Genomic DNA, 114099 nt, shown 5'->3' on the forward strand with positions numbered 1-114099 from the left:
TAACAGTGTATACAGCCTGCACCAGCCTTATAACAGTATATACTGTGCCTGCACCAGCCTTATAGCAGTGTATACTGTGCCTGCACCAGCCTTATAGCAGTGTATACTGTGCCTGCACCAGCCTTATAGCAGTATATACAGCCTGCACCAGCCTTATAGCAGTGTATACTGTGCCTGCACCAGCCTTATAGCAGTGTATACTGTGCCTGCACCAGCCTTATAGCAGTGTATACTGTGCCTGCACCAGCCTTATAACAGTATATACTGTGCCTGCACCAGCCTTATAGCAGTGTATACTGTGCCTGCACCAGCCTTATAGCAGTATATACTGTGCCTGCACCAGCCTTATAGCAGTATATACAGCCTGCACCAGCCTTATAGCAGTGTATACTGTGCCTGCACCAGCCTTATAGCAGTGTATACTGTGCCTGCACCAGCCTTATAGCAGTATATACAGCCTGCACCAGCCTTATAGCAGTGTAGAGAGCCTGCACCAGCCTTATAGCAGTGTATACTGTGCCTGCACCAGCCTTATAGCAGTGTATACTGTGCCTGCACCAGCCTTATAACAGTGTATACAGCCTGCACCAGCCTTATAGCAGTATATACTGTGCCTGCACCAGCCTTATAGCAGTATATACAGCCTGCACCAGCCTTATAGCAGTGTAGAGAGCCTGCACCAGCCTTATAGCAGTGTATACTGTGCCTGCACCAGCCTTATAACAGTGTATACTGTGCCTGCACCAGCCTTATAACAGTATATACTGTGCCTGCACCAGCCTTATAGCAGTGTATACTGTGCCTGCACCAGCCTTATAGCAGTATATACAGCCTGCACCAGCCTTATAGCAGTATATACAGCCTGCACCAGCCTTTTAGCAGTATATACTGTGCCTGCACCAGCCTTATAGCAGTGTATAGTGCCTGCACCAGCCTTATAGCAGTATATACTGTGCCTGCACCAGCCTTATAGCAGTGTATACTGTGCCTGCACCAGCCTTATAGCAGTATATACAGCCTGCACCAGCCTTATAGCAATATATACTGTGCCTGCACCAGCCTTATAGCAGTATATAGTACCTGCACCAGCCTTATAGCAGTATATAGTGCCTGCACCAGCCTTATAGCAGTGTAGAGAGCCTGCACCAGCCTTATAGCAGTATATACTGTGCCTGCACCAGCCTTATAGCAGTGTATAGTGCCTGCACCAGCCTTATAGCAGTGTATAGTGCCTGCACCAGCCTTATAGCAGTATATAGAGCCTGCACCAGCCTTATAGTAGTATATAGTGCCTGCACCAGCCTTATAGCAGTATATAGTACCTGCACCAGCCTTATAGCAGTATATAGTGCCTGCACCAGCCTTATAGCAGTGTAGAGAGCCTGCACCAGCCTTATAGCAGTATATACTGTGCCTGCACCAGCCTTATAGCAGTGTATAGTGCCTGCACCAGCCTTATAGCAGTGTATAGTGCCTGCACCAGCCTTATAGCAGTATATAGAGCCTGCACCAGCCTTATAGCAGTATATAGAGCCTGCACCAGCCTTATAGCAGTATATAAAGCCTGCACCAGCCTTATAGCAGTATATAGAGCCTGCATTAGCCTTCTGAGCAGTATATACAGCCTGCACCAGCCTTATAGCAGTATATAGAGCCTGCACCAGCCTTATAGCAGTATATAGAGCCTGCACCAGCCTTATAGCAGTATATAGAGCCTGCAGCAGCCTTCTGAGCAGTATATACAGCCTGCACCAGCCTTATAGCAGTATATAGAGCCTGCACCAGCCTTATAGCAGTGTATACTGTGCCTGCAGCAGCCTTATAGCAGTGTATACTGTGCCTGCACCAGCCTTATTGCAGTATATAGAGACTGCACCAGCCTTATAGCAGTATATAGAGCCTGCACCAGCCTTATAGCAGTATAAAGAGCCTGCACCAGCCTTATTGCAGTATATAGAGCCTGCACCAGCCTTATAGCAGTATATACAGCCTGCACCAGCCTTATAGCAGTATAGAGAGCCTGCACCAGCCTTATAGCAGTATAAAGAGCCTGCACCAGCCTTATAGCAGTATATAGAGCCTGCACCAGCCTTATAGCAGTATATAGAGCCTGCACCAGCCTTATAGCAGTATAGAGAGCCTGCACCAGCCTTATAGCAGTATATAGAGCCTGCACCAGCCTTATAGCAGTATATAGAGCCTGCACCAGCCTTATAGCAGTATATAGAGCCTGCAGCAGCCTTCTGAGCAGTATATACAGCCTGCACCAGCCTTATAGCAGTATATACAGCCTGCACCAGCCTTATAGCAGTATATAGAGCCTGCACCAGCCTTATAGCAGTATAAAGGGCCTGCACCAGCCTTATTGCAGTATATAGAGCCTGCACCAGCCTTATAGCAAAATATAGAGCCTGCACCTGCCTTATAACAGTATATAGAGCCTGCACCAGCCTTATAGCAGTATAGAGAGCCTGCACCAGCCTTATTGCAGTACATAGTGCCTGCACCAGCCTTATAGCAGTATATACAGCCTGCACCAGCCTTATAGCAGTATATAGAGCCCGCACCAGCCTTATAGCAGTATATAGTGCCTGCACCAGCCTTATAGCAGTATATAGAGCCTGCACCAGCCTTATTGCAGTATATAGAGCCCGCACCAGCCTTATAGCAGTATATAGAGCCTGCACCAGCCTTATTGCAGTACATAGTGCCTGCACCAGCCTTATAGCAGTATATACAGCCTGCACCAGCCTTATAGTAGTATATAGTGCCTGCACCAGCCTTATAGCAGTATATAGAGCCTGCACCAGCCTTATAGCAGTATATAAAGCCTGCACCAGCCTTATAGCAGTATATAGAGCCTGCATTAGCCTTCTGAGCAGTATATACAGCCTGCACCAGCCTTATAGCAGTATATAGAGCCTGCACCAGCCTTATAGCAGTATATAGAGCCTGCACCAGCCTTATAGCAGTATATAGAGCCTGCAGCAGCCTTCTGAGCAGTATATACAGCCTGCACCAGCCTTATAGCAGTATATAGAGCCTGCACCAGCCTTATAGCAGTGTATACTGTGCCTGCAGCAGCCTTATAGCAGTGTATACTGTGCCTGCACCAGCCTTATTGCAGTATATAGAGACTGCACCAGCCTTATAGCAGTATATAGAGCCTGCACCAGCCTTATAGCAGTATAAAGAGCCTGCACCAGCCTTATTGCAGTATATAGAGCCTGCACCAGCCTTATAGCAGTATATACAGCCTGCACCAGCCTTATAGCAGTATAAAGGGCCTGCACCAGCCTTATTGCAGTATATAGAGCCTGCACCAGCCTTATAGCAGAATATAGAGCCTGCACCAGCCTTATAGCAGTATATAGAGCCTGCACCAGCCTTATTGCAGTATATAGAGCCTGCACCAGCCTTATAGCAGTATATACAGCCTGCACCAGCCTTATAGCAGTATAAAGGGCCTGCACCAGCCTTATTGCAGTATATAGAGCCTGCACCAGCCTTATAGCAGAATATAGAGCCTGCACCAGCTTTATAGCAGTATATAGAGCCTGCACCAGCCTTATTGCAGTATATAGAGCCTGCACCAGCCTTATAGCAGTATATACAGCCTGCACCAGCCTTATAGCAGTATAGCAGTATATACAGCCTGCACCAGCCTTATAGCAGTATATAGAGCCTGCACCAGCCTTATAGCAGTATATAGAGCCTGTACCAGCCTTATAGCAGTATAGAGAGCCTGCACCAGCCTTATAGCAGTATAGAGAGCGTGCACCAGCCTTATAGCAGTATATAGAGCCTGCACCAGCCTTATAGCAGTATATAGAGCCTGCACCAGCCTTATAGCAGTATATAGTGCCTGCACCAGCCTTATAGCAGTATAGAGAGCCTGCACCAGCCTTATAGCAGTATATAGTGCCTGCACCAGCCTTATAGCAGTGTATAGTGCCTGCACCAGCCTTATAGCAGTATAGAGAGCCTGCACCAGCCTTATAGCAGTATAGAGAGCCTGCACCAGCCTTATAGCAGTATATAGTGCCTGCACCAGCCTTATAGCAGTATAGAGAGCCTGCACCAGCCTTATAGCAGTATAGAGAGCCTGCACCAGCCTTATAGCAGTATAGAGAGCCTGCACCAGCCTTATAGCAGTGTATACTGTGCCTGCACCAGCCTTATAGCAGTATAGAGAGCCTGCACCAGCCTTATAGCAGTATACAGAGCCTGCACCAGCCTTATAGCAGTATATACAGCCTGCACCAGCCTTATAGCAGTATAGCAGTATATACAGCCTGCACCAGCCTTATAGCAGTGTATACTGTGCCTGCACCAGCCTTATAGCAGTATAGAGAGCCTGCACCAGCCTTATAGCAGTATACAGAGCCTGCACCAGCCTTATAGCAGTATATACAGCCTGCACCAGCCTTATAGCAGTATAGCAGTATATACAGCCTGCACCAGCCTTATAGCAGTATATAGAGCCTGCACCAGCCTTATAGCAGTATATAGAGCCTGCACCAGCCTTATAGCAGTATATAGTGCCTGCACCAGCCTTATAGCAGTATAGAGAGCCTGCACCAGCCTTATAGCAGTATAGAGAGCCTGCACCAGCCTTATAGCAGTATAGAGAGCCTGCACCAGCCTTATAGCAGTATAGAGAGCCTGCACCAGCCTTATAGCAGTATATAGTGCCTGCACCACCCTTATAGCAGTGTATAGTGCCTGCACCAGCCTTATAGCAGTATAGAGAGCCTGCACCAGCCTTATAGCAGTATAGAGAGCCTGCACCAGCCTTATAGCAGTATATACTGTGCCTGCACCAGCCTTATAGCAGTATAGAGAGCCTGCACCATCCTTATAGCAGTATATAGAGCCTGCATGAGCCTTATAGCAGTATAGAGAGCCTGCACCAGCCTTATAGCAGTATATACAGCCTGCACCAGCCTTATAGCAGTGTATAGTGCCTGCACCAGCCTTATAGCAGTGTATAGTGCCTGCACCAGCCTTATAGCAGTATACAGAGCCTGCACCAGCCTTATAGCAGTGTATAGTGCCTGCACCAGCCTTATAGCAGTGTATAGTGCCTGCACCAGCCTTATAGCAGTATACAGAGCCTGCACCAGCCTTATAGCAGTGTATAGTGCCTGCACCAGCCTTATAGCAGTGTATAGTGCCTGCACCAGCCTTATAGCAGTATATAGAGCCTGCACCAGCCTTATAGCAGTATATAGAGCCTGCACCAGCCTTATAGCAGTATAGAGAGCCTGCACCAGCCTTATAGCAGTATAGCGAGCCTGCACCAGCCTTATAGCAGTATAGAGAGCCTGCAGCAGCCTTATAGCAGTATAGAGAGCCTGCCCCAGCCTTATAGCAGTATATAGTGCCTGCACCACCCTTATAGCAGTGTATAGTGCCTGCACCAGCCTTATAGCAGTATAGAGAGCCTGCACCAGCCTTATAGCAGTATAGAGAGCCTGCACCAGCCTTATAGCAGTATATACTGTGCCTGCACCAGCCTTATAGCAGTATAGAGAGCCTGCACCATCCTTATAGCAGTATATAGAGCCTGCATGAGCCTTATAGCAGTATAGAGAGCCTGCACCAGCCTTATAGCAGTATATACAGCCTGCACCAGCCTTATAGCAGTGTATAGTGCCTGCACCAGCCTTATAGCAGTGTATAGTGCGTGCACCAGCCTTATAGCAGTGTATAGTGCCTGCACCATCCTTATAGCAGTATACAGAGCCTGCACCAGCCTTATAGCAGTGTATAGTGCCTGCACCAGCCTTATAGCAGTGTATAGTGCCTGCACCAGCCTTATAGCAGTATATAGAGCCTGCACCAGCCTTATAGCAGTGTATAGTGCCTGCACCAGCCTTATAGCAGTATATAGAGCCTGCACCAGCCTTATAGGAGTGTATAGTGCCTGCACCAGCCTTATAGCAGTATATAGAGCCTGCACCAGCCTTATAGCAGTATATACAGCCTGCACCAGCCTTTTAGCAGTATATAGAGCCTGCACCAGCCTTATAGCAGTGTATAGTGCCTGCACCAGCCTTATAGCAGTATATACAGCCTGCACCAGCCTTATAGCAGTATATAGTGCCTGCACCAGCCTTATAGCAGTATATAGAGCCTGCACCAGCCTTATAGCAGTATATACAGCCTGCACCAGCCTTATAGCAGTATATACAGCCTGCACCAGCCTTATAGCAGTATATAGTGCCTGCACCAGCCTTATAGCAGTATATAGTGCCTGCACCAGCCTTATAGCAGTATATACTGTGCCTGCACCAGCCTTATAGCAGTATATACAGCCTGCACCAGCCTTTTAGCAGTATATAGAGCCTGCACCAGCCTTATAGCAGTGTATAGTGCCTGCACCAGCCTTATAGCAGTATATAGAGCCTGCACCAGCCTTATAGCAGTGTATAGTGCCTGCACCAGCCTTATAGCAGTATATACAGCCTGCACCAGCCTTTTAGCAGTATATAGAGCCTGCACCAGCCTTATAGCAGTGTATAGTGCCTGCACCAGCCTTATAGCAGTATATAGAGCCTGCACCAGCCTTATAGCAGTATAGAGAGCCTGCACCAGCCTTATAGCAGTATATAGTGCCTGCACCAGCCTTATAGCAGTATATAGAGCCTGCACCAGCCTTATAGCAGTATAGAGAGCCTGCACCAGCCTTATAGCAGTATATAGTGCCTGCACCAGCCTTATAGCAGTATATAGAGCCTTCACCAGCCTTATAGCAGTGTATAGTGCCTGCACCAGCCTTATAGCAGTGTATAGTGCCTGCACCAGCCTTATAGCAGTATATAGAGCCTGCACCAGCCTTATAGCAGTATACAGAGCCTGCACCAGCCTTATAGCAGTGTATAGAGCCTGCACCAGCCGTATAGCAGTATATAGAGCCTGCACCAGCCTTATAGCAGTATACAGAGCCTGCACCAGCCTTATAGCAGTGTATAGAGCCTGCACCAGCCTTATAGCAGTATATACCCTTCTGGTTCTAATCAATCTGTCAGAGACCTTAGAAAATAGCAGAAGAATGTGACTGGTAAATCACTACAGAGAGACACAATCCCATAACGTCATTCTGCAAACATCCGGAGAAATCTCTATGGACTCCAGTCCTTACTGTATCTCCGTCAGCCTCGCCTGCCCTCCACTGCTGAGCTGAGATATCAGGACTTTGCTCTTGGGTGATAGATCTTTTTTTTTTCAACAGGAAAGTGTACAAAGCTGCGGGTGAAAATCCCGCCATTATAATAATTGTCTGGGGAGACCTCTAAATTATTCATTATGACTGTGACTACCCCTTTAAACATTTTTCACATTTTTATGGTGAATTATTAAAAAATTAAAATATGTCATTTTCCAAAATTAATTCCTTAATCAGTAAGAAAAATAATAAGATAATGGAGGTATCTGCAATACTCAGTATGGCCACCAGGTGGAGTGTAAATTTATGTAATGTAATTTGTAGACTATTCTGGGCGGTAATAGTATATACCACTCTGATGTGATAAGTGTCTGATACATATTTTAGGAGTATTATGTAGTATTGTACACTAACAATTGGTGGAGGACTGTGTAAAACCATATACTAGTATATTGCACTTTTATTTGGTTGGCTGTGTTACCCTCTCCTCTTGTGTTCCCATTGGGTTTCAGTGGAAATACAAGTATATTTAAAAGCAGTGACATTTCGGATGAGTAGGTGAGGGTTGATGGTGGACATTGGGGGCATTGCCCCTACAACGGTGACATTAGGATAATGAAGTTCTATGCACTTCACCTTGTGACCGTCTCTTGCCGGCCGCAGATTTATCAGAATCACAGATCTGGTTCCTAAACCTGTTATTTCAGTACAAGACTTTTTTTTTCTTAACTTTTTATGCATAAACTTTTTGTTTCTTTTTCTTTGAAGATCACGTTTTTCTTTTTTTGTTAAAAGCCTGAGGGGTCGATTTATCTATTTCCAGTAGACAACCATCTTAAGACACGTAAAAAAAATTGCGACTTTTTTTTCAGCGAGGTCATGCAAATTTTTTGTGATTTTTGGCATTTTGAAGCCATCACCAAGGAAAAGGATTCTAGCAAGATGCATGGAGGCGCACACCACTGAGAAGATGCGCCAAATTAATTAAATCGCGTGCTCCTGCAAATGAATTCGGTGCATCCTGCCCTGCAACGCACCTTCAATAAGACTGGTATATACAACGTCCGTCTTATTGAATCGGGACCTGAGTGCATGTGCTGTCTACACCTGAGTGCTGCTGAAAAAACTGTATTGTACCTCTCAAAAAAGTGCATAAGAATTCTGACTATTGCAAGCTCTATCCTTATAGGGAATCTGCCAGCAGGCTTTATCCCCCAAATCTATTTATATGTGCATGTCGCTCTTTCAAAGACAAGTCCTGCGATACCTTTACATGGCCGGTCCCATTCCTCTGTTACTGAGAAATCAGTGTTTGAATTGATATGCCAATGAGGCAGAAGGGCTATGGCAGATCTGAAGCCTCTGTCACTCAAGTTTTATTCCCCGCCCAGCACTGCCTCCTCCTACTTGACTGCCAGCTCTATGTTGTGTAACTTCAATCAAATGAGTCGTCAGTCAAGCAGAAGAAATTGGTGCTGGGTAGGGAATAGAGCAGGAGTGAAAGAGGCTTCACATTTCCCACAGTTCTTCAGCCTCATTTGCATATCAATTGGATATAGCATACTGCATGTCAATTGCATATCAATTGGACATACCATACTGTGTCCGCACCCATCTCCCCCTAACTACTAATACTATGTCCACATACATCTCCTCTTCGCTCCTCATACTGTGTCTGCACACATCGCTCCCCCTCGCTCCCCATACTGTGTCCTCAAATTTACCCCCACGCTCCCCATACTATCCTCAAATTTCTCACCCCTTTGCACCCCTTACTGTTTCCACACCCATCCCCCCTCACTCCACATACTGTGTCTGCACCCATCGCACCCCCATGCTCCCCATACAGTGTCTGCACCCATCGCACTCCCATGCTCCCCATACAGTGTCTGCACCCATCGCACTCCCATGCTCCCCATTTTTTTTTTCTTCTTCTGACTGAATTGGAAAACTTCAGCGTTTTTTAAATCTGCCACATGCCAATTACTTCAGCATTTTGCTGCTTTTTTTCACCCATAAAAAGCAATAAGAAATTGCAAAACGCTGAAAAAAAAAAAGCAACAATGCGTTTTTGGTGAATAAAACTCTCATTATTAATCATGTGTTGTTGACGAATGACATAAAATTTGCAAACAAAGAAAAAAACTGGTGCAAAAATGCAATATGTGAACGTAGCCTTAAGTAAATTCGTTTTTTTTTTCATTGTGTTTTTGAGGGCGCTGTTTTACCTGCTTTTTGACGCTGCATTTTTGTCTTTTTGTCATGTCACGCTTTAAGTGGTTACGCAGAATAACAGAAAAAAGCACAGTGAGGACTAGATATCATCCCATAGACTTTGCTGGAATTTTAAGACGCTGCAGATTTTCGTTGCGCAACAAACACAGCATAAAACACTCATAATGCTAAACCAATAGTTCATAGGTTAAAGATGACCGTACACCTTAGATAAATATTATTCAGACCCCGGGCTCAGGGTTGTGGGACAGACTCTGATTTAGGTTATGTGCACACGTGGATTTCCTTCGGATCCGCAGCGTATTTTCCGGGCAGAAACGGAAGTGATTTACAGTACAATGTAAATCAATGGAAAAATAAAAATGCTGTGCTAATGGTGCGGAAAATTCCACACGGAATCCACAGCGGATTAAAAAAAGGAGCATGTCAATTCTTTTTGCGGATCTACAGCGTTTCTGCACCCATTCTATTATAGGAAAACGCAGGGGTAAAAACGCATGAAATCCGCACAGAATCCGCAGTAAAAACGCACAAAATCCGCATAAAAATTGCCCAGATTTTGACCTGCGTTTTCTGCCAAGAGATGCAGAATCCACACAGAAAATTCCACAGTCAAATCCGCAAAGTGTGCACATACCCTTATTCTCTCCACAACACAAGCACCTTCATCTGACTGCCATAGATGTATGACCAGGAGTGGAGAACAGCCGAGGAGTCAGGAGTTTACTCCAGGCAAATAGTGAGGCCTGATAAACGGTATACAAGTCATTTGGGGCTCTTTAAATTATCTGCTCCCGAGGCCGACACAATGGGAGAATGATAGTTAGGGCGCGGTCAGACGGCCATATAACACGGACAACTATCGCATCGCTCAGACTGGCCGGCGGTTCTGTGTAGCTGTCACATTTGGGTCAGAAGAGCCGCCGGCCAGTCCGAGTATTACGAGTCTGCAAAGCAGGGCCGGACTGGCCATTTGGCAATTCTGGCAAATGCCAGAAGGGCCTGTCTGGTTGTGGGCTGCCTTGCTGCTGCATTGTTAACAAAATCTGTGTTATCAGGACACCCATACTGTTAAGAGTTGTGACGGAGCACAAAGTCGCTGACTCCTTTACTAACCCAGCAGGCCACGGGTATCATGAGACATATTGGTCTTGTAGTAAATCTTGTTTTCCCTCTATCCAGGGTAATATTAGTAATATATCCCATCTGGTGCTTGGTGACGAGGACAGCATGGGTCTGTGTGATTTCAAATGCCAGGGCTGAATTTCAGCCCCAGTCCGTACCTGCTGCAAAGTGATCGTCGTCTGTGTTACGCGGCCCTTCAGCTGATTGTTCTGTCCCCATAGAGCGTGCATATTGTATGCAGCATACCCCTGGCAATGTGCTGCCGACAATGTTTTTTACATCGGTATAAACGATCCAATCGACTTACAAACGAGCTGATTGGCGCCAGTTTTACACAAGCCTGATCCATCCGCTCATTGATCTGATCATTGACTCATTACTTCTCCCTGCTGGGCACTAGTAGACTAGTCTGTGAATCATTTGCTGATCCATGGATTACAAGGATCAGTAGGCTTCCATACAAATTAGATAAACGTTACGCGCATGGGAACCTCCAAAATTCTTCATAGGGCTTTTGGTGAATTTTTGGTGTTGCTGATTTTCTGCGCCCATGAAGTAAAATGGGTTACTTGCATTTATTCAAAAATTTGCAGCTTAAAAAAATCACCAAAAAACTCACTGTGGGAAAATAGCATAAAACACGAGATCCTTTACGCTTTCAAGGAGGAATTTGCACTGCCAACTTATCTCATAAGATTTTCCAATAAGTCACATTGGCAACAGCATGATTTCTGCAGAGATCCCAGACAAGGAATTTGCTTCAATGTCCAGTTACTTACTCTCCTGCTCCCCTATTACTACATAACAAGGATTCAGCATTCGGAACTTAAAGGGTTACGATTCCCCGCTTCATTGACTGATATTGTCAGATAGAGCTTCTTAAAACAAGCACTTTTGCAATTTACTGCTTATTAAAATTTGCAGCTGTTCTTGAGATATTACCACTTTTTTAAAATTTTGTTTACAGCTCGTTACCTAGGAGACCGACCACCACTGCTGTCTAGCTTGTAAGAAATTATCTGAAGTTGGCCGGAAATAGGAGGTAACCGTGCGCTAAAGTGATCCTGGTCATTTTCAAAACAGTGCTTACAAGCTCAATAGAAAACGGCTTGTAAGCACTGCGCGGTGATCGGTCTCCCAGGCAACAAGTTCAATAAGCAGTAAATTGCAAAATTACTTTTATTTACAAGCACTATCTGACAATACCCATTGATGAAGATGGACATAAACTGTTGGGTCACAATCCTAGAGGAAACATCACAGCTACAATGCTGGAATATAGGTGGTCACCAAACTTTCCCAGAGCTAGAAAATGTGTCTGAAGTCAGTCCTATTTGTAGTATCATTATAGTGCTTTGGAACAAAGCACTATACTGTTATTCCACCGTGGTAAACTTCTTCTTATTCTTATTATTCAGTCCGCACGTAATGCGGCCCGAACCGCTAAACTCACAGACTCCAGTGAGGTGTCATTTCGAAGCCAGCGTTCCTGAGAGGTGTGCTAAGTATTTTTCGTGTCGATCGGATTTGTAGTTTTTGCGCAATTTGTGTTTGAAAAAAGTCTTTCAATGCGTTTCAATGGAGAAATTTTCCTATACGTTTATAATGGGCCTGATTTCTGAGGCAATTTCTAAAAATAACTGCCACCTGGCTGATTAGCTCATTGATATGCGCAGTCAGACACAGTTACTATGCCAACTCCTATGAAATCTACATCAGCTCACCAGGTCACAAGTTTTGTCAGATAATATCAGCTCTTAAAGTGACAGTACAGCACAATTCCAAACCACTATCCGTAGTCTTATGATTATTAGACTGTGGCCCGATTCTAACTCATCGGGTATTCTAGAATATGCATGTCCACGTAGTATATTGCACAGCCACGCAGTATACAGTGCAGAGCCGCGCAGTACACAGCGCAGAGCCGCGCAGTACACAGCGCAGAGCCGCACAGTACACAGCGCAGAGCCGCGCAGTACACAGCGCAGAGCCGCGCAGTATAAAGCGCAGAGCCGCGCAGTACACAGCGCAGAGCCGCGCAGTACACAGCGCAGAGCCGTGCAGTATAAAGCGCAGAGCCGTGCAGTACACAGCGCAGAGCCGCGCAGTACACAGCGCAGAGCCGCGCAGTATAAAGCGCAGAGCCGCGCAGTACACAGCGCAGAGCCGCGCAGTACACAGCGCAGAGCCGTGCAGTACACAGCGCAGAGCCGCGCAGTATAAAGCGCAGAGCCGTGCAGTACACAGCGCAGAGCCGCGCAGTACACAGCGCAGAGCCGTGCAGTACACAGCGCAGAGCCGCGCAGTATAAAGCGCAGAGCCGTGCAGTACACAGCGCAGAGCCGCGCAGTACACAGCGCAGAGCCGCGCAGTACACAGCGCAGAGCCGCGCAGTATAAAGCGCAGAGCCGCGCAGTACACAGCGCAGAGCCGCGCAGTACACAGCGCAGAGCCGTGCAGTACACAGCGCAGAGCCGCGCAGTTTAAAGCGCAGAGCCGTGCAGTACACAGCGCAGAGCCGCGCAGTACACAGCGCAGAGCCGTGCAGTACACAGCGCAGAGCCGCGCAGTATAAAGCGCAGAGCCGTGCAGTACACAGCGCAGAGCCGCGCAGTACACAGCGCAGAGCCGCGCAGTACACAGCGCAGAGCCGCGCAGTATAAAGCGCAGAGCCGCGCAGTATAAAGCGCAGAGCCGCGCAGTACACAGCGCAGAGCCGCGCAGTACACAGCGCAGAGCCGTGCAGTACACAGCGCAGAGCCGCGCAGTATAAAGCGCAGAGCCGTGCAGTACACAGCGCAGAGCCGCGCAGTACACAGCGCAGAGCCGTGCAGTACACAGCGCAGAGCCGCGCAGTATAAAGCGCAGAGCCGTGCAGTACACAGCGCAGAGCCGTGCAGTACACAGCGCAGAGCCGCGCAGTACACAGCGCAGAGCCATGCAGTACACAGCGCAAAGCCGCGCAGTATAAAGCGCAGAGCCGCGCAGTATAAAGCGGAGAGCCGCGCAGTACACAGCGCAGAGCCGAGCAGTACACAGCGCAGAGCCGCGCAGTAGACAGCGCAGAGCCGTGCAGTACAGAGCGCAGAGCCGCACAGTATAAAGTGCAGAGCCGCGCAGTATACCGCGCAGAGCCGTGCAGTACACAGCGCAGAGCCGCGCAGTACACAGCGCAGAGCCGCGCAGTACACAGCGCAGAGCCGCGCAGTACACAGCGCAGAGCCGCGCAGTACACAGCGCAGAGCCGAGCAGTACACAGCGCAGAGCCGCGCAGTACACAGCGCAGAGCCGCGCAGTACACAGCGCAGAGCCGCGCAGTATACAGCGCAGAGCTGCGCAGTACACAGCGCAGAGCCGCGCAGTACAGAGCGCAGAGCCGCACAGTATAAAGCGCAGAGCCGCGCAGTACACAGCGCAGAGCCGCGCAGTACACAGCGCAGAGCCGCGCAGTACACAGTGCAGAGCCGCACAGTACACAGCACAGAGCCGCGCAGTACACAGCGCAGAGCCACCCAGTATACAGCGCAGAGCCGCGCAGTACGCAGCGTAGAGCCACGCAGTATGCAGCGCAGAGCCGCGCAGTATACAGCGCAGAGCCCCGCAGTATACAGTGCAGAGCCCCGCAGTATACAGCGCAGACACGCGCAGTACACAGCACGGACACGCGCAGTACACAGCGCAGAGCCGCGCAGTACACAGCGCAGAGCCGCGTAGTATACAGCGAAGAGCCACGCAGTATATAGCGCAGAGCCGCGCAGTACAAAGCGCAGAGCTGCGCAGAGCTGCGCAGTATACAGCGCAGAGCCGCGCAGTATACAGCGCAGAACGCGCAGTACACAGTGCAGAGCCGCGCAGTACACAGCGCAGAGCCGTGCAGTACACAGCGCAGAGCCGCGCAGTACACAGCGCAGAGCCACGCAGTATACAGCGCAGAGCCGCGTAGTATACAGCGCAGAGCCGCGTAGTATACAGCGCAGAGCCACGCAGTATACAGCACAGAGCCACGCAGTATACAGCGCAGAGCCACGTAGTTATACTGCCCAGTCACGTAGTATATTGTCCAGTCACATAGTATACTGCATATCCCTGTTAAAAAAAAAAAAGAATTAAAATAAAAAAGTTACATACTCACCTCCTGGAGCGGCCGGTATCTGATGGTTGTTGCACCTCCTAGAGCGGCCGGTACACGATGCTTGTTGCACCTGGAGTGGCCGGTACCCGATGCTTGTTGCGCGCTCCGGTCCCAAGAGTGCATTGCGGTCTCACGAGATGATGACGTAGCGGTGTTGTGAGACAGAAAGACGGAAGTGCCCTTAGATAATTAGATAGTAGATTACCCCGCTCACCAATTCGGAACCCGAGAGGCCCGGCCCACCAAATCGGACCCCGAGGGGCCCGGCCCACCAAATCGGACCCAGAGTGACCCCGCCCCCTAAATCAGACCCAGAGTGACCCCGCCCACCAAATCGGACCCAGAGTGGCTCCGCCCACCAAATCGGACCTAGAGTGACCCCTTCCACCAAATCAGACCCAGAGTGACCCCTTCCACCAAATCGGACCCAGAGTGACCCCTTCCACCAAATCGGGCCCAGAGTGACCCCGCCCACCAAATCGGACCCAGAGTGACCCCACCCACCAAATCGGACCCTGAGGTGCCCAGCCCACCAAATCAGACCCTGAGGTGCTCAGCCCACCAAATCGGACCGAGTGACCCCACCCACCAAATTGGTCCCTAAGGTGCCCCGCCCACCAAATCGGACCCAGAGTGGCTCCGCCCACCGAATCGGACCCAGAGTGGCCGCGCCCACAGAATCGGACCAAAAGTGACCCCGCCCACCGAATCGGACCTAGATTTACCCCGCCCACAAAATCAGACCCAGATTGACCCAACCCACCAAATCGGACCGCCTGAGGGGCACCCAAGTGTGAAAGTCTTGCAGGGGCAGCCCGGGCACCATTCCAAAGCACTATCTGTAGTTCCTTCAGGAAATACCCATCTAGTTGTAGTTGTTACAGTGTAATCAGTTTCAGATAAATTTCCATTTTTTTCATGACATTTGGAAATATTGAGTCGGGAGATTTCAGCCAGCGGAGCTCGAGTCTGTTATGTCTGAAACAATAGGAAAGGAAGTGAAAGAGAGAAATGAGACTAGTGACAGATTACACGACAATCTGTACCGGGATTTTGGAAGTTTTCTTTAAACAAGGCTGGATTTCCAATGTGGGTGATAAAAAGGACATCTTAGGTCATATACAGCTGGAGCAACAGAAGTTATATACACTGCTCAAAAAAATAAAGGGAACACTAAAATCCCACATCCTAGATATCACTGCATGAAATATTCCAGTTGCAAATGTTTATTCATTGCATAGTGGAATGTGTTCAGAACAAAAAAACATAATAATTATCAATGTAAATCAAAATGAATATCCCATGGAGGTCTGGATTTGGAATGATACTCAAAATCAAAGTGGAAAATCAAATTACAGGCTGATCCAACTTCAGTGGAAATGCCTCATAACAAGGAAAAGATGCTCAGTATTGTGTGTTGCCTCCACGTGCCTGTATGGCCTCCCTACAACGCCTGGGAATGCTCCTGATGAGGCGGCATATGGTCTCCTAAGGGATCTCCTCCCAAACCCTGGACTAAAGCATCTGCCAACTCCTGGAAATCTGTGGTGCAACGTGACATTGGTGGATGGAGCGAGACATGATATCCCAGATGTGCTCAATCAGATTCAGGTCTGGGGAATGGGCGGGCCAGTCCATAGCTTCAATGCCTTCATCTTGCAGGAACTGCTGACACACTCCAGCCACATGAGGTCTGGCATTGTCCTGCATTAGGAGGAACCCAGGGCCAGCCACACCAGCATATGGTCTCACAGGGGGTCTGAGGATCTCATCTCGGTACCTAATGGCAGTCAGGCTACCTCTGGCGAGCACATGGAGGGCTGTGCGGCCCTCCACAGAAATGCCACCCGACACCATTACTGACCCACTGCCAAACCGGTCATGCTGAAGGATGTTGCAGGCAGCAGATCGCTCTCCACGGCGTCTCCAGACTCTGTCACGTCTGTCACATGTGCTCAGTGTGAACCTGCTTTCATCTTTGAAGAGCCCAGGGCGCCAGTGGCGAATTTGCCAATCCTAGTGTTCTGTGGCAAATGCCAAGCGTCCTGCACGGTGTTGGGCTGTGAGCACAACCCCCATCTGTGGACGTCGGGCACTCAGACTATCCTCATGGAGTCGGTTTCTAACCGTTTGTGCAGACACATGCACATTTGTGGCCTGCTGGAGGTCATTTTGCAGGGCTCTGGCAGTGCTCCCCCTGTTCCTCCTTGCACAAAGACTTAGGTAGCGGTCCTGCTGCCGGGTTGTTGCCCTCATGCGGCCCCATCCACGTCTCCTGGTGTACTGGCCTGTCTCCTGGTAGCACCTCCAGCTTCTGGACACTACGATGACAGACACAGCAAACCTTCTTGCCACAGCTCGCATTGATGTGCCATCCTGGATGAGCTGCACTACCTGAGCCACTTGTGTGGGGTGTAGAGTCCGTCTCATGCTACCACGAGTGTGAAAGCACAACCAACATTCAAAGGTGACCAAAACATCAGCCAGAAAGCATTGGTACTGAGATGTGGTCTGTGGTCCCCACCTGGAGAACCACTCCTTTATTGAGTGTGTCTTGATAATTGCCAATAATTTCCATCTGTTGTCTATTCCATTTGCACAACAGCATGTGAAATTGACCAAAACACAAGAAACAGAAGCCACCAAAAATTTCCGCACAACACCAAAATTATACGTAGAAAATACAAAAGCTTTATTGGTAACATCATTTAAAAACATTTAAAACCATGCACAACACCCTCCGTACACATATAATTATGACCACTGTGTGCCGCAGAACAGTTCACATACAATAATAAACCATGTGCGAAAACGTGCATAAATCCTAAGCATGTGAAATTGATTGTCAATCAGTATTGCTTCCTAAGTGGACAGTTTGATTTCACAGAAGTTTGATTTACTTGGAGTTAGATTCTGCTGTTTAAGTGTTCCCTTTATTTTTTTTTGAGCAGTATATAAAGCACCGCTGCAGATGCTACATATAGAGCACCGCAGCAGCAGATGTTACAAATAAAGCACTGCAGCAGCAGAAGTTACATATAAAGTACCACAGCAGCAGATGTTACATATAAAGCACAGCAGCAGCAGATGTTACATATAAAGCACTGTGGCAGAAGATCTTACGTATAGAGCACTGCGGCAGAAGATCTTACATATAGAGCAGTGCAGCAGCAGATCTTACAAATACAGCACTGCGGCAGAAGATCTTACATATAGAGCAGTGCAGCAGATCTTACAAATACAGCACTGCAGCAGTAGATCTTAGATCTTAAATAAAAAGCACTGCGGCAGCAGATATTACATATAAAGCCCGCAGCAGCAGATCTTAAATATAAAGCACTGCAGCAGCAGATCTTAAATATAAGGCACTTAAGCAGCAGGTATTACATGTACGGTTCAGCAGCAGATGTTACATATAAAGCACTGCAGCAGCAGATGTTACATATAAAGCACTGCAGCAGCAGATGATACATATAAAGCACTGCAGCAGCAGATGTTAACTATAAAGCACCGCAGCAGCAGATGTTACATATAAAGTTCAGCAGCAGATCTTACATATAAACCACTGCAGTAGCAGATGTTACATATAAAGCTCAGCAGCAGAAGATGTTACGTACACTTGGAGTCAATGCTATATGTAAAATAATAGAGCTGATACTATAACTTGTCACACACTGTTCTCTTGTCGTGAACTTTCCATTCACGTCGGTGGTCACCCAGCTTTCCTATAAACAAATAGGATTTATATAAATTGCTGTCAGTCACTTTATGTGAACAACCTGAGAAGTCCTATAGATGAGAGTATCTGTCAGTGTTTACCCCCATTGTTGGGATCAGACAGGACATTGAGCCTCCTATCAGGAAGGGTTGGATACAAAGTGTTCAGGTGGATTATCTAATCCTCATTATCAGGTGTGAGGGCAGGGGACATTATAGGTGACCTGTCAGTGAAGGTGTAGGGCCTGTAAATGAGGGCGACACAAAGACTGATCCTGGTCTCCCAGCAGGGATGGGGTAGAAGAGGCACAATCTTGTTTGCTCTAGTGAGTGAAAGTCACACAGTGATTGCACCAACAATGGACGCATTGTTTCTATGTATTGGACCCCTGGGATGAGGCAAAGAGCCTGGGGCCCCTGGCAGTCTGTAGATGGGGTTTATAGCTGCCCATATACAGATAACAATAGATAATATTGCACCTAACTTTATATAAAATGTTGCTGCTTTATAAAAAAAAATAATCTAAAAAACAGCTGTGGAACTGCACTTTTTTAGGATTTTTTCCCCGTTTTTGAGTACACGACATGGTAAAACCGATGGTGTCATTCAAAAGTACAACTCGTCCTGCAAAAAGCAAGCCCTCACATAGCCATATTGATGGAAAAATGAAAAGGTTATGGCTCTGGGAAGAAGGTGAGCGAAAAACAGAAACGCAAAAACGAGAAAGGGCTGCGGCGTGAAAGAGGTTTTTTTGCACAGAAAAAAACGACATTTTACAGTAGCAGCAAAATAAATGAGATTTCTAAAATCCCCTTCACACGGTGCGTTTTGTTTTTCCTTGCGTTTTTTGAGCCGGTGCTTTTTTAAAACCGCAGTATGTCAATTCTTTCATCGTTGTTGCTGCATTTTTTTTTTACCCATTTAATTGAATACATAAAAAAAAACTAATCAAAAACGCATAAAAAAGCAAAAGAAGCGTACGTAATATATTTGGGTTTTTCCTGCCAAGACTCTGTGGTTTTTAATGCAGAAAAAAATGTTCACTGTGTGAAGTTAAGTAAAGAATCCACAACCACTCCCCCCAAAAAATGAATGTTTTACACTTGAAAAACTCTTTGTTCATGAATGTTTAAAAAACTCTGTGTGAACATGTCCTAAGAAATTTGCATGATTCCATTTTGGGTAATGTTTTAGCAGCCATATTGCTGTTCCCGAGTCCGGATCTACAAATTCTGCAGTGATAGACTATATTGGTGCTTAATAATTAGGTTGATTCTTCTGTCATGATTTTGTGTTTTCAGTGGCGGCCATTTTGTTTGTCTCTCGGCTTTTCCAGAAATTACTAACAAGTGCTGGAATGTGATTTATACCAATGTGACAGAAGTGACTGCGGGATTTTGGCAGGATAGGTCTAATGTGCCACCTGTGATGAGTCCACACGAATCAATCACATGGTAATCGGTGCAGCGTTATAGCATCCTGTGTATACAGGGATCTGACAGGTCATGGAGACCCTGTGAAAATGGCCTTTCATCCGCATGACAATAACGGCCATTCATCCGTATGACATCACATCCACATTTAGGACAGGTGGACCCTCCGGCCTCATGTCCCTAATTATTTCCTCATTACCTCATTCGCAGACGTAAACATGGTCACCTAGCAACAACCCATCCAACATATGCATAATGTAAATTATTTCTGTTTTTGCCCTAAACTGCACCCATCTTTTTTGTTAAAGGGGATGTGTGACATATTTGCAAAAAAAATAAACCGTTAATTCTCACTTTTGAGATATGAAAAATTATGAGAAAACTGAGTGTGGTCTCCGATCACAGAAGATACCAGGGGGTCCTACTATAACACTAACCCTATTATTTTGTTTTCTCGCTGCTTATCAACCGTATCCTAAGCCACAAGTTATACTAGAAGCGTGACGTGAAACATTAAGATATTTAGGAGATGCCGGGATAATTTCACAGGATGCGCTCTGGCCCGGCAAGCCCCTCATGACTCGTTGTGGGGGAAAGCACAGCAGGGGGGGCTTTATTGGCGTTCCTTGTCGCTTGAACTGCTTAATTCAGGGGCTTTATTTTTGTCATTTATATCAGTTGCAGTTTCACACTGTAGGGTCAGAGAATCGTTTATGTCCCCCAAGAAGCCCCCCAGGAGCCTTTGCTGCAGCTAAGTCCATTATATGCGTGTCACTGTAATGATTGGAGATTTTCATGCGGCCTAGGCTGTAATCCTTACTGACAAGCCTTATCCGCTGTACTAATGAATTTGTCAGCTGCACAGAGGTTTCTATATGTCATGTTCCAGCCATAGGCCTAATGGAGATATATTATGGCAGCCATGTTGTAGAGATGTTGTCCGTAGCAACTGAAATTCTGGTAGACCAATCAGATTCTGACTTTCATTTCGTCACCGTAGATTAGATAAGTGATCTCATTGAATGTGGACTGGTTGCTATAGGCAACACCGCTCACTGAATCTCACTTTGCGGAGCTAAGTAGCCAATTAAAATGGCCGACCCTCTCCTCTGCATATATATATAGATCCATGCAAAGGTCTTTTTCAAGTGTACCCCACACTCAAACACTCCAGTTGTCTAGAGGGGGATCGTGTAGGATGATTCACACTGCCATAAATAAGTGCATTGTGAATCACACCAGCTCCTGCATATTTGGAAACACAGGGACTAGTCCAAGAGGCCGGTCCCCGTATACTTCTCCCTGCCTGCTCAACTAGACTTACAGGTATCTTACTACACACACACACACACACACACACACACACACACACACACACACACACGAGGAAAGGCCTAATCTGAGCCAGCAGGGAGAATCCTGTGGAAACCTAAATCTTAAGACTAGTCGCCTCCTCCCCAGCCGCACTTCCAACTGTGTTTTTCCTCTGAAAAGCCATAGAGCCTGATTCCTTATTGCATTTTTCACCTTTTCTTTGCTAGTTTTTGGGGTATTTTTGCCTATTTTTAATTTGCACCTAATTCTTCTATTTATTTGTGTTTTTTTTTAAAGTGTATTTTATGTGTTCGCTGGGTTCTTATTTGTTGCTTTTACTTTTATCAGTGGAGTTTTTTTTTTTTCTGGACGATTCCTCATTTTGAACTTCCCTAAAAGTTTCAGGAAAGATATATATCTTTGTACCGTGTTAGCCAGTAGATAGATAATTATTGAGACGTGAGAGTCCTCAGTGATTAATACCTTTTAATGGCTAAGGCCTCTTTCACACTTCCGTCGTTTGGCAACGTCGCAATGCGTCGTTTTGGAGAAAAAAAACGCATCTTGCAAAGTTGCCCCCAAGATGCGTTTTTTTCTCCATAGACTTGCATTAGCGACGCATTGCGACGTATGGCCACACGTCGCATCCGTCATGCAACGGATGTGTCGTGATTTTGCGGCCCTTTGTGACGAAAAAATGTTCAATGTAACGTTTTTTCATCTGTCGGAACCGCCATTTCCGACCGCGCATGCACGGCCGGAACTCCGCCCCCTCCTCCCCGGAACTCATAATGGGCAGCGGATGCGTCTGAAAACTGCATCCACTGCCCACTTTGTGCACTATTAGTACAACGTCCGTCGGTACGTCGGGCCGACGGTTTGCGACGGCCCCGTACCGACGGAAATGTGAGGCCTAACTGAAAAGATGGTAACAAATTGCAGCTTTCGAGACTACTCAGGTCTCTTCATCAAGGGGGGCCCCTCTGTCGGCAGCCATGTCAGCTGTTTTGCAAAGGAGGTTGGGGGTGTTGCTATTCCTAAAGCATCATACGACACCCACAAACATCTCTGTCTACCATAGAGCGATATACTCGTCCTAAAATGCCTTAAAGGGGGCTATCCACTAAAAACTTTTGAGGTCTTGATAGGGTTGGTTGGCTAACAGCAGTTAGCACTAAGCAGTAGGGTCAGGCCCGGATTTAGGGGTGGGCCCAAGGGGCCCAGGCCCTGGGCCACCCACCAAGCTGGGTCCTCCCACCAATATAGGGATAAATAGCTCAAAACATGTAAAATACACGTCTCTTTGCTGTGAACGGTTTCTAATGATAAGGAACATTTAACAAAAGAGAAACTATTGAAAGTGTAGGGACCTGGCTACAGTCCTACATCTCAGTGGCTGGCGCAGAGCGGTAGAGTCATGGCACCTGACCTTCGCCAGCATCCACTGACCTGGCTAGCCTAGCCAGGCTTCCTTAGTACCCTCCCTGTACCTAATGCTTAGCTTATGGCATGCGGCAGCCTTCTCTGATCCCAACAGAAGCTTCTAGGCGCTACCTATTCAGCTATATGATCGCTCTCTGGGATTAGATCAGATGAGAGTTTGTTCAGCTACCTTCGAGGAAGTAGGCGGAGGCACGATGTCGGCGCGAGAAGAGGCTTCTCCACCACGGAGCGCGGCAGGACTTCACTCTGGATCTTCAGTCACTGAAGATCCAGAGGTGAAGTGGGTCAGTCTTCACAGTGTCACGGTGGGCGAGTATGATCTCTGTCTGTGTGTGTGTCTGTGTCTGTATGTCTGCGTATCTTTCTTGCAGCTCTTGTCCTATACAGTACCATATTGTACATACAGGTCCACACTATATCCAGCAAAGTTGCCCGCAGGATGCGGTTTTTCTCCATAGACTTGCATTAGCGACGCATTGCGACGTATGGCCACACGTCGCATCCGTCATGCAATGGATGTGTCGTGATTTTGCAGCCCTTCGTGACGAAAAAACGTTCAATGTAGCATTTTTTCGTCTGTCGGAACTGCCATTTCCGACCGCGCATGCGCGGCCGGAACTCCGCCCCCTCCTCCCCGGAACTCATTAATGGGCAGTGGATGCATCTGAAAACTGCATCCGTTGTGCACTATTAGCACAACGTCCGTCGGTACGTCGGTTTGCGACGGCCCCGTACCGACGGAAATGTGAGGCCTAACTGAAAAGATGGTAACAAATTGCAGCTACTAGTATTACACTAGTCCATTTATAGAACCTAGAAACTAGTGTAATCACAATTTAAGAGGTGCACATTTATCCCTCAGGGGGAACCGTAAAACGATGCAAGAGTGAACATCCTCAAAACACCTGAGCATCTGCAAACAGCGCAGTACCCATATTGGCACCAATAAATTATAACGCCACCCGCAACAGGCATCAAACAGGATCCGGAGTCTATCCGTACCTTTTCCAATATTAGCAAATTGTAAGTGGTTTTTAACTCCTATTTCTAACCCATATCTGATTTCCACATTTTCACCCTATTGTAGTTAGTGCAGGTGAATATTACTCCTACTAGTAACCCACTTTTTTGACAGGCGTACACAGAACCTGTGCCAATCACCAGCAGCATTCTACACAAAGGACTACCTGTTTTTCCTCAATACATTTTCATTTCTATTTAGGAGCGCCAGTGTTTTTTGTTTTTACAAATTTCCACTTCTTTATTTAATATCTTTTAAAAGGTTAAACTTCCTTTAGTACCGCATGACAGGCAATAACTAGCACCCTTTATTATATGTAGGGTTTTTCACATTAAATATCTGCAGGATATCTTTACTATTCTATCCATTTCTATATATAAGATTGCTTTATCAGTTGGAAAACTAGCTTTAAATGACAGAGAATGACAGTATGTAAAATCTAATGTTAAAAACGCATTGTTTATGGATGTCATCAGGATGCTATTTGATAAAAAAAAAAAAAATCGGATTGTACTGACATGAAACTCGTCCTACTTTTCAGGAACAACATCGGTGCGATTTATTTTTACGCTGATGAGTGCGAGCCGTTAGAGTAGCTTCAGACGAGTATATAAAAAATGGTTCAGAGATTCATCCAGAAAAGTGGGACGACTTTTTTCTCACTGGTCACCTATGTACAACCGGTTTTTTTTTTTTACAGCATCAGCCATTAATCATTTAGTTTCCTGTTACAGAATTGCAATGCATCTCTAAATAGTGAACGCTATCCTGCAGCTCCATATGGCACCATTTTTTTTCCACAACCATAGACTTATACGGGCGAGTCTCCTCCACTTTACGAAGGAAACTAGTGCATGCTGCGATTTTTTGTCTTCACAAGCAGATTCCACTGTTTTGATGTGGCTTGCATGTAAATAAAAATAGTCCGTGTGTTTTTCTTTCTGGATGAAAAGTAGACGATTTTGCATACGCTTATCTAAACTGCGTCTGTGATCGGTGTACAGCCATAGCTTGAGACAAAAGATTCATGTACCAAAAGCCACATGGCTGTGGTTCCACCGAAAGCCTCCAGAGTCCTGAAGGTCACGGGGTTTCCATATGGATTGTTAAAAATGACATGGAAAATACTTGCTGATTCTTAATGTTAAAACCACAAGCCATTTGTAAACCGCATTGACTTCTAGGAGCATGAAGATTTTTGGCTGCTATGAAGGACCTCACTTTAAATTTGTGGGAAGCGAACGCCCCCTAGTGGTGACTACAGGATGGTGGAATTAACATGCTCAGTACACAATTCACTGGTGATGAAGGCACGGCTCATACATAGTTTGGTCTCATCCAGGTGTGACTGGGGCTGAAATTCAGCCCTGGCATTTGAAATCACACAGGCCGATGGTGTCCCCTCCCCTCAGCACCAGATGGAGATATATTACCCTGGATTTAGGAAAGCAAGACTTACTACAAGACCAATATTTCTAATGATTCCAGTGGCCTGCTGGGGTAAGTGACGGAGTCAGCGACTTTGTGCTCCTTCACAACTCTTAACAGTATGGGTGTCTTGAGAACACCGATTCTGGTAACAAAGTAACAGACAAGGCAGCCCATGACCAGACAGGTCCTTCTGGCATTTGCCAGAATTGCCAGATGGCCAGTCCGGCCCTGGTCTCAACTGTGGTAACATATGGATGCAAAACCTGGACGATAAATGACACAAAAAAAAAATCGACGCCTTCGAAATGTGGTGCTGGAGAAGGATGTAATCAATACTACGGATGGCAAGAAGAACAAGCAGATCAAGCTAGACATGTCCCCCGAAGCAAAGATCACCAATCTACGACTTGCCTACTTTGGACACATCATATGAAGAGAGCAATCACTGTAGAAGGACATCATGGTCGGAAGAATAGAAGGAACAAGGCGAAGAGAAAGACCAGCGACCCGATGGCTTGATGCTATAAAAATAACTGCGGTGAAGACCCTGGTGGACCGATCTGGCCTTGCACAAGATCGATCTTCCTACAGATCGTTCATCCATCAAGTGGCCATGGCTCGAGGTTGAGCCGAAGACCGTTAAATATAAACCACACAAATGTCAGATACCGGACCTACACAATGTGTGTGAAAATAACATTAGCAATTGCTTACATTGTCCCATATTATGGTCCGATTCTTTTCGTGGACCCATTGACTTGCCAATTGTGATTCAGTCTTCCGATCAAAATTGGAATGGTCCCATAGAATGTCCCTCATACGCAAAAATCAGACACCTGAATGAGGCCTTAGATGTAGAAAAAAGAAACGGATATTGACAAATAAAGCAATATAATTTTCAGATCAATTTTCTCATTTTGCAGTCGTTAACTTTTTGGCTGTGTGAAGGAAAGCAAGGGATTTAGGCCTGGAGTCCTCACTCAATTTTTTTAAGTCACTTTTTCTATTTTTTTATTTTGTGCTGTAGAATATTTAATTTTTTGGTAAATTCATCAAAACAGACTAAACTAGTGCATGCTTTGGAAATCATGGGTCAGTGACGCCCATGGACAGCATATGGACCAATTAGACACTCGTCTGAACGAGCCCTTATTCTGATTTGGGAGACCAGGGGCAAGTCTGGAAATCAGGGACAGGTAGATGGGACAGTGCTGTCGAGCTGATATCAAGGGGGGCCCCTCTGTCGGCAGCCACGTCAGCTGTTTTGCAAGGGAGGTTGGGGGTGTTGCTATTCCTAAAGCATCATACGGCTCCCACAAACATCTCTGTCTACCATAGAGCGATATACTTGTCCTTAAATGCCTTAAAGGGGGCTATCCACTAAAAAATGTTGAGGTCTTGATAGGGTTGGTTGGCTAACAGCAGTTAGCACTAAGTAGTAGGGTGCCCCTTACTTCATTTTGGTATGTGAGCCTCATTTTAAGCCTAAGAAAAAAAAAAAAAGCGAGGAACAAGTCCATTTGTAATCAGAGGCTCGGTCCGGTAATGCTGACAAGGGTGTGGGTTATCCAGTTTTGAAAACCCACTTTCTTACACCCAATTTGTGAATTCTTAACTTGAGGGGTCCTTTGTTTCTGATTCTCATCTTTGGCCATAGTGTAGCATCTCTTGTTCTGGAGGACTGGTCCTGTCCTGGCAACCTATAAATGTGAACTGGTTTCGTGTAATGCCCAATTTCCCCTGTGGGGGTGCTGCATGGAAATTGAACAGTTCCACACACAACAGTAAATCACTGGTTAGTCCTAGTAGGGGAAGAGAGGGGAGCTCTTTATGATCTTTTTTACTGTCAAGGGAAAAGCGGAGAACCCCTGTAACTAAGCCTCAGGGAATGTCTGTCATTTCAGACTAGCTATTGCCAATACTTTGCAGTTTGGTTCTAATAAAGTGAATGGGTCTAGGCTGTAATCAAAAGATACAACCTGTGAACCGGCGTGCGGCTGTTTTTGGGAAAGAGCAGCCACTTTTTTTATTTTATTTTTTTTTTTTTAGGGATTTTTTTTTTTCTGTTTTTCCTTCAACTCACGGAGGTTAATTTATCGCGGCTATGGAGAAGAACGCTCCAAAAATTCACTAAGAGGTCTGCGCTTTTTTAAATTAATTTGGCGCATCTTTCAGCTACCTTGCGCCAATGTAAAAAAAAAATGTACCACAGCCACAGATTATTGTACATGTCCATCATAAGACCGCGATCCTCCTAGATCTGCCATGCAGTCTTGTGGCTACCACCTATACGCGGGAAACCTAAACACTTTTTCTAAGCAGAAAGCATGTAAAAAAAAACCAAAAAAACAAAAACGTAAAAGTCATGCGCCAAATTTATTATGTGCTTTTTGACGTGTTACACCGACCAAGAGTTTTGGAAACTTTCAAGAGAAACTTGTATAATAACAGGATACACCATACTTCTTACGGAAATTATCGGCATAGACAGATGTACATGAGGCGGTATAAGCGCATCTAACATAACCGATGAGTTGCATCATTGAGATAAATTTGGTGCCATTTGTGCCACGTTTGCCCACCTGGACTTGGCATCACTACTAATAAAGATCCCCATTATTCTGAACTTCTCAATAAGAGACACAGGCAGAAAACGGAGGATCGTGTGACAGGTATTGCCGAGGACTCCACCTTAGAAGAGTTTATGCCGCCATACTGTACACACGCCACACAATCCCATTTGATCCTCGGACAGGAAACAGCGCATACACAACGGATAGCAACAATGCCCATTGGAAATGGTGTGCGGAGACCAGGGACACCAAACTTAGAGTCTATTTGTTGTGCAGTTGAATACAAGCTATCATTCTCTGGTATCAGCCATTTCAGGTTTCTCAGAGACTGACTGCAGCATCCTTCAATGGGACAATGATGGATGAGGAAATCTGGAAAAATCCCTGGAAGTCCCTGCCTCCTTGTTCACCACTTTAGGTCCCAAATCTTCTGTTCCGAGAAAGTTGTAGCAGCTCCTCTCATTAGGATGCACTTCGGGGTTAAAAGTTCCCTTTAATAGATTTTTCAGAGCTTGTATCTAGAGATATCCTACAGATGGAGGTGGAAAACAAATCTTCATCTTCGGAATTATTACTACCTGCACAGATAAAAGAAAAAAAAAAAAAAAAAAGACAGACAGGTGTTATATTAAGGGTTTGTCTAGGAATTAGAATTAAAGAGATCTACTTTATTGTCAGGCAAAGTGCCAATCCTTCCTATACCAAATATGTATATATTTATATTATTTAAAAAAAAAAAAAAAAGGGAGAAATGGGGATGCTTCAAACTTTTCATTTTTTATCTTAATATTTTTAATTGATTTTTATAGATTTTAGCTCCTTTCAGGGACTTGAACTTGTGTTGTCTGCTTGTTTTGTATGTAACACATATATATATATATATATATTTATTTGTCTAAGGTCCACTTCTGTCTGTCACGGAAATCCCACGTCGCTGATTGGTCGCGCCCAGCTGGGCACAACCAATCAGTGACAGGCACAGTCCGGCCGCGAATTGGCCCCTCCCTACTCCCCTCCAGTCAGTGCCCCCTCCATACTTCCCTCCAGTCAGCGCCCACATAGCGCTTTAGCACTCCGTTAACGCTGCCATTAACCCTATATGTGTGACCAACTTTTTACTATTGATGCTGCCTATGCAGCATCAATAGTAAAAACCTATAATGTTAAAAATAATAATAATAAAAAAATAATTATATTCTTACCTTATGGCGTCCGCGGCAGCCTTTTCCGCACCTTGCGACGCTCCGGTCCCAACAATGCATTGCGGCAATGACCCCAGATGACGTAGCGGTCTCGCGAGACTGTAGCGGGACCGGAGCGTCGCGAAGAGCATCGCTACAGGCCTGGGCTGGATCCGGGGGCCGCCGGAAGGTGAGTATATAACTATTTTTTTATTTTAATTCTTTTTTTCTTTTTTTAACAGGGATATGGTGCCCACATTGCTATATACTGCGTGGGCTGTGCTATCTACTGCGTGGGCTGTGCTATCTACTGCGTGGGCTGTGCTATCTACTGCGTGGGCTGTGCTATATACTGCGTGGGCTGTGCTATATACTGCGTGGGCTGTGCTATACAGTACAGACCAAAAGTTTGGACACACCTTCTTCTTTAAAGATTTTTCTGCATTTCCATGACTATGAAAATTGTACATTCACACTGAAGGCATCAAAACTATGAATTAACACACGTGAAATTATATATTTAACAAAAAAGTGTGAAACAACTGAAATGATCTACTATATAATTTATAATTGTCTAAGGGTCACTTCCGTCTGTCTGTCTGTCCTTCTGTCTGTCTGTCTGTCTGTCACGGATATTCATTGGTCGCGGCTTCTGTCTGTCATGGACTCCAAGTCGATGATTGGTCTCGCCAGCTGCCTGTCATGGCTGCCGCGACCAATCAGCGATGGCCACAGTCCGATTAGTCCCTCCCTACTCCCCTGCAGTCAGTGCCCGGCGCCCGCTCCATACTCCCCGCAGTCACCGCTCACACAGGGTTAATGCCAGCGGTAACGGACCGCGTTATGCCGCGGGTAACTCACTCCGTTACCGCCGCTATTAACCCTGTGTGACCACGTTTTTACTATTGATGCTGCCTATGCAGCGTCAATAGTAAAAACATCTAATGTTAAAAATAATAAAAAAAATAGAAAATCATTATATACTCACCATCCGCCGCCTTTCCCGCTCCTCGCGACGCTCCGGTGACCGCTCCATGCAAGCGGCAGGTTCCGGTGGCAAGGATGGTCTGCGAGAAGGACCTGCCATGACGTCACGGTCATGTGACCGCGACGTCATCACACCCTGGGACCGGAAGCTGCCACCTGCACTGCATACAGGCGACAGAACTACTAAAAGGCGCCCTCGGAAGGTGAGTATATGTTTATTTTTTATTTTTTAACCTGTGACATACGTGGCTGGGCAATATACTACGTGGCTGGGCAATATACTACGTGGCTCTGTGCTGTATACTACGTCGCTGTGCAATATACTACGTGGCTCTGTGCTGTATACTACGTCACTGGGCAATATACTACATAACTGGGCAATATACTACGTGGCTGTGCAGTGTACTACGTGGACATGCATATTCAAGAATACCCGATGCGTTAGAATCGGGCCACCATCTAGTGTCTTATATTCTAGGTTCTTCAAAGTAGCCACCTTTTGCTTTGATGACTGCTTTGCACACTCTTGGCATTCTCTTGATGAGCTTCAAGAGGTAGTCACCGGGAATGGTCTGCCAACAATCTTGAAGGAGTTCCCAGAGATGCTTAGCACTTGTTGGCCCTTTTGCCTTCACTCTGCGGTCCAGCTCACCCCAAACCATCTCGATTGGGTTCAGGTCTGGTGACTGTGGAGGCCAGGTCATCTGGCATAGCACCCCATCACTCTCCTTCTTGGTCAAATAGCTCTTACACAGCCTGGAGGTGTGTTTGGGGTCATTGTCCTGTTGAAAAATAAATGATGGTCCAACTAAACGCAAACCGGATGGAATAGCATGCCGCTGCCAGATGCTGGGGTAGCCATGCTGGTTCAGTATGCCTTCAATTTTGAATAAATCCCCAACACTGTCACCAGCAAAGCACCCCCACACCATCACACCTCCTCCTCCATGCTTCACGGTGGGAACCAGGCATGTAGAGCCCATACATTCACCTTTTCTGCGTCGCACAAAGACACGGTGGTTGGAACCAAAGATCTCAAATTTGGACTCATCAGACCAAAGCACAGATTTCCACTGGTCTAATGTCCATTCCTTGTGTTCTTTAGCCCAAACAAGTCTCTTCTGCTTGTTGACTGTCCTTAGCAGTGGTTTCCTAGCAGCTATTTTACCATGAAGGCCTGCTGCACAAAGTCTCCTCTTAACAGTTGTTGTAGAAACGTGTCTGCTGCTAGAACTCTGTGTGGCATTGACCTGGTCTCTAATCTGAGCTGCTGTTAACCTGCGATTTCTGAGGCTGGTGACTCGGATAAACTTATCCTCAGAAGCAGAGATGACTCTTGGTCTTCCTTTCCTGGGGCGGTCCTCATGTGAGCCAGTTTCTTTGTAGCGCTTGATGGTTTTTGCCACTGCACTTGGGGACACTTTCAAAGTTTGCCCAATTTTTCGGACTGGCTGACCTTCACTTCTTAAAGTAATGATGGCCACTCGTTTTTCTTTACTTAGAATTTGTTTTATGGCAAGAAAAAAGCAGCTAACAGTCTAATCAGTAGGACTATCAGCTGTGTATCCACCAGACTTCTGCTCAACGCAACTGATGGTCCCAACCCCATTTACAAGGCAAGAAATCCCACTTATTAAACCTGACAGGGCACACCTGTGAAGTGAATACCATTCCCGGTGACTACCTCTTGAAGCGAAGAGAATGCCAAGAGTGTGCAAAGCAGTCATCAAAGCAAAAGGTGGCTACTTTGAAGAACCTAGAATATAAGACATTTTCAGTTGTTTCACACTTTTTTGTTAAGTATATAATTCCACAGAAAAATCTTTAAAGAAGAAGGTGTCCAAACTTTTGGTCTGTACTGTATATTACGTGGGCTGTGTTATATACTACGTGGCTGGCTGTTATTTGGGCTGTGCTAAGCGCGACGTACATACATACATACATACATACATATTCTAGAATACCCGATGCGTTAGAATCGGGCCACCATCTAATATATATATATATATATATATATATATATATATATATATAATATACACACAGCGATGTTCTCTTATGAAGCCGAGCTTCAGAGAGAAGACAGGATGACAGCCATGGAAGCCTCCAGCAGTTCCCATGGGGTGACCATTATTTTCCAACCGCAAATAGTTACTGCGGCATTTACACGGTTAAGCAGCAAACAGGGTGTGTTCCAGTTATTGCTGTAACAGGCAGATGACGGCTGTATAACCCAGCCGGTATCCGCCAGGTATGTTGCAGGCTCAGCTCACCCCCCTGCAATAAATCTAATGGACCCTCACCGTTCACAGCAACACAGCAGCGACGCAGACATGTCCTCCACTTCTCTGTAACGTCCGGAAGTTGGTAAATCCTTACACTCCGACACAAAAGCGTGAAGCTCGGACTGCGGAAAGCCATCTTTTTGGTAATTCTAAAGGTACGTCAAAATGAAAATCTCATTATGTAATGGATTTTATGTGAAAAGATGAAAGTTCCAAATAGATAAATACAAATTCTACAGATCTACACTGCACATTTGGTTGTGGATCCCTACAGATCTGTCATGGAAATAATCCTTTTAGGATATGTTCATACTATGGTTCTTTTCTGGCAGTCAAAAGTGACTTTTTTTTTTTTTAAGCAGAAAGTGCTTCATTGAACACCGCCACTCTATCTTTTATGTATCCTTAACAAAAACAATTTTTTTTAGCACTTTCTGGGCAATTTTTGGGGTGAAAAAAAAAAAACAGCTTACAAAGCACCCTAAAGAACGCCCGGGCATCTTTCATGTGTTTTTTTGAAGCCTTTCCATTGTAAAACTATAGCAGCTTTGCCTGGAGAATGGTTTGGTTATTTATTTTAGCCATTTTGGGGGAAAAATCTGAAGTGGTTTAATTAAAATTAAATATACACACACACACACACACACACACACACACACACACACACACACACACACACACACCACAGAAGACTGAATGTATGAACAACGAGTCGTTTTATATAGAAATGAATAAAACAAACCTTTACAGAACTTTTTAAAGTAGTTTTTGGAGGAGGCCTGCTTCAAAAACTCAGTCTGAACATACCCTAAGGATGATGATTGGTTTAATTCCTTGGGCGTATTAAAATAGAAAAGTGAGCGACTGTCAATAGTTTCCCACAGATCACCTGTGTGTAGCAGAAATGCTCACTTGCAATGAACGGCGCTGACCGCTCTGCAGACCCCGGCGTGTCATGCCAACCCATTGCCGACCCACGGTCATGTGACACAGGTGCCGATAGGCGGAATTAGTGACACACTTCCAGTGCGATCACATTAAATGCCGCTGTCAGGTTAACAGCTGCGGGTGGATCCCGATTCCACCCGCGGCTCTTAGGTGCACATGTCAGCTGTTCAAAACAGCTGACATGTGCCGGGAAAGATGCGGGCTCAGCGCCGGAGCCCACATCTAAAGGGGGGGACACGACATGCGCAGTACATGTGCAGCACATGTTATGAAGGGGTTAAAAATAACTTTTACTATGCTATGCATTAGGGTCCTATCAGCATGAACTACAAGCTATGGATTCTGATGTTAACGTCTTCATTTTATGACTTACTGAGTTGGAGTGTGATCCGAATAACAAAGTGTTCAGTTTAGAAAAGCTATTGTCATAACCATATCCTCTATTCAGGATCCTCATCTATTCTGAAAATCTATCTGACCTGCTTTGTTAATATATCCATTTTATCTTAAAATCAGAAAATGTCTATAAATGGTAACTAGAACAATAAAAGGAGAACGATGGAGCAAATAAAAAAGGTCAAGCAATGCTTTTATACAATGGGGAGTGAGCAGGGGTCTGCATTGTGCCCATTGCGGTCCCTAATATCGTTCAGTCACCAAAGCAACCCCTTTTAAGCCTGTCAGAGTGGCTGGTTGTGACTGGCTTTTCTTATAGAGATCAGCTATGTCTGGGGTCTTATTGGCAAAGCTCTACAGGAAAAAAGTATTCAAATTATCTCAAGAGACCATTCTAACAAGTGAGAATTGCCTAAAGGCGGAAATCCTCTTTAACCATTATAGAAATCGAACACCGAATGCCACCCACCTTAATGGTTTCGTAGGTGTCAGTAATGAGGGCAATAAACAGACTGAGGACCATGTAGATGAACAGACTGATGAAGGAGTAAAGATAAACCCGGCTGAATAACCAGACCAAGTAACTTTTCTGCTGCATGATGGAAAAAGTGGTGAACATGTCATCTCCATTAATGAGGGAGAACAGACACTCGGAGACCATGTTCAGGGACCTAAACTGAAGAAGGAGAAGCATACAGATCACCGGCGTGCAGTGTAAAGGATGAACGATGGCTGACGTGCAGGAAAATTACCTTAGTGTGGTACGGCCCCAGTACAATCCAACCACAGAAGCAGTAACCCAGATAGATCATGGCTGCGCAGCAACAGAACCGGATCACATTGGGAAGAGCAGCCCTCAACGTCAGGATCAAGATCTGTACAAAATGGAGGAAATCTACGGCTTTATGAATATATAATCTGACAGCCAAATACTAGAATGGAGAGGTTTTACGAAGAGCCTAAATTCTGGTTTTGAAAAATAAAAAATTACATATACATATATGTTACAGCTTATCAATCACCAGATTTCACAATACAAACTACATATTTTATTAAATAGATCTCATAGATCTGATGAGGCTGCTTTGCTGACATTATATATTTGTGTTAGAATGGTTGTCTAATCCATTGCAAAAGTTTTTCTTCCCAATATAAAAATTAGCATTTTATGAATCCTTTAACTGGACTAAAATTAGCACTTTCATTTCAATATTATGAATCCATTCTGACGTGAATTTTCAAAGTAAGTACACCAGCCCCATCAGATGTCTGGACTTCGGTGACTTCTCACCAGAATTCACAATACAAACTGCATACCTTATAAAACAGATCTCGTAGACCTGATGAGGCTGTTGCATTTACTATGAAAAAAAATGCAATTTCAAAACAGCTGTATAATTAATGCTTTATGAGAAATTTTCTCACTTGAAATTACCATTTTAAAATGTCCAGCTAGAGCTCACGATTATTCAGCTGATCTGACAAGGATTTTCAAGCCAAGTGCACCAGCCTCATCAGGTCTATTATGTATTTAATAAAATATGCAGTTTGTATTGTGTTGTGAAGTATGGAAATAAAAAGCATCTTGGTGATTCATTTTAGAAATATTGCTGCTTGCATAGATTTTGGTGTTTTTTTTTTTTTGGGGGGGGGCGAAGTCCTTCTCAACATGTTCTGTATTGGACAGAAAATGAAAGCTGTCCAATCCACGTTTGTTCCAGTCATCAGATTTCGGTAAGGGGCTGCAAGCCCCCATAGATAGGAGATTGTTAAAATTATTTGCAAAATTTGCCAAAACCTCACAAAAATGTAAATCTGATAGAACAGTCGTCTTACATTGTATTTCTGGAAAAACCCTAGATAGCGAATAACGCCGAGCCAGACCAACATGGTCGATGTTCCCAGGAGAATACTGCAGACGTCATAACTTGTCAGACTCTGTTGGAGAGAAATATACTCATTATTAAGGTACAGACTATATACCTTGACAGGCAATATGAATATTGATCATTTTAATATATGTGGTAGATGGTGTGTAGGTTAGCAGAATGAAGAAGCAGAGGGAGTGCAGTGTTGCTCTGCCTTGTGTCTTCGGAGATATGGTAACACATGAACAGATGGTCATTAATAAACAGCGCTGCTCGAAACTGAAATGACAAAATGTCTAAAAAAACATAAAATTGGGTCAGGGAACAACAGAGGGAAATGAATCTAATGGTGAGACAGGATGAGCTGATAGAGCAGGTGATTCTGGTAATGGGCACTATGGACAGATCTTAGAGTCGCTGATGCAGGGAGATGGGTACAATAATGGATAACAACATCTAATAGAACAAGTCATGCAGCGAGAGGTGGTGATAATGTCAGTCATTAACTGTCATCAAGTGACCCGCCGTCTCATCGTACAAGTACAACGTGTACAAAATCCGCTGCTCTCCTGATACGGCGAGATCATGGTTTTACAGATAAAAAGGAAAAAAGACGTTCTGCAATTTTAAATGGACATTTCTGTGAAAATACATTTTTTTGTGTTTGTGGAACAAGTGCAGAACAACTGGACTAAATGCATAATGGCGGAAATTCATTGCTGAAAACTTTTCCCAAACCTGAACAGATCTGGCCACAGGAAGCCGGGCATTATCCAGCACCAGAAGGAATCCAGTGTCCACTGCACCTGGAGGCCGGGCATTATCCAGCACCAGAAGGAATCCAGTGTCCACTGCACCTGGAGGCCGGGCATTATCCAGCACCAGAAGGAATCCAGTGTCCACTGCACCTGGAGGCCGGGCATTATCGTGCACTAGGAGGAACCAGGTGCCCACTGCACCTGGAGGCCGGGCATTATCGTGCACCAGGAGGAACCAGGTGCCCACTGCACCTGGAGGCCGGGCATTATCGTGCACCAGGAGGAACCAGGTGCCCACTGCACCAGGAAGCCGGGCATTGTCCTGCACCAGGAGGAAGCCAGTGTCCACTGCACCAGGAGGCCGGGCATTATCCTGCACCAGGAGGAACCAGGTGCCCACTGCACCAGGAAGCCGGGCATTATACTGCACCAGGAGGAAGCCAGTGTCCACTGCACCTGGAGGCCGGACATTATCCTGCACCAGGAGGAATCCAGTGTCCACTGCACCAGGAGGCCAGGCATTATCCTGCACCAGGAGGAACCAGGTGCCCACTGCACCAGGAAGCCGGGCATTATACTGCACCAGGAGGAAGCCAGTGACCACTGCACCTGGAGGCCGGACATTATCCTGCACCAGGAGGAATCCAGTGTCCACTGCACCTGGAGGCCGGGCATTATCCTGCACCAGAAGGAATCCAGTGTCCACTGCACTAGGAGGCCGGGCATTATCGTGCACCAGAAGGAATCCAGTGTCCACTGTACCTGGAGGCCGGGCATTATCGTGCACCAGAAGGAACCCAGTGTCCACTGCACCAGGAGGCCGGGCATTATCCTGCACCAGGAGGAATCCAGTGTCCACTGCACTAGGAGGCCGGGCATTATCCTGCACCAGGAGGAATCCAGTGTCCACTGCACTAGGAGGCCGGGCATTATCCTGCACCAGGAGGAATCCAGTGTCCACAGCACCAGGAGGCCGGGCATTGTCATGCACCAAAAGGAACAAAGTGCCCACTGCACCAGGAGGCCGGGCATTATCCTGCACCAGGAGGAACCCACTGTGCACTGCACCAGGAGGCCGGGCATTATCCTGCACCAGGAGGAACCTAGTGTCCACTGCACCAAGACGCCGGGCATTATCCTGCACCAGGAGGAACCCAGTGTCCACTGAACCTGGAGGCCGGGCATTATGCTGCACCAGGAGGAACCCAGTGTCCACTGCACCAAGAGGCTGGGCATTATCCTCCACCAGGAGGAACCCAGTGTCCACTGAACCTGGAGGCCAGGCATTATGCTGCACCAGGAGGAACCCAGTGCCCACTGCACCAGGAGGCCAGGCATTATCCTGCACCAAAAAGAACCCAGTGTCCACTGCACCAGGAGGCCGGGCATTACCCTGCAGTAATGCACCAAAAAGAACCCAGTGTCCACTGCACCTGGAGGCTGGGCATTATCCTGCACCAGGAGGAAACCAGTGTCCACTGCACCAGGAGGCCGGGCATTATCCTGCACCAGGAGGAACCCAGTGTCCATTACATCTGGAGGCCAGGTATTATCCTGCACCAGGAGGAACCCATATCCACTACATCTGGAGGACGGGCATCATCCTGCACCAGAAGGAACCCGGTGCCCACTGCACCAGGAGGCCAGGCATTATTGTTGCACCAGGAGGAACCCAGTGTCCACTACATCTGGAGGCCGGGTATTATCCTGCACCAGGAGGAACCCAGTATCCACTACATCTGGAGGACGGGCATTATCCTGCACCAGAAGGAACCCGGTGCCCACTGCACCAGGAGGCCGGGCACTATCCTGCACCAGAAGGAACCCGGTGCCCACTGCACCAGGAGGCTGGGCATTATCCTGCACCAGGAAGAACCCGGTGCCCACTGCACCAGGAGGCCGGGCACTATCCTGCACCAGAAGGAACCCGGTGCCCACTGCACCAGGAGGCTGGGCATTATCCTGCACCAGGAAGAACCCGGTGCCCACTGCACCAGGAGGCCGGGCACTATCCTGCACCAGAAGGAACCCGGTGCCCACTGCACCAGGAGGCTGGGCATTATCCTGCACCAGGAAGAACCCGGTGCCCACTGCACCAGGAGGCCGGGCACTATCCTGCACCAGAAGGAACCCGGTGCCCACTGCACCAGGAGGCTGGGCATTATCCTGCACCAGGAAGAACCCGGTGCCCACTGCACCAGGAGGCCGGGCACTATCCTGCACCAGAAGGAACCCGGTGCCCACTGCACCAGGAGGCTGGGCATTATCCTGCACCAGGAGGAACCCGGTGCCCACTGCACCAGGAGGCCGGGCATTATCCTGCACCAGGAGGAACCCAGTGCCCACTGCACCTGGAGGCCGGGCATTATCCTGCACCAGAAGGAACCCAGTGTCCACTGCACCAGGAGGAACCCGGTGCCCACTGCACCAGGAGGCAGGGCATTAACCTGCATCAGGAGGAACCTGGTGTCCACTGCACCAGTGTAAAGCCTGACAAAGATACAAAGATGAAATCTTCAGAGTCAAACAGTCAGGGTACAGTTGGCTACAAAGCAGAGGTTTTTGTGACCGTCCAAGGATATGCCAGTGCAGACCACCATTAACCCACCGATAAACCGATCATGCGTTCCTCCACGGCGTCTCCAGACTCAGCACAGGTCCAACTACAGGACGTTAGCCCTCACGGAGTCAGTTTCTGACAGTTTGGTAAAAAACGTGCGCTGGAGCATTAAGGAGGCCCTGTCCGGCTCTCCTTGTACCACGGCATCTGCTCTATGTTTTTGAGACTTTGTTGGAAGACAGTTACAGACAGAGGCACCACCAGGACAAGCAGTCTCTTTTTTTTTTTAGAGAGTTTTATTTCTGTTCCTCTTCAGTGCTCCTACACGGACAGTGAAATCTCTGTTCAGATTAGATGATCTTATATAGCAGTATTATGTAAGCGGTATATGTTGGAATGTTATGGGCAGTATGCTGTTATACAGCAGTAGTATCTACTGTATACGGTATAAGGCAGTATTACATTGAACTAAATGGCAGTAGGTGTCCAGTACATGGTAATATTATCTAATATGGCAGCATTATGGAAACCGTGTAAGGCATTATTATCTTGGCACTATGCAGCAGTATTATGAAGTCTGAATTTGAAAGTTTTTTTCTGTAATTTTAAGCCTAAAAATTGGTTAAATGCCTGCAGAATTGTTGCGGGTTGCAGCAGAAGGGTCCAAACCAATGATAATTTATAAAATTAATATTTGGGAACTATTTAAGTCATAAAAAAAATGTAAAGCCATTCTTCCATAGTACATCCTTCACCCCACACACATCTCTCTCTATGTACAGTGTGAGCCGACACTTACCTTTGCCTGGATTTCCATCTTGAGAATGGAGCCCACGATGGACAGGATATCGCTCACAATGATTAGGATGTACCAGCCATTGACAAACTCCATCTGGTCTGACAAGGGCACCGACTTGGAGAAACGTTGATGGACAAAGCCCACATATTCCTTAGGGTGATAAAGAAGGATATAAACAGGTTTTGCTACACGCTGGATGGGATGTGTAATGATGCATCATAAAAAAAATATCAAATCATGTTTCCCATTTACAGGCTGATAAAAAAAGTGATCTACTGATAAGTTCTGACATCTCCTTACATAGCGTAGCACCAACTAGTGTTCATAGTGTATAGCAATGAGAACATCCGCCTAATGACTCGAGCGTCGGGGGACGCACATGCTCAGTCGCTCTCCCCACACCCTGTTCCCTGCAGAGTAGCCAATAAAAATAGCTTTCTGCTTTGCTTCTCATTTCTATTGGCTCATCTGAAATTATCCCACAGTCTCAGATGAGGGATCTAGATGGCGATTTCCCACAATGGACAGGGACTCGTGACTAAGTGCTGCAGAAAATAAAGTTATTTATTTACCCAAAATGAAATAAAGAAACACTTTGGGATCTTTGGCAAAATTTAGCACAAAAAGGATTTAATTTTCTGGAGGTACATTACCTTTACGAACATGCAATTTTTTCACATTTACAATTTGAATTTAAAAAAAAAAAAAAAAAAAAAAAAAAAAAAAAAAAAAGATTGAAATCTTGCTATTTTTAGGTTTTTTAAAAATACATTTAACATAAAAATCTGATTTTAAGCAGCAAGTCTTACTGAATTCCCTTTAAGTTACTTGCAGTTCCACTCTTAGCCACATCCATGGACAGTTTTTTTCCATAGAGAACAATGCAACAGCGCCACCACTAGTGTATATATCAAAATAAACAAGGCAACCTTTGAATTTTCATGCAGGGTGACCATTGTTTTATTCAATAGGATATAACCTGAAATGGTAAATGATTGATATTATCATAAAGACCTACCCTCTGAAGGTGAATACCTCGAACCACTGATCGTATGCAGAGACTTATGGAAGATATACAAGTTACGATTACGACTGCATCAAAAATCATCATGTAGTGAGTATTCTTCTGTACTAAAAAGGGACAACAAAACACAAAATTATTATTTTCATAGAGAGAAAAAAGTGACTGAATCATAAAAATTGTGTTTAGGGAAATGGCTAGAGTACAGACGTATGTTCAATGCAGACAATGTCTGCGCACTGACACTGGATGATCACGGCGTCACGCTCGTAGCGTCAGTGCAGGTGTGCTCTGACATCTGGCTCCTGCCCGCCTGTGGCTGCCGCTCGCTACATCTGGAAGTTTGTATACCCACAACCGTTGTGTGTGTGTGCGCCAACACCGACACCATGAGCGCGCCAACACCGGAACTGAGCGTGCCGACACAATCATCCAGTGTCAGTGCGCACAGGAGAGGCAGCAGTCGCTCTGGGCCTTGGAGATGAGTCAACCAATGTGAGGTTTCAGCTTTATTTTATTACATAGAGGTTGAGCTTTGGGATGTCTCAGGGATATTATAGGTCTTATAAAATAGACTTGTACTTACTGGACCCGGACACGTGCCAGTCTCTGCATTCCTGGATGCCAACATCATTATCTAGGCGTATTTTAATACGGCCACTGTGTGCTTTATTGTCGAAGGTGATCTGCATAGGACAAAGCAAAGCAGGGGCCTGATTACACCTTCTTATATACGTACATATAGGGATATAAGGATACAGGTACCCTGGAGGAAAGGAACAATCTTGGATTTTTCAGTCCTGGGGAACTGAGTTTTATAATAGCTAATAGATCCGATAAGAGTGGTCTGTACCCTAAAGCCCTGGCATACCCATAAGATATACCTGCATCGTGTGATAGGTGTTAGTCCAACAGGGGATAAAAAAATCCCTTTGTCTGCAATGTAAGTGACTATGAGAACAGCATCAGAATTTTCTGTAAAAAAACAAAACAACAACAGCGCTACTTCTGGCTGTGACTGGTATTGCAGCTCAATCCCATTCAAGTAAATACAGTGGAGCTACAATACCAAACAACCATGCGAAAGAGCGACAGTTTTTGGAATATAGCAGACATGTCTTTCTTACCATATACAATGGTTATGCACACCGTCGCAATTTTTTTACTGTTCATTTGCTTTCCAAAAGGCAAAATTAAGCAAACACTCGTCGCTGATAATTTTCTATCATTCTCAGTATTAGGCTACGTCAGAATAAAATACCGGTATGGGAAAAAAAACAGTACCGGTGTCACCAGTGTCTTGGATCGGTGTGTGTCATTAGTGTTTTTCCAGTATAGCAAAAGAAAAAGAAATGACAAAGCTTCTCCTATACTTTGCAACGTTAAACAAGTACAGCACATGGATGGAACACGGATGCGCTTTAAGTGTTTTACGTGGACCCACCGATTTGTATTGACCCTTGTCCTTGCTGGACATGCGCATAGCAACATAGGTTATAATGGGTACGTGTGGCATCTGTGACGAAAAGTACTGAAAACATGGACATGTGATTATCAGATATCTAGTCAATTTACTTGTTTTTTTTTCTGTGTGTTTGTGGAAATTAAAAAAAAAAAAAAAAGTATGGCTTTTTTTTTTACCAGCTGTTTGCTCATCAAAATATGTATAGCATTCTTGACAACACAAATCATGTGATGCCACAGAGGAAGAAATGGAATCACACGTGCTGTGAATCATGACTTGTAATGTTAAAAAAAAAAAAAAAAAGATTGAAAAATACAGGTCCAAAAAGAGTTTGGTGCAAATTTAACATTACATTTTCTAAAAGAAAAACTGTTCTTGTTGCCCATAGCAACGACAGTGAAGATTCCATTCTACCAGAGCAGTATGAAAACAAAAGCTGGGCTGAAAGTGGTTGCTATGGGCAACAAAAACAGTTATTCCTATGAGACAGTAATTCAAAAAATAAATAATAGTAAACATGTAACCAGCTGAAACAAATATCAGAAAACATTGGCATAATACAAAAGCAGGTAAAAACGTTGTGTATGAATGTGACCTAAATGATCGCCTTCCCATGATACAAGCGCTGCCTGCCGGTGTACAGACGCAGCGTAGATGTGGGTTTCCAGGTGACTAGAGGGCGGCACATTATATGTACTCACTGTGACGGTGAAGTCGTAGCAGTCAGGGAGCTCATGGTGACGGATGGTCTGTAGATTGATCGCCTTAAGTTTGAACATGATCTCCACCGAGATGAGCCTGGAGGAGTAAATAATTCACATTAGCAGCTACGTGAACTGGGGAAACTGGGACGCTACCTGTGAAACTGGGACTCACCGATAGAAGTCCAGTGTCATGTTCCAGAACTTGTCGTCCAGGGAGAGATCACTTATCGGGGTCATTGGTTCCACAGTGAAGCATTCTGGAAGGAGAGAGGCTCTCACCAGCTGTACAGGACTTTCCGTCTCTCATGACCCCCTAATCTTCCCATTATATGAGGTTATTCCATCCTCCCCATGTTTATAGGAGAATCTACAGCAACGATCACTCTCTATAGATAATACTACTATATAGAGACCCCAATGTCCCACAAGGGTCCCGGGAAGATGACAGAGGGCGAGCTGTTTGGGAAGTTTTGGAATTTTTCCAGAGTGACAAATTTAGGGACCAAATCAGACACCGTAATGAGGAGCCATAAAGGGGTCTCTGCATCCATGGAGATTTGGGGGCTTTAATAGTAGAGGTGGGAAGCATAGAACAGGTCGGAATATAAGCATAAGGGTCAGTATATTAATATGAGAGACGGGCGTATAGTAATTAGTGTCCATGTGTTTAGGGACAAGAGAGGAGCATTTTCAGCAGAAAAAAAAACCCAACAGGATGGTTTGGGGAGTCATTAATGTTAGGTATGGGAAGGCAATTTCTTTGATCCATCATGCAGAAGTCATGCATTAATTAATTGCCCCATTAAACAGCATTGATCTACGTGCAGATCGGTGGTTGTGCAAACTACAAATCTGGTCTCTTTCTTTAAAGTCAGCACCAGATTTTTCACTTTCAGGTTATATTACCTGTCTCAATTTTAGGATCAATATCAAAGGTTTCATTTCCAGGAAAGATGCTCCCCTGTTTATAGAAGTACTTGCAGACAGTCATCCCGTGCTGCCCCCCTGCCATCCTCTCATAGGCATGGTTCCCGACTGATATATTTCTGAGCTCCAGGTACTGTGAAAACAGGAATAAAAAGTCAGCACAACCTTAAAAGGGGTTGTACCAAATTAATAAAGGAATCACTTAATGATCACTCCGCTGGGACCCTGTCTGAAGGGAGATCCGACTGAAGAGCCAATGTGAATGCAGCGGAGGTCGGACATGGACCTCTGCTGCTCCATTTATTGTCAATGTGATTGCAGGAGACGGCCAAGCATGGTACTCTAATCTCCAGTCTGGCACCTTTATCACAAGCCATAAAGAAAATTATTTGGTCATCGAAAGATCTTGTCCTAATCTGAGGCATAAAATCATCCTACATCATAACGAGGCACCGTCATCATCCACAACAGACAACATGATGAAACCCCTAAAAAAAAAATCATAAACTGCCAGATCTTGCAGTGGGAACATAAAAATTGATATTTTGAGTCCATATTGAAATATACAGAATGCATTCAGACCATGGCAGAGCAGCATTGCTGGTCATACATTTAGACTGTGTGCACACGTTCCGGATTTTTCACGTTTTTTTCGCTATAAAAACGCGATAAAACCGCGCAAAAACGCATCCATTAAGCATCCTATTAATAGAATGCAATCTGCAATTTTTGTGCACATGTTGCACAAACGCATCACGGTAAAAAACGCAGTATGTTCATTAGTTTTGCAGATTTTTCGCGGATTTCCCACTATTTAATTCATGAGGAAGCTCCGGAAAAAAAAACATGAAAAATCCGCACAAAAAAATGCAAGAAAAACACATGCGGATTTCTTGCAGAAAAAGTCCGGTTTTGCTCAAGAAATTTCTGAAATGAGTCCGGACATGTGCACATAGCCTAACAGACAGAATGTTCATAGTGACACAATCCTGAGAACGGTTTACTTATTGTCTGAAAGTTTTTACCTCACAAATAGTTCTAGGTTTGTTATTGTAAAATATGGAGATTTTATTTATCCTCTGTCTGTAGTGGACTTATTTAATCATTGGGAGCTTTTATATTCTATGGGTTTATTGCCCCATTGTCTGATGTTTGCCTGGTATCTCTGATTCATCTTATCCCAAAAGCTGGCCAGTACAGGACGAGGCTGAACCAGAGTTACACAGTGTAAATCACTATGTAAGGCTAAAGAAACTTGGCTAAGCCAGAAGCAGAAAGTTGTATACCTGTACGTATATGTGTACAGTGTTGCGATACTTGCATAAGTTTGGACGCCTATGCCGTGTTGTGAATTTTCCAGAAGGTTCTCTGTCTTGGTGTTGCTTCTCTGATATTCCAGAAGGATGATGTTTAAAAGCTCCTTGGTGATGATGTGAGTATATGTACATTTAATCTTTATATGTACTTAACCTTTGTATGTTAAAATATACAAAAGCGTACGCAATCACACTATTCCTTTAATTTTGTACTTTGAAATAAAATAAATATCGCAAGTAGTAGCCTTCTTTAAAGCCGTATCCAAACCTTAGCGTTCAAAACTTGGCAATACAGATCTTTAAGACGTTCAAGGGGGTTGTCATAAAAGGCAAATTCTAGCTGCCGTAAGTCAAAAGCTGTGAAATTACCATATGAACTCACCCGCCGGATTGTAAAAGCGATGTGATCGTAGACGTCCTCCTGCCGATAGACGGCGTACGTATCATCTCTTGCATCCTTGTAGCCCTTTAGAAACAAGTGCTTGAAGGCCACCGTGTTCTCCTCCTTGAAACTGACGACCAGCTCATTGCTGAGCCCAAATAACACCAGCTACGGGAGAGCACACAATGCAGCCATTCACCAGTACAGCAGCTCGTTACAATTACGGCTTTGTTATACAGAGGTGAAAAAAACATTGCTTAGTTCCCTGAATGTGCACTTTTGTTCGGTAATGTTCAGGACATACGGTACCTGCTCTTCTAAATGCCCCGCTGAAGCGGAGATTTACTTAAAATAGATTTTGGGGATTGTCTGAAACATTAAGAATTGTAATTATCTGCTGCTAATAACTCCACTGCAGCACAGATATCTGGTGGTCCCTGGTGGGCTTTGTTTAACCCCTTAATGACCGCCAATACGTCTTTTAACTGACCTGAGATATAAGAGAATAGCCTTCCCATACAGGTGACAATCCAGCAGCTGTCGGCTGTACACTATAGCTGACAACTTGCTTTATCAGCCACGATCAGTGTTTGCACCTTCCATACCCGTTTAACCCCTTAGATGCTGCTGTCAATAGTGACTACATCATTATAAATGGTTAACAGAGTGTGGGGGCTTTGTCTTTATCCAAATTGGTGCCCTCAGATCATGATTTTGTGGTCCTGATGTTTGCCATGGCAATTCATAACCAATTAGCGGCCTTAGAGTCTGCCGGCTGTAGTAATCTGTTCAGAAGTTAGCGGCATTTAGGTGGTAAAAATACACATTTTCATTTCTGTCATGCCACTTTGCATTAAGTCCTGAAAAGCATCTGAAGGGTTAATAAACTACCTGACTGCAGTTTTCAATATGTCAGTGGGTGCTGTTTTTAAGTGGTATAACTTTTGGGGGTTTCCCAATATATAGGACCCCTAAAGTCACTTCAAACATGTATACGTCCCTAAGAAAGTAAATTTTGTAAATTTCCTTGAAAAAATGAAAAACTACTGCTACATTTTTAAAACTCCTAAAATGCTAACAAAATAAAAACATTTTACAAATGGTGCTGATGTAAAGCCGACATGAGGGAAATTTTATTTATTAATGTTTTGCTGTGGTATGACTATCTGGATTAAAGGGATAATCAAAGTGTGAAAATTGCTAATTTTTTAACATTTTTCTCAAATTTCGGATATTTTTTGTAAATAAACACAAAACATATCGACTTAAATTTACCATTATCATAAAGTATAATGTGTCACGAAAAAACAATCTCAAAATCACTGGGATTTGTTGAAGCGTTCCAGAGTTATTACCATATAAAGTGACACCGGTCAGATTTCAAAAACTTGGCTCCGTCACTAAGGGGTTAATTTTCTGGAGCATGGACGTGCCATAACAGTATGCAACTGCTGCAGCCAATCAGTGACCCCAGTGGAAATGCTATCAGGTACGGGACATTGAAAATAACCAATACAGTCCGGGACCACCAAAGCATCGGCGCAGAAGTCGAGCATTTATTAGGTGAATAATAGTTTTTTTTTTCTAGTTTTCATACTAGTTTTAGTTCTTAAACTATCTGGCAGCTACTTTAAAGCACCCTTATATTTCTCCGACAAAACTCTTGCCTATAGGTATCCGGCATTGCAGCTCATCCCCACTCACGTGAACTGTAGGTTGAGCTGCAATATCAAACACCTCCCAAGGACAAGAGAGGCGCTATTTCAGGAAAAGTCAATTTTTCCTATTGGACAACCCATTTAGCCATATGTTGTATTTAAAGGGTTGCTCCGGCACTGCTTACTTCTGCATCGGGAGGCGAGTGGCACTGATAATGTCCTGTTGGACAGGTGCCAGCCAGTAGGTATACATGGCCGGCAGGTATTGTGCATCCTATTGGTGCAGCCTCCCAAGAGGCCAATTTGCACCTTCAAAATCAGCACACAGCCTGTCCCAGACACAAAGAGGGGCCCATATACTGTTCTTGCACAGGGGCCCTCTTGTCTGTGTTCACCACTGTCCTATTCTAATGGATAGGACAGGTGCACAACACCTGGCAGCCAAGCACACGTCCTGGCAGGTGTCGGTCAAAAAGGACATCGTCAGTGCCACTCTCCTGATGACGAAGCAACCCTTTAAGTTCTGCTTTTTAGGTGGCTTTTCAAAGCTGTGCAGAAAAACTGAAATTAGACTGCACGGTTTGATTAAAGTGGTTGTGTCATTATTGATCTTCAGCAGCGCACCACTGCACTCCCATGGGGAAGTGTTCTCCTGATTGACAGTTCAGCCAGCAGCACGAGTGCACAGGTGGCAAGAACTCTGCGCTCTCTGATGATGCATGATCTCATCTGCATCACCAAAGGAGCACAGCGATATTGAAAGCGTGGATTAATCGATATGGCCAACTTCAGAGCAGCGCTCACAACCTTTATAGCAAATAGCTTGGAAGACTTGTTCTTCATGCCTAGTAGTTGGACCATTGCTTATAAACTGCAGAGGTGGCCGGTACCCTAGGCAACAAACAGTGAATTATAAATAAACTGCAAAGCTGCCTGACTTTACACGCACTTTGCAACTTTACCCACTAAAGAACTTTGGAAAAGCCCTTAAAGGTCCAACATCCTGCACAAAACACACAGGCCCTTCCCATCTCATTTGTGAGCTCACCTGGATTGTCACCAACGCGATCTTTAAGATCTGGATGCAAAGTTTCCACGGCTTGCGACCACGAGCTCGAAATTTTTCACAGGGATTCATGAAATAAAATTTTAGCTTCCTCTTCAGCATGTCTTCTAGGAGGAGCTCCTCTGTAATGGAGCAGGTCTTACTGAGATAGGGACTTTCACGTTCATCCAGGGAAGGGGACGGCTTCACCGTTATATCTGGGGTCTCCATTACTTTAACAGAACAGATCGCAGTGTTACAATGTGTGACAACTATGTAGCCCATTTTATCAACAGAAGGTTTGATGGGAATCTCATTTTTAACAAGAAGATATAACAGAATGGGAGATTTCTAACTACATCTGAAGGTCACATTGGTGGTTATCCCACTGCTCAGGGGCGGAGTCCAAATACGCAGGGGTGGGGCTTAAATATTAGGAGGTATGCAGTAAGACCTTCAAATGTATAAATTGCACCTCATTAGTTATTAAAATTGAAATATCGGGAACTGTCACTACTTATTCACACTTATGAAATCAACATTTATATACTGCTCTAGACGATCAATTTCCCAATGGTTGTAGTACCAGGCATAGAATAATAGTAAGAAAAATAATCTTTATTTATATAGCATCAACATATTCCGCAGCCCTTAAGAATTCAGAGGTTCACATACAACAGTCATATGTATGAAGAGAAGAGGCTCGCTCCACCAGACCAGGATTCTCTCTAAAACATTTTTTTATGTAGGTGGGGATGCAAAAAATTTGCAATCACCCCAAAAGTTTATTTTTTTTCCTAGAAACAACTTTAATCAACTTCTATTACTTTAATATGGCGTGAGATGCTAAATAAAAGAAAGGAAAAAAAGACAAAAAATGTTTTTTAAAAATTTATGTTTACCATGTTGTATAATATTAAATATATATGTGATGGTGCAATAGGGTGTGTGGGGTATCATTTTGTCTATGTTCATATTTTTACTGATTTTAGGAGTGTTGTCTTGATGCTCTGTATATTATCTAGCTTGTCTAGAGTCTTAATTACCGTATAATACGTCCAATAATTGAATTAGCTTAGTTACCATCTGGAGCCTGAATGTGCCCATGCCTCTTGATGAACCCATGGGGACATTTCCCGACTGTTCATTCATGACCCCTCTGCTCCCAAATACCAAAAATCACCCCCTGTAGTGCCTTAATCTCTGAGGCACAGCTTCCATGTCTGGGGGACCTGAAAACCATCCAACCTATCTGCCTACCCTTGAATATAAGGAGGGGGCTTGAGGAGGATATGTGGACCAGTAGGGTAGATCCTTCGTTGGATGCTGATGCTATGGCCAGCACCCCAATTACCCTGGAAACTACTGCTGGGGGAGCCCTATACAGAGAAGCATCTGGAGCTTTCTTTCTTGGAGGAAATTTCGGTGCGAAACGCGCGTCGGGTGTTGGTGGGTGGTCCTGCAGTGTTTTCCATTGGTAACTATACCATTACCTTCTTCTGTGTATATTTATGTATGTTGCTATTTAGCGGTATTACATGTGATCACTGGCACAGTGACCTTATCACGTGGTCATACTTATGTCTGTATCATGATATCATTATATTAATGGTAATCCCTGTTTGGATAGCCCCCCATGTTCCTGTACTTGGAAGTATGCCCTTACTGCTATTATAAAGATGTTTTTTTTGTATTCAATAAAATTATTTAGATTCAATTGCCTAGTGTGAAGTTACTATTTGGTGTTCTCATGTTCATTAATGGTTCATATTGCAAAGTGCTGGTAAAAACAAGCACCTTGGCAGTTTATTACTCAGTAAAGATCCCCTCCATTCTGAAGATTTTTAATTCTATATAGTTTGCTATAGTTCGATGCCAAGGTTACAGTCTACCTCAGAGGTGGCTGGTTTCCCAGGCAAGGAGCACACGCTCTTCAGAATGGTGGGGGCCCAACTTTTAAACCCTCAGCAATCGGATAATTATCCTTTAACCTATGGATGAGGATAATGTCTGACCTGACGTTCCAGATAAAAGTTCTCCATGCTAATGGGTACAGGTCCTAGTGGTCGGACCCCCACTGATCAGGAAGTCATCACCTGTCCACTGAATAACTACAACTCCTTTAAGGAACATCTGACCAAATCACAGATGTAATATCCTTATGCTAAAAAAAAAACAAAAAAAAAAAAACAAATATATATATATATATATATATATATATATATATATATATATATATATATATAGTCCTGACGGCACAGCCCCTTAAAGGGTTAACATGTTCTCCACTGACCATCCATCTTCAGTCATTGGGCTGAGAAAACGATCATTTTCTTTTAATGAAGCCAGCAGACAAGGACAATGAATCTCTTGTACTTATGTCTAAGGAACGTCCAGTCTCCTGCTGGTGACTCCAGTGTCCTAATGATAATATATCTCTCGGTTATTGGAAGTCATCACATGAAACTTTGACAACTTTGTGTAACTTTTTGCTATTTTAAAATCGGTAATGATCACAGAAACTTTATCAGTAAAAAAGTAAAAATTAAAGAGTGTGTTCTGATCGTGACCTGAACTTGTACATCTCTGACATCCATAAGGGGCATTTCCTTAGTATATTCGTATCCATGGAATGGTGCCCCCTATAGGGCGAGCAGTATGATGATAGAGAAGAGTCACTGTTGGGTTTCTGCCACCATGTACCTACGCTGGCTGGTTACACTGTATTCCCGGCATAAAGCTGCATTATGCCCTTCTATTTACTATGCGATATTGACATTTCTTAAAGGGAATGTATCTGCAGGGTTTTACTATGGAGTCTGAGAGCAGCACAATGTAGAGGCAGAGACCCTGATTCCAGCAATGTGTCACTTACTGGGCTGCTTGGTGCACTTTTGATAAAATCCCGGTTTTCTCCACTGTAGATATTGCAGAGCTCGGAATGCTGAGCACACAGTCTAATAAGTGACACATCTCTGGAAAAGCTGAGCAAAGTGCCAGAATTGGAGCATCTTATGTGATGTACCACTTCTAGGGTGGCCGCAGGCTGGGATTTTTAGGCTGGGAAGGACCGAATAACCTATGGACCTTCCCAGCCTGATATCAGCTCGCAGCTGTTTGCTTTACCTTGGCTGGTTATCAAAAATAGAAGGAACCCCACATTGTTTATTTGTTTAATAGATTAAATAAGGTGAAACACCCTTTAGTGCCACATGAAAGGCACTAGAGGGTGCCTGCATAGTATATGTAGGGGGCTTTTGACAATATATACAGGCTATTCTATCTAAATCTTTATACAAGATGCCATTATTACATGTGTAAACGAGCTTTAAATTACACAGAGAATTACAGTATGTAAAAACTGATGTTAAAAACGCATTAGATATGGATGGTAAGAGAAGAAACAATAAAGAAATAAAAATCAAACACTCGCATAACATAAGAATAAGAATCTGACGACAGGTCCCTTTTTGAAATAGGACAGGAATCGGGAAAAACATTTGTGGTCCACGTAAAAAACGGTAATTGCATGGAAACGGAGATTATCCAGGATGGTTCTACAGCCGCCGCGGTCAACTATCATTACATTCGTGATATATATATATATATATATATATATAATTTTTTTATTTATTTTATGTTTGTTTTGTTCTATAATTTTTTATTGTTCTGGAGACTGGTGCAAATTTGCAACCCATGCATCAAGAGTATATATATATATATATATATATATATATATATATATATATATATATATATATATATATATATATATATATATATATATATATATATATATATATATATATATACTCTTGATGCATGGGTTGCAAGTTTGCACCAGTCTCCGAAACAATAAAAAATTATAGAACAAAACAAACATAAAAAAAATAAATAAAAAAATAACGCGATCTTTAAGATCTGGATGCAAAGTTTCCACGGCTTGCGACCACGAGCTCGAAATTTTTCACAGGGATTCATGAAATAAAATTTTAGCTTCCTCTTCAGCATGTCTTCTAGGAGGAGCTCCTCTGTAATGGAGCAGGTCTTACTGAGATAGGGACTTTCACGTTCATCCAGGGAAGGGGACGGCTTCACCGTTATATCTGGGGTCTCCATTACTTTAACAGAACAGATCGCAGTGTTACAATGTGTGACAACTATGTAGCCCATTTTATCAACAGAAGGTTTGATGGGAATCTCATTTTTAACAAGAAGATATAACAGAATGGGAGATTTCTAACTACATCTGAAGGTCACATTGGTGGTTATCCCACTGCTCAGGGGCGGAGTCCAAATACGCAGGGGTGGGGCTTAAATATTAGGAGGTATGCAGTAAGACCTTCAAATGTATAAATTGCACCTCATTAGTTATTAAAATTGAAATATCGGGAACTGTCACTACTTATTCACACTTATGAAATCAACATTTATATACTGCTCTAGACGATCAATTTCCCAATGGTTGTAGTACCAGGCATAGAATAATAGTAAGAAAAATAATCTTTATTTATATAGCATCAACATATTCCGCAGCCCTTAAGAATTCAGAGGTTCACATACAACAGTCATATGTATGAAGAGAAGAGGCTCGCTCCACCAGACCAGGATTCTCTCTAAAACATTTTTTTATGTAGGTGGGGATGCAAAAAATTTGCAATCACCCCAAAAGTTTATTTTTTTTCCTAGAAACAACTTTAATCAACTTCTATTACTTTAATATGGCGTGAGATGCTAAATAAAAGAAAGGAAAAAAAGACAAAAAATGATACAAATGCAATATTATTTCTTACACTCCTATGTTGGGAGTCTTTGTTAATACCTTTCTAATAAAAAATTATTGAAACAAAAAAAAAAAAAAAGACAAAAAATGTTTTTTAAAAATTTATGTTTACCATGTTGTATAATATTAAATATATATGTGATGGTGCAATAGGGTGTGTGGGGTATCATTTTGTCTATGTTCATATTTTTACTGATTTTAGGAGTGTTGTCTTGATGCTCTGTATATTATCTAGCTTGTCTAGAGTCTTAATTACCGTATAATACGTCCAATAATTGAATTAGCTTAGTTACCATCTGGAGCCTGAATGTGCCCATGCCTCTTGATGAACCCATGGGGACATTTCCCGACTGTTCATTCATGACCCCTCTGCTCCCAAATACCAAAAATCACCCCCTGTAGTGCCTTAATCTCTGAGGCACAGCTTCCATGTCTGGGGGACCTGAAAACCATCCAACCTATCTGCCTACCCTTGAATATAAGGAGGGGGCTTGAGGAGGATATGTGGACCAGTAGGGTAGATCCTTCGTTGGATGCTGATGCTATGGCCAGCACCCCAATTACCCTGGAAACTACTGCTGGGGGAGCCCTATACAGAGAAGCATCTGGAGCTTTCTTTCTTGGAGGAAATTTCGGTGCGAAACGCGCGTCGGGTGTTGGTGGGTGGTCCTGCAGTGTTTTCCATTGGTAACTATACCATTACCTTCTTCTGTGTATATTTATGTATGTTGCTATTTAGCGGTATTACATGTGATCACTGGCACAGTGACCTTATCACGTGGTCATACTTATGTCTGTATCATGATATCATTATATTAATGGTAATCCCTGTTTGGATAGCCCCCCATGTTCCTGTACTTGGAAGTATGCCCTTACTGCTATTATAAAGATGTTTTTTTTGTATTCAATAAAATTATTTAGATTCAATTGCCTAGTGTGAAGTTACTATTTGGTGTTCTCATGTTCATTAATGGTTCATATTGCAAAGTGCTGGTAAAAACAAGCACCTTGGCAGTTTATTACTCAGTAAAGATCCCCTCCATTCTGAAGATTTTTAATTCTATATAGTTTGCTATAGTTCGATGCCAAGGTTACAGTCTACCTCAGAGGTGGCTGGTTTCCCAGGCAAGGAGCACACGCTCTTCAGAATGGTGGGGGCCCAACTTTTAAACCCTCAGCAATCGGATAATTATCCTTTAACCTATGGATGAGGATAATGTCTGACCTGACGTTCCAGATAAAAGTTCTCCATGCTAATGGGTACAGGTCCTAGTGGTCGGACCCCCACTGATCAGGAAGTCATCACCTGTCCACTGAATAACTACAACTCCTTTAAGGAACATCTGACCAAATCACAGATGTAATATCCTTATGCTAAAAAAAAAACAAAAAAAAAAAAACAAATTATATATATATATATATATATATATATATATATATATATATATATATATATATATATATATATATATATATATATATATATAGTCCTGACGGCACAGCCCCTTAAAGGGTTAACATGTTCTCCACTGACCATCCATCTTCAGTCATTGGGCTGAGAAAACGATCATTTTCTTTTAATGAAGCCAGCAGACAAGGACAATGAATCTCTTGTACTTATGTCTAAGGAACGTCCAGTCTCCTGCTGGTGACTCCAGTGTCCTAATGATAATATATCTCTCGGTTATTGGAAGTCATCACATGAAACTTTGACAACTTTGTGTAACTTTTTGCTATTTTAAAATCGGTAATGATCACAGAAACTTTATCAGTAAAAAAGTAAAAATTAAAGAGTGTGTTCTGATCGTGACCTGAACTTGTACATCTCTGACATCCATAAGGGGCATTTCCTTAGTATATTCGTATCCATGGAATGGTGCCCCCTATAGGGCGAGCAGTATGATGATAGAGAAGAGTCACTGTTGGGTTTCTGCCACCATGTACCTACGCTGGCTGGTTACACTGTATTCCCGGCATAAAGCTGCATTATGCCCTTCTATTTACTATGCGATATTGACATTTCTTAAAGGGAATGTATCTGCAGGGTTTTACTATGGAGTCTGAGAGCAGCACAATGTAGAGGCAGAGACCCTGATTCCAGCAATGTGTCACTTACTGGGCTGCTTGGTGCACTTTTGATAAAATCCCGGTTTTCTCCACTGTAGATATTGCAGAGCTCGGAATGCTGAGCACACAGTCTAATAAGTGACACATCTCTGGAAAAGCTGAGCAAAGTGCCAGAATTGGAGCATCTTATGTGATGTACCACTTCTAGGGTGGCCGCAGGCTGGGATTTTTAGGCTGGGAAGGACCGAATAACCTATGGACCTTCCCAGCCTGATATCAGCTCGCAGCTGTTTGCTTTACCTTGGCTGGTTATCAAAAATAGAAGGAACCCCACATTGTTTATTTGTTTAATAGATTAAATAAGGTGAAACACCCTTTAGTGCCACATGAAAGGCACTAGAGGGTGCCTGCATAGTATATGTAGGGGGCTTTTGACAATATATACAGGCTATTCTATCTAAATCTTTATACAAGATGCCATTATTACATGTGTAAACGAGCTTTAAATTACACAGAGAATTACAGTATGTAAAAACTGATGTTAAAAACGCATTAGATATGGATGGTAAGAGAAGAAACAATAAAGAAATAAAAATCAAACACTCGCATAACATAAGAATAAGAATCTGACGACAGGTCCCTTTTTGAAATAGGACAGGAATCGGGAAAAACATTTGTGGTCCACGTAAAAAACGGTCATTGCATGGAAACGGAGATTATCCAGGATGGTTCTACAGCCGCCGCGGTCAACTATCATTACATTCGTGATATATATATATATATATATATATATATATATATATATAATTTTTTTATTTATTTTATGTTTGTTTTGTTCTATAATTTTTTATTGTTCTGGAGACTGGTGCAAATTTGCAACCCATGCATCAAGAGTATATATATATATATATATATATATATATATATATATATATATATATATATATATATATATATATATATATATATATACTCTTGATGCATGGGTTGCAAGTTTGCACCAGTCTCCAAAACAATAAAAAATTATAGAACAAAACAAACATAAAAAAAATAAATAAAAAAATAAATAAACAAGACAAAAAAAATAGAACATATAAAAAATTGTATATATTAAAATAAAAAAAAATGGAATAAAATTAAAATAAAAAAATATAAAATATACTAAAAATAGCGAAACAAATATAACTAAAAATAAATATTAAAATGAGTAAGACGCAATAGTGAATGATAACCTATGACGGCCGCTCACCTGAATACTAGGCGCCTTTGTCCCCGGCTCTTCCTACTCTAGCCTCTCTCCAGCCTCATCGTTGCGGCGGGTCCGGACCCTGCTCAGCGGGCAGTGCGCTCTCCCCAGCGGGCAGTGCGCTCTCCCCGGCCGCCGCTCGGTGCCCGGCTTTACCCTCTGCCAGTCTCCCCCCTCTCTCGCTCTCTGCGCATCTCCTGTCAAATTCTCCGTCACGTGACCCGCACTGCTGCAGCCAGAGGGCGTGTCCAGTAAAAGAAGAAAAAAAAGCCGCCGGGTAAAAGTCATTGGCTCGTACCGCTGTCAATCAGGCAGGAGGGTTCGCTATTGGTCGGGGAGGGTATCGTCTTCCTCACGTGGCTTAGTAACAATTACTAGGGACGCGGGAGGAGGACACGACTGGACCCTGTTTCTCTCCGAGGACCCCCTGAAGCCCCCACTATAAGACTGAGGTATTTATGTTCAGTTGTTATTCCTGGCAGGTCTGGGAGTTGTGAGGGATAAATAGAGAAAAGGAGAGAATTGTCCCTCAAAATTAAATGTAAACATAAGGTCTCCTATTTAAAGGGATTGTTCACTACTCGACATCCTTTCGTGCCTGAAACAATAAGAAAAATCATATTTTTACCCCTCCTCCCTGAACCAGCGGCTGTGATTTCCAGTGACTTTGTTATATCACATGACCGCTGCAGCCAATCAATGGAAGCCTTCATTATTCCTTAAGAGCCGCTGATTGGCTGCAGCAGTCACATGACATTGATGAATCGCAGCACCCACATCGCCGGAGCGGTGCCGGGAGGTAAGTATATGGTTTTTATACTTTATGTGAGGCAGTCAAGAAGGTGGACAATCCCTTTAAGAGCACACTCACATGGCGGAGATGCTCCGGGCTCTTTATCCAGATGCGGATAGAACAATGGCGTATTATGGTACGACCGTGCGGAGGGTTCACGCACCCCCCGAGAAAAATCCGCCCCAAACTGTGTGAACCCGCTGCAGATTAAAGGATGAAATCTGCAGAAAAAAATAACGTGTTGCAGATCTGGAGTGAACATGTGTACGTGTCTGGTCACGCCCACTTGTCCATTTATTTGTACTAAAGTTGAGCGGAAAGATTTGCAGGGCCCTGGTCCAGTGGCCTCTTAGTAGTCCATGGGCTCCTTACCAGAGACGTGCCGGCAGGGATGTGCGCAGGTTGGAGGAGGTTCACAGGGCTCCGCTCCGGCAACCAGGGAATACTAATATGGTAATATTTTGCTTAACTCGAATTTGTACATTTCCGGGAGGAATAACAGAGGAACAACAAGTTCTAATAAAAGAAGTTCCAGATCTGTTTTATTATGGGAAAATCAAGTATTTACTAAAACAGACATGTCAGCAGTGGCTTCGCTAGAGTCCAATGGTCCTTGGCACAAAATTTGGATCTGGCCCCTCACATGCATGTTGGCCAGATGTATGGGCCCTTGTAGCATTTTAGATCATATAAAGACATGTGTTCGCCCGCCATGTAATAATGTGCCCTATCCTGACCCCTTTCTCTTATAATGTCCCTGATTCTGGCCCTTTCCTTTAATAATGTACTTTTCCCGTAATAATGTCCTTTCCTGTTATAATGTCCCCAAACCGGTATGATATCTGCTATCCTGGGTCCCTCCCTGCTATAAAGTCCCCCATTCTGTGCCCTTTCCTTGTATAATATCCTCATCATGGTATAATGTCTCCCATTCTGCACCCTTTCCTGGTTTAGTGTCCCCCATCCTGGGCCCCTTTCCTGATAAAATATCCACATACTGGTCCCCTTCCTATTGTAATGTCCTCCATCCTGAGCCCTTTCATGGTTTATTGTCCCCCATCCTGAACCCCTTCCTGATATAATGCCCCCATCCTAGTATCCTGCGCCAATTCCAGGTATAATGTCCCCATCCTGAGCCCCTTCGTGGTATAATGCCCCCATTCTAGAATAATATCTCACATCCTGCATCATTCCTGGTATATGTTCCCCATTCTGTGCCCCTTCCTGATATAATGTCCACATCCTGGGCCCTTTCCTGATATAATGTCCACATCCTGGGCCCCATCCTGGTGTAATGTCCCCCATCCTGGGCCCCTCCCTATTATAATGTCCCCCATCCTGGGCTCCTTCCTATTATAATATCCCCCATCCTGGGCCCCTTCCTATTATAATGTCCCCCATCTTGGGCTCCTTCCTGGTATAATATCCCCCATTCTTCCGTTCTTCTCCAGCACATTTAAAAAAATAATAATTCTTACCCTCCTACTCTCCCACTACGTGCGGCATCCTCTTCCTTAGCCTACACAGGGGCCAGCAGCTGACTACAGCGTGCCTGTCATGGGCAATGCATTATGTCAGCTGGGGCCTCTGATTGGTCAGCGTCGTGTTTTACAATGGAGGGAACCGTCAGATCTCTGGGCCACAAAATATTTCAGCTGGATGTGCTGTGGTAGACACATGAACTGAAATATCTCCTCCATACTGTGTTTCCAGCAGGTCCCCAGTAAGGGGCATCACGTGACCGCTGCAGCCAATAAGCAGATACTGATCAGCTGCAGCGGTCAAGTGATGTCAGGGGACCAGTATAGGACACAGTGCGGAGAGGAGTTTTTCATCCTCCACCACCCTGGGCTCATTGATATTAGCTTTTATATTAGTAGAGCATCCGTATATTAGTAGGGTTCCCGTTTATGGCGCCCTTGTAGCCCTGCTCTTACACAACCCTGATTTATTAATCAGTGACATTTCTTCTTGTATCAAACATTGCATAATTTCTGATTCAATAAACAAACAGTACATACAAAAGTCACGATCTGCAGCGCCTGCCGCCCCGGCCAGTGTGTGCCAGTGTGTGCCTTGGCTAAAGATAAATGGCGGCCTCTCATATGACCTGGGGGGTACAAGAGAAAGGGAAATTTCCAGGAAAACACCCTATAACACAGCACTGAACCGCATTATAGCCTTAGGTCTGTAATTATGGCCAGGAACATAGGCATGGTGTTCTACGGGAAGTCATCACATGATGGTCAGACTTCTTATCTAGTCTCATAATATAACATGTAATTTGTGGAAAATATGTCCTAATAATGCACAAAGTCACAGCTTAAAGTACAACTACAAACAGCTGATTAGTGGGAGCACCGAGAGTCAGACCCCCACTGATCTAATATGTGCAGATAAACGCATTATAAAAGTGACACATACATACACTGCTCAAAAAAATAAAGGGAACACTTAATCAACAGAATATAACTCCAAGTAAATCAAACTTCTGTGAAATCAAACTGTCCACTTACTAAGCAACACTGATTGATAATCAATTTCACAGCTGTTGTGCAAATGGAATAGACAACAGATGGAAATTATTGGCAAGGATGGCACATCAATGCGAGCTGTGGCAAGAAGGTGTGTTGTCTCTGTCAGCGTAGTGTCCAGAGACTGGAGGTGCTACCAGGAGACAGGCCAGTACACCAGGAGACATGGAGGGGGCCGTAGGAGGGCAACAACCCAGCAGCAGGACCGCTACCTCCGCCTTTGTGCAAGGAGGAACAGGAGGAGCACTGCCAGAGCCCTGCAAAATGACCTCCAGCAGGCCACAAATGTGCATGTATCTGCACAAACGGTTAGAAACTGACTCCTTGAGGATGGTCTGAGTGCCTGACGTCCATAGATGGGGGTTGTGCTCACAGCCCAACACTGTGCAGGACACTTGGCATTTGCCACAGAACACCAGGATTGGCAAATTCGCCACTGACGCCCTGTGCTCTTCACAGATGAAAGCAGGTTCACACTGAGCACATGTGACAGACGTGACAGTCTGGAGACGCCGTGGAGAGCGATCTGCTGCCTGCAACATCCTTCAGCATGACCGGTTTGGCAGTGGGTCAGTAATGGCGTGGGGTGGCATTTCTGTGGAGGGCCGCACAGCCCTCCATGTGCTCGCCAGAGGTAGCCTGACTGCCATTAGGTACCGAGATGAGATCCTCAGACCCCTTGTGAGCCCATATGCTGGTGCGGTTGGCCCTGGGTTCCTCCTAATACAGGAGAATGCCAGACCATGTGGCTGGAGTGTGTCAGCAGTTCCTGCAAGATGAAGGCATTGAAGCTATGGACTGGCCCGCCCGTTCCTCAGACCTGAATCCGATTGAGCACATCTGGGACATCATGTCTCGCACCATCCACCAACATGACGTTGCACCACAGACTGTCCAGGAGTTGGCGGATGCTTTAGTCCAGGTCTTGGAGGAGATCCGTCAGGAGACCATCCGCCGTCTCATCAGGAGCATGCCCACGCGTTGTACAGTAGGGAAGTCATACAGGCACGTGGAGGCCACACACACTACTGAGCATCTTTTCCATGTCATGAGGCATTTCCACTGAAGTTGGATCAGCCTGTAATTTGATTTTCCACTTTGATTTTGAGTATCATTCCAAATCCAGACCTCCATTGGATATTCATTTTGATTTACATTGATAATTGTTATGTTTTATTGTTTTGAACACATTTCACTATGCAATTAATAAAAATTTGCAACTGGAATATTTCATTCAGAGATATCTAGTATGTGGGATTTTAGTGTTCCCTTTATTTTTTTTGAGCAGTGTGTGTGTGTATCTATCTATCTATCTATCTATCTATCTATCTATCTATCTATCTATCTACACACATATATATATATATATATATATATATATATATATATATATATATATATATATATATATATATATATATATATATATATATATATACTGTATATATATATTGATTCATCCCCCAAAAAAGTCTGAAAGCTCTTCTACTGCACAATGGCAGTAAGTATTCTCCAGTTCCTATAGGCCATTTTGTTCACTTGAAGGAAAGCTGTGAAAATGTAGTATTCTCAAGAAACAAAGATCAAGGATGGTCAATATGTGGTGATCTTAAAGTTCTCTCTTGCTCCTTGGGCGGCAAGGAGGGTACACAAAGTACCCATGCTTATTGTAAGAATGGGGCAGCCGGGATAGGACTCACACTGGAGCCAATAAAGTTGGCCATGGAGAACATTTTTGCAACCTGGACTCAAGAACATAGTTGCGGAAAGTTTAGTTGATCCCACGAAAGTTCTCCTGCCACCACTCATCTAGCTTGGACTGATGAAGCCGTTTGTGAAAGCTCTACTGAAAGAAGGAGAGAGTTTTAAGTACCTGTGTACAAAGTTTCAGGGACTGTCCTAACCAAAACTGAAGGAAGGCATTTTTGTGGGTCCGGATATTCAGAAACTCATAAAGGACGATGTGTTTGAAAAAAATTAAAGCTGTTGAGAAAAGTGCTTGTGATTTTTTTAAAGCAGTTGTGTCAAAATTTCTAGGTAACAACAAAGATCCAAAATTTAAGTCCATCATGATGACCGTGCTGAAGTGTTTCAAAGCCTTGGGTTGTCTGATGAATTTGACATTACATTTTTTACATTCTCATTTGGACTTTTTTCCTGAAAACCTTGGTGCTGTTAGCGAAGAGCAAGGAGAAAGATTTCATCAGGATATCAAGGAGATGGAACGTGAACATGATGGCGGACTACTGCTGGATGCTTCACAAAGAAGATCTGCAGGCCTTCTATAAGAGAAAATGTATCAAGAGAAGCTTTAAAGAGTAAATGAAAAGACGCAAGAATGAATTTCCAATAAAGTTGTAGAATGAATGTTCAATAATTTTTTATATATAATATTGTGTACATTTTTGCTACAATAAAGGTTTTTTTAGGTTTATCTCACTTGTACGTAATTTCACACTCATTTTGCGCAAAATCCATACTTGATTGTTAAAAGTAAAAATGTTTTTGAAATCAGGGCTTTAAAAAAAACATAAAATTCAGTAATTGGATTTGAAAAAAGTTTCATAAACCCAAATTTTTAATTCCTGTTTATTTACTCAAAAATTACATTAATGGTATTACATCTCCCGTCTTGAGATGGACCCTCAAAGACCTGGGTTTGGATGACGCAGCCATGTATCAGAGGTGACTCAGCAATGAGGAACCACTGTGGAAGTGGCAAGCCAGCCTCTGAGTTTAATTCAGCAGAGCTGGCACAGTGATGTAGCAGAGTTGACTCAGCTATGAGAAACCAATGTGTCAGAGTTGTCAACAACTCTGTTCAATTTATCAGAACAGCAATGTAACATGGTACAGAGTAACAGCTTAGGCACCTAGTACCTGAATACTCAAGTGGCGTCCCACTACCTGAGCCAAGCTATAAGGTCGGGTGCCCACGATCCGGAACTAGCAGTGCTTTGGACGCAGCATATGTTCTCTGCATCCAAAGCGCTGTCTTCTATTGAACGCAGGTAAATCTGCATGTGATAACTGAACCGTGCAGCTTTACCGCATCCAATACATTCTATTGATGTAGCCTTTCTTATGGAAACTAGTGTATCCGCAAGAGAAAGTGACATGCTGCGGTCTGAAAAGACACGACACATGTCAGTCTCTCCGGGTGATCCGCAGGCGTCTGTGGACGCATTGTGGACTTAGGATTTCTTGAAATCCCATCCACTATGCTGTCACACCTGGCCGGTGTGGGTTTGACACTGCATAAATGGAAGTGAATCTGAAATGGACAGATGGAAGGTCCTTAGGAGAATGGGGGGATTGATTCCCCCTGAAGGACAAGTGGTAGTAGCACCTGCAGAGACATCCGTGGCCGTGTGGCTATGCCTATATTATAGCTCATGTGAGTCTCACGGAAAACCAGGAGACATCCCTGACTCCTGATAGAGTTCCCAATCTCCTAGATACGAAGCCTCCCAGAAAGTAGGTTTTGAGATGCTTTAGTGGCACTCAAAGCCCATTCAGGAGGTGGCAAGGGCCTTGGAAAATGCCTATTGGACCATGACTGAAAAACAAGATGTGCCCTTTGCAAAAAAATGTCCAGCAGAGTTGGGCTTTAAGTTGTGCAAGCCTTTGGCAATAAGCGGCACTACATATATATATGGTTGCCACTTATCACCTTTTTTTTATATTACACATTTGTGTGAGCCAACCTTGCAAATTAATCGAGAAGTTGTAATAAATTTGTGTTTTTGGTGTAATTCGAAGCTTGTAGCCTCAATGCAGATCCCCAACTATGACGGGTCTTTAATAGTATTGTTATTCCCGTATGGACCAAAAGGACTTTTGGGGCCCCGCTAGGCTCCAGGGCCCCGGTGCATCTGGAACATTTGCACCCACTGTAGTTATGTCCTGGGTCAGTAGATGATGATTCATAGACATTAGCTGTGCAGTGACCCATTGATCCTCAGTAGCAGCACACGGGCACATTTTGGCTTTCTGTCCCTGGACTTCATATTTCACAATTGCTTTTTCAGCCCTGCGCCAACAAACATTGCTTCTCCCTTTGCTTCCACTGCAGCTTGTCAGACACATGAAGCTACCATGTTAATAAATAATCAAATCAATTCTTGAATCCCGTGCATCCAGTGAACACTTTGTAATTTCGATAAACTAGAGGATTGGAGTTCATAGTGACGATAAAAAAGCATCGCGCTACTTTTATAATGTGGTAATGCCTCACTAAAATGTCCATTTTTTGCAAATAAATTATCCATTAATAGACAGCACTCAGATGACACGTAGATGGTGTCCATTAATTTTGGAAGAGTTTGATATTTATTTTGGCCGAAGATAAGACTTGTCTCCATTTTTTGGTGCCAACAATAAAATATTCCGAATCTGTGAACAGCTACAAAGACTGTAGTGGGTACATGAAAAATTAACGTCTTAGGCTGGTTTCACATTTGCGGTTGTGTCCACAGTGTTTCTGATGCATACATGTGCATGTGTCTTGATTTCCTATTTTTAACATTGTAGACGCAGGTGCATGCGTTTGCATTCGTTCGCCCGCGCTTGCTTACGCATGCGTTTTTTCGCAGTGTGCTGCGGGGCGCGGCTAACACACCATGTTGCAATTTTTGAGGCGGCAAATTTCCATCAAATATGCGCAGGCATGCACATGCGGATGAGTGCGTTAAAAAATCGCATTACTATCTATGGGAATGCATGCGTACACGTCTTTGCGTACGCATGTGTTCGATGCGCTTGCGCACTTCAGACTGCGCATGTCCAGGAACTGATTTAGATACGCCCATTGAGACACGCCCTCCTGGAAATATCAAACGCATGCGCATAAAAAGTGCAAACGCATGTAAAAACGCATGCAAACGCATTCAAACGCTGCATTTTTATTGCCGCCATGCATTAGATGATGCAGGTAGAAAATGCAGCTTATCATGTGTTTGCAGGCGTTTTTGCATGCGTTTGTGGACAATACGCTGCGGACTCAACCACAAATGTGAAACCAGCCTTAAATTAGAATGTCATACAAAAGTTCATTTATTTCAGTTCTTCAATATAAAAAGTGAATCTCATATATTATATAGGGTCATTACACACAGAGTGATCTATTTCAAGTGTTTATTTCTGTTAATGTTGATGATTATGGCTTACAGCCAATGAAAACCCAAAAGTCATTATCTCAGTAAATTAGAATAATTCACATAAAGACACCTGCAGAGGCTTCCTAAGCGTTTATAAAGGTCCCTTAGTCTGTTTCAGTAGCTCCACAATCATGGGGAAGACTGCTGACCTGACAGATGTCCAGAAGGCAGTCACTGACACACTCCACAAGGAGGGGAAGCCACAAAAGGTCATTGCTAAAGAAGCTGGTTGTTCACACAGTGCTGTATCCAAGCATATTAATGGAAAGTGGAGTGGAAGGAAAAAGTGTGGTAGAAAAAGGTGCACAAGCAACCGTGATAACCGCACCCGTGAAAGGATTGTTAGAAAAGGCCATTCAAAAATTTGGGGGAGATTCACAAGGAGTGGACTGCTGCTGGAGTCATTGCTTCAAGAGCCACCAGACACAGACGTATCCAGGACATGGGCTACAAGTGTCACATTCCTTGTGTCAGCTCATGACCAATAGACAACGCCAGAAGCATCTTACCTGGGCCAAGGAGAAAAAGAACTGGACTGTTGCTCAGTGGCCCAAGGTGTTGTTTTCAGGTGAAAGTACATTTTGCATTTCATTTGGAAATTAAGGTCCCAGAGTCTGGAGGAAGAGTGGAGAGGCCACAATCCAAGCTGCTGGAGGTCTAGTGTGAAGTCTCCACAATCAGTGATGGTTTGGGAGCCATGTCATCTGCTGGTGTAGGTCCACTGTGTTTTATCAAGACCAAAGTCAGCGCAGTCGTCTACCAGGAAATGTTAGAGCACTTCATGCTTCCCTCTGCCGACAAGCTTTTTGGAGATGGAAATGTCATTCTCCAGCAGGACTTGGCCCCTGTCCACACTGCCAAAAGTACCAATACCTGGTGTACAAACAACAGTATCACTGGGCTTGATTGGCAGCAAACTCGCCTGACCCTAATCCCATAGAGAATCTATAAGTTATTGTCAAGAGGAAGATGAGAGACACCAGACCCAACAATGCAGACGAGCTGAAGGCTGCTATCAAAGCAACCTGGGCTTCCATAACCCCTCAGCAGTGCCACAGGCTGATCGCCTCCATGCCATGCCACATTGATGCAGTAATGATGCAAAAGGACCAAGTATTGAGTGCATTTACTGAACATACATTTCAGTAGGCCAACATTTTTGGATTTTAAAATAATTTTTCAAGCTGGTGTTATAAAGTATTCTAATTTACTGAGATAATGACTTGGGTTTTCATTGACTTTTTGATGATATTCTAATTTAGTGAGAAGCTCTTGTATCTGAGCTCCTGTAAGACTGCATACTCTTTCATCATTTTACATAAAAAAAAAAATGCTACTGATTGCAAGGGTATAGGATATTAATCGAATCTGTCAGCAGGTCGTTGCTAATTAACATTAGCATAATATAGGGTAACAGAGTCTGATTCCAGAAATGCATCACTTATTAGTAGTCTCAATACAAACAATGTTTTATCAGCAGGAGATTATCATTAAAGGACTATGTGTCCAGTGCCAGACAGTCCAGCTAATCTTTATAATCCTGCCCCTATCCCTGATTGGCAACTTTCTAACAATGTGCCGTGTACACAGGAAGCAGCCAATCAGTGTTGTGGGCGGGGTTATACAGAGCTCAGCATTCTGAGCACTGCTTCATCTGTAGCAGAGAAAACAGCAATTCTATCAAAACTGTACCTAGAAGCCCTGTATGGAAACAAGATTTCTGCCCCTAAATCATGCTGCACTCAGATTACAAAGCAAAAACCTGCTGACAGATTCCCTGCAAGTGAAACTTTTACATACACAACATTTTTTTTTCTGGCATTTATGGCATCTTTTTCTGTATTTTTTTCCCATAGGCTTTGTCATAGTTCTTTTAACATGGCAGAAACATACAGTACATGTTACAAATCTCAGAAAAAAAATTATCTCCCACCAAAAAGCTTTTTAAAAAAAAAAAAAAAAAAAAAGTAAATAAGCTGAAAAAGTTGTGTGAAGAAGGCCGCGTGCTCTGCTGTTTTTGCAGCAAAAAAAACATCAATTTTCCAGGATTTTCCAATATCATGGCACAAACGCTGCAGAGAAAAAAAAACTCAATGTGGTTGCATTGTGTGAACGCAGCCTCATTTACACTGGCGGATTGTAAGGAAGTGTGCGTCCCCAGTCCCAGCGATCGTGAGCATCCCAGTGTAAACTGGGCGCCAATCACAGCATGAACAATCAGAATGCTCGTTTGTCGGGTGAAATGATTTCCAAGTTCGGCCAAAAATCATCGTTCTAGGTAACAATGATATCCTAAACTCACAGATCAATCATAGTAACGATCAATCATATTAACGATCTGTCTGTTAGCACAGAAGTGCAGTCGTGATTCCTTAACGAGCTACTAACCGTCCGCCCATCTGATTCTACGTAGCCGATCGGCGGGGGATCAATGGCTGCCGAGCGGACCAGTGTAATGTACAATGATTTAATTCTAATTACAGAGTATTCTAATAGTGTTCAATATTGGAGATCCACTTATCAACCGGCCATAGATCGGGAGGTGTTGATACCTTGTAGCTGAATCCTTTGGATCTGGTCCCATATTCATAGTGACCGCGAGCAGCAGCCGGGGCAGACGCCAGCGTATACACCAGTGTATGGCGCCCTTTCTGCTCCTGATCTCAGTTCTGTTGCACAATGTCACCCGGATCAGGACATGCTGAGCACAGGGTTATCTGGTTTGGTTAATTATTAGTAACTAACAGTATGATCTGCTCTTGAGCCCTACATTTTGCACTGTTTTGTCCTCCATCAGGCTGGTAGACTTTTTTCCTAGTGTATATGAAATTGCAACTTTCCAACATATTCCACTTTATTCACTGGCATACGATGCCCATTGACAATACCCAAAAGTATATTGGTTGGTAAACAGCATTTTGTGGCTTATTTTGCTATAACGACAGTTAATTAGAAATGTGTGCTAGTGTCGGACTATACAATGCCATATGTATCAGCGGTATAATAATCTGGGAAATCTGCGTCAAGTATTCATCCGAGGAGTCACATATTGGAAAATATCACTTAGGGTCCGTTCACACAGAGATTGTCACGAGAGTTGAGCAAATATTTCATAATTTGTTTCCGATTATGATCGGCGGCGAATATAATTTTTGCAATATTCGCCAATCACAGCCGAATGTTATTGGAGTCAATGGGAGTAGAAATGACCGAGTATGTTCGGAAATGATCATCAAACATAAATTTGGCACGAAAAGGGTAATAAAATGGCAAATTCAGATTCCGAATCTATTCTCAACTCTGTCACATTGGTCGCCGGATTTAAAATCGCTTGAATAAATTTTTATAAGTTTTATTAAGTTTTAATAAGTTATTTAACTTATTAAAACTATTTCTGAGTGATCAGGGGGTGTCTGCATGCAGTAAATCAAGCTGAAAATCTGCATAGAACTTTGGCCAAACGCACTCACAATGGAAAATCGGATCCAGAAACCCAAGAGTCACATTGTGGTGTATTCCGGAATGATGTACTAAGACCACATCGATAAGCATATTCGTGTCGGTCAGAATGGGTCCAGTTATCCAACATTTCTTCCATGCGAATGGGGAGATCTAATCTGGGGGGTATTTAGGGATGACTCGTCTAGTTGCTACCAAGAACTTTTGGAAAACACCGTTTTTACATGAGATTGAGGGTGTATCAAATGGATGTGTTAAAGAGACCACGTAAAAAGTCTTTTGTCAGAATAATCTGCCACAGGAACCGCTTTTTGATGCTGTTTTTGTTTATGGGGCATTTTTTTCTGTTTCGAAGTGTCCGTTGACGTAGAGTTTTTGCACCAATTTTGGTGCAGAAAAGGCTCAATACAAACCGAGTCATCCATCTGGATTGGGATGCTTTGGCCTCGAGCACATGGATTCCTGCAAGTCCTAACTAGATAAATGGGAAAGTTGTAGATGTTCGGGCAACAAATCTACTGCTTGTGAATTCACCCTTAGGCCAGGATCTTCTGTCATTCATGGTCTGAGTGTGGACTATGATGTCTGGAAATATCCGCAGGTCTTTTAACCTGAACTCTACAGCCTAATATTTGCCCAGGAGGCTGTTAAGTCAAGTCAGAAGATCCACAGTCGGCCTGGACATCGTTGTCCTTACTCGGACCGTGATTGTCGGATGTGTGAAACTGACCTTAGCGCTTACTCATATCCTAGTTTTCTAGTTGGCGCCAAGGAACACTAGTCCTGACCCTAATTCACGTGCCGTCTACCACTGAGACCAGCAATCACCTCCCATCACCACTGGCCAAAGACTTGTCTACACTTTTCAATGCCAAGGTGGGGGAGGGGAAATAACACATATTCTTCACAACCGAAGTCATATATAACTGTATAGCCATATGGTTCCCAGTGGATTACAGGCAAATTTCACTAGGTAGCGGGGCAGATTACCATTAATATTTTATTACTCGACAATTGGCTTTGACGATCCACATTCGTTTGTCCCATAGATAAGCTGTAAGAATCTATTTCCTCTCTCGCCATTTTTTGGGCAGCTGTGAAGCCGACACGTATTTTCCATCTTCTGTCTGCAGCTTCCCAATATACAGATGTGAGTCACAGTCTGGTGAACACTAAGCATCCGCTATATGCACCGTATGTTCTACTTCTGCTTACAGACAACCGACTAACACACATCTCGCTTCATAGAGGAGATGAAATTATTTTTCTCCAAATCCTTTACATACGGTACTTTTTTACTTATGTACAGTACAAATTATTCTATATTGTGTCCTCGGAGGAAATAATATATTGGAAGCGGCCTGTCTACAGGGGATTTTCACACTGGCCAATAGGACTTTTTTTATACTCATTCTTCAGGTTATTTCAGGGAGCAGCACATGTACATTAGCTGCAATGGTTGTATCCTGATCTTGTCTTTTGTATTGAAGCATCTAATGAGCGTGTGCAAAGATCATTGTAAAGAGAGGTGTCACAGGTTTACCGCGACACAGTGATGTTCATTCTGATGAAGGTCCAAGATTTAGGACCGAAATATTAATATTTTGTATAATTGAATGTTCTAATAATTTTTTTTTACGCTCTTCTACAACTCAATCCCGAGTTTTTCCTCTATTGATGTCTATATTCGGGGCGGGGTATATTTCTGTCTTGTATATTTTTGGTGCATACAGCGGTCACCCTAGTCATTAGATGCTTGATAAATAAGCCGGACCCAGTGATTACTGAGTCACGAGCACAACCAGGTGCATTTCTGCTTCAATGGCTCAGAAATAAGGGTTTACTTGCAGATAAAGTGACCACTGTTCTTAGTGTTCGGACAGAGCTTTGTGTCTGTGCGGCTCTGCAGTGCTATAGGGGAAATATATAGTATATAGTATATATGATGGCGGGAGGTGGCATCATTCATCTAATGGGCTGACAGCTTGTGGACCCCAGAGACTAAGGCTGCTGTAACAGGCATCATCTGTCACCTCTCCTGACATGGCTTCTTTAGTAAATACGTGTATTCCCCAAATAATAACAATTCCAGATCATCTTTGGTATTTAGTAAGCAGGTCGGGATAAAGAGGTCACAGCTCCAGCGATCCTGGTCAGCTCCAAAACTGTTCTTACAAGCTCATTAGAAAGAGCTTGTAAGCGCTGCACCTGATCTGCTGTCTAGCAGCGGCGGCCGGTCTACAAGGCAACGAGCTGAAAAAAATAAACGATAAAAAAGGTGTTAATATCTCAAGAACAGTTGAAAATGTTGATAAGCAGTAAATGGCAACATTGTATCCAATAATGTATGAAGATGGGAATAACCCTTTAGTTTCTGCATGGCAATCATCCGGAGCACGTGGATGATATGTTTCAAATCTCCTGCACTTTGGTGCTACCGCAGATCGCCGAGGATTTTATTTCCCTAAATCCCAACGGAAAATCTGCAACAAGTTTGCAACATGTGAACAAGTCAATATAGTAAATACCGGTTTGTATTTTCACGCTTCTCTCGGACAGATGGGCGGACTACTAAGAACAATAAGACGGTCACCATCTTTTTTGGGGGGGGGAATGTCCATAGACATTAGATTTTTCTCAATTTCATGCCGGCAACCGAAGACCTGTTGGTCTAAATTTTGTGTGAGCCCACTCAATTCAGAGATGTCGGATTTTAAGCATCTGATCCTTGGGGATAAGCAGTGTCAGAGGTGTCGTACTGCTGCTTATCCTCCCCTATTAATAAATACAGGGGCTTCTCACAACATTAGAATATCATCAAAAAGTTAATTTATTTCCATTCTTCAATATAAAAAGTGAAACTCATATATTATATAGAGTCATTACACACACAGTGATCTATTTCACGTGATTATTTCTGTAATGTTGATGATTATGGTTTACAGCCAATGAAAACCCAAAAGTCATTATCTCAGTAAATTAGAATACTTTATAACACCAGCCTTTGGCATCAATTACTGCATCAATGCGGCGTGGCATGGAGGCGATCAGCCTGTGGCACTGCTGAGGGGTTATGGAAGCCCAGGTTGCTTTGATAGAGTGTGGCAGGAAACTGGAGAACCGGAGTAAACCCACGAGGATACAGGGAGAACATACAAACTCCTTGCAGCTGTTGTCCTTGGTGGGATATGAGCCCAGGACCCCAGTGCTACAGTGCTGACCATACATATATGCGCTGTATGGATCCATAATATCGTGCCACCAAGCTAATGTCATATGTTTGTGTCTCACAAATTGCTTCTTGTTTCGCAGACATGTCCGATAGAGATTCATCCCGATCTCCATCTGGAGGTTCCAGGTCATCCTCTCGTAAAACCAAGAAGAAGGGAAGCACAGAGCGGAAAACGAAACGTTCAGGTGACTCTTCTCATACGGTTTCGATATTAAAGTCATGCATCTATGCGGTAGATTGTACAGAAGTCACAGGACGTTTTCTACTCATCTGTGCTCTTTGAGTTACAAGAAAGCTCCATGTTGTACACAGTGTGACCACACGGCGGCGATGTCATGTGAATTAGACATAACGTGAGACTACGCTGCGTGGGAACATAGCCTTACACATAACATGAGACTGCGCTGCGTGGGAACATAGCCTTACACATAACATGAGACTGCGCTGCGTGGGAACATAGCCTTACACATAACATGAGACTGCGCTGCGTATGAACATAGCCTTACACATAATGTGAGACTGCGCTGTGTGTGAACATAGCCTTACACATACCGTGAGACTACACTGTGTGTGAACATAGCCTTACACATAACGTGAGACTGCGCTGCGTGTGAGCGTAGTCTTACACATAACGTGAGACTGCGCTGCGTGTGAACATAGCCTTACACATAACGTGAGACTGCGCTGCGTGTGAACATAGCCTTACACATATTCTGAGACTGCGCTGTGTGTGAACATAGCCTTACACATGACATGAGATTGCTCTGCGTGTGAACATAGCCTTACTCATAACGTGAGACTGCGTTGCGTGTGAACATAGCCTTACACATAATGTGAGACTACACTGCGTGTGAACATAGCCTTACACATAATGTGAGACTACACTGCGTGTGAACATAGCCTTACACATCTGAGACTGCGCTGCGTATGAACATAGCCTTACACATAATGTGAGACTACGCTGCGTGTGAACATAGCCTTACACATAACGTGAGACTGCGCTGCGTGTGAACATAGCCTTACACATGTGAGACTGCGCTGTGTGTGAACATAGCCTTACACATAGCGTGAGACTGTGCTGTGTATGAACATAGCCTGACATATAACGTGAGACTGCGCTGCGTGTGAACATAGCCTTACACATAGCGTAAAACTACGCTGCGTGTGAGCATAGTCTTACACATAACGTGAGACTACGCTGCGTCTGAACATAGCCTTACACATAACATGAGACTGCGCTGCGTGTGAACATAGCCTTACACATAACGTGAGACTGCGCTGTGTGTGAACATAGCCTTACACATAACGTGAGACTGCGCTGCGTGTGAACATAGCCTTACACATAGCGTGAGACTGCACTGTGTGTGAACATAGCCTTACACATAACGTGAGACTGTGCTGTGTGTGAACATAGCCTTACACATAACGTGAGACTACGCTGCGTCTGAACATAGCCTTACACATAACGTGAGACTGTGCTGTGTGTGAACATAGCCTTACACATAACGTGAGACTACGCTGCGTCTGAACATAGCCTTACACATAATGTGAGACTGCGCTGCGTGTGAACATAGCCTTACACATAACGTGAGACTGCGCTGCGTGTGAACATAGCCTTTACACATAGCGTGAGACTGCACTGTGTGTGAACATAGCCTTACACATAACGTGAGACTGTGCTGTGTGTGAACATAGCCTTACACATAACGTGAGACTACGCTGCGTCTGAACATAGCCTTACACATAATGTGAGACTGCGCTGCGTGTGAACATAGCCTTACACATAACGTGAGACTGCGCTGCGTGTGAACATAGCCTTTACACATAGCGTGAGACTGCACTGTGTGTGAACATAGCCTTACACATAGCGTGAGACTACGCTGCGTCTGAACATAGCCTTACACATAATGTGAGACTGCGCTGCGTGTGAACATAGCCTTACACATAACGTGAGACTGAGCTGTGTGTGAACATAGCCTTACACATATATATTATTATATACTGGACAATCCCTTTAAATCTAACAACAAATTAATTTCAGTGGTTTCCTAGTAATATCTATTTTTTGAGAAAGAAGAGACATCATGGCTGCCACCACAGTTGTCACAAGGCGGTCACAGTCTCGGGTGACCAATATGTCGATTTAAAGGGATTGTTCACATGAAGTTTTTTGTTTAATGTAGATTCTGTTGAAAATTCACAAAAAACTGTGTAAAATCCTCTTTCAACAATGGAGACATGTAACACGGTGGCTCAGTGGTTAGCACAGCAGCCTTGCAGCGCTGGAGTCCTGGGTTCTAACATCAGGGACAACATCTGCAAAGAGTTTGTATGTTCTCTCCGTGTTTGCGTGGGTTTCCTCCGGGCACTCCGGTTTCCTCCCACATTCCAAAGACATACTGATAGGGAATTTAGATTGTGAGCCCCATCGGGGACAGTGATGATAATGTGTGCAAACTGTAAAGCACTGCGTAATACGTTAGCGCTATATAATATAATGGATCTTAGAAACAGTTTTTAGATTTTTTTCAGCCAGAAAATTTTTTGAGAAAAAAAAGTCTGTGTGATCAAATCTTTATTTGTTGAATTCTAATATGACTAAGAAAATTCTATGCAGATTTTGTTGCAAATTTCACCTTATGCATTGCAAAGGGCGAAATTCACATGAAAATCTGAAATGACAAAAAGCCCACAACGAAGGTCGGATTCTGTGCTGAAATCATCCGCGACACGAGGAAGAGATGTTCGAAATCTCATTCACTTTGCTGCTAACGTAATCTCGTTGCACAGGAGCTGCCAGCAGAGGATCTTGATGATTGGCCAATTGCATTCAGAGCCATTAATACCCTCTCTGAATGCAGCCAAGGCTGTAAGTGCGGGGATTTTCTCATACTGCAGACTGAATACATCGAGATGATGTTTGACCATTTTCATCATTTGCAGATCAGTAGAATGTCTCCATCCTGTGACTTCCGTAGTTCCGCGACTTCTTCTTCTCGGTGTTGCAGTTTTCACGTTTCGGATTGTATTTTTGCATTTTATGGACCTCACCAATTGCTTCTCGATTCGCAGATATGTCCATCAGAGATTCATCCCGATCCCCGTCTGGAGGTTCCAGGTCGTCGTCTCGTAAAGGCAAGAGGAAGGAGAGGAAAACGAAACTCTCAGGTGACTCTTCTCGCAAGATTCCGTGTCAGATATATCAGCGTTACACATCTATGTGGCAGATTGTACAGAAATTACAACGCCCGTGAAGTTTTTTAACTGCTCATCTCGGCCTCTGATAGACGTCAGTGGTTTTTCTCGTAGGCGAAAAAAAGGACTTTTTTCATTAGTGTTGGATCAGATTTTCATAAGTATTTGGTCGTTGTCCGTTTTTTACCATCAATTTCATTATTTTTTTCTGATATAAACCCCCCCACAAATGGCGGTTTCTCAATCTTCTCCTATCAAACAGGGAAAAACGGACAGGACACGGATGAATTCTAATTTGTATCCAATTTTTTCACAGTCCCAGATTCATCAAAGTGTTTACGCCATAAATCTTAAAATATGGAAATATCGAACCACTTGAGGTTGTAGAAAAGTTTTGCGACTTTTTATGAACAGTTTTGACCAGTTATGCCAAAATGGGCAAAGTTGGGACAAGGCGTGGAAACACCGGCTTGTAAAATCCATGACTGCACCACGAATCTTACTCCAGTCATTGGACCGGAGTAAGATTTATGGTGAAACGCACTCTATTTTTAAAGATGCCCTTGATTTATTAAGAAGCACGCGTGACTTAATGAATCAGGAGCGTCTGACCCCCAGCACGTCCCCTCATCAAAACCGGGCGTGAGGAATCGGAGCCATAGACTTGCGTTTGGCGAGTTTGATCAAAATCGGATGCTTCTCCATGTTTTTGATGACGACCGTTCAATCCACAAAAATACACGGACATGAGAACAGCGCCGTAGATTATAATAGCTACGAGTTCGATTTGGACAAAAAGAAACAGAGATAGGACTGGTGTATGAAAAACTGACTGTGTGAATGAGCCCTAGCAGGAGTGATTCCATGTTGTACCTTGTCTGACCACATGGTGGCGATGTGTAGCCGGACATACTCGTATCATGAGCCTGCACTGTATGTAGGGTGTGAATGTGAATCTATGGATATGGGCGCAAATTACATATTCTAAGTCATACCACAGATTCTTAATATTTCGTGTTGTACCATGTTGTGCCTGCGATTATATGGCTGCGTGTGTGTTGCATCATTGGGGACTACTACTCCCATCATGTACTGCTGTGATCATTAACCACTTGACTCCCTCAGGTCTCGGTTTCATACTTTGGATCGTCTGATTCTTCCTTTTCATTATTACCTTTAGTTAAAAAGCGCGAGGACTCGGCCTCTTCCACCCGGTCAGGTAAGTCGCCTCTGAGAAACAGTTGGGATATTAGGAGAGGGATAGCCCAGCTTATTGACACCTACTCAAGTCATTGACCAAAGCCGAAGAGGAGCTGCCTGCTTTCCTAATTATGTGTTTTACTAACTAAATGCATTCCCCATAAATAAAAAAAACTTGTACAGAATTAGGCTGGGGTCACACATGGCGTAAGACAATACGCCACGTATTATACGTCCGTACTACGGCCGTAATACGGAGAAATGTTCCCAAAATAGTGATCCGTAGTCAGGGTGTTTCAGCGTATTTTGCGCATGGCATCCTCCGTATGTAATCCGTATGGCATCCGTACTGCGAGATTTTCGCGCAGGCTTGCAAAACCGACATCTAATGGATTTATGTGCTCAAATGTTCGGGAAAACATATATACAGTATATATATACATATATGTCATTGAGACACATATATATATATATTCTGTATTTAGATTTCATTCAGCGCGATATCTGTGAACAGCCGGTAATTCAATTGCCGGCTTTTCATTTCTCCTGCACAAACCCGACAGGATATGAGACATGGTTTACATACAGTAAACCATCTCATATCCCCCTTTTTTTTGCATATTCCACACTACTAATGTTAGTAGTGTGTATGTGCAAAATTTCTGCGCTGTAGCTGCTAAAATAAAGGGTTAAATGGCGGAAAAAATTGGCGTGGGCTCCCGCGCAATTTTCTCCGCCAGAGCGGTAAAGCCAGTGACTGAGGGCAGATATTAATAGCCAGGAGAGGGTCCATGGTTATTGGCCCCCCCGTGGCTAAAAACATCTGCCCCCAGCCACCCCAGAAAAGGCACATCTGGAAGATGCGCCTATTCTGGCACTTGGCCACTCTCTTCCCACTCCCTGTAGCGGTGGGATATGGGGTAATGAAGGGTTAACGCCACCTTGCTATTGGAAGGTGACATTAAGCCAGATTAATAATGGAGAGGCGTCAATTATGACACCTCTCCATTATTAATCCAATTGTAGGAAAGGGTTAAAAAACACACACACATGATTGAAAAGTATTTTAATGAAATAAACACAGCGGTTGTTGTAATAATTTATTGTTCTCTCAAATCCATTTGCAGTCCCTCGCTTGGCAACATAATAAACGCACAAGATACATACCTTCTGATGTACTGTCAGGTCCAACGATGTAATCCATCTGAAGGGGTTAACTAATATTACAGGCAGGAGCCCTGCTAATGCAGCTGTGCTCCGTGCCTGTAATCCCCGGCGAATTAATGAAATGTAGGTCATTGACCTACATTTCATTCATTCGCGGTGAGGCGCCCTCTGGTGGATGTTCTCATGAACTGCAGCCTGGGAACTTTTTCCCACGCTCCAGGTCATATGAGGACATCCACCAGGGGGCGCATCACCGCGACTGAAGGAAATGTAGGTCAATGACCTACATTTCATTCATTCGCCGGGGATTACAGGCACGGAGCACAGCTGCATTAGCAGGGCTCCTGCCTGTAATATTAGTTAACACCTTCAGATGGATTACATCGTTGGACCTGACAGTACATCAGAAGGTATGTATCTTGTGCGTTTATTATGTTGCCAAGCGAGGGACTGCAAATGGATTTGAGAGAACAATAAATTATTACAACAACCGCTGTGTTTATTTCATTAAAATACTTTTCAATCATGTGTGTGTGTGTTTTTTAACCCTTTCATACAATTGGATTAATAATGGATAGGTGTCATAATTGACGCCTCTCCATTATTAATCTGGCTTAATGTCACCTTACAATAGCAAGGTGGCATTAACTCTTCATTACCCCATATCCCACCGCTACAGGGAGTGGGAAGAGAGTGGCCAAGTGCCAGAATAGGCGCATCTTCCAGATGTGCCTTTTCTGGGGTGGCTGGGGGCAGATGTTTGTAGCCACGGGGGGGCCAATAACCATGGACCCTCTCCTGGCTATTAATATCTGCCCTCAGTCACTGGCTTTACCGCTCTGGCGGAGAAAATTGCGCGGGAGCCCACGCCAATTTTTTCCGCCATTTAACCCTTTATTTCAGCAGCTACAGCGCTGAAATTTTGCACATACACACTACTAACATTAGTAGTGTGGAATATGCAAAAAAAAAGGGGATATGAGATGGTTTACTGTATGTAAACCACGTCTCATATCCTGTCGGGTTTGTGCAGGAGAAATGAAAAGCCGGCAATTGAATTACCGACTTTTCACTAACAGCGCTGCGTATTTCTCGCAAGTCACACTGCTGGTCCGTGTGGAATCCGTATTTTTCTCGCCCCCATAGACTTTCATTGGCGTATTATTTGCGCAGTACGCTGACAAACGCAGCATGCTGCGATTTTGTACGGCCGTAGAAAGCCGTATAATACTGAACCGTAATATACGGCTAATAGGAGCAGCCCCATTGAGAAGCATTGTGCCGTATGTAATGCGAGTTTTACGTACGTAGTTTTTGCGCTCTTACGTACGTAAAACACGCATGTGTGACCCCAGCCTTAGAGAAATGCTTTCTTCCAGGAACAGCACCACACCTGTTTATGGGTTGTGAGCGGTATTGCAGCTCAGGTGGAGTGAAGGAGGCCGATCAGCAATACCACCCACAACCTGTGGACATGAGTGGCGCTATTTTTGAAAGAAAGAGGCTACGTTTTTCTTATATTTTACAACCTCACTTTAAATGAGACATGAAAAAACACATTTAATGGGCAGTAAAATTGTGAAATCTATCAGTCTTCTATGTCGGAACTACAGCCTCAAAGCGCGAGGCTGCACTACTGAGAGAGGCTGCCTCCCTAGCACTTTGGTCAGGTTCATATTGTTATGGAGATCTCGTTTGACCTCAAAAAGCCCTTAAAAAAACAATATCTAGATCATTCCTGGATTACATGGTGACAATTAAAGCTGATCTGTCACAATGCAAACTGTAGACAATAATAAATAGATCTTGCTGACCTGGTGAGGCTGGTGTACTTACTATGAAAGATCAGGGTTCACAACACAGACTGCAGTAAAAACGCTGAAAAAAAATGGAAGGAAAAAAAATGCACAGTGTGAATTCGATTTTTTGAAATTTTACTCATTTTGCTGTTACTCTAAAACGTTGGGTAAGTGTAAGTGTGAACGAGCCCTAAGGGAGAGCGACCCTGCTCGTGTCTTTGTAGTCCCCAGTCTCTCTGTCCGCCGTGTCCGTGTGTACATTCAGATCTCATTTCTTAGAAGCCATTGTCCGGGTAAAACCCCACATCAGACAGAATTCCAATATAGGAAACAATAGGGATTTCTGTGCGGTGCTGAGACGCCGGCAGCGAGATGAACCTTCTCATTGTTCCATATTGCCCCGAGCCGGCGGCATCAAATGAGAAAGCAAGGTAACATCGTATCACACATATCATGTGCGGGGACCAGAGGGGTCTGCAGAAATTACTTCATTCATCCGTGACCCGACACATGGCAGATGAGCCCTCGGCCGCTCTCTGTGTACAGACACGGGGTGCACGGATCACTGTCGCCTGCAGCATTCCCCTCCGGATCCGTGATTGCATTCCGTTTGATGTTATGAGTGCAGGAAATGTTACCGCCACGAGAGATGGGAAAATCACAGCACAAACATAAATGCACAATTTTTCTACTAATTAATAGTTTAAAAAAATACAGGAAAAAGCATTTATGTCAGTGTAATGGATAACTGATTGGAGATGCCGAGACTTAATGTAAAGAGTCCTAAACTGAGGATCTGCAGATTACACCGACCACTGTGTGTACCGCTACACCAGGGACCCGGAGGATGAGGGACCTGGAAATAATAAGAATGCCTCCTTCAAAACTAATAATACCCATTTAGTGTCCCTTTAAAAAATAGTAATGCCCCTTAGTGTTCCCTTGACAGTTCTAGTCCCCCCTGTGTGCCTCTTTGCATGTTATAATAATGTTATAATAATTTCCCAAGGGTGCTAGACAACAATGACTGATTGCAGGTGTACTAATGTCAATTAACAGTGACTTATATACCTGAACTACCCGCATTTATTTGTTATGTAATGTTGGTATATTTGTGCATGATTTGTGTCCTAATATTTTATGTACTGCTCTTTGTATTTCTGCTGTAATACCGTAATTTCCCCCGGGAACAATAAAGTGTATCGTATCCTATAAAGCCCCCTACGTGCCCACTTAAATAGTAATATTTTTCACTTCAATGTATTGATGCCTGGATCAACTGTGCACCAGTTCGCAAGCCATAATGCCCCCCTGAGGACCCTCTAGACTGTACTAAGGCAATAATGCCCCCCTGAGGACCCTCTAGACTGTTCTAAGGCAATAATGCCCCATTAGGGCCCACTAGACTGTGCTAAGGCAATAATGCTCCATGAGGAACCCCTAGACTGTACTAAGGCAATAATGCCCCTCGTGGACCCACTAGAATGTGCTAAGGCAATAATACCCCATTAGGGCCCTCTAAAATGTACTAAGGCAATAATGCCCTATTAGGGCCCACTAGACTGTACTAAGGCAATAATGCCCTATTAGGGCCCACTAGACTGTACTAAGGCAATAATGCCCCCCAGGACCCTCTAGAGTGTGCTAAGCCAATAATGCCCCCCGAAGAGCAGAGGATTGTGCGAAGGTAATAATGCCCCAGAGGACTCTCTAGAGTGTGCTTAGCCAATAATGCTCCATGAGGACCCTCTAGACTGTATTAAGGCAATAATGCCCCCCCCCCAGAACTCTGTAGAATTTACTAAGTCAATAATGCCCACTAGGGCCCTCTAGACTGTGCTAAGCCAATAATGCCCCCCAAGGACCTTCTAGACTGCGCTAAGGCAATAATGCCTTCCGAGGACTCTCTAGACTGCGCTAAGGCAATAATGCCTCCCGAGGACTCTTTAGACTGCGCTAAGGCAATAATGCCCCTCGTGGACCCACTAGACTGTGCGAAGGCAATAATACCCCATTAGGGCCCTCTAAAATGTACTAAGGCAATAATGCCCTATTAGGGCCCACTAGACTGTACTAAGGCAATAATGCCCTATTAGGGCCCACTAGACTGTACTAAGGCAATAATGCCCTATTAGGGCCCACTAGACTGTACTAAGGCAATAATGCCCCCCAGGACCCTCTAGAGTGTGCTAAGCCAATAATGCCCCCCGAAGAGCAGAGGATTGTGCGAAGGTAATAATGCCCCCAGAGGACTCTCTAGAGTGTGCTTAGCCAATAATGCTCCATGAGGACCCTCTAGACTGTATTAAGGCAATAATGCCCCCCCCCCCCAGAACTCTGTAGAATTTACTAAGTCAATAATCCCCACTAGGGCCCTCTAGACTGTGCTAAGCCAATAATGCCCCCCAAGGACCTTCTAGACTGCGCTAAGGCAATAATGCCTTCCGAGGACTCTCTAGACTGCGCTAAGGCAATAATGCCTCCCGAGGACCCTCTAGAATGTACTGAGGCAATAATGTCCCTCTAGACTGTGGTAATGCCCCCTTTTGTAAGTTATAATGCCCTCTAAGTGCCCTTCTGAATGTCTTGATGCACGCCCCCCCCCCCCCCCAGTATCCCCTTAAAAAAAAAATTGCCACTTGAGTACCCCCTGCTGTTTAGCCTTTTGCTATTCACAGTTCCTCCAGCAGGTGTCGCTGTGCCCTTCCCCATATTCGTGTGTCCTCTATTCGCCGGTGACGTCGGTGCTGCCGCTCTGGGGTCACCTACATCCCGGCTGTAATCACAGACCCCAGGATACTGCTGATATTTTGGTGACCGCTGACTCTTATTGCAACCGCCACAAAACTTCCTTTCACCGTTTCTTATGTAATTTAACCCTCCTGGTCCCGATTTGTAAGGAGCGGACCTGACATTTGTACTTTCCATCACTTTTATTCATATTATCAGTTGTATAGGAGAAAAAAAATAAATCCTAGAGATATTTTGCAATAAGTCTTCAGATGTTAAGAAGCTAATCCAAGAAAAGACCATTCATAGTAATGGATGCTGCCGCCGTTAGGTCCATGGAGACAGGGCTCTAGTCATGCAGGGGACATAGGGACCCCGAGTCTTGTGATCAGTTGTGATTCCAGGGGCTGGACCCCCTGCAATCAGACACTTGTTACCTATCCTATAAGAAGGATGGGACCACCGTTTCCGAATGGGTGTGGTTTGATGAAGTGAACAAGATGGCACCTAATGGGGTAACTTTCTATCCGCACAGGTCACCCCGAATATATCGTTCCTCTGGTTCTAACCTCCAAGACTCAGGAGATCTTCAGTTGTCGAATCGATGAGGACGTCACCCAAGAAAACCCATTCAAACTGTTAAAGAAAGACGACATTGTCAGTGATCTGAAGAGCAGAGCTGCGGTTTCTGACTTCAGCCCCTTTAAGTCCATAATTACGGTACAATCTATGGTCATCGCCTTATTCCAGCCTCCTGGTGACTGTTCTACGATGTGATCATTTCCCATTTTCTCTCTGAATATATAGGAGTACCCCGGAGAGGAGCTGCTGCTGGTGTTTGATAGAGATTTCACCTACGGTCAGAACTTCTATCTCATAGTAACGGAGGAAGCCAAAGAGTCCCTGCTGAAGGTAAGCTAAGGACGCGTCCGCCAGGTGGTGGTGCACGTGCCCATGGCAGTACCACATGTGGCGAACCATCTCATCTCAGGTCGGTCCCCGTTTGGATTTTTTCTGGAGGGCACATGGTTGGCCTATGAGACTTAATAACCAAATCATCACTTCTAGATAAAGTTGAACAGAGCGGACAAGCGATGTATTGGATCTGCGCTTTCCTCGCCCTGCCGCCGCTGCTTCATTCTTGCAACCCCCATCTTTGTGACATGTCAAAAAAATATTCTGTCCTGAAAAAAACTCTTGTTTAGCTGAGTCCCTCGGTGAAAATATTTTTGGGGATCTCACCACAAATCCATTATGACGTGCTGCAGATTTCACCCTGTGCACTATATGGGCAAAATCTGCCGAATATCCGATATCCGACACAATGGTCTTTTTTTTTCCAATAGCTGCCATGTCAAGCGCTGAGTTTTCTACCCTGCGTACTTTAGAAAAAATGCAAGTAACCTATTTTACTTAGGGGTGCAACATCTAAAACTCACCAAATGCTCATTGCGGGAACATGGCCTAATGCTACATTGTGACTTTCGCAGATGAAGGCTGATTCATGAGGCTTGGAGAAGCCTCGTCCATAGTGTTAAGGTGCACGCTTTAGTTTTTGCAGAACCATCATACACATGCACACTCTTCTTGGCTGAGCGTGCATGCTATTTAAGTGAGGAGAGCAGAGTAAATCACTACCGGACAATAATGGCAGCTGCTTATATACTTTGGAAAGAAAAGGATCAGGCATATTAAATTTATCTATGGCCCCCATACACATTAGATGGTGGCACGGTTCCCCCAAGTCAGCAGATTGGGACGACTTTAATGTGCATCGGAGGTTTTACTTCTGGGTCCTGTCCGGTGTCGCAGAGGATATCACTCCCTTCTGTATGGCCGAGGAGCCGCCATTAATGAGGCTACCCAACGGCTAGAGATAATGTGGTCAATAGGAGCCGTGTATTGCTGAGGTCATTGATTTATCATTGATTTGTAGCCACCGGAAACCGTAACTGATGAAGAAGACAAAGATGATGGCTCTGAAGATTTCACGTACAGCTCCCCAGTGCCCAGACCTTGGATCTCTTTAGGCAGCGATCTGGAGGTCGAGGAAGAGATGGTGAAGGAATCTCAGACCAAGGTGAGATGATTTACATGAGGTGATATACGGTATGGGACGTTACTTTATATAAATGTAATTATAGCGGTAAGATCAGGAATCAGATGTATTATTGAGCCATTATTTATCTACGGTGTCCTCACCAGATCCTTCCAGTAAGTGCTCATTCCGACTTCTGATATTATCACATACGACAAAATTTTTTATTTTTGTAGACAAATAACCAATAATTTTTATTTGGAGTTAAAGGTTATTCTCAAAAAATCAAAAGGATATCCCTAGTCTCTGTGGCTGTGAATACTGGAGCCGAGAGCGACGCTCTGCAGCCCTTTTCTGAGGGGTGCGGAGGGGCAAATGCTCGGCCTGCGCTCCATTCATTGTCTGTGGGACTGTTGGCTATGTCCGTCAGTCCCATAAATGATAAAAGGAGTGCAGGCCGAGCATGTGGACCTCCACTTCATTCAGGAAGGGTCTGCAGAGATTCCAAACCGCCGTTCTCTGGATCGCTGTGGTCCCTGCAGAAGACCACCCATCGATTAGCAAATTATTCCCTATTGCACGGCAATGCAAAGCATTTTCAACCATGCGTAAAAAGGCGCTGCTCTTACATGTCAATATTAAAAGTTGCCAAGTCTGCTTCCTCTCCTACACGAGGTATTAAGAAGGCTGGAGAAACAAATATCAGCTTTTCCTTCCTCCAGCAAAGGGCATCCGGGACATTGGGGGTCCGGCTGTTGGAACTCCATGCACTGTTTTTGTGACCCTTGTACTCTATTCTTTTGTTAGTAACTCCCCTCTAAAAGAAAAGAAAATATACAATAAAAAAAAGGAAAAATGTATGAGAAGCCGACACAGACAATGCCAAGGTGGATTCAGCCTGGGGCCCAACGCCGGCATCTACTATATAGTAACTCTCAAACAAAAAGGCAGCACACTGTAGCGCCATAGCATCTAAATATGAAAATTGAATTGCATTACTGCATTATAAATATGAAAAATATGAAAAATTGAGAAAGTTTAGCGCATAAATTGGCCAATTCATGTGTACCTGGAAGCCACGATAAGGCATTTCTCGTTTCCAGGGCCTAAACAATGCCTTTCCTCTCTGAGAATAAAGTCTTCTAGCCACAGGTGTTTTTAATTCCAGCAGGGCCACTACCCCTCCACAGAGAGAGAGAGATATTTTAGTCTAAGAGAGGACACACATTAGGTTCCCATTCAGATGAAGACTTTATTCTCAGAGAGGAAAGGCTTTGCTAGGTCCTGGAAACGAGAAATGCCTTATCGTGGCTTCCAGGTACACATGAATTGGCCAATTTATGCACTAGACTTTCTCAATTTTTCGTATTTCATTTTTCAGATTTTTCAGATTTCTAATGCAGTAATGCAATTCAATTTTCATATTTACATGCTATGGCGCTACAGTGTGCTGCCTTTTTGTTTGAGAGTATATGAGTTGGTGACTCTAGGTTCAGCACCTGTTCACCCTTAGTCTATGTTTGGATGTGATGGTCAGTTTTTTGAAGTTTCTGCTATATAGTAAGACTTCACCATTCCAATTATTTCACAGATCAAATTCATGATTTCGCGGCTGCACAGAGGGTTCGGCTCGCGGGTCACTTTCAGCGATTGCAATGCGTCAGATGTAAAGGACGGGTACATGGAGTGCGCCTCTTACCAGGACAAACGGTTCAGCGTTAAACCCAAAGAGCGGGACAGCGGCATCCAAGCGGTGCCGTCATTACAGGAGCAGAGCACCCAGACCAAGTGGTAAGACATCAGTCACTTCTGTCCGCAGAGATTAGGGACACGCACTGACATGGGAAACAGGAATATAGCAGCTCTGCGGCCGATTAGTTCACAGAATTCATGGGGGTCCCAGAGGTTGGATCCTATCGCTATGCCATCACTTACTGAGATGAGACTGACCCTCTATATCATTATAGTGGACGATGGATGTCACCGGGACCCTCAGACTACTTCTTCGCTCTACTGACAATATTGAGAGTGGTTCTTTAAGGCTGTAATTAACCGTCTAATTGCATGTAGCTTGTGATGTCATTCACAACATACACCCATCCATTCATCGAGAGGGCATAACGAGCACCCCCCGAGACTTGGTACCGACACCCCCTAATTCTGTATTTATTTGATTTAGGACTTACCCTCGAAATGCCTGTACCCAGTACACACCCAGAGAGTTCACCGAAGAGCAGAAGCGGGAATATCTCTCATCTAAGAGCCTGAAGGACTTCGTCAACTCCGTGTCATTAAGGTAAAACCGCCAAATTAAAGGGGTTACATGGGGTTTGTAAAATGAAGGCCCTCTCCAACAGATAGATCATGAATACTAGACTGATGGGGTCTGATATTTTGGTAGGCAGCTGTTTGGAAGACCATGACACCCCCTATTTGTATACCCCTTTAGTAGTGGCAGTGCCTGGTGTGACAGCCCATCTATGTAATACCCGGCACAGTCACCAAACACTCTGGTGCCCCTTCACTCAGCTGACGGGCACAGTTGCCGATAGTCGGACCCCTCTGGTTTAATGTGAGTCTCAGGTGTCTGCTATCTACCTGTTGTGGAACTACAACTCCCATCATTCAGCCGCCAGGTTGCAGACGAGCCATACACACACAGTGCATCCTTTTGTGATTCCTCATCCGCATCCTTTTATTTCTTTGCCACAGACTGGAATTGGCTTTACAGCAAAATGAACTCGTGAACGCCTTTGTGGATGACTGGAGGGCGCTGTGCGAGCAGGAGAGCACGTTCGGGGGCAAATCGGACTCTCACCTTAAAGAATATCAGTCTTTTACAGAACACCAGTCAGGCAAAGATAAAACCATCAGCTGCATTAGCTGGCACCCGACGCTGCAGGGTAAGTGCTGAACCCACTGTCTTTTCTGATATTGTTTTCTCCCATGGTTTCTTGTGATTTAAAGGGATCGTACCGAGTTTTTAAGTTCCTCTATGGAGCGGAAAAGAATGTGTTCATACTAAGGTATATCTGGGGGTCCCATTGTATAAGACCCCATAGATCAGTAAATTATCTATTATAAAAAAGGGGCAAAAATCCTTTAAAGTTATATTTAGTGATGAGCAAACGTGCTCGGATAAGGTGTTATCTGAGCATGCTCGGGTGCTAACTGAGTGTCTTCTGCGTGCTCGAAAAATATATTTGAGACCCTGCGGCTGCATGTATGGTGGCTGATAGACATCCGCAACACATGCATGGATTGCCTAACAAACAGACAATTCCTGCATGTGTTGCAACTGTCGAATAGCTGCGAGACCTGCAGGTGAGGGACTCCAACATATTATTCGAGCACCCTGGACACTGGGTTAGCACCGGAGCATGCTCAGATAACACCTTATCCCAGCACATTCGCTCATCACTAGTTATATTATGTTTAAATCTCCTACCGTTTTGCGCTCACAGGTTCGCTGCAGAGCTATATGTCTCCATGGTTGCAGTGTACAAATAAACATTATGCTTAGGCTGCCGTCACACTACCAGTATTTGGTCAGGATTTTCCATCAGTATTTGTAAGCCAAAACCAGGAGTGGGTGATAAATGCAGAAGTGGTGCATATGTTTCTGTTATACTTTGCCTCTATTTGTTCCACTCCTGGTTTTGGCTTACAAATACTGATGTAAAATACTGACCAAATACTGCTAGTGTGAACGTGGCCTTAGTCTGATTTTTCCATCACGTCTCTCCTCGTTCCCTCTATCAGGTTTTCTTGTTCAGCTGAAGACGGCAGATGAGGAGGAACACACAACTGCAGGGTCAGACTACACACAAGGATATTTTGTAGTCTGTAACCATGGAGACACATAAGTTTGTTTAGGGGCTGTATACACAAAACAATAGGACTATTTGCAAATGTTCCTTTTTTTTTTTTTCATTTTAGATGCATCTGATGAATAGTAATTAAGTAATTATTATAATAAACGCAATAATATATGTTCATGACTGTAATGATATGGCGGTAAACAGTGATGCTTGCGACGTCACATCTAATGATCCGCTCCCTGCAGTCCCATCACACATGATCGGAGGTGATGGGCAAATGACGGTCACAACCAGCATCAGCAAATTCCAGCAGTCAGACGGCTGTATCAATCGGACCAAGATAGGAACACAATGCCGGGACTGGCCGGCGACTCTCCTGACCCGAGCGTGGCAGCTTTATATGTCGTACGTCTATGCAGCTGTAATGCTATGGACAGGAGAGCTGCCAGCCAGTCCGGGCATTGTGTTCCGATTTATCTGACTGGCGGTCGTATCACACAGCCGGCACTGCCTGGCTCAGCTCCTGACACGTGGCTGCCCACTCTGCGATAATCCATTGTAGGTTATATGTCCGGTACTTCTTATTCCTTCACCAGGTTTAGTTGCGGTCTCGCTCACAGAACGGCTGTCGCTGGAGGATCGAGTGAACACTTCTTCTAAACTCATCTTGACGCCATCGCTGATTCTGCTTTGGAGCCTGAGTGATCCCATCCACCCACAGGTCGGACATCATTTCTGGGGCTCCCGAGTTCGGATGCGATCCCGTCTCCTCTTGACTTTTTATCTTATTCTCTCTAGCTGATGCTCGAATGCCCAGATGACATTTATTGCTTCCAGTTCTGCCCGAGTGACCCCAGTATCATCGCTGGAGGATGTATGAATGGTCAGGTACTGAGAACAGCAACAGTACAATTGGCGCATTATTAAAGGGAAGGGTCGGCTCTCCACGAGATAAAACCAACCGATCATTTGTATCCCAGCAGCAAATGATCAACGATCATGCCATACTCACAGTTAATGTAGCCAACAACGGCCTAACACATCCAGCCTCACGGGTCACATTTTTGGCAAATGGCAGTTTCCCGTCGACAGCCATGAATGACTGTTTACATGTAATTGTTGGCTGTTCCATGATCTTGACGTTGTGTTTTCCCTCTAAGGTTGTGCTGTGGGATATCTCCGCTCACTATGAGCTGCTGTCAGCAAAAACTGCTGTGACCAAGAACACGGCCTCAAAGGTGAGAAACAGAGGACCTGCTATTTAGTAATTTCAGAATTATTCTTCCTCTGGCCAGTAGGGGGCGCTACTTCCATACATTGTTTGCAGCACTTTGCATTGTGAGATTGCGGGCTCAGATTATAGGATGGCGTTGTGCGCTCGGCATAATGCGATGAGATAGAATATGGCGCAGAGTTACTAATTCAATGAAATATCCATCAAATTTAGGAACACTTTTTTTGTGCTTCAGAGAATAAGATGCAAGTCCTAGAACAAAGGGGTCTGGCATATCACGTAACATCGTGGCCAAAGTTGCACATTAGTTGTGAAAATGTGACACAAAGTAAGGGCTCATCCAGACGGTAGTTTTTCTTATCCGAGTGCTATCTGTTTTTCGCAGACAGCACTCTCACTTATGATAGTCCATGGGGTCGTTCACAAGTTAGATTTTTTTTTTCTTGGACTGAGTGGTCGACACAAAAGAATGGAGACTTGTCCGATATTGATCCAATTCTCTGATCAAAAATGCCGATGCAACAATATGGGACAGTGAAAAAAATCAGACTGCACTTGTATGCCATCTGAGATTCATCCAAGAAAAGCTGATGAAACTCCGAGCAAACTCTGATGGTAAAAACTGTTACTGACCAAACTCTGAAGACTCTGATCAAAGACTCTGATGAAACTCTGATAATTTTTGTCATATAAAGCTTTACAAAATATATAAAAATTGTGCATTACTGTTATTATTACTGCCTCATATCTTACCGTTATTATTACCGTCTGCTGTATTACTGTTATTATTACCGCCTGGTGCATTGCTGTTATTATTACCGCCTGGTTTATTACTGTTATTATTACCGCCTGGTGCGTTACTGTTATTATTACCGCCTGGTATATTACTGTTATTATTACCGCCTGGTGCATTACGGTTATTATTACCCCCTGGTGCATTACTGTTATTACCGCCTGGTGCGTTACTGTTATTATTACCGCCTGGTGCATTACTGTTGTTATTACCACCTGGTGCGTTGCTGTTGTTATTACCGCCTGGTGCATTGCTGTTATTACCGCCTGGTGCGTTGCTGTTGTTATTACCGCCTGGTGCATTACTGTTATTATTACCGCCTGGTGCATTACTGTTATTACCGCCTGGTGCATTACTGTTATTGTTACCGCCTGGTGCATTACTGTTATTATTACCGCCTGGTGCATTACTGTTATTGTTACCGCCTGGTGCATTACTGTTATTATTACCGCCTGGTGCATTACTGTTGTTATTACCACCTGGTGCATTACTGTTGTTATTACCGTCTGGTGCGTTACTGTTGTTATTACCGCCTGGTGCGTTACTGTTGTTATTACCGCTTGGTGCATTACTGTTATTACCGCCTGGTGCATTACTGTTATTACCGCCTGGTGCATTACTGTTGTTATTACCGCCTGGTGCGTTGCTGTTATTACCGCCTGGTGCATTGCTGTTATTACTGCCTGGTGCGTTGCTGTTGTTATTACCGCCTGGTGCATTACTGTTATTATTACCGCCTGGTGCATTACTGTTATTATTGCCGCCTGGTGCATTACTGTTATTATTACCGCCTGGTGCATTACTGTTATTACCGCCTGGTGCATTACTGTTATTGTTACCGCCTGGTGCATTACTGTTATTATTACCGCCTGGTGCATTACTGTTATTGTTACCGCCTGGTGCATTACTGTTATTATTACCGCCTGGTGCATTACTGTTGTTATTACCGCCTGGTGCATTACTGTTGTTATTACCGTCTGGTGCGTTACTGTTGTTATTACCGCCTGGTGCGTTACTGTTGTTATTACCGCTTGGTGCATTACTGTTATTACCGCCTGGTGCATTACTGTTGTTATTACCGCCTGGTGCATTGCTGTTGTTATTACCGCCTGGTGCATTGCTGTTATTACCGCCTGGTGCGTTGCTGTTGTTATTACCGCCTGGTGCATTACTGTTATTATTACCGCCTGGTGCATTACTGTTATTACCGCCTGGTGCATTACTGTTATTGTTACCGCCTGGTGCATTACTGTTATTATTACCGCCTGGTGCATTACTGTTATTGTTACCGCCTGGTGCATTACTGTTATTATTACCGCCTGGTGCATTACTGTTGTTATTACCGCCTGGTGCATTACTGTTGTTATTACCGTCTGGTGCGTTACTGTTGTTATTACCGCCTGGTGCGTTACTGTTGTTATTACCGCCTGGTGCATTACTGTTATTACCGCCTGGTGCATTACTGTTATTGTTACCGCCTGGTGCATTACTGTTATTATTACCGCCTGGTGCATTACTGTTATTATTACCGCCTGGTGCATTACTGTTGTTATTACCGTCTGGTGCATTACTGTTATTACCGCCTGGTGCATTACTGTTATTGTTACCGCCTGGTGCATTACTGTTATTATTACCGCCTGGTGCATTACTGTTATTATTACTGCCTGGTGCATTACTGTTATTATTACCGCCTGGTGCATTACTGTTGTTATTACCGTCTGGTGTGTTACTGTTGTTATTACCGCCTGGTGCGTTACTGTTGTTATTACCGCCTGGTGCGTTACTGTTATTATTACCGCCCGGTGCACTGCTGCTTTTCTTTCTGCAGACAGCTCTGGAGCTGAAGCCATCCAATGATTGTCAGCTGGTGAGATTCTGCGCAGTGTCCTCTATAGAGCACGGCCACCGGGCGCTGATCACCGACATACACTGGCTCCCCGACTACTTTGAGGTAAGTTTTGGCCACAAACAATTATTTAATTTATGGGAGGTTTTGTTTTGAAATACTGCTGTGATGAACTCCGGAACCATCAGGAGGAAGAGTCCGGGATCCGAGGAGCTGTAATATGTCAGGGTCCTGTGCAGAATATTGTCAGACGTGTGTCATAAGGAAGAGATACTCAGCGAGGCCAACAAGAACAACGACTCAGATCATTTTTCTGCAATTTTATGTCAATATTTATATCTAATAGATTAATTTATCTTCAAACATCTACAAAATGTGACAAGTAAATGACATACACAGATAAATATTGTGTATATACAGTGACTGCACCAGCAGAATAGTGAGTGCAGCTCTGGAGTATAATACAGGATGTAACTCAGGATCAGTAATGTAATGTAAGTACACAGTGACTGCACCAGCAGAATAGTGAGTGCAGCTCTGGAGTATAATATAGGATGTAACTCAGGATTAGTAATGTATGTACACAGTGACTGCACCAGCAGAATAGTGAGTGCAGCTCTGGGGTATAATACAGGGTGTAACTCAGGATCAGTAATGTAATGTATGTACACAGTGACTGCACCAGCAGAATAGTGAGTGCAGCTCTGGAGTATAATACAGGATGTAACTCGGGATCAGTACAGGATCAGTAATATAATGTATGTACACAGTGAATGCACCAGCAGAATAGTGAGTGCAGCTCTGGGGTATAATACTGGATGTAACTCAGGATCAGTAATGTAATGTATGTACACAGTGACTGCACCAGCAGAATAGTGAGTGCAGCTCTGGGGTATAATACAGGATGTAACTCAGGATCAGTAATGTAATGTAAGTACACAGTGACTGCACCAGCAGAATAGTGAGTGCAGCTCTGGAGTATAATACAGGATGTAACTCAGGATCAGTAATGTACTGTATGGACACAGTGACTGCACCAGCAGAATAGTGAGTGCAGCTCTGGAGTATAATACAGGATGTAACTCAGGATCAATAATGTAATGTATGTACACAGTGACTGCACCAGCAGAATAGTGAGTGCAGCTCTGGAGTATAATACAGGATGTAACTCAGGATCAGTAATGTAATGTATGTACACAGTGACTGCACCAGCAGAATAGTGAGTGCAGCTCTGGAGTATAATACAGGATGTAACTCAGGATCAGTAATGTATGTACACAGTGACTGCACCAGCAGAATAGTGAGTGCAGCTCTGGAGTAAAATACAGGATGTAACTCAGGATCAGTACAGGGTCAGTAATGTAATGTATGTACACAGTGACTGCACCAGCAGAATAATAAGTGCAGCTCTGGGGTATAATATAGGATGTAACTCAGGATCTGTAATGTAATGTATGTACACAGTGACTGCACCAGCAGAATAGTGAGTGCAGCTCTGGGGTATAATACAGGGTGTAACTCAGGATCAGTAATGTAATGTATGTACACAGTGACTGCACCAGCAGAATAGTGAGTGCAGCTCTGGAGTATAATACAGGATGTAACTCGGGATCAGTACAGGATCAGTAATATAATGTATGTACACAGTGACAGCACCAGCAGAATAGTGAGTGCAGCTCTGGGGTATAATACTGGATGTAACTCAGGATCAGTAATGTAATGTATGTACACAGTGACTGCACCAGCAGAATAGTGAGTGCAGCTCTGGGGTATAATACAGGATGTAACTCAGGATCAGTAATGTAATGTAAGTACACAGTGACTGCACCAGCAGAATAGTGAGTGCAGCTCTGGAGTATAATACAGGATGTAACTCAGGATCAGTAATGTACTGTATGGACACAGTGACTGCACCAGCAGAATAGTGAGTGCAGCTCTGGGGTATAATACAGGATGTAACTCAGGATCAGTAATGTAATGTATGTACACAGTGCCTGCACCAGCAGAATAGTGAGTGCAGCTCTGGAGTATAATACAGGATGTAACTCAGGATCAATAATGTAATGTATGTACACAGTGACTGCACCAGCAGAATAGTGAGTGCAGCTCTGGAGTATAATACAGGATGTAACTCAGGATCAGTAATGTAATGTATGTACACAGTGACTGCACCAGCAGAATAGTGAGTGCAGCTCTGGAGTATAATACAGGATGTAACTCAGGATCAGTAATGTATGTACACAGTGACTGCACCAGCAGAATAGTGAGTGCAGCTCTGGAGTATAATACAGGATGTAACTCAGGATCAGTAATGTAATGTATGTACACAGTGACTCCACCAGCAGAATAGTGAGTGCAGCTCTGGAGTATAATACAGGATGTAACTCAGGATCAGTAATGTACTGTATGGACACAGTGACTGCACCAGCAGAATAGTGAGTGCAGCTCTGGGGTATAATACAGGATGTAACTCAGGATCAGTAATGTAATGTATGTACACAGTGCCTGCACCAGCAGAATAGTGAGTGCAGCTCTGGAGTATAATACAGGATGTAACTCAGGATCAATAATGTAATGTATGTACACAGTGACTGCACCAGCAGAATAGTGAGTGCAGCTCTGGAGTATAATACAGGATGTAACTCAGGATCAGTAATGTAATGTATGTACACAGTGACTGCACCAGCAGAATAGTGAGTGCAGCTCTGGAGTATAATACAGGATGTAACTCAGGATCAGTAATGTATGTACACAGTGACTGCACCAGCAGAATAGTGAGTGCAGCTCTGGAGTATAATACAGGATGTAACTCAGGATCAGTAATGTAATGTATGTACACAGTGACTCCACCAGCAGAATAGTGAGTGCAGCTCTGGAGTATAATACAGGAGGTAACTCAGGATCAGTAATGTAATGTATGTACACAGTGACTCCACCAGCAGAATAGTGAGTGCAGCTCTGGAGTATAATACAGGAGGTAACTCAGGATCAGTAATGTAATGTATGTACACAGTGACTGCACCAGCAGAATAGTGAGTGCAGCTCTGGAGTATAATACAGGATGTAACTGCAGTTCAGTACCAGTAATCTATGTAGAATATTGTCTCCACCCATTCCAGGTTTTAGAGTTAATGCCATGTAACCCTATGTTCATACAAGCAATATTTTTTAATAAATCCAGGTTTGTTTGTGTGATTTTTACTTGTCAGATAACTCGGACTGGGTATCCATATGAGAATAGAAGCGGTTACTGCGTCCAGCTCGCCACGTGTTCTCCTGACTGGTATGTGGAGTGACTTTTGTTTTCCGGGTACGATCAGACCATGTCCCTGTACGGTCGGACACGACCATTACACAGTACACAGCAGGGGCACATGTATAAGATTATCTCAGCACAGGAACATTTTATTTAAACACGTCCAATTATGGAACTTATTATTATTCCAAGATATATTGATTAACATTAACTTTACAATTAACTTTGTTTGTGGGAAAACCCCTTTTAGTATTTCATCTTTCATGAGCAGACAGCTCAGAGGCAGAAGCTGGGAGTCTGCTTTCCAGAACTGAGGTTGTCTAGTTTGGGTCAGGGGGCCGCGGCCGGTCCGTGCATAGTGGTCCGTACTTGGAACATGAAATATGGACGTCTGCATTCAGCCTTATAGTGATACGTCTGATTATAGGAAGTGTGATATATCATCCATTCCTTGCTTTGGCCAACATTCATCTCATGTGTGTGGTCTTTCCGGGACAGATTGCAGAATTTTAGAAACAAATCATCATCTGTATCCTGGAGATGTCTGCGCTGTATCTCCTATCAATAGCTGGTCGGATTTCCTTTGATACAGTCTCATTTATTCGTTTTATAATTCTTTATTTATTGATTATTTATAATAACAACAACAGAAACAAATGTATAACAAAAATAATAGCAATAATAATACGGATCAATGAGAATTAAGGGGAAAAAACTAAATTTAGATGAACAGATAATTCACTCGGAAAGTGAGTAAATGTTCAGATCCAAATAAAGAAAATAAACAAAATGAGTCCATCGATTGAAGGATTGGATAATGGGGGATCGATGTAAGTCAGTGTCACAGGATAAAGAATATAGCCGAGGAGTCGAGATTTTACTGTAGTGAAGAATGGCCGACAAGGGAAGTTCTAAATGGGACAATGGGTTAAGACAATTTAGCGTCAGACCCAAATTTTCGGCTCCGAGGAGACCAGGTGTTTTGGAATAATGTTTGCGTGTGTTTCCCGGCTTGATAATTCTTCCAGTCTATAGATTATTCGTGACACAATCTCATTTCTACCTCCAGCTCTGTGATGTTCTGGGACATCCGCTCACACAAGTCTCATCTACAGACGCCGACGAGCAGAAAACAAGAGGAGAACCAGCACGCGGCTCCTCTCGGGGTGCCGGACACCTTCAAACACCTCGATCTAGTCTGGAGGCCATTACTCAAGGTGCAGATCCATTAGCATACAAGATGGGAGCTGATTAACAGCTTGTTGGTCGCATTAAGGGCCTCCATATGCATTAGAGAAAGCCATCCGAACCTGTATGGAGGACCCCCGACTCTCCCCCTGGGGTCTGGAAGGAATAGCAGTCGGCAGATCTGCAGATACCTGAACACTAGTGATGAGCGAACATGCTTGGGTGAGGTGTTTCGGGTACTAACCGAGTGTCTTTGGCGTGCTCGAAAAAGGAGCCCCCGCGGTTGCATGGCTCACCACTGTTCAACAGCAGCAACACACGCCGAGATTGTCAGTTTGTTATTATTCGAGCACGCTGAAGTCACTCGGTTAGCACAGGAGCATGCTCAGATAACACCTTATCCCAGCACGTTCAATCATCACTTATCGGCACCTTTATGGCTGCGGTAACTGCATCCTAATCCCTTAGTCTTTCTCTGCCTCTCGCTGGCAGACACTTGCCTTCCTGTCCCGGCCACCACCATTTCACTGTGGCTTCTGGATGTTCGTGCAGTACACTGCCTCTCTGTGTGACACAGACTTGCTTTAGGCAGTAAGCCCGAGAAGATTGTATGAGAATTCACAGGTCGTATGCCGAGCACAAGGGGAAACATGGCCAGAAACAAGAACGATTTTAAAGGGATTTTTCCAGCTCACCAGGCCCAGCACTGAGTCTCTGCTGCTCCCAGTGTCTGTTATTGTCTGCAGCGCCAACTTCATACCGCGAGCACTGCAGCCAATCACTGAGCTCAGCGGCTCTTTCCGAGTTGATGGCATAAGCCTCTAGGGTGATTACCCGCAGTGCTGGCGACATGTCATCAGTGCTGCACAAAATAAAAGACACCGGGAGCAGCAGTGGAGACTCAACACTGGACCTGGGGATGGTGAGAAAAGGACACCGTCCGGCCTGGGTGGCGCTTCTGGTGCCTGGGAAGCAGGGGGCCGACACTGCCATCATTTTTGTGCTTCTGTAACTACAATGGTGGTTCCCTTCACATGTATACACTTGTATCCCCACATACCCAGGTATATACTGTACACGCAGCCTCTAAATAACAATATCCGATGTGACAGCGCTATGTGGAACGTGTATTACATAATGAAGAAAAGCAGATCCAGAAATGACCGGGGAAGGATCTGCGGATAATCCAGGATTATTGCCATATTACAGCGGCTCCTGCGAGTTCTCCATTATGTCTGGTCGCTGTCACTTCTGCTGGATGCACAAAAAAATAGCATTTCCCCCTCATTTCCTTCCCCGGCTTTTTTTTCCAGCCAAATAACTGATTGCAATCTGGAGTTCGGACGTTCAGCATTGCCGACATTTCGGTTCAGTGTGCGGAGTGTCAGCACCTGGCTGGGATTTCTGGAATCTCATGCACTCGCGGCTTATTCTCTCCTTGCAGATTTGAACCATCATCGCTTTTTTTTTCATTGTTAATTCTTTCCGCGTTTTTGCAGCGTTTTTCACCTATTTAAGTGAATGGGAAAGAAAATGCAAGTAAAAACTCATCAAAATCGTGTGCATTTTACTGTTTTTTGCTGCAGAAAAATCTGCTGCAAATATTCAGTGTGTGCACAAGACCTTATTCTCCAGAGCGGCATTCATAATTCTGTTGGTAGATAATGAAAACAGTCGACAAGCTGAGCTGCTGAGATGCAGTAATAGTTATTTCTACATTAGATTGCTATACAGCACCTGGTGTAAATATGCATTACTGCAAATGGAAATTACTATTCTGCAGCATGCTGGGAGATTTCAGCTCTAAAAGCTACAGAATTGTGAATTCAGCACTATAACTTACCATTAGTATAAGATGCTTACAAAGTAATTCAGCTTTTTCTGTACATGAATTGAAGGGGATATCTGCCTTTTAACACCATTTCATTTGAAGGTTTAATATTTCTAATTTCTTTAAAAATTTTATATGAATCGATGCCCCATTTTTTGTTTATAGCTCCTAATTCCCTGCAGTAATATGACAGCGTTGTGATTATCTGCTACCCCCACTAGGGGGAGCTCATGAGCTCACTGTGTACTCACTTTGTGTTGAGTTCAATGTATAACGGTATGCTCTGAACTCTTGAGCTCCCTCCAGTGGTGGCTTTAGGTAGACAGATTTGACAACTACAGCCGTGCATGGTTTGGATCTTCATCTTATATAAGGAAATCATTTGAATTTTGCAGTTTTCTACTTCTAATAATCATTTGCTGTTATTGCTTTCTCTTTTAAGACTTCAATTCCTAAGATTGAGACAGGAGGAGAATTCAGCCCCATTAAAATCAGCCTAAGAGACGAGCATCATCACTGCAGGACGGCAGGTAAGACCAGCAATGTGCTCTCTCAGGCGGACACATAATGTGATTCAAGTAATCCATGATTTACAAGTGACGCAGTCTCTGAGCAGCATAGTAGGGACATGTCATATAGTCCAGGGCAGGATCTGTGGATACTACTGCCATTTTTTGTAAGCAGAGAAATAGCCAGTAATACAGTCACAATACAATGCATATAATTGTGCCACACTGTGCCAAATATATTAATACCGCCATGCTGCGCCAAATGAAAAAATACCACCATACAGTGCCAAATATAATGATACCACCAGTGTCAAATCTAATCATGCCACCATACAGTGCCAAATATAATAATACCGCCATACTGTTCCAAATGTAATAATACCATCATACAGTGCCAAATATAATACTACCATACTGTTCCAAATGTAATAATACCGCCATACAGTGCCAAATATAATACTGCCATACTATTCCAAAAGTAATACCACCATACAGTGCCAAATATAATACTGCCATACTATTCCAAAAGTAATACCACCATATAGTGCCAAATATAATACTACCATACTGTTCCAAATGTAATAATACCACCATACAGTGCCAAATATAATAATACCACCAGTGTTCCTAATGTAATAATACCACCATACAGTGCCAAATATAATACTGCCATACTATTCCAAAAGTAATACCACCATACAGTGCCAAATATAATACTGCCATACTATTCCAAAAGTAATACCACCATACAGTGCCAAATATAATACTGCCATACTATTCCAAAAGTAATACCACCATATAGTGCCAAATATAATACTACCATACTGTTCCAAATGTAATAATACCACCATACAATGCCAAATATAATAATACCACCAGTGTTCCTAATGTAATAATACCACCATACAGTGCCAAGTATAATACCGCCATACTGTTCCAAATTTAATAATACCACCATACTGTGCTAAACAGTAGAAACAATTGTTTGAGCACTGTTGTGACTAGATACATCCTCTTCTGTCCATCTTTATGTGCAGTTCCTCCTTTACATCCCCTATAGGACATCTAAGATGTTGGTCTGACCCTACAGATATGTGAGGAGTTTGCGGTGTTTTCTGGATGCCATGTAGGCATATGAGAAATCAGCACAATTACATTTTGCATTGCAAAGTGGGTGGTAATAATACCCCTTTAAATTACCGCACCCCAGGCCCGTTGCCCCTTTTGCCCGTTCTATAGTCCAGCCCTGAGCTGACTTTTCTGCAGTATGTGTCCCTGTTTTATCATCCTAGTGCGTAGATGCGGGGAGGTTACATTTTGTGGCCCCATAAGTCCTACTGTTGGGGCCCATATACAGTGTAGCCTCTGCCCCCATAGCCGGCTCCTGTTCCTGCACTGCTCCTACTATATGAGGACAATGGGGTCTGCACTCTCCAGGGGGGACATGCTGCAGCCTCAGCCTTGTTTTACAGCCAGACTCGGGCATTCCAGAGCCGCGGCCAACGTCTCCCCTGGCACACGCCATTCTCCTCCTGAGTCTAATTCCGTCATGTTGTCATTCAGCCTAAACCTCAGGATATCACAGTACGGGAACTCACAGCTTCTCCAAGTGTCACAGATCCAATCTGCCGCCTATAATGGCCCGATGTTGGCCGTCCTCGCCGGAACCGGATTCCTTAGATTTGGGATAATACATCCCTGGAGTAAAAGATAAAGGACGAGGAAATGATCTATTCTAGGCCAGCGGTGGCCTCGTCATAAAACTACATTTAGGATGTCCCTAAGCAGGATGTCAATGGGACTGATGGAAATAGCCGAGCGACGTGCTCTTCTTTCTCCAGCAGTCCTATAGGCAATGAATGGAGCGGAGGTTTAATATGTGCACCTCACTGCATTCTGGACGGGGTCTGCACAGGATCCCTGATGTCAGGTATCTCCTTAGGATAGGGTGAGCACCACCGATCAAACAATGATGGCCGATCCTAAAGACAGGCCATTCATCGTCTCGGAGGATTCAGTGTGATATGTTCTTAAAAGGCTTAAGGTGAGGATGATCTATAGTCAGTGATGGTGATGACCCAGGAAGAAGCGGGCCAGACCATTGCGGCCATCACCCGGTAGCCCATACTGGTGAGGTGGCCTCTTGGACATAATGATTTCTGGCTGTATGGGTCTCGCGGATCGCTCTGAGCTCACACAGCCATATATCTTCCTGGCACATCTGTAACATTAGTTATCCATCCTCTCCTTTCTCCCCATTGTGTGTAGATAAACTACAGACTGCGATCAAAGAGGAGAAATCCGAGGGAGCCATTCATTACAGCACTTTAAGAGCGACCTCCGCCAAGAACAGCAAAATTTTGGAAGACGTCAACACCAGTTATTTTGCCGGAACTGAAGTGAGTGCTTCCATTTCTGGAGGTACAGACGGTAGCGCTTGGTAAATGTCAGCAAATCACACAAAACAAATACTCCACGGAAGGAGATAACGATCGTCGCCCAGACCACACAACAACATCACCAACATATTCATGGTCAGCGGCCCATCCCATCATGGGAAGGACCCAGTGATCACCCCTGTGATTACTACCTATACCACCAGCATTAGTAAAATCAATACATCGTAAACGTGGACAGTTATTTATATAGTAAGAAGGGATGTACGGATCATTCTGCTGCTGGTCTAAAAGATATCCCGTGAGATGATGGTGTGCAACAAAGAGAAGTTTTATTTATTAACGCGTTTCAGAGTTGAACAAACTCCTTCATCAGGAAAAAAAACGCAAAGAGAGCAATGACTGCAGTGCATGAGAGTGTTTGAACTGTTTCCTAATGGCAGATGTTAGGGGAAAGCGGGATCAAGCACAATGGATTCCAGCATGGCCGAACCTTTTGTTCTCATGAGAGATAAGCCTTTTTTTTTGCTGAACCCAGTCGTGTATCAAGGGGCCAGAGGGTGCCAGCAGTCTAACATGAATGGCCATCTAGTAGCTGCCGGATGAGTCTCGGAGAGTGAGAAGGAGGCGGGCATGACCTGGAGTAGGTAGCGAGTGACTGTGGTATAATTGGGAAGAAAGCTGGGGGGGACTGGAGAAGGAAAGGGGGGAATGACATAAGGGAAATGACATGGAAGAAGTGACCTAGGCAGAGAGAAAGGGGGGAGTCAGGAGGAATAAAAAGGATGCGGGGAGTGGCCATAGCCCTCTTTATTCTCAGGACATCCAGACGACAAGTCCCGCCCACCCCGGAGGAGAACGACTGGATCGCAGTGGCCGCATTAACAATGTCAATAACGATGTTAATAATACAATATGCATGTGGAGTTATTTTGGCAGTTACCTTTAAGCCCAGGGGAAGGGCAATCCCTCGCCATGGTTCCCTGGAGGTTTCCCCCACAGGAGTTTTTTCCTCTCCTGACTGGTGGCGGATGGCTCTTTGTGAGCCGGAGGTTCTGTTATATTCAACGTAATTTGAGCGTTGGTGGGTCCTCGAAGCTGGCAAAAAAGTATGGAGTGGGGGATTCTTGCATTGCGGGGATCCCCTTCACTGGATGGTTATGGGTTGTTGGTGGTCTGGTGAGACTTGGGTGATACCCGACGAGGCAAGTCGGGGTCACGTTATTATGGGACCTGGAGGGCCACCTGATGGTGGAGGTCGGGTGCGCGGTACAGAGGGGTGGGTACCCGACAATGGAAGTCGGGTACAGGTTAACGGTGTGGAAGCAACCTCTTCCCTCAATTCATGGTGCTTCCGAGCCTGGGAAAAAACGCGGCTGGAAGTAAGGCTGGGAGGGAAGGGGCAATGCCGATGGGAGAATCACCAGACTAGGATCGTGTTAGCTTCGAGGGCCCCACCAAGTGTCTTTAATTATTAATAAAATTGGCTGCTGTGGCCATTATTATCCAAAAAGACTATTGGTTGTGGCTTGTTTTATTCAAGGGGGGTGAAAGTCACTGGGAGTCGACCTTGCCCGGGTCATATCTGACGTTCATTGGATCTCTGCACTTTGGGAACGGTAAGAGTCGTGTAGAAATTAATGCCATATAACGAGCCAATGTCCATTCTTTCCATGTTATTACAGGACGGGGAGCTGCTGTACACAGACTGGAAGATGGAAAAGGACGGAGACACTGGAAGACTCATCAGTAAGTTGTCTGTACATACACTATATACATCCGTGGTCCATACACCCATCGTGGACGCTTCTCCTCGCCATGTGCACACGAAAGCAACATTTTACAAGCTGCACAAAAGTCTAACTATTGGAAGGGCATGTCACGTCTCCCACAGCATTATCTCCACTGTAACCCATGACTGGGAGGACTGACTTTTGGCATTTGCAGGTGCTAAACCCTCACAGAGACACGGCATCCATGATGGACTGGTCCACACTGTGCAAAGATCTCCATTTCTAAAGGACTTTGCACTCACCGTCGGAGGCTGGAACTTCGCTATTTGGAAGGAAGGAGTCACTGTGAGTATTACTGTTCTGGGCAGATGGACGTTGGGGCGCACTCGCATCCCTATCACGTAATATAGGGGATCAGGGAAATACGTCCTCCCAGAACTTACCCCGGGATCAGTAAATGGCTGCAGGTTCTGCCTCTATAACCCTCGGGTCCTATAAATCCCAGAGGTTTCTCCTTTTCTTCTGCTTCAGATGGCACAGGAATGTAATAACACAACGCTCTGATGGTGGACGACTGAGATCTTCTCCCTTACAGAATTATTATCCAAAACTTATCTGTTGCATGACTGATGGAAAGGCAATCAGAGGGGCCCCAATTATTATTAAGGGGTACGTCTGGGTTCTGTTATGTGTCAATTTAAAAAAAAATAAAAAAAATTCATGCTGCGCTTTTATTTCTATTTTAAAAACTGACAAATAACTAAACCAAGACGGACCCCGTAGGAGTCTATGTGGCCCCTTTGCTTCCATTTGCCTCATTTATGCAATTGATCGGTTTTGGACATATATTCCATTTATCTGTTCCTAAAAACAGCACAAAGAAAAGGAACATGTGAACGAGAGCCTGAGGGGGCATCTTGGGTTACATTTGAGTGTTTGATCATTTTTAATTTTTTGGGAAGTGAGATGAACACAAAACAGCGAGCCTGACATTTTGTTTACAACTGTGCTGACAATGCACGATCATTTTAGGCCATGACTAGTGACGCATCTGCCTAAAACAAGTAGGACGGCATGACGGGCTCTGGAATTGTAAAGAACATAAAATAAAATGGGCGTTTTATAAGGATTTATCTTTGCTGCTCTAATTTCATTTTTTCATACACAGTGAATGGTAATTTTATCAATCTTGTTGTTACGGATGCAGCAATGGTTTTTCTGTATATACACTGCTCAAAAAAATAAAGGGAACACTTAAACAACAGAATCTAACTCCAAGTAAATCAAACTTCTGTGAAATCAAACACTGATTGACAATCAATTTCACATGCTGTTGTGCAAACGGAATAGACAACAGTTGGAAATTCTTGGCAATTATCAAGACCCCCTCAATAAAGTAGTGGTTCTGCAGGTGGGGACCACAGACCACATCACAGTACCAATGCTTTCTGGCTGATGTTTTGGTCACTTTTGAATGTTGGTTGTGCTTTCACACTCGTGGTAGCATGAGACGGACTCTACAACCCACACAAGTGGCTCAGGTAGTGCAGCTCATCCAGGATGGCACATCAATGCGAGCTGTGGCAAGGTTTTCTGTGTCTGTCAGCAGTGTCCAGAGGGTGGAGGTACTACCAGGAGACAGGCCAGTACACCAGGAGACGTGGAGGGGGCTGTAGGAGGGCAACAACCCAGCAGCAGGACCGCTACCACCGCCTTTATGCAAGGAGCACTGCCAGAGCCCTGCAAAATGACCTCCAGCAGGCCACAAATGTGCATGTGTCTGTACAAACGATTAGGAACCGACTGCATGAGGGCCCGACGTTCACAGATGGGGGTTGTGCTCACAGCCCAACACCGTGCAGGACGCTTGGCATTTGCCACAGAACACCAGGATTGGCAAATTCACCACTGGCGCCCTGTGCTCTTCACAGATGAAAGCAGGTTCACACTGAGCACATGTGACAGACGTGACAGAGTCTGGAGACGCTGTGGAGAGCGATCTGCTGCCTGCAACATCCTTCAGCATGACCGGTTTCGCAGTGGGTCAGTAATGGGGTGGGGTGGCATTTCTTTGCAGGGCCGCACAGCCCTCCATGTGCTCACCAGAGGTAGCCTGACTGCCATTAGGTACCGAGATGAGATCCTCAGACCCCTTGTGAGACCATATGCTGGTGCGGTTGGCCCTGGGTTCCTCCTAATGCAGGACAATGCCAGACCTCATGTGACTGGAGTGTGTCAGCAGCTCCTGCAAGATGAAGGCATTGAAGCTATGGACTGGCCCGCCCGTTCCCCAGACCTGAATCCGATTGAACACATCTGGGACATCATGTCTCGCTCCATCCACCAACGTCACATTGCACCACAGACTGTCCAGGAGTTGTCGGATGCTTTAGTCCAGGTCTGGAAGGAGATCCCCCAGGAGACCATCCGCCGCCTCTTCAGAAGCATGCCCAGGCATTGTAGGGAGGTCATACAGGCACGTGGAGGCCACACACACTACTGAACATTATTTCCTTGTCTTGAGGCATTTCCACTGAAGTTGGATCAGCCTGCAATTTGATTTTCCACTTTGATTTAGAGCATCATTCCAAATCCAGACCTCCATGGGATATTAGTTGTGTTCATTTTAGTGTTCCCTTTATTTTTTTTGAGCAGTATATATATATATATATATATATATATATATATATATATATATATATATATACATATATACACACACACACACACACACACACACACACACACACACACGTGTATATATAGTAATCTTATTTTTTTTACTGCATCTTTCTCTTCCAGAGCGGACCTATCCTCCAGTCGTGTTGCAGTCAGAAGAGGTTCACTGCAGCCCACTGGTCCCTATCCAGGCCTGGCGTCTTCTTCATCGGAAAGGAAGATGGAAATGTGGATATCTGGGACTTACTGGAAAAGACACATGAGCCCTCTCAAACGCAGAACATATCGGCAGCAGCCATTACTTGCATTAAACCCTGGATCATGTCAGGTAAGAGCCGAAATAATTCAAAATGATAATATGGCTATTTCATGTATGGGGTTGCAGTGCAGATCGATGTGTCTGTATGGTTACAGACTACAAACTATGTGTAGTCTGATCCTGCAGTCATGTCTCATCTATCTATCCATTATCTATCTATCTATTATCTATCTATCTACTGTATTATCTATCTATCTATCTATCTATCTATCTACTGTATTATCTATCTATCTATCTATCTATCTATCTATCTATCTATCTATCTCCTTTTCTTCCTCATTCACAAACAGAAGGGGGAAGACTTCAGAGAGTAATAAATGACCGGATCAGACTACACCAGTAAACCTGGAACAACTAACTGATCGGCTCTTGTCCTGAATCTGAGCGTTGGATGTGGGGGGCTGGGATAGGGAGGGATTGAGGGTGAAAGGTTTTTTTAAATGTTCAATTATCTGATTTAAGAAAAATCCTACACTTGTGACTTCTTTGCAGTCGCAGGTCTGCCGGAGAGGGAGCTGCTTGTACAAATCAGCTTTTTTTTGGCCTGTAGATGGGGGGCTGTCCTCATTTGCTGACACCCATCTACGATGTCCATATGCCATAACGGGTTGTTTTTGTGATACAACCTCTACAAAAATTTCTCGGAAATCTGGCGATCACACAAGCCCAAAGATAAGGAATGAATTTGTGATACCAAAACAGATACACACTCAAGATAATGATTTGCATCTTTGTTATTGCAGCAAAGCAGCATTTCCTGGCCGTGGCCGACGACAGCGGGACCCTCCATGTGTTACAGATCCCATGGACCTTACATCACCCGTCCGCTAATGAGGTTGGTTCGGGGACAGATTCTTCAGTCGTTTATTAATGTGCCATTTTATTGCTGCCCATGTTATTTGATCCGGCCTCCTATGGACTTCCACAATCTTTGTTATTCTGCCTTTTTTTCTATTACATTTCACTCTTGTCTCTTTCTGTGGTGGTACAAGAATGTTGTGCCTACCCCTTATCGGTGTCTGTACCAGCCTCACGTGCCATGTTAGATGGTTCTCGTGTATCATGTGCACTGGCACACGCTGGCGTTAGTACTGTACGTCCTACTAGCGATACTTCATTGTGTCCTATGGTTTTGTCTATTACCACTGATCAATAGTGATCCGAGTATGGGACCTCATATTATCAGGGTATTTTCATTGGATCCTTGTATGGTAAAGGGATTACTGAGGTTGACAACCCCTTTAATGCCTTTTTAAGGTGCTTTACCATATACATGTAATGACTGTCAGACATATTGATCAGTCCTGATTCCTCCTGGGAATATAAGCAGAATGGACAAGAAAAAAGGGCACCCTGTTGGGTTCACCCCAAGGAAAACCAAGATCCCCATATACTATCGGTATATCCTATAGAAATAAATGTCTGTGTCTGTGGCCAGCTTCACAACTTGCTCTTTGGTCCTGCTTCCTAGGTTGAAACCATTTAGGTCCAGTTTGCAGCTGTGACTCAATGGCACCATGCCACGGAAACATGGGCACTAGTAGAGTAAGTGAAGAAGTATTGACCCCAACAACTGGGAACAGTGGACGGGTCTAATATCTGGACCCCATGGTTACTTGAGGTCCGCTGCTAAATCTGCTGGTTGCCGTTGAATTAGTGAATTCATTTTTTCTTGACCAGTGGCTTCTTCTACCACTATGAGGACACTTGCAATGGTGGCATTGGCAGCTTGCATTGCAAGATCCGCGATGGGACACTTCACCGTTGCTTTGAGTTGTCCCATCTACAATTGTGGGAAATTGTCCGCATCAGTGTTCTCCATTCTCTTCCGCAGAGCACTGCCGTCCTGCATTACTTGGACAGGGAGGTCAGTCATCTGGAATATTATGAACAGAGAAAGACATTTCGGGCTGCAGAGAGGAGAACGCTGGAGCTGAAGGACCACAGCAAGAAAAGCGTAAGGGTCTCGCTCCACACTTCTCGGCCCCTCACTCTGTCCGGTCATTTCTACTTGCTTTTCTATCCATGACTGATCCCGTAGGATGGGAGGAAAAAGTCGCGGAGTGTAACTCTGTCCTGTTTATGTCTAGGAAATCTCCCCACCGGTGAAGTCAAAGGAGCAGCTGGAAGAGGAGATAAGCCGAGAGTACGGCACATACTTGGCGCTGGAGAGCTCCGTGCTGATCAGTCTGGGGATGAAGAAAGACAACGAGGAAGGAACTGTGAAAACCTAATTCTCATAAGGACAGATGTTTGTATTCCGGAAAGCTACACAATGGTAAAAACCCAGTGTACACATTGTACCATGGTGTACTGCGCTCACCCCCAACCTGGGGCTCTCCAGATATCGCAAAAACTACAAATCCCAGCATGCTGGAAGTCATCAGTTTTGCAACTCTTGGAAAGTCACCGTTGTGTCACATATCATTACATCCGTCATTGGTCTGATGATATAAAGTGTGTTCATGTGGACTGTATAAATAAAGCTGTTTTGGAAAGAATTAGTAGTGTACTGACACTATGAAAGGTGAACCTCACTTCCTCCCCAGGTCTCTAACACCCAGTTTGCTGGTGGAGTCTTCCCGTCATCCAAGTAGGGACATTTTGGTCTCAATTGATTTATTAAAATTAGGGTTGAACAAAAAAAAAAAAAAAGACTGTGGTCCAGTGGCCACGTCAGTAGTCCGTGGTCGCTGGATCAGAGCCCTGTGAACCTCCTGGTATCTGCTCACATCCTCGGCGCCTCTGCTGATTTTTAGGCCCAGCTATGACGTCGAGGCACGAAGCAGAAGAGGCGCCGAGGATATCGGAAGGAAGAAAGACATTTTCAGGACTCTGACAATCAAAAGCTACCAGCAAGGCCTCTGGATTTTGTTGACTGTCCAGTTTAGGTGGAATCTGATCCATCAGACATGTATGGTGCACGCCATCCACTTCTATGGGAGCAGTACTGCACGTGTTTGACCACCACTCCTATGGACAGTGAGTGGAGCAGTGGCATTACCCCACAATCGGGACTAGGAGACTCCCATTCTCGTGATCGGTGAGGGCCCTTGCCATTCTGATCCCCCGCCATTGATTATACATTAATGTTTATGGCACAACCCCTTTAAGAGCGGCCTAGTTCAGACAATGCTGGCATGGATCAACGTGTATTCGCATAAGCCGTGCATGCAAGGAACTGCACAGATATGGCACACGTGGCAATATCACATAATCATCTACATGATTTATTTCTTTAGTACGAGGGTCCGGGGCTTTCTGTAATATGTATCGGGTGCGTGGATGTTCATACACGTGTGTGGGTAGGTGGGCTTGTGTATATAGGGCACTGACATACCAATTATCCTGCCATCACTATCTCGCGGTATCCGTCCCTCTGAACTCTTTGCATAAAAATCCTTCTTTGCAGCTCGTTAATTCTGAGTCTTCTACGTCTTAATGGTGGTAATGAGTCTAGTGGGTTTATAGTCAAACCTGTAGGAAATGAATGTTACAGTTATCATCTATGGAGGAACGTACACCAGGAATAAGGGGTGTCCTCTGCTTACACCAGGTATTTGTTGGGTACATCCCCTGGGGAGAGACAAGTTGGCCACAGAATGCCCCATGGGCCATTACGTAACCCTCTGGTTGTGGTGCCTATGGGGAGGGTGACCCTATGTGTGTTCAGTCCATAGTGAAGAGGGATGAACTTCCTAAACTTTAGAAAGTACTGGAGCAGAACTGTATGGCAGGGGTGATTGTTTGGGGGGTTTCAAGAAAAACCTATATTTTTTCCAGGAATAGCTGCAATGGGACAGAGCTGCAATACCAGACCCAGCCTATTAACAAAAATGAGCTGACCCGGCCCCCGCAGAGCCCTGATCTCTCATCATCCTGCCTGTCTGGGATCTACATGAAGAGACAAAAGGATCTACACAAGGGACATCCACACAAGATCTGGGGTCAGTTCTCCAAGATGTTTGGAACAACCTTGTGCCGAGTTCGCTCTTTGCCTTCATCACTTTTTGAAGGGTCACCATCTATTGATGGGATTTAACTTTCTCTTTTGCATTTTGTTAATAAAAAAAACAAAAACAGTTAACACTTCTATCTTAGAAAGCTTCGTACTTTGTAGTCTTTTTTTTCTTCCCCTGCCCCAAACATCCGCATAGTGCTGTGTATATTGTATATAGATGTGAGACATATATTCTATTATATAATATTATACCTGCACACATAGATATTAATGATCGGGATGACGTGAAGAATTCGGATCCCCGGGGCCTCCCTGATGTATTAAGCAAAACGGTAAAGGAGCGACTCCAGGAGCAGCCGGAGGCCGATGTATGGGAATGGCTGTATACTAAGCTCATGTATATAGTGTAGGTATGAACACACCGGCTGATAATTCTATATAGAAGAGTTTGTTCTCAGTCATTGTCCAGTGTGAACAGCATCCAGCCAAAAAAAAACAAAAAAAAACGACATGTACTGAAGCAGATACAATTTGCCAAAGAACACATCAACTGGCCTAAAGAGAAATGGAGAAACATTTTGTGGACTGATGAAAGTAAAATTGTTCTTTTTGGGTTCAAGCACCGCAGACAGTTCATTAGACGACCCCCAATCTCTGCATTCAGCCACAGAACACTCTACACACAGTGAAGCATGGTGGTGGAAGAATTATGATATGGGCATGTTTCTCTTACTATGGCGCCAGACCTATTTACCACATACCAGGGGTCACGGACCAATTTGCAGATATTAAAATACTTGAAGAGGTCATGTTGCCTCACGCTGAAGAGGATATGCCTTTAAAATGGGAGTTTCAGCAAGACAATGACCATAAACATACCAGAAAATAAACAAAATGTTGGTTCCAATCCAACAAGATTGAGGTTATGGAGTGGCCAGCCCAATGACCGGACCTCTGATAGAACACTTGTGGGGTGACATAAAAAATGCCGTGCAAAAGCCTACAAATACCAAAAAATTGTGGATGTAGTCCAAGCCTCCTGGGCTGGAATAACAGATGACAGTGGTCAGAAATTGGGTGACTCTGTGCAACATAAATGTGAAACAGATCTAAAAATCTGTGGGGAACAACTAAATATCGGCTTAGTGATTCACAGGAATGATAAATCGTCATAAAAAAATAGCACATAGTGTGAGTCTGTAAAGACAAATGCAGTCACTGCTATTTATTTTTTTAAACTAACTGCTATTATTTTGAACATTAGTGTATATATACATTTGTATACCCGGGTATATACTGTACACACAGCCTCTAAATAACAATATCCGATGTGACCGCTCTATGTGGAACGTGTATTACATAATGAAGAAAAGCAGATCCAGAAATGACCGGGGGAAGGATCTGCGGATAATCCCGGCCAGGATTATTGTCATATTACAGCGGCTCCTGTGAATTCTCCGTTATCTCTGGCTGCTGTTGCTTATGCTAGAAGCAAAAAAATTAAAAAAAATATTTCTTCCTGCAGACCGGACGATCAGACGGACGTGCAAGCAATGACCACATTTCATAAGTTGTTTTTTTTGCCGCCGTTTGTGCACTGTACACCTCTGCGCTCACTTTTATCAGGAGGTTCAACCCAAAAACCGCCTGAAGACGCATTCAGGAAACACTTAAAAGAATGAACCTATACATTTCCATGTAAAAGGAACTTGCTGTTCATATGTTCAGTCCTTTGAGCATCTTCCAACGCCTTCAGGCTTAAAAAATGCATTGCCCATTCTTCCGGCTATTTCCATTCTGAAGACGCTCTGTACAAGTCAATAGGAAGACGTCTTTTGAACATTTTCCCAGCGCTTTCGATTCACAAACCACTAGCACTTTCTTCATTGTTGAATACAAAAAAAGATGGAAAAACACCTATTAAGAAAAAAAAAAAAGGTGACCCAAAAAAGAATGGAAAAAAGGCTTGAAAAAGATTCAAAACTGCTCAGGAAATAACCAATAAGTTGCTAAAAAAGATGCTTCAAGTCAAAAAATACCAAAGTGTCTCCTGAAGCGCCTTCTTCTTGGAAAACTTGGCAGGTTCACCCAAGTTTAAAGACGTTATGTGCACCTACACTAACACGGTTCATGCCCATTATGCGCCTTGTATGCTTCATTTGTATTAGTTTAACCCTTGACAGTCTCTCTCTTAATTTGTAATTGACGGAGCTGGTGAGAGAGGACCAACTGCTATGGTGTCTCCCGTACACATCACGGCCCACAGGGATGGATTCCTGCTCTTCATTTCTAGCACAAGAAAAGAAGCAGTGTGGAAGAAATCATACAGCAGCACTGAGCAGTGTAGAAGTGAATCCAGCTCTGTCTTCCTCTGCTTGTTTTTTTTTTTTGTTCATTTTGTTCCTCACTTCTTCCTATCCTCTTCCCTCTCTGTAGATGATAACAGGAGGTGTAACGGTGTAACCTGTCAACTCACTGTTCTGGCAGCCTGTCTTATCAGTTTTTCAAAGTGTTGAGATCAGCAGCGGAAGAAGCTGAAGTTTCTGATAAGATATATTAAAAAGTTTCTTCTATCCTTATGTACTATGGATTTATGAAAAGTTTGTTCATAGTACAGTCCCCCTTTTCATTTTGCATTCTTCCTCCTCCAGCTCGTCTTCTGTGTTTTTGTTCTTCTAATGATTGTTCATTGTCACTTAACTACTTATGCCTTTATTGTTTTCAAGACCTCAATTCTTGAGGCTGCAGTAGCATACTGTGGGGGGAATACCATAAAACGTAGGACTGGACCAGGAAGACTACTAACATTTTTTTTTTTTAAGATTGTACAGTTAAAATATAATGCAAATAATAGTGCCATATAGTGCTAAACATAATACTGTAATATTACTGCCATACATCTTGGGTCCGCCATACAGTGCCAAATATAATACTGTAATACTACTGCCATTCAGCCTGGGTCCGCCATACAGTGCCAAATATAATACTGTAATACTACTACTGCCATTCAGCCTGGGTCCGCCATACAGTGCCACATATAATACTGTAATATTACTGCCATACAGCCTGGGTCCGCCCTACAGTGCCAAATATAATACTGTAATACTACTACTGCCATTCAGCCTGGGTCCGCCCTACAGTGCCAAATATAATACTGTAATACTACTGCCACTCAGCCTGGGTCCGCCATACAGTGCAAAATATAATACTGTAATACTACTGCCATACAGCCTGGGTCTGCCATACAGTGCCAATTATAATACTGCAATACTACTGCCATACAGCCTGGGTCTGCCATACAGTGTAAATTATAATACTATAATACTACTGCCACTCAGCCTGGGTCCTCCATACAGTGCCAAATATAATACTGTAATACTACCGCCATACAGCCTGGGTCCATCATACAGTGCCAAATATAATACTGTAATACTACTACTGCCATACAGCCTGGGTCTGCCATACAGTATAAATTATAATACTATAATACTACTGCCACTCAGCCTGGGTCTGTCATACGGTGCCAATTATAATACTGTAATATTACCGCCATACAGCCTGGGTCTGCCATACGGTGCCAATTATAAAACTGTAATACTACTGCCATACAGCCTGAGTCCGCCATAGCCTGCACTTCTGCGCTGTATCCCCAGACCGTGCTCCTACTATATGAGGACAATGGGGTCTGCACTCTCCAGGGGGGACATGCTGCAGCCTCAGCCTTATTTTACAGCCAGACTCGGGCATTCCAGAGCCGCGGCCAACGTCTCCCCTGGCACACGCCATTCTCCTCCTGAGCCTAATTCTGTCATGTTGTCATTCAGCCTAAACCTCAGGATATCACAGTACAGGAACTCACAGCTTCTCCTAGTGTCCAACCTGCCGCCTATAATGGTCCTCGCAGGAACCGGATTCCTTAGATTAGGCGTAATTACCCCCTCCAAAAAAGGAAATAATCTATAATGGGCAAACACTGACCTGGGACTGATTAAGCCACACACAGGAGATCTGCCCCCGAGTGTAATAAGGAGTAATTCACACCAGAGCACAATACTACAGAAATGTGTGGACTCCATGAACAGCATTGAGCAGCTTGCAATGCTTTGTTTCACCTGCAGGGAGGCGCTGATCACTGTGGGTTTCCTGCAGCCGGAGCCTCCATTACTACTTGTATTATGGCTTCTATTTCTGCTAATATCATTATTACTACCACCCTTATTATTACCTTTAATAACACCATCCTTCCCATTAGCTGTCCATTGGTTGTGACTCAATTGTCGTATGTGGGGCTGCAGTACCACCCACGACCTGCAGCCAGGAGTGGCGCTTCTCTTCAGAGAAAGCAGCCATGTTTTCTCTAATATTATGCTTCACGTACAATATAGGAGAAGAGGAAAGCGTGGCTCGAGAATTCCTTGGAACATGAATCATTCCTGCTAAAAAAAAAAAAAAAGAAGTATGTCGCCAGACCCCTCCACATTAGTGACAGGAGCTCTCCAAAACCCCCAACACTTAAGGATGAGGACCTGATAGGAGAACGCCAGGAACAAACAACGTACCGCATCGCAGGGTAACAAGACTTTCCTGGAAATTAGTAAATCGGAGGAATAGATAACGGACGGGGAGGGGGGGGCACTTATTTTTGTACCATTGGTCTTTTTCTTAGCTCTTCTTCTCCCTGCACATTCATTGTTGATGCGGTCTGTGCTCATAAATCTGAGAAAAAGACAGATAAAAGCCATTACAAACTCTCCCATCAGAACGAACTCGCTGACTGATTCCCAGTTAACTCATTCTGCAACCAGCAATAGACAGCGCAACACATGGAGTATAGAAGGCAAATGGTGCAACGTTTTAATGAAACGCAAGTGCAAAAATAAATATATATCGGGATAAAAATAAAGGAAAAAAAAAAACAAACAAAAAAAGTCCTCAAAAAGTCCATATTTCATAATGGGGTATATATCCTCATAAAAGGAAATTCGTCAGCACAAACTGACTGTTCATACAAAGCACAGGCGCTCAGTGCGGCCAAGCAGTACAGTCCACCTTCCAGCTACTGGTTTTCCACCCATCTCTGCCTGTTCCTTGATTTAGTGGAAGGTTTGTTATAGATAGAAAACAATTACATGGGAAGGTTCCCTGATCTCGGCCACACTCGGGGTGCACCGAGCACCTGTGCTTGGTTTGAACAGTCATTCTGTGCTGATACTAATATCAAAGATTTAATTTAAA

At 44.2% G+C, this 114099-nt stretch overlaps 2 protein-coding genes across 5 annotated transcripts; one reads left to right on the forward strand and one right to left on the reverse strand.

Annotated features, from left to right (window-relative positions):
- Positions 1-27380: 27380 nt before the first annotated feature.
- On the reverse strand, positions 27381-56220 carry MCOLN3 (mucolipin TRP cation channel 3). 2 transcript variants are annotated; one of them, XM_077277630.1, is made up of 14 exons: positions 55996-56220; positions 47900-48129; positions 45194-45361; positions 43475-43628; positions 42741-42825; positions 42566-42662; positions 40986-41085; positions 40397-40509; positions 39379-39528; positions 35230-35331; positions 34146-34268; positions 33863-34069; positions 32068-32198; positions 27381-28174 (listed from the first exon to the last, which is right to left on the reverse strand). In XM_077277630.1, the coding sequence occupies exons 2-14, from the start codon at positions 48125-48127 to the stop codon at positions 28171-28173; spliced, it is 1662 nt and encodes a 553-aa protein (XP_077133745.1). In that variant the 5' UTR covers positions 48128-48129; positions 55996-56220; the 3' UTR covers positions 27381-28170. The 2 variants fall into 2 exon arrangements, with proteins under 2 accessions (XP_077133745.1, XP_077133744.1); XM_077277629.1 differs by lacking the exon at positions 55996-56220 and adding an exon at positions 50190-50319.
- Positions 56221-56311: 91 nt separating this feature from the next.
- Positions 56312-108824, forward strand: DNAI3 (dynein axonemal intermediate chain 3). Of its 3 annotated transcripts, XM_077277626.1 has the most exons (25): positions 56312-56444; positions 71250-71354; positions 74242-74337; positions 75545-75583; positions 81796-81980; positions 82068-82172; positions 83197-83340; positions 84890-85089; positions 85478-85594; positions 86011-86201; positions 87716-87840; positions 87918-88007; positions 88280-88357; positions 90975-91097; positions 94202-94275; positions 95318-95465; positions 97710-97797; positions 100045-100175; positions 101858-101921; positions 102120-102250; positions 104708-104912; positions 105647-105738; positions 106738-106860; positions 106994-107181; positions 108687-108824. In XM_077277626.1, exons 2-24 carry the CDS (start codon positions 71252-71254, stop codon positions 107135-107137), a joined length of 2796 nt encoding a protein of 931 aa, XP_077133741.1. In that variant the 5' UTR covers positions 56312-56444; positions 71250-71251; the 3' UTR covers positions 107138-107181; positions 108687-108824. The 3 variants fall into 3 exon arrangements, with proteins under 3 accessions (XP_077133741.1, XP_077133740.1, XP_077133742.1); XM_077277625.1 differs by lacking the exon at positions 108687-108824 and having other exon boundaries at positions 106994-107398; XM_077277627.1 differs by lacking the exons at positions 56312-56444; positions 108687-108824 and adding an exon at positions 68992-69087 and having other exon boundaries at positions 106994-107398.
- The last annotated feature ends 5275 nt before the right edge of the window (positions 108825-114099 follow it).

The sequence above is a fragment of the Ranitomeya variabilis genome, chromosome 8, assembly GCF_051348905.1.
Source record: "Ranitomeya variabilis isolate aRanVar5 chromosome 8, aRanVar5.hap1, whole genome shotgun sequence".
Classification (NCBI taxonomy): Eukaryota; Metazoa; Chordata; class Amphibia; order Anura; family Dendrobatidae; genus Ranitomeya; species Ranitomeya variabilis.

Bases quoted from the DNA above. Each gene is read 5' to 3' on its own strand.
- DNAI3 (XM_077277626.1), top strand. From the start codon at position 71,252: ATGTCCGATAGAGATTCATCCCGATCTCCATCTGGAGGTTCCAGGTCA. The intron at 75,584-81,795 runs GTAAGTCGCCTC...CTATCCGCACAG, and splicing joins GGCCTCTTCCACCCGGTCAG to GTCACCCCGAATATATCGTT. The intron at 101,922-102,119 runs GTAAGTTGTCTG...TGGCATTTGCAG, and splicing joins AGACACTGGAAGACTCATCA to GTGCTAAACCCTCACAGAGA.
- MCOLN3 (XM_077277629.1), bottom strand. The intron at 43,629-45,193 runs GTGAGTTCATAT...CTGTTTTCACAG, and splicing joins TCGCTTTTACAATCCGGCGG to TACCTGGAGCTCAGAAATAT. The intron at 40,510-40,985 runs GTAAGTACAAGT...GTCCCTTTTTAG, and splicing joins CTGGCACGTGTCCGGGTCCA to TACAGAAGAATACTCACTAC.